Raw genomic sequence first — 138,168 nt, 5'->3', positions numbered from 1 at the left:
AATGACTGAAGACATGTTTTTAACTTAAATAAATACTTTAGCTGTGTCCATAAATGGGCCTGGTTCACACTATAATAGTTCAATGTCTAGGGGTTGTGACAATTTGTAGTGATGTCTGAAAATGTGGTGCAGAAGATTCACTGCACTCAACCCCACAATGCACCACAATAAGTAGTGTAAAACTGATCTACCCCGTTTACTACCATCACATCATCTACTAAATCATTTACTACCATCACACATTCTGTAGTCTATAATAGTGTTCTAGATAGAGATCCACATTTTTCAATGTGGGCTGTAGTGCTTAGACGACCATTTCAGACACCGCATTATTTCATCTGTTGACCGATCATGTTAAGTCACTTGTGATGTTTTGCGTCATCATTATTTCCACATATATATTTCTATTAAAAAAGATGATCTATACACCAATCAGGCATAACATTATTACCACATCCTTGTTTCTATGCTCATTGTCCATTTTATCAGCTCCACTTACTATATAGGTTCACTTTGTAGTTCTACAGTTACAGACTGTAGTCCATCTGTTTCTCTGATACTTTCTTAGCCCCCTTTTACCCTGTTCTTCAGTGGTTAGCGCTTCCATGGACCCTCACAGAGCAGGTACTACTTGGGTGGTGGATCATTCTCAGCACTGCAGTAACACGTGATGTGATGGTGGTGTGTTAGTGTGTGTTGTGCTGGTACGAGTGGAACAGACACATTTTAAACACCTCAGTGTCACTGCTGGACAGAGATAGACCACCAACCAAAAATATCCAGCCAACAACATCCTGTGGGTAGTGTCCTGTGGCCACTGATGAGGATGGCCAACACAAACTGTGCAGCAGATGAGCTATCATTTCTGACTTCCCATCTACAGGGTGGACTGACAAGGAAGGAGTATCTAATAGAGTGGACAGTGAGTGGAGTGTTTTAGCAGCACTGTTGTGTCTGATCCACTCGTACCAGCACAACACACACGACCACATCAGTGTTACTGCAGTGCTGAGAATGATCCACCATGCACACTCTGTGAGGGTCGTTGGGGGTCCTGACCACTGAAGAACAGGGTGAAAGGCGGCTAACAAAGTATCAGAGAAACAGATGGACTACAGTCTGTAATTGTAGAACTACAAAATGCACCTATACAGTAAGTGGAGCTGATAAAATGGACAGTGAACACAGAAATAAGGAGGTGGTCATAATGTTATGCCTGATTGGTGTATATATACATATTGAAAGTATATGTATTTATTTGCATGTGGTAGCTTACTATGTCAGTTTGCTGGGTCTGTTCATGCTTGTTTAGTGACTGGAACAAAACCTTACTTCTAGATAGACCATAAAGTTCTACTCAATTTCATTTAACTTTGTCCCTATAAGGAGATGCATTACAAAGAAATAGGTTTGGGCTACTTCTCTAGTGCATAAAAATTAAGACAAAGACAGGATGACACGTGCTAGTGGGATGACAGACAGTAAGTACACACACAATAAGTACAAAAAACAGTAAATAGACAAATACAGAATAAACTACACACAGAGAGGTGCACATACACTATATTTCCAAAAGTATTCACTCACCCATCGAAATCATTCAATTCAGGTGTTCCAATTACTTCTATGGCCAAAAGTGTATAAAATCAAGCCCCTATGCCTTCAGACTGCTTCTACAAACATTTGTGAAAGAATGGGTCGCTCTCAGAAGCTCAGTGAATTCCAGCATGGTACCGTGATTGGGTACCACCTGTGTAACAAGTCTAGTCATGAAATTTCCCCACTACTAAATATTCCACAGTCAACTGTCAGTTGTATTATAACAAAGTGGAAGTGATTGGGAACGACAGCCACTCAGCCACAAGGTGATGGGGCATGTAAAATGACCGAGCTGGGTCAGCGGATGCTGAGGCGCATAGTGCGCAGAGGTCACCAACTTTCTGCAGAGTCAATCACTACAGACCTCCAATCTTCATGTTGCCTTCAGATTAGCTGAAGAACAGCGTACAGAGCTTCATGGAATGAGTTTCCATGGCCGAGTAAGTGCATCCAAGCCTTACATCACCAAGTGAATGCAAAGCGTGGAATGCAGTGGTGTAAAGCGCCGCCACTGGACAATAGGGCAGTGGAGACGTGTTCTCTGGAGCGATGAATCACGCTTCTCCCTCTGGCAGTCCGATGAACGAGTCTTGGTTTGGCGGTTGCCAGGAGAACGGTACTTGTCTGACTGCATTGTGCCAAGTGTAAAGTTTGGTGGAGGGGGGATTATGGTGTGGGGTTGTTTTTCAGGAGTTGGGCTCGGCCCCTTAGTTCCAGTGAAAGGAACTCTTAATGCTTCAGCACCAAGAGATTTTGGACAATTTCATGCTCCCAACTTTGTGGGAGCAGTTTGGGGACGCCCCCTTCCTGTTCCAGCATGACTGGAACTTGACTGGCCTGCACAGAGTCCTGACCTCAACCCAATAGAACACCTTTGGGATGAATTAGAGAGGAGACTTCGAGTTAGGCCTTCTTGTCCAACATCACTGTCTGAGCTCACAAATTCGCTTCTGGAATGTTGAAAAATTCCCATAAACACACTCCTGAACCTTGTGGAAAGCCTTACCAGAAGAGTTGAAGCTGTTATAGCTGCAAAGGGTGGGCAGACATCAGATTAAACCGTATGGATTAAGAATGGGATGTCACTCAATTTCGTATGTGTGAAGATAGACAAGCAAATACTTCTGGAAATATAGTGTATGTGCTAAATATGTGGAGATGTTGGCTCCTGTAGGGCTGGGCCTACATTATCGTGATAAATTATGCCTCAGTATGGCTTTCTGAGTATATGATGGATCAGCAGTACTTAAAATACTTCCCAACTACATGTACTACAAAGAAAGATGAGTTAATCCTGCTGAAGTGGATTTAGTGCAGTATGGTATGAATATTTTAAAATGTGGCACTGTTTTGTTTTTTTCCAACTTATGTGAAAAGAAATACACATCATGAGGTATCATGAAAAAGTAAGTGGTGTGATATTACATTACAGGTATTTCACCAGGTCTAGTCCACTGAGTAAATTATACTCAGTAAACTGTTCAGTAAGCAGTGTTATGAATGTTTGTTCAAGTGTTCAGTCCAAGTATATATGAAGTCAGTCAGCAGTAACATTGAGAAAGTTTGGAATTAGATTAAAGTGCAGTCTGCATATAGTTTGATTCAGGTTTTCATTCATGATCTGCTGCGTGCAGTGCGTGACCAGTTTAACAGCTCGAGGGTAGAAACTGCTCTTGACGCTGGTGGTTTTGGCTCAAATGTTGATGAAAATGCCAGATGGCATCAGGAGAACATGAAGTGGTTGGTGTGTGTGGGGGTCTGAGGTGATACTGCTGGCTTTCCTGAGAAATCTTTTGGATTAGATTAAGTGACCCTTATTAGTCCCACAACGGGGAAATTTCACCTCCGCAATCTAACTCATCCATGCAGTGAACACCACATATACACTAGTGATAACACACACTAGGTGGCAGTGAGCACACTTGTCCACCAGAGCGGTGTGCAGCCCTGTCCGCACCACCTGGGGAGCAGTTGGGGGGTTAGGCGCCTTGCTCAAGGGCACCCCAGTCATGTACTGTCAGCTCAGGGGATCAAACTGGCGACCTTCCTGTGGCAAGGCTGGTTTCCCTAACCTCCAGCCCACAACTGCCCCATTTTTTTGTAAATGACAACTTTGTATAGGGGTGGGAGGACAGCTGCAGCGATGCACTAGGTGGTTGTTCACCACACTTGGCTGGGCCTTACAGCTGTGGAGCTGCTATACCAGACTGTGACGCAGCTGGTCACAATGAGGAGCTAATGTGGCAGGTCGACTCTCCTCAGCCTCCTGAGGAAAGGAAGGCATCGTTGGGCCTTTTTGATGGACTAGGTTAGATCCTTGGCTCAGAAGAATTTAAAGCAGTTCAGGAAGAGATTGTTATCAGATTGTTGGGTGTGCAGTGTGTAGAGCCTCTGTGAAAAGACACAGCCTTGTGGAGAGCCTGTGCTGAGAGCAAGGGTGGGAGAAGTGTAGCCACCCATTCTAACAGACTGAGGCCTGCTAGTGAGGAAATCCAGAACCCAGCTGCAGTCTGTGTGACTGAGTCCTGGGATCTTGAGCTTGAAGACCAGTCTAGAAGGAATAAATGCTGAACTGAAATCAATGAACAGCCTTCGTATGTGGGAGTTCTTGCCCTCTAGATGGTTCTATGCAGTGTGCATTGGCAGGGATATCACATCTCCATTGGATCTGTTCATGCCGTAAATGAACTGATGAGAATCCGGAGTTCTGGGGGAGGCAAGTCTTAACAAAAGTCAGGACCAGTCTTTCACAGCACTTCATAGTGATGGACGTGAGTGCAATTGGGTGATGTCATTGAGCCTTGAGGTGCATTTTTTCCAGACCCTTAATAGGTATTTGGGAAGTGCTTTTAGCTTGATAAAGGAAGAAACACTTGAAGATAAAAGTGCTGAACACCATCAAGCCTGCTACATTTGTTTTTGTAAAAAGAGGTGCTTTAGTGGTCCTGGAGTGACTATATCTAGGAATTAAATGCTCTCTGTAAATGCTAAAAGCCAGGGTTTTTTAAAACCAAAAAGTGCTACTGTGGTTAACCATGAAGGCTAATGGGAAGCAAATACAATCAGCCTAATGCTGACTGACACCTTTCATATTTTATACATGACTGTCAATTTTGTATGTCCTGCTTGTTCATATGTCAGTTACTCCAATTACACTTTAAATCAACACCTTTTATAATAGACCATTGATATTAAACACTTATGGTGACAAATGCAGTATGAATTCAGTCACTGAGTAAGTAATGTTTAATAGGTACATGTTTCATTACATATAATCAGTTATACAGTTCACAGTATTTTCTTTCATTGATATTAATGTGGATAACAATTAAATCAGCTTCATTCATCCAGAAAATCAACCAATAAAGCTTCTTGTAACAAAGTGATTATAAAACTACTCTTATAGTTAAAGCAGTTTCTTCAAGCTATTTAAAACAAGCTGTTTGTTTACTTTAGGTTGGGATTTCAGTGTGTGCTGAATCTGGTGTTGTCTCTGGTCTCAGTGGTTTTAATGAGTATTTTGGGGGATGAAGAACTCATCTGCTGGTAGCCGTTCATACCTTTGGCGTCTGCAAAGGAAAACAGTGACATTCAGTTTTGAACTACATCCCTAAAATGGCCTTCATGCACAGTATAAAACCACTTGATCTGTGTCATATACATACTAATTAAACTCCTATAGAACAGTCCAACTTTATTATTAAACCTTCACACTGCATGTTTGGCTTGATACTCACTGTAATTGGGCATGGATTGGATGTTGACAATGGCCTGTTGTCCAAGTCTACAAAAAAAAACATAAACTGTATTGTTTAAAAAACACAAACATAAAAAACTAGATTACAAACCACATATGTGTTTATAACATTAAAACACAACTATCTGAATATTATATCCAGGTATTTACACATACACTATATGTCCAAAAGTTTGTAGCATTTCTTCTGAAATCAAGATTGACTGTGTTAAACTGTTTTTCTACCTTTTTATGTAGAAGACTATTAAAAGTATTTACTTTTGTATAAGCATCTAAGTCTTAGTGGTGTACCCCTGGGCTCTGTACTTGGCCCATTTTTATTTTCTTAATAAGGAGTTTGTCCTCCTTTGCTGCAGTAACAGCCTGTACTCCTCTGGAAAGGCTTTAACCTAGATGCTGGAATGTTGCTGTGAGTATTTGATTGCATTCAAAGCAAACTAGCATCAAGTACTGATTTGACTAGTTCTTGATTAAAAATACCACACCAACGCAGCCCAAAAGTATTGGATTGAGCTCCTTCTGCTCCACTGCTCCACCACCCAATGCTGTGGGGCTTTACATCCCTCTAGCCAGTGCTTGGCTTTGGGCATGGTGACCTTAGGCTCAATGGTTGCACTTTACAGTATCTGTCTTCACTGAATATACAAACTTTTAGACATATAGTTTCTATCAACATGCAAAGTTGTGCTTAATTGTAAATCTTACCTGTCCTCCTCGCCTTCCAGCAGCTTCCTGTAGGTGGCAATCTCAATGTCCAGTGCCAGTTTGACATTCATGAGCTCCTGGTACTCGCGGAGCTGGCGGGCCATGTCCTGCTTGGCTCTCTGCAGGGCCTCCTCCAGATCCCGGATCCGAGCTTTAGCCTCCTTCACAGCCAGCTCTCCACGGCCCTCTGCCTCTGCAATCTGGTTCTCCAGGTTAGCGCGCTGTGAACAAGGGGGAGGTGAGCAAAAGAATATTTTTTTATATATGAGAACATGTCTCAGATAAACATGCTATTCTCTGTGGTGTACCACAAGACTCTGTGTTTGGCCCACTTTCATTTTCTTTGTATATGAGTTAAATTGTTTAGAAGCTTTTCAGAGTTATGCAGACACTGTCCATATCTGTAGCGCAAGATGATACCACTACTGTAAATAAGGTGGTAACCTGTCTTTCCAGAATTATTTGCTGGGTGAATAGCTTTTTTTAAATGTAAAGACCTTGAAATCTGACTCTACAGACAAAAGCCAAAGTTAGAAATCTTGGTGTAATTCTGAACTCTGATTAACATTTCAACCACACATAACATTACTAAAACTGGGCCTTGATTAACTGAATCACCATTAGATCAGGGTTGAGCTAAACTTTGCAGGATAGTAGCCCTCCTGGACTCTAATTGTGCTAGACCATGTAGACCCATGTTGGCCTTCCAGTAGTTGATTGACATCTCTGATGCAGCAATATTGAAGTAAACTGCTCTAACACACTCAGCAGCTAATTATCAAATCCTTGATGAGTTGAATTGAACTTGTTAGAGCAGGGAAAGCTCTGAACTCTTCAGAGCTCTGAAAACTCTTCAGTTCTGTGTGGCTCTCAGTTTGGACAGCACTGCTAAAAAGTAGTGGCCACCAACTCTGCCCTGCACTGAAGAGAACTACCTCCCTGCAGGAAGAGGTCCTGCTAATGACTGTATCTAGGTGTCCTTGAAGTGTGATAGATTTGACTTGGAATGAAACTTAAGGAGAGCAGATCTCCAGGTACAAGGTTGATAACCACTGCCTCAAAAGAAAGTCCTCACGTTTTGGAGAGCGTGTTGTTACCTGAGCCTTGACAGCCTCAATCTCACTCTGCAGGCGGCTGATCATGCGGTTGAGCTCTGCAATCTCTCCCTTGGTGTTCCTCAGCTCATCTCCATACTGTGAGGCCTGGCTAGCCATCTGGTCAAACTTGAGAAGGACACATTACAAGCAGATGTAGTCCATGTGTGCTAATAATGTGCTAAAGAGTGCCATCTAAAAAGGGTAATTCAGTGACTTTGAGCATAATTCAACTGTTATGATGTAAACAGTCATTCAGAGTGTTTTGAAATGGTCCAGATTTTTATTTACAATTCAAAATTAACAGTAAACTTTTACATGTAATATTGATAATGGTAATGTAAGTTTTCTTTGGGCACTATTTTGCTGGGTTTTTTTTAAAATACATTTTATGCCAACCCAACAATTGTAAAACAATGACTCAGACATCAGGTGGCCATGTAACCATATTATGTGACTTTCTGTGAGGAAGATTTTAGATGCATTAAACTCTTCAAGTGCCTAATTCCCCCAATTTTATATCACACCAATACCACCTCAGAATGACTTTTAGAAGTTTATAAAAATGGCAGAATTTCCCTCTTTAACCAGTACACTCAGGACCAAGGTACTTTACCCATTTTAAAGCCATTAAAGTCCACATAAGGTAGTTTATAAGCCCATATAGCTACACCATGATGCCTAATTAGTGACACTGTTGTTTTTCCGATGGTATATTATTCTTCTTCTTCGTGTTTTTCATATTTTTGTCTGCTAATTTCAGTATGATTGGGAATGGTGTGCTTGTGTATCGTTTTTTGATCAGTCATATGGTTTTTGTGCAGTTATCATTAAATGACTATTATTTTTCCATAGGAATGAATGGGATACAAAGGGTTGTGCACCCAATTTATATCATATTGATACAAGTTCACACCCTTATAACCATGTGGAGAACCATAGTAAACACCTGGAATACCCCAGCAGCCATCATCAACACTTTTGCAACCACCTAAAATACCATAGAAACTGTTCGGCAACACCCTTAAGCTGCACAATCACTCTGCGTTTTCATCAGGTATTGCCCTTGTCTAGTCTTCAGTGTGATGTTCTACTAGTGGGTCCTAATAGTGCCCCCACTATATCACCCCTGCACATGTCACTTTATACATTACCAGTATTAAGATGTACACCTTCTACCTCGTACTCATGCTGCTGTGGTCCATGCTGCTGTTATTTGCGCCCCTTTATTTGCACCTTCTATTTATTGTTTATGTTATTTTGGGAGTTAACTGGACCGTGAGTACAATGTTTCATTCCACCTCATGTACCACATGTGATGCGAATGACAATAAAGCCTTATCTTATCTTATCTTTTCTTATCTTACATTCAAATTAATACACTAATGTTGCAAAGTATGTTGTTTTTGTCCACCAACTCTGGAAGTGTCCTCCATACCTTAGACTTGTACCAAGACTCTGCCTCCTCACGGCTCTTGGCTGCAATGTCCTCATACTGGGCCTTAACCTCAGCCACGATCTGGTCCATGTTGAGGCTACGAGTGTTGTCCATTTGCACTATGACTGAGGTGTCCTTGATACTGGCCTGCATCTCACGCAGCTCCTGCAACACCAAGTAAGACATTTCGTCACTACTGTCACTGCCTACAGTCTTATGCATACATTTGGGCACCCCTGGACAAATGACTTGTTTTGTTAATATGTTAATGGGCCAGTATCCTGGAAATTTAAAATAAAGGAGTTTGATACTGTACACTTTGTTAAAGTTTCAAAATGTACAGTTCACTTCTAAGTCCATATAAGCTGCCAAAACAGCCTGTTTTGAGAGTATTGTGTTTGTGATGTCATAAAAACAGATTTACATACGTTAGCCTATTTAGCCTCTATTCATCTATTCACACTGGTAACATGTTTCAGTACAGACTGCTATTGAATGAGAATACAGGAGAACCAACCAGAGCAGAGCTCATTTACATATACCAGTGTTACAGGCACAGCCTGTTTAATTCTAAGAGATAAAAGGGTGGAAAAATGGACCTGTAGAAATGATTTATGAGCTTTTGAAATCTGCACAAACGTCAAAATTGCTCCTCAGGGTAAAAATGTGGGATATTGGGTCCAAATGAGTAGAAATTATGCAGTAAAATGTGCAGAGCAATGCCATAAATTTGTTCCCTGCTGAGAACTTGGTTTCACAAAATCAGCATTATTTGTTGAGGGGTGTTCAAACTTTTGCATGCAATTACATCTCTACTTGTTTGAATTTTCTCTTACATAAGGCCATCTGTCATCTCAGAGCACTTTTTATCATAAATAGACCAAAATAGTGGCCACCTCTGCAATGAAGTGCTGGAGATTTGCTTATCATTTCATTTTTATGTCAGCCTTTTGGCAGATGGCACTCTGACTTGGCTCTGTCACAATATTGACCTTTCCTCTGTATGTGTAGAAGGCGTGGTGTTACCTCATCATAAATGCTCCTGAGGAAATTGATCTCATCAGTCAAAGCTCCAACTTTGTCCTCCAGATCAGCCTTCACCAGGTATGCAGAGTCCACATCCTAAACCACAGGAGGTGATAGTATAGAGCTTCAGTCTCGCAATACAAGGCTCGATCTCAGTCCTGCTTCTGAGGTCAATGTAAATCAGAAATCAAGTGTTGTGAATATTTGTAAGTGAAATATGATCTCAGGGAGGGTCTCTAAGCATTTATCTTTTAAATGGTGTGGTATGATGAATCATGCTTAACATGATCAGGGACATGAACTAACACAGTAACCAAGGTCCATTTTCATTTCAGGTAAACTTTAAAATCTGTTTTGGGTGTCGATAACAGTGTCGATAACAAGACGGATGACTTTTGCACTAGTAAAATGCATCACCTGTTCAATAAAGGGCAGCACTGTGGACCAGAACAGTGGGCTGTGAATGTAGAATAAGATCTAAGAAAGCTAAATTATCATCAACCATTATAGACTAATACTGATATTGGTCCCTTCACTATTATTTTTTAAAAAGTGTGGAATCAATAGTTATCCAACTATAAATCATACAAAGATTAAAGATAGATTGAAATGATATGAACTAGACACCAAATTGTAAACTGGTGGTTTATTCAAAGCATTTGGGAACAATAAAAGGTTATGGCACATAATATGAATTAAAATGATAAACATATATTTATAGTTATTTCTTGACATAAAATAACTATGAATCAGCCAGATTTGGTCAACACATGAATATGAGGCATACTGGAGATTAATATTATTATAAGTTTATTCTGGATGCTTCTATAGAGCGTACTCAATTTATATGGAATCTACAGTTGCATTCATCATCAAAAATGTTTAGTTGTTACAATTAAATCCAAGCTTTTGAATTGCAGTGTATATTTGGTAACATAAGTGACTGCATGGAAATAATAATATTCATTGTCATGTAAAAATAACTAAGTTTTGAAGTTATTTCTGTGGAACGCTTCACATTGCATTTTTCCTGAAGTGATATTGGGTTTTACAATCGTTTGTGTGTGTTCACAGCTCTCTACCTCCACCCAGGCTTTTGTTAGCAGAGATATGATATTCATATGTTCAGCTTTTACAGCTATCGTCTATTAAAAGGTGGGGCATTTTTACTGTGCTCAGTCCCTCTATTGTTGACTCTCCTGGTGCCCTTTTTGGTAAAGCAGATTGTATGGTTTACTCTTCTCACTTGTCGCCTAATTTATCCGTTCTCCCAAGCGCCCATCATGGTGAGATCACACCTACAATGTTCAAAAGCCCCCATTGTCCTTATTTAATGCCTCTGAGGACACCAGGGAATCAAACCTTTTTCAGAATCACAAAGTCATTCTCCAGGTTGTTCCTCTTGTTGATCTCATCCTCATATCTGGGTCAAAGAGAACAAAAAACAACAGGAATCATTGATCATTGCAAACGCTAGCTGTATTGCTACTATGCTAGAAGCATAGTCTAACATTTTATTGTAAATTATTCAAAAATGTTAAAGCAAAAACCCACACATTTCTAGGTCTGTGGGTTTTCTGTCCAGAAAACATCTAAGATATCAAATATCAAAGGCAAATTTCATCAAAACACTCCACATGAAAGCTAGCAGAGGCTAGTTAGCATGATTTCATTTGTGTATGCTAGCTGGCATCCAGGGTTTTGTACTTATGAGCCTTTGTATTGTGCTAAAACTAGCTCAACGTACACATATTGGTAGCACACTACTGATGCAGTTTTATCTTCAGAGAGCCATACTTGTGCTTGAAGTCCTCCACCAGCCCCTGCATGTTCCTCAACTCGCCATCCAACTTGATTTTGTCGTTGTTGACCACGTCAAGCTGTCTGCGCAGGTTAGCCATATAGGCCTCGAACATGGGCTCGATGTTAGACCTGCCAGGGCTCTGGCACTGCAGCAGGTCAAACTTAGTCTCCAACATCTTGTTCTGCTGCTCCAGGAACCTCACCTGTAGAGGATATGAATAGTGAAAAGAAGTCAGACTTGGAGAATTCAACTTTCTGTGTCTAGATTTGAGTTATGTTCATGTTTTAGAGGGATCATACTGTAGAATGTTATTGTGAAGTAGAAAGGTTTGCGTATTGAATACATTTTAACAACTTACATTTCTGCACTTATCCAGAATGACTTATGGTTTAATTGTGTTACAGATGTAGGCAAATTTAGCATTAGGAGTCTTGAGATGGTTTGGACATGTGTTGAGGAGGAATAGTGGATATATTGGGCAAAGAATGTTGGAGATGGAGCTGCCGGGTAGAAGGAGAAGAGGTAGACCTCAGAGAAGGTTTATGGATGTAGTGAAGGTGGACATGGAGATGGTTGGTATGAAAGTAGAGGAGGCAGTGGATAGGGTAAGATGGAGGCAGATGATCTGCTGTGGCGACCCCTAAAGGGAGCAGCCGGAAGAAGAAGAAGAAGAAGAAGAAGAAGAAGAGGTCTTGCCCAAGGACCCTTAATGGTATAGTGTGGTGTGCTTGCTTGGGGAAATCAAACTCCGGTCTGCTACATGAAGGGCAGCAGTATTATGCACTATGCTATACTAACTGCTTTAATTAAATTATATTTAATTGTGAAATGACTAGACCAAAACATATGCATAGTTTCCTCTGTGTACAGGATAGATATGCCTCCCCTTCTCAAAAAGCAGTTTTTGTTGCCTCCCAGCCACCAACTTTCAAAGATGTGAGAAAATTGGCAAAATTGTTTTAAATAGGTTTAATTACGGTGTGTAATTGGCACAAAATAGATTATAGAAATCTAATTATAAAGTAGGTTGCTGATTGATGGACTACACTACTTATGCATTGATGCAAACTTGTGGCATTCCCTACACTTCCAACATTAAAACTTGCTAAAAAGTGCACCCATTTTTCATTTGTTTTTGCTGCTGAAACAGATTTAGTGTCTCCCCTGAAGCCAGTTATTATCAAAGGTGTCACATCTAGACTGTCAGATAGATAAGGTGTGGTGCCCAGCAGGCCATAGGTTCCCATTCCCCACTCATATTTTTAGAGAACATCCTCTTGTTGAGGCTATAAACGTGAATTCCCTTTGTTATTTGTTTGCTATCAAGAACATGGACGTGGCACCTCAATACAACGCTTGGTTCTATGGAATTTGGGGGTTTAAGAGGATAATTGATAGTTCCTTGGTGCACTGGTCCACTGCACATGTTGAAAGCCAGTGTGGTTCAGCTGATGGCCGTTGTGCCAGGCTAGTGACACTAATAGTGCAACCCTACCCCACCATTACTTACGCTGCAGCACTAGAGGGACAAGCCATTGACCTAGATCAGCTACCTCTCTCCAAAGATAATCTCAGTCCCTTTAAAGACTGATCTGTGACCGGTAGTCATAGACCCCCCCCTTTTGCCCTAACCTGGAACAGTAAAAGTCTCTGTTTCAGTCCCAGGGGGCCCTAGGATTGGGTTGCCATTGTACCCGAGTGCACAATAGCCCTCTTCATACTCCCTGAGATAGTGGTGTCTTGGGTGACTTGGACAAGTCTGACCTGGTTTTCATCAGGTTACAGTCCAGCTTTAGAGAAATGGGCCATGGTGCTAAAGCTCAGCTATCGTTTTTCATGCACTTCTACCTGCACAAGCAAATCCCTCTTGCCTGAAAGTACTCCAGGCAGTCTAGAATTAAATCCCTTTTTTTAAAAGGAGCAGGGTCGATAACTTCACTCCAACTTTGGCTTGTTGTCAAATGAGAGCCAAGAGATGTGGTACAATAGCTGCCTTTGTGGGGCAGCCCTTTATATTGAGTTGTTTTCTGTGCAATATGAAGGCAGCAATCAAGGTTAATGCACCTTGCTGACCTAACCAAAGGAAACTTTGGAAGCTAGTCCAAATTCCACAAAATATTTCCCCTCTGAGACCCCTTTCTTGCCACCTTATCTCTCAGGGCAAGAACCCAAGAAGACTTACCTTGTCAATAAAGGAGGCGAAGCGATTGTTCAAGGACTTGATCTGCTCCTTCTCCTGGGTGCGCACCATCTGGATGTTTGGGTCAATCTCCAGGTTGAGGGGGGCTAGTAAGCTCTTGTTGACCGAAACACTGCCTATGGGAGCACCCAGGTATGTGCTGCTGGTGCTGAAGCCGGGTGACGAGGCTCCCAGAGACATCCCACTGAAACCCCCACTGTATCCAAAGCCCCCAAGTTTTCCGCTGCTTCGCACGGAACTGCTGGAACTGATGCGCTTGCTCCTCAGACTCATGGCTCAATGCAGACGAGATGGAGAACGAAGGAATAGAGAATGGTGACCAGGTTGAGGATACTATGGGAGATTATGGAGCAGCAAGCCTGACCTGAGTGGGAACGTGGCCTTTTAAGTCCCAGTCGGGACTGGGTGGAGTGTCTCTGATGTGGGAAAACCTGTTCCAGAAGACACACACACACACACACACACATTCAGGCTGTCCACTCTCTATGGGGCTCTTGTCTCAGAGAGCCACACTCAGTTTCGCTCCACATCCGCCCACTTACATTACACACCCCTCCCATCTCTCTGTCTTTCATTCCTCCTCACTCTGTCCACCTCTTTCCAACTTCTAAAGGAACTGAGGATGGAAGAATTTCACAATGAGGAAGATACAAATAGTGCCTTTTCAGAAAACTCTTACATTATGAAGAAGAGAATTAAATGTAAGTGAATTAAAGAGAGTTCTTCCAGTTTTTCTAAATACATATTGCATAATTAAATCATTAAGATGTAAGTAAAGTCATCCAGAGTGGTTTTGTGTTGTTCTAGAACAAGGTGTACAATTCTGGTTCTGAAAGGCCAGCACAGCTTGGAGGTTTCCCTACTCAAACACTACTAAAGCTTCCAATTGACAGATACGAGCAATCAAGTGTGTTTGAGCAGGTGAATCACCATGGACCTTCAGGACTGGAGTTGTGTACCCCTCTCCCAGAGAAACTATTATTCACAGTGGTGGTGAAATGAACCAGGCATCTAAAAAGTTGAATGATTCTAAAAGCTCCCTCACAGAAAGTGACTAAATGAAATGGTTGTGAATACACTGTCTAATGTGTGAGATATTGTTTTGGTTTCTGATAGTTTTGAGAAGATTTTGGCATAAAAGTATTCCTTTTAAATGTACATTAACGGTAGAGAGATGCATGCAGGGCGTAGTAAGGCAAAATACACTATATGGACAAAAGTATTGGGACTCCCTCCTAATTATTGAGTTCAGGTGTTTCAGCCACAGTCATTGGATAAAAAGTGGATAAAATTAAGCACAAAGCCTTGCAGTCTTGAAAGACAAACACTGGCAGTGGAATGGGTCGTACTGATGAGATCAGTGACTTTAAACATGGCACTTTCATAGGATTCTACCTCTACCTCATCTGACTCTTTTTCTGGTCGACACCACAGTATTTGAATGACATTGTGCTGCCACATTTACATCATGGTAACACGAGTGGGATGACCCAATGACCCCCGAAGATAATAAATAACTAATTAATTGTTTAGAACAGGATGTAGTCTGATTACTCATAGTTTATGTATGTACAGTTTCATAATTCATTAACTGTGTGTTACGATTATTAAACTAAATAATTCTTAAAACATTATTAATTAATTAAATTTCTTAAATGTAAATACACAATTATTGATCAAATTAAATGCAAAGATAAACAAAAATGGAGATTATACAAGGAATAAATACATTTTTCACTATTGTTCACTAAGTAAATAAAGAAATTCCTGTATGATATGTAACTGGGTCTAATTAACTTTGGGCTCTGTAGTTTCTTGTGACCAAGAATAAAATGCACATTTTCATTAACTTCTCCAAGATAATGTTTAAAATATTCATCTGCATTAAAAAATGTACAAAGTTAATAAATTAAGTGTCATTGTAGATTGTGTACCAATGAAGAACACTTTCTTTGGCCATAATCGCTAAATGTATGTTTGGATGGGTAAAAAGGAGCAGCATTTGATGAAGAGGACACATTACCAACTGTTAAGCATTAAGATGGTTCGAAGGCGTGAAATACAGGGGGTCCTGCAGAGTTCAGAAGCCCCTAATTAACCTCTTGGACGTTGAACGTCTCAAAATCCAAATTCTTGGGGGTCCCTTAAAATAAACTTATTATGGCTTTTTGTTGTCTGTTAGGGTAGAACACATGCTCAAATACAAAGTCAGGGAATGGTCATTGTTTAGCTGCTTCACCCACAATTGGTGAGCTTCTGTCTTTGATGTTTTTAACCCTCTACTGCACGCATTATGAAAGCAATTTAAAAAAATAAATACATTTTCTTGTCTTGCATAAAGTCCTTGATTTATTTTTTCAGACCTCATTATTAAATTCAAAAACATTCAACTAAATAAATAAAAAGTAATGTGTGGAGGGGTCCTTTTGGAATATGTTGCCTTGAGGCTACATTGTGTGACAATGGGAAGAAATGATATAGAGCCGTGTTCCCTGAACTGGTGAGACTTGACTTGTGACTGGCTAAATCCATTCCACTGTCACACAATGTTGTTTCTAGACAACAAACATTTCTGCAAATTCTCATGGAAAAAAATCTTGCATGTTAAAATTAGGTTTAAAATGTACCCAATAAGAGACAGTATATATATATATATATATATACCAAGTACATGCTTTTATTGACTTACTCAAACTCGTCCCTTTATTTTTAGCCCTATCACTATCTTTAAATATATATAATGTTATTGTAAAGTGAGTAAAATGAGTTTGTTGCCCTGAGGCAACATTGTGCAATAGAAGGTTAACTAATATGCAACACTAGATTGCCTCAGGGTGGTGCAAATTGGTTTACTCAGTTGGTGCTTTTGGTCCTTCATAGCCTAGCAGCTGAAAGTATACCCCGGATACCTCTGTAAAACTTTACTGCATACCCTAGCCTATATTTAAATATGAAAACTTGCCAGATTGCCCGACAAAATGGCTCTTCTTAACATTTGGGTTGCCGATCCTTGATCTAGTGTGAAGCCTTCCCAGAAGAGTAGAGGCTGTTAGAGCAGCAAAATTGGCTCTCTATTAATTACCCTTCATTGTTGTTAAAATGCTGGATGAGCAGGAGTCTACACACTTTTGGACGTATAAACCTTATTAAAGAGGCTTAGAGATAAAGTACAGTCTGTGTTTAAACTGATGCTGCTCTGCTTTCTGACACTTTCACATCTAAAAACACTCTCAGACTAGTGAAACAGCGTCCCCTTGTGGTCACATCTAGATATTTTACCTTTAATAGCCCTCTTCAAAAATCTGTTTTTTCATGGGTTCTTTATCCCTTGTGTGATGTTGGGATCTGTAGGCCCAATGTTCAAAGTTTAAATAAAGAAAAAAAATATGTGATTTATTATTTGAACCTCAGATTCCTTGGTCTTTGCTCATTTTCTGTGAAGAACAAACTAACAAATTTTCAGTGACTTCACAATGTTCACTCAATGCATTTATATTTCACATGTGGTGTTGTGGTGAACTAGCAGGAATAAAAGTGTGGAGGTGCTGTGTCCTTCACTCTGTTCTCCTCCTATATGGTCTGCTGTTTTTTAGTGTGTGTGTGTGTGTGTGTGTGGTGTCTGTTTGTGTGATAGTGGACAACATGAACAGGCTGCTGACTGGCTACAGCTGCTAAAGGAGAACCCTACGCTGAACACTTGTGATACTTATTTTTACCTAAATTGTTATGGTGATTAAAGAAAACATAAAAAAAAACAATACAATAATGAGTAACAAAAACATAAACACCACACAAGGGTTAATAAAAACAATGGATCTATATAGAACCACAAACACTCGAACCATTTGCATGCTAAAATTGTTCTTGGCATCATTAAGTGGATTGATGGAGAATGTGTTATATATGGTTCTACATAGCACCAAAAAGGGCTCTTCTACTGTTACAATGTCAAGCATGTAACAATAGAAGAGCATTTTGTGGTGCTACCGAGAACAATTTTCAAAAAGCTAAATAGAATGCTAAGTGGAACCGTATACAGCTCATTGTCTGTCAGTCTGATGAACAATTTTGTAACGCAAAGAACCATATTTAGCATGAAATGTCACTTAATAGAACTTATTGTTCTTAATAAAATCATTCCTTTTACTAAAGAACCTTTGAAGAAGCATCTTTTTTAAGAGTGTACAAAGGTACTAGATCATTATTTTAGGTAGCATGATGGGAAGTTCCAAGACAGTTTAGCTAAATTACACTGTAATGGCAAAGAGGTTCTAGACAATAACTTGGTAAAGTTATTGTGGTTCTTAGACTTACGTTATGTAGTTAGACTGTCTTGGAACGTATCACCATTTTACTTCAAGTAAATATCTAGTACTTTGGAGTTTGTACCTCATAGTTACCCGGCTACTATCTAGCTTAGCGGACTGTTAAAAAGCATAACCAAATGGTTTTGTGGTCACAGGTGCTCTAGGAAATGAAAGTGTAAGCCACAGTTTAAATTTAGCTCGGAGGAATTTATTTTTCAACTGACACAGGTTTCAATTTCCCATCGTACTGCAGCATAAGAGGAAAACACATCATAACAAAGATCAGCTTCAAATCTGAGGAAATCATTCCCTTTGCTGAAATGCCTGGCCTTTAAGCTACCAGTAATATTAATGTATAAAACATTTAATCATAACCTATTGTTTTTTTAACTAAATACCACAATATTGAAGCCTAATGATCGGTTATGCTATCTGAGATATCTCGAAATACATTTTTAAAATAATTTAAACCAAAAAAACATCGCTGAAATTAAACGAGGAGGACTCGTGTGTGCAACCCACATCCTCTCATGTTAACTTGCTTTGCGTTTCAGTGCTTTTGCTGGGCCCCCGGTCTTCGATACGGACTTTCTCTTCAGACTGACCTCCACTGGGTAATGATCACTAATCCCCAGAGCCTAAAACACAAGAGGTTTAGAACTGTGTGTTTTGTAGTTGTCATTTATACGTCTAGCTGATAATATTCATTGACAGAGTTCTGAATGTTCTCACCAGTTCTTCTGTTAGCTTGTAGGCAGAATGGAAGTTGAAGGGTTTCGCTGATCCTGGCACTATTGCGTTCAGCATGCCATCTTTATACACCACAATCCTGTAGGAGAGTTCAGTCTTTAAAGGACTTGAAAAAGTGCACAGGTAAGCAGTCCAGCCTGAGGTAAGACTGGCACGGATGTATGTGTACACTGTCACTCTACATTACCCTAACCCTAACCCAATGTTCTGAATGATCTTGTAAAGAGTCTAGTAGTGACTGTAAAAGTGAACAAACTTCCAAATGGAAAGCCCTACTTTACTAGCCAAAAGGGGTATGAAATGGATATAAAATACAATATTTCATAAAGCTGTTAGATATTAAAGCTATAGATTATTGTTAAAATAGTGTGCTTTTGACTAGTAGACAGCAAATACAGCCCTCTTTTTGCTGAATAATTAAAGAGGATGTAATGTCTCCTTTAAGCAAGTACAAAAAAAATACAACTTTAAAAAAGCACTGTTCACTATTGTGCAAAATAGAAGTAATGAAATACTAACAACTGTTTTTTACTCTCTAAGGCTGTAAACAGTGTATATATATATATATATATATATATATATATATATATATATATATATATATATATATATATATATATATTAAAACAGTAATATATAGAATTTTTATATATGCCTACAAACATGAACCAATTTATTACATATGCTGTCCAAAAACATCTCGACATCGTTTTTTGTCTTCTACATCATTTGAACAAAGCAGTTGTGATTTCATGATGAATAAACTTTGAAAAGTACTCTAAAACTGCTGTAAGATTGCTTTACATACATTGTTTTGTTTTTTTATTGAATCACTTTTTTTATTAAAACTCCTTGTGGTGATGCAAGTTTGTTGTAACAGTCATTACATTTTTGTACATCATACATTTTACACACAGCTCTGTGAATGAAAACAGTGTTCATATTTAAAGTATTTGTACAGGATAGTAGTTTTTTTCACCTGTGCATATATATTAGTGCTTTGTGATAGACTCTATAGGAGAGTGGTTAAGTCACTTTTTCTTCTGCATGTGGGACACTTGGCATCATAACACTACTGCCTAATATTGGATATGGCTCCTAAGACTACATTCTTTCCAATTTAATGACATCATTCTGGTGCTGCACAAGTGTAATGTAATTTGAACCACTTTATAGTGTCTATTGTGGATGGTCAAACCGTTATGAAGCACCTATAAACAGTGTGCTTGAGTTCTTGGTACTTTTTATTACCTGTCGTATGTGTAATCATTGGACAGGCTGGCTGTGGTGTCCACGTCGTCTCCTATCAGCCAATGGAAGTCCTCATCACTCCGGATCCTGATGGCCTTCATCTTCTTCTTGGACACGTAAGCTCCATCTGCATTAAAGTCTCCCAGGATCATTATGTTCTGGAAGAGACGTGAACACGTTCTGTTAATGACATTCTTCTTTCGTGGCAGTGGTTCTCAAACCCTGGCCTGCATATTTAAACTGCTTTCCCTGCTCTAACATGCCTGATCCAACTAATCAGCTCATAAACAAGCCCTAAAGTGGGTGTTTGAGAACAGGTAGAGCCCCATTTGATTGGGAAAAAAGTTCAATAAATGCTGAACAAAGCCAAAATGCTAAAACATGCTTAATGGTAAAACCAAAATAAGTACATACAGGAAAATAACTAACTAATTAATCAATTACTTGAATAAAGAAATAAATTAAGGAAATGAATACTGTAGTTGTGTGAATAGTTGTGGGGCCTCCTGGTGGCTATAGGAAGAAACAGCCATACCTTTGACACACATACACTTTCTGTCTAAAGTTTGGGGACACTAAACCTTTCACATCTTTTTAATACAAATGAAAATGTATTCTTTTTACCTTTGCAGAGAATTTCAACCTGTATGTGTTTTTTTTTTTTTTTTAAGTCTGCGTAATTCAGAATTTAACATGTATACAAAGTCATCCAGAGCGGTTTTAAAGTGAAATGCTCCAGTAAAGAGAAACTTAAGATTAGACTCACAATTATTCACAGTGGTGGTGATTGGAACCAGTGTGAATATGGTTGTCAATATGTTGCCTGATTTCGGAGACACTGTTTTACAGTAGTTTTGAGAAGGTTTTGTCCTGAGTTAATCAAAGTAAAGCAAGCAACACTATTGTTATCCAATGGTATTATTTTTTCATAGTAATGAACTGGGTACAAATGTTTGTGCACCAAACTTAAGTCATATTGATACAAGTCCATTAGTAACACCTAATTAACCAATGTGAACCACTGCAACCACCTGGGATACCATAGGAACTGTCAATTTGGCACATAGTGGTGCTTGAAAGTTTGTGAACCCTTTAGAATTTTCTATATTTCTGCATAAATATGACTTAAAACATCATCAGATTTTCATACAAGTCCTAATAGTAGATAAAGAGAACTCAGTTAAACAAATGACACAAAAATATTATACGTGGTCATTTGTTTATTGAGGAAAATGATCCAATATTACATATTTGTGAGTGGCAAAAGTCTGTGAACCTGTAGGATTAGCAGTTCATTTGAAGGTGAACTTAGAGTCAGGTGTTTTCAATCAATGGGATGCCAATCAGGTGTGAGTGTTTTATTTAAAGAACAGGGATCTATCAAAGTCTATTCACAACATATGTTTATGGAAGTGTATCATGACCCAAACAAAGGTGATTTCTGATGACTTCAGAAAGAGAGTTGTTGATGCTCATGAGCCTGGAAAATGTTACAAAACCATCTCTAAAGAGTGTGGACTCCACCAGTCCACAGTCAGACAGATTGTGTACAAATGGAGGAAATTCAAACCATTGTTTCCCTCCCCAGAAGTGGCCGACCAACAAAGATCACTCCAAGAGCAAGGCATGTAATAGTAGGTGAGGTCACAAAGGACCCCAGGGTAACTTCTAAGCAACTGAAGGCCTTTCTCACATTGGCTAATGTTAATGTTCATGAGTCCACCATCAGGAGAACACTGAACAGCAATGGTGTGCATGGCAGGGTTGCAAGGAGAGAGCCACTGCTCTCCAAAAAGAACATTGCTGCTCGTCTGCAGTTTGCTAAAGATCATGTGGACTAGCCAGAAGGCTATTGGAACAATGTTTTGTGGACAGATGAGAAGCAAAAGAGAACTTTTTGGTTTAAATGAAAAGTGTTATGTTTGGAGAAAGGAAAACACTGCATTCCTGCATAAGAACCTTATCCCATCTGTGAAACATGGTGGTGGTAGTGTCATGGTTTGGGCCTGTTTTGCTGCATCTGGGCCAGGACGGCTTGCCATCATTGATGGAACAATGATTTCTGAATTATATCAGAGAATTCTAAAGGAAAATGTCAGGACATCTGTCCATGAACTGAATCTCAAAAAAGGTGGGTCATGCAGCAAGACAACGACCCTAAGCACACAAGTCGTTCTAACAAAGAACGGTCAAAGAAGAATAAAGTTAATGTTTTGGATTGGCCAAGTCAAAGTCCTGACCTTAATCCAATCGAAATGTTGTGGAAGGACCTGAAGTGAACAGTTAATGTGAGGAAACCCACCAACATCCCATATATATATCACATATATCACAAAAAAACTGATGTGTTCTTTACAGAATGAACTGGGTATGAAAACAGCCTGGTGTTCTTCAGAGATGTTAGTTTACAAATACTGCTATCTGAGGCTGCAGTTGCTGAAGCAGCATCAAAACAAACATGGATACTGTTCATTGTCAGGTTCAGAGGTGGGTGTGGAGCCTAAATCACTACTCAAGTGAAAAGCACCGTTCCCAAAACAACCTGAGTAGAAATACAAAAGCAGCAGGTTAAAAATCTACTAAGTGCTGAGTTCTGCAGTGAAACTTCTTACTATATGCAGCATTTATCAGCAAAGGAACCGAAGATTTTCTAGCTCTGTTCCTCTCTTTTTAGGGATGTATTTGGTCGAAAGCATAAAGCATAAGTCAGAAATGTAACCACCCGCAAAGCACACAAACTGAAATTCAACACAAAAATTGAGTTGAGGGAGAAGCGGCTTAGAAAATGGATGGATGGATGGATGGATGGATGGATGGAATGGCTAAAATGTACCTGATTTAAAAGATTCCTATACTCACTTTAGTAGAAGTAAAAGTAATTTTGAAAATACTCAGGAGAGTAAAAATGACTCAGTATTTATTGAATTAAATGTACTTGAATAAATGTTATTAGTTTCTAGCCACCAGGTTTATAAAGAGCATGATGGGAAAGCCAATTTTAGCGAGTGGCCTAATTGCATTTTGTCACTCAGCCAGATGCCTTTTTTTTGAAGAAGAAGAAACCATGTGTTTTGCCCCGCCTTTGGAGGTGTGGCAACACTCCTGGGTAGGGCTATTAATCATCAGTAATAGAGACACTGCTTTATCACTAATGTGGACTATTAGTGTGTATCCCATTAACTTTTAGCATTAATCAAACCGTTTGTGGAGTCTCATTCCCCAATACATTTGTTTCAGGGGGTTTAATCCATTTACTCACATCAGTCTTCCATTTCTCTCTAACAGCCATGCAGACGTCATACAGCTCATCCAGCTCTTTCTGGGAGTCCTCAGGCTTAGTGTGGACAGGAATCAGCACCAGGTCTTTTAACACTATATAAACAGTTCAAGCAGAGATATGTTTCAAGCAGGTCTTCACATTCTTGACATTTCAGCATGTAATGGATGCGCACCCATGTGTTCTGGAGAATTCAGGTAACAAAGAGTCTCCCAACTCTGTTCATGAAGTTAACAGTTAAGTTCATGAAGTTCTTTCTTTATAAAAAATGCACCTGCTTATCTTCTTCATAACTGCCACAACGGACTTCATCTTTCCTCATTCGTTGTTCAGGAAAAACCTTTTTCATATTATTTTCTTTTGTATTCATAATGCCTACAGCCTATTTGAAGATTTTGGGAAAAAACAGAAAATATAATATGTACCATAACTTTTGCACAGGCCACATTTTTAATATGTTAAATTTTAATATGCTACATTGTGCATTAAAATGTACTTAAATGTGTTCTCTGTAGAGAATGTCTTAATATTTTCACTCAGAAAATCAATAAAACTATTGGACAGGATGCCCAAACTTTTGCATACTACTCTATACACTCCTAAAGTGTTCACTGGAGCAATGCTGTAGAAAACAATACATGTGGTTCTTTAAAAATTGTTCAATGAATGGTTCTATAGACTCTTTCTGCCCCCTAGTGGCCGTTCCATCATCCAAATGGAAATTGATGTTGATATGTTTAATTAATATAATCGAATACAGTATTTTTCCATGAAAATCTGTTATCAGATTAACTGGGACATTGTTGTCTCTCTGTGTCTGAAGTGTTGTGATTGATTCTGTGTTGAGCTGCTAGCAAGTAATGAGATTCCTTTAGATTGTGCTCGCTTTATTGTGGATGGTTACTTGTGTTGGCTAAGGTGAAGCGTAGGATGAAAGGCTCTCGTGAGAAGGCGTCCTCATCCCCCTCTTGGTTGTCTTCGTACTGGTAGGTGTCTGCCAATGTGGCTTGATCCTTCCTAAGAGATAAAACTCAGATCATGCCATGTGTTAAGTGTACCTCATTGAACAGCATCTTCAAACAACTGAAAGAGGAGGAACTATTTTGAATGATTTTATTGCAAGTATTATTGAAATTGAGTACTTGTACTCTTCCAACAGGGGGCGCTAGAACAAATATGTTAGCTTTCAGCACTTTAAATCATAGTCAGGATTCCTTTGGACTTGATGACCATATGGCCCAGGGGCCAATTTAAGCTCCACCCATTTATGTATAGCTAATTTGCATAATATTAAAAACCTTCTACTTGTCCTTAAACGAATAGTTTGGTGAAAAGCACATGTGTAAGTGTTTTTTTCAGTGATGCCACAGAAGATCCGATTTTGGTTCTCTAAAGAAAAAGAGTTCTCATGTTAGAAAAAGAGAGGAGTCAGTGTGAAGCTACTTTTAATTTTAAAGAACCTTCGCACTCACACGTCTCATTCACCTAGTGTTTTTTTTTGTTGTAATGAGCCATCCATCCTTTTTTTCCCCAAAAAGAATTGTGGTTCTTTAAAGGTATAGAACCCCTTTTGGAACCTTTGGTTTTAAGAGCGCGGTTTACCTCTCAAGCTAGCTGATCAACTAACACATGTTGAAGTTTGTTTATACAGATTTGCACTAGAGCTATGAGGCTAATGTAGCTAATAAGCAAGAAAAGCTTTGATTGTACTAATTAGCATTGTGCTAACTGCATACCTAAATCGTACGCTCGCCTCAAACTTACAGATTCAAGATGACTGCTAAAACTCTTTTTCACTGCATGACATGCTTTTGTAAACATATGTTTTGATTAGGGCTGTCACCATTGACATTATTTTTTATAATCAGATAATCTAGTGATTATTTTAATGATTAATTGAGTAATCATACACACAACATTCATAATTGTGAATGATTCGTTTACTTCATATACGTAGAACTTACATATAAGCAAACATGCATTCATGAGATCCTACTGGTGTGGGTTTCCTCTCTTTCAATAATGCACAAAAAAGTGACTAATAGCTCCCCCATGTGGAGAATGTTCAAACTGCTGAACATGGTGGATTTGCAATTACTAATCCAGCTAATTCAGAATGTCAATTTTAAAGTGTTTACGATTTTTACTCAAATGATCACTTTTAATCGAGTAATTGTGACATAGTTTTGATACGTCTTGCCCACTCAACTACATTTTGAAGTATAAGGGGAAACCTGTGAAATTGTTTACATTTGTCTTTTTCTCTGAACTATTTATTTAATGAATAATGATTACAGGTTTTTAATTGATTGCTTACTTGGGGGTAGTGTCATTAAATCATGGAAGATCACACATATGGGTTATTATCTATGAAACTCACCTATACAGACAGACAAACTGCTCCTTATAGGTAGTACGGCCCAGGCTGGAACTCACTGCCATGCTGTAGGGATGCTTCTTATTAGCCCTGTCAAATAAACAGTGCACTCTTTAAAAATGGTTCTTTAATAAAGACAATGGTTTTATATAGAACCATGAAGACTCAAATAACTATTTGCTTGCTTAAAGGGTTCTTTGCATCATGAAAGTGTTCTTCTGATTGGTGGAGAATATGTTGTGTATGGTTCTATATAGCACCAAAAAGGGTTCTTCTATTGTTACAAACTTGACGTTGATTATAGAAGAACCCTTTTTGGTGCTATATAGAACCATATACACTGCTCAAAAAAATAAAGGGAACACACAAATAACACATCCTAAAGCATCCGCCAACTCCTGGACAGTCTGTGGTGCAATGTGGCGTTGGTGGATGGAGCGAGACATGATGTCCCAGATGTGCTCAATCGGATTCAGGTCTGGTGAACAGGCAGGCCAGTCCATAGCTTCAATGCCTTCATCTTGCAGGAACTGCAAGGGGTCTGAGGATCTCATCTCGATACCTAATGGCAGTCAGGCTACCCCTGGCGAGCACATGGAGGGCTGTGCAGCCCTCCAAAGAAATGCCACCCCACACCATTACTGGCCCACTGCCAAACCGGTCATGCTGAAGGATCTTGCAGGCAGCAGATCGCTCTCCACGGCATCTCCAGACTCTGTCACGTCTGTCACATGTGCTCAGTGTGAACCTGCTTTCATCTGTGAAGAGCACAAGGCGCCAGTGGCGAATTTGCCAATCCTGGTGTTCTCTGGCAAATGCCAAGCGTCCTGCACGGTGTTGGGCTGTCAGCACAACCCCCATCTGTGGATGTCGGGCCCTCATACCATCCTCATGGAGTCGGTTTCTAAGTGTTTGTGCAGACACATGCACATTTGTGGCCTGCTGGAGGTCATTTTGCAGGGCTCTGGCAGTGCTCCTCCTGTTCCTCCTTGCACAAAGGCGGAGGTAGCGGTCCTGTTGCTGGGTTGTTGCCCTCCTACGGCTCCTCCACGTCTCCTGGTGGGTGTACGGGCCTCCTGGTAGCGCCTCCAGGCTCTGGACACTACGCTGACAGACACAGCAAACCTTCTTGCCACAGCTCGCATTGATGTGCCATCCTGGATGAGCTGCACTACCTGAGCCACTTGTGTGGGTTGTAGAGTCCGTCTCATGCTACCACGAGTGTGAAAGCACCACCAACATTCAAAAGTGACCAAATCATCAGCCAGAAAGCAGAAAGGTACTGAGAAGTGGTCTGTGGTCCCCACCTGCAGAACCACTCCTTTATTGAGTGTGTCTTGCTAATTCCCAATAATTTCCACCTGTTGTCTGTTCCATTTGCACAACATCTGTGAAATTGATTGTCAATCAGTGTTGCTTCCTAAGTGGACAGTTTGATTTCACAGAAGTTTGATTTACTTGGAGTTATATTGTGTTGTTTAAGTGTTCCCTTTATTTTTTTGAGCAGTGTACATCAATCTGATGCAAACAACCTATTAGTTCTGGTATAGAACCATTGTCTTTGCTAAAGAACTATACTTTAAGAGTGTATTTTTTGGTATAGTGAATAAAAGCCTGTGGCGTTTTCTTGTCAGTAACATACAGTGTGTGTGTAGGAATGAGTTAGTGGTTGTTCTGCAGTGGTTCTGCAGTGCTAGGGTGAATTTCTCCCTGACCTCGTGCTGTTGAGTTCGTGTAGGAACTTGGCCATGGCCTTTCCTGCCTTGTCGACTACCTCGAGGATTACGATGATGCTGTAGCGAGACACAATCTAACAGACACACAGAATTCATCTTATTTTCAATTGAGATGAAGACTTACATTAACAGACTTACATAACTTCAGAATATTGTTACTAAGAGACCTTGTAGTTGACAAGAAGCCCTCACTGAGAAAAGGAAACATATTAAAATAAATTAAAACAAAGAAGCTGCTGGTGATCTCAGAGCAATGGACTGACCACCCCAGAGTCCAGGCCTCAGCATCACCGAATGTGTTTGTGATTACTTGGATTGTGAGAAGAGGAAAATGCAACCAACTTCTAAGACTGAACTTTGGAGGTGAGGCTACAGATTTTTTTGAAGAGCTGATAGTAAGTCTCCTGAAAAGAACAGAAGCTGGATTAAAGGTCAGGAGTGGACACACTAAATACTAAGTAAGCTTCTGTGTAATTTTTTGCCAGATACATGTTTTCTTTCCTGATGCTGAAAGGTTAATAACTTGTACGTAAAGTTTGTTTTGACTGGAAGTGAAATACATGAAGGCTGGTCTCCCACAGTGCTGTATTATAAAGCCTCTAGGCCTGTAAATGTAAATGACCCCCTTGTGACTTTGACTTCGATTTCATCTTTAAAGTTCAACACTTTTCTTTCCAAGTGAAACTATGACGTGATAAAGGGAGCATTGATCTATTTACTTTTATGAGGTACTTTACAACGTTCTTGTCTGCCAGCTTACTCAACCCAAGACGCCTGACATTAAAAGAAGCGATCTTCATGATGACAGCCTGAAAAAAGAGAACAGAGTATTTAAGGGTGAGTCACACATTTTGTATTAATTGTTACTTTGATTTGACAGTAATTATTAGAGCCAACCTACACGGTTAAACCTTATATAGCAGCTGGGCCAAAAAGCCTGAGTCTGTTATGAAGAACTGCAAGAGACATTTCAGCTTACTTTAGCCCATACTGATCATTGTGGAATACATGATTGAAAATGTTTGAGATCTGCGTTTCTCACACTGTTTGAGATGTTCTCATATGTAATTGAACTGTATTTGAAAGCACTGTTTGCTTTTAATTACTTTTAGCTAGAGAGGAATTATGCCATTTGTTTCTAAAGTTTGCATAACAAAATAGTGAAGATGAGATCCAAGTCATTCAGAGTGGTTTGGTGTGAAATACTCTGTTCTAGAGAAACTTACCAAGCCAGAATTGTTCACAGTGGTAGTGATAGAAACCAGGCGTCTGAAGAGTTTAATGCCTCTAACATCACAGAAAACTACTGACTATGAATTTGATCCCTGAAGCATTGTTTTATGAAAGTTTTGGCTTTAAAATCTATTTTTTAGAATATGTTCATGGCAGAGAGGTACATGCAGAGAACCCAAAGAAAACATACTTTTTAATGTGTGGCCACATTATAAACACTATATAAAAACCTGTGTAAGACGTGTGAAGGTTCACTGATGGCTTTCTATAGTACATTAAATGGCTATATTTATATGTAGCCCCTGTAAACCACCACTGTAAAGAAATCTGAAAAAAATTGGTTTATAATGAACCATTTGACATCATACCACTCTGAACCAGCAATACCCCTCTTGTCCCTGGGCGGTAACCTCAAGGGTGCATCTCAGTACCTTTAGACAGGGAATGTAACTGTACCATAATCCAGTGAAATTAAATTCTATAAGTTGTACTGACTCCACACACCCCGTCTCATCTCCAGGCTTTTTATTTTATTGTTCTGTTTTAAAACATTCGGTTATAAAAAGGTACAAATACATACTTTAAACCTGGAAAAACATGTGTAAGGTTCAGAATCGGACCTTTAAACCACTGTTGTCCCTTTGAGGGAGCATTTACATTGTTATTGTTTGTACCTTGATGAACAAGAATGTGCCTTCACAGAACCTTTATTTCTAACAGTGTGTGTTGCACTATTCTGCATTTCTTTATTCTGTTATACTGAACAAAAATCTAATGCCACACGTTTCACAGCAGGTTGGATTTTCTGGTCTAAATTTGTCCCACTGTTACAGACAAACAGTGGTTACTCCAGTTACTAATGTGGGAATTCTGGTCATTCTGCAACAGGTAGACGTTTGGCAACATTTGCAGTAAGAGGTGTTGCTTTTATGTTTTTGTTCCGTGTGTATCTCATGATGCCTGCCTGAAACCTAATTACCATTTGGGTATAATTTAAGTTCAGTTGATTGATTGATTGGTTGGTTGATTGATTGATTGGTTGCTTGGTCATTGTTTGCATTAAAGTGGCATAAATAATATGCAAAGTCTCATCTGAAAACAAACCACAGCTCCCTTCCCGTCATAAATAATGTAAAATATGCAGACAGATCATTTCACAGATAGAGTAACTTCTCTTTCTCAGCTGACACGAATGTGACCGCAGTGCCTTCCGTCTCAGACTGAGAGGAAACCCAACAGTTTCACATCTTTGCTCACTGCAGTCTGATTTAATACTCCATGTGTGAAGCCCCTGCCCTACATTATTCATTCAAATGGAAATCAGTACTAAGAAGTTGCCCTTTAAGCTGGCGTTTGTCTCTTAACCAGCAGCTCTAGAAGCTCTTTGCTTAATCAGTCTTTAATCACGACAGCAGGAACATGAAGGTGAACATGACCGCACCTGATATATGTCACAACACAGAGTAACATTTGATAATACTGCGCAACACCACCTGATCCAGTCTGTAATTAGTGCCTCTCAGAAGCTCAACTCACCTTTATAAAAGTCTCTGTTTCTGCGCCCTCGTCCTCTCTTAGTGACTGAGATATGAACGCTCTACTTCCTGGATTGAGGCTGCAGGCTGTTTGCTTTCTGTACTGCTTTACATACTGACTCTTTGTTCATTGAGGTTCTTCTATCATAAAGCTGTTGGGTGGACGGCAGGGAGTGTGTACTATCACAACATCAGCAAAGCCTCGGTTGAGGAAGTTATTGCATCAGAGCTGTTTTGTTGAATGCTTGCTTAACAGTGACAGAATCGTCTTCACGGACACGGCGGAGGTGGGTAGGACCTAGTCCCTTAAACACTTTGATGGATTTGAGAACATTTTTACTTTTACTCAGGGGATCAGTGAGGAAAGGAATTAACATCTTATTCAGGCACATTTCAGTCATTTACATTTAGATCCTGATTACTTTCTTATACGTAATTTCATTCTGTTACTCCAATGACTGCATCTACACTGAGATGAATAGAATACAACAAACTGCAGTTACTTGTTTTGTGTGTTGCTGTTACACTGATGACAGCATCTGCACCGCTTTGCTACATTAAATTGTTTTATTTTAGACCCAAAGGATCCAAAATGAGAACTGAGCCTATTAGACTTTTCGTGTATTGCAGTGACACCGGTGACAGGATCTATACTCCTTTAAATGGGTCACACCTCTGACGTCTAGCTTTCTGATTTTGTTGTAGACCAAAAAGCTCAGAAAAGACGAGAGCTTAATAGACTTCAATTTTTCTGCATAATGCTGTTACAGTAGTTACACTAGTGACTGGATCTTTACTGCTTTCATTTAGTCACACCTCTGACTTGTAGCTTTATTATTTCATTGTAGGCCAAAAGGATCCAAAAAGAGAACAAAATCTAGACTTTTTTTGTGTAATGCTGTTACATTGGTGACAGGGTTTGTACTGCGTTAATTTGGTCACACCTCTGACTTTTAGCTTTATGATTTTATTGAGGATCTAAAAATAAAACAGAGCATAATAGACTTCAGTTCTTTTTTGTGGGTGATGCTGTTACACCAGTGACAAGATCTGTGCTACATTCATTTGGTCACACCTCTGACGTTTGCTTTATTATTTTATTGTAGACCAAAAGCATCCAAATGTAGTCTAACAAGCTTCAAATTCTTTTTTATGTAATTGTTACATCGTTGACAGCATCTGTACTACTTTTTGATTGGTTGCACCTCTGACATAGAAGTTTATTATTTTATGTTGTACCAAAAGGATTCAAAAATAGACAAATATGACATGACATTATGTTTAATTCATGTGAGGGTTGGTGATACCATCTGTACTACTTTGCAATCGGTCCTACCTTTAAGGTTTATCATTTTATTTTAGACCAAAAAGAGTGAGAAAGAGAAGAATAGAGATTGATTAATTTCTTCTTTGGCAGCATCTGTACTGCTTTGTGACTCTGGAGCTTTAGCATTTCAATTTTAGACCAAAAGGATACAAAAAGAGAAGAAGTCTAACAAATTTCACTTCCTTTTTGTGAATTTCTGTTACACTGATGACAGCGTCTACTATTATTGAGGTTTATAATGTTATTTTAGACTGAGAAAGAGACCAATCATACATCTTTTAGTATTGCTGCAGTCATTCTCTCACCAGAAAAATACACCGATCAGGCATAACATTATGATTTTTTATACTCATTGTCCATTTTATCAGCTCCACTTACTGTATATGTGCACTTTGTAGTTCTACAGTTACAGACTGTAGTCCGTCTGTTTCTCTGCATACTTTGTTAGCCCCCTTTTACCGTGTTATTCAGTGGTCAGGAACCCCATGGACCCTCACAGAGCAGGTACTATTTGGATGCTGAATCATTCTCAGCACTGCAGTAACACTGACGTGGTGGTGGTGTGTTAGTGTGTGTTGTGCTGGTACAAGTGGATCAGACTCAGCAGTGCTGCTGGAGTTTTTAAATACTGTGTCCACTCACTGTCCACTCTATTAGACACTCCTACCTTGTTAGTCCACTTTGTAGATGTAAAGTCAGAGCCAATAGCTCATCTGCTGCTGCACAGTGTGTTTGTGTTCGTCTGGTCCTTCATTAGTGGACACAGGATGCTGCCCACACGACGCTGTTGGCTGGATATTTTTGGTTGGTGGACTATTCTCAGTCCAGCAGTGACATTGAGGCGTTTAAAAACTCCAGCAGCACCGCTGTGTCTGACCCACTCAGACCAGCACAATACACACTAACACACCACTACCATGTTAGTGTTACTGCAGTGCTGAGAATGATCCTCCACCCAAGTAGTACCTGCTCTGTGGGGGTCCTGACCATTGAAGAATAGGGTGACAAGTTATTCAGAGAAACAGATGGACTACAGTCTGTAATTGTAGAACTACAAAGTACACATATACAGTAAGTGGAACTGATAAAATGGACAATGAGCATAGAAACAAGGAGGTGGTCATAATGTTATGCCTGATCGGTGTACTTAGGCAAATAAGATGTTTAGTTAGTCTTTTATTTAGTCATACACCTTTTCTCTGTATTCTTTTTTGCAATATTTTCTCATTTGTCATTGTCTGTTTAAAAAGTACTCTGTAAAATTTAAATGTAAAAAAATAGTTGTTTGTACTTATGATGGTGTTTATCTAACTAATAGCTGCAATATTGAAAAAAATGGTTTTAATTTATATGTTTTACGTTTCTGTAATGTAAAGTGGTTCCTCATAGCATCACTCTAGAGAACCTGTTTTAGCACTTTTGTTTTTAAAAATGTGGGCAAGTACATGTTGCCTTCAATCCAGACTGCAGATGTGGAGAGCTATGAAAAACAATAACAAAGTGTCAGTTATTCATGCTTAAGCATGTCCAGACTCTTCATACTGACATTTCTGAGTCAGTCTACCGCGTATGGACAAATGTAGTTTGCTATATTGAACAACATCACTGAAGCAGTAGAGCTGCTGACTGCAACACCACTGACCAAACCACTAAAATCTGACCTTTCAAGATTTTTTAAAATTATATTCATGGCTATTACTCATCAAGAAATACCACCTATTAAAGAAACAAAATGCATTACCTGTGATTCTTTTCAAAAGCTATTTATATCCAAAATACTTACAAAATAGTTAACAAAAAAGTAGATGCATATACACGGGGATTCCAAGCGATTCATTCGATTTCAATGCACCATATTTTTACAATCATACGGTGCCTGGGAACCAATCACATTCACCAATTGAAAGAGGGGGATATAAAGTTTCTGACTGTCACTGGAAGGACTCCCTTCAGTGTGTGAGGAGATGGAGACCCCCGAGCAGAAAGTTTTGCATTCTGCATTTCAATATGAGTAAATCCATCATGACTGTGTAACAGACCTCCAACAGTTTATCAGAGTGCCGTCGTTGGTTCCACAAAATTGGATGTTTGCCAAAATCGCACTGAAAAAGCTGTGAGTGCAGTGACACCTGACATGCTCAATCGAGTATGGGATGAATTTGACTATGGCGTTAATGTTGTCTGTACAGCTGGAGGAGGTTCATATTGAGCACCTATCTATCTATTGATCTATCTATATATGTATATGTTTGTGTATATATATATATATATATATATATATATATATATGAATGATATATGCTATTCCAAATAAAGTGTACAAAAATGAGTAAGGACTAAAGTCTTTGTGGTTTAGTTTAATCCACATAATTCCTTTATTGATTTAATTCTGTGTGTGTTGACCATTCAGCCTTATATTCAGCTCAGGAGAGAAATGACTTTTGGCAAACTGGAGGAGCGGAGACACTTCTGAGTCATACATCACTTGTGACAGCTGTAATACATTACAAATGGTGTGCCTGGATGTCTTGACATGTGTATTATGTTACCATCCATCGTATTTGTGTCTGGAACAGGGCTGTGACAGAGACAATATATAGGAGGAGACGGGTCTCTGGCTGGAATATTAATAAAAATTCAAGTAAAAGAGACCATCACCCTTTCAAAAAATAGGCCTGGTCTTGTATAGCCCTATAGCCTGGTCTTGTATGGCTGGAAATGGCTGCCATATGGCCACTGAGTGAAAAAAACAAGGACAAGGACTTTTGTGTATTCATTTGTCCTTTTTAAAGTATTTTCAAAATATATTACCTTCACTTTTGTTCAAGTATATTAATGAGCATATCTACTTTTTATTCAGGTACTCTTTAGTCATTAAAGGGCCCATTTTAGGAACAACTGTGTATGGCTTTTTAAACAATAGTGTCTGTAAAGATCATGTTTGAGACAATATGTAAACATTGCTAATGTTTTAAAACATACCACTCACACTCCACCATACAGTCCATATCTGTAAAGAAGCTGCAAAACTACCCCTTTTTGAAGCCATCGTTCTTGTGACATCATAAAAGCTCATTGACATGGATCCAGCTGCTCAGTCTATGGAGTTTAGCCCCTCCCATTCATATCACACTGAAGTTATAAGGAGTGTTTCAGACCAGACAGCTTTTTGAACGAGGCACAGCCAAACAGAACAAGGATAATTTACATATGTCGGCCTTAAAGGCACAGTAACAACAACAGCTGGTTTGATTCAAACAGATATTATGGAATTAATACTGAACTGTCACTGCGGCAGGACCCGCATGTACCCCCAGATGTACTTTTAGCCAGGAAACATAATTGTACCATCATTTATTAATATTATTATTATAGTTTTATTGACTCCACACACACCGTCTCATCTCCAGGCTTTATTGTTCTGTTTTTAAAACATTATGTTATGGAAAGGCACAAAATATAAACTTTTCATCTGGAAAAAAATGATTTAATGTGCACAACTGAAACCACTGTTGTACCTTTGAGGAAACATTTATATTGTTTGTACCTTGATGAATATGGAATGTATGTATTGCTTACTGTATACCTTAAGGATCCCAAAAGAGAAGAGTAATGACCATTAGATGTTCTAATAAGCCTCAGTATGTGTGCTGACAGATGCTGGACGTACTCTGATAGTTGTCCAGGGAACTCATTAGCGGAAGAGAATTTTTGAGCCTGCGTCTGCACGCTTTCTGTTTTCATTTGTTTTGTGTTTGGCTATTTCTGTGTCTGTGTAAGTCATTATCTCACTGCGTCAACATACTTGTTGACCCCACCTCTGGTTGTGTCATCCTTGTAATACATTCCTGTTGAAGTTTAAGAACAGAAACATGAGTCTTACATTGATGAGGCTGAATAGTCTAGATTGTGAAAGCTTTAGCAAAAGGAAGTGCTATCAGATGCTGGATCTGAGGCCTAATCAGCAAACTCTGAGTGTAATGGTCAGCTCTTATAAACAGTGAAGATTTTGTTGAGTTTGATCGTGGCCTTCAAATGGTCCAGCAATGAAGCTTCCGATGTTTTCTGTTGTCTCGTCATTCCTGTTTTTTCTCAGTCTTTCCCGTGTTCCTAAGAACTTGGCAGCTTAAATTTAAAACCTTCAATTTAAACCTTAAATGTATGTGCCTTGTGGGAGATCTGGTTGTAGGCGTGGCTCTATCTGCATTGCACAAACAGACCACGAGAACGTGTCTCCTGGGAGGGACTGGTTTCATTTGTTGTGGCTGGGGCTCATGTTTGGGGCTGGGCCAAGTTGAGGCTGTGCCTGAGTGACAGCTGTAAACTGGCCAATCAGAGGGCAGGTTCACTCTATATGTTATGTCGGTTGAGCTCACTGTGTCACAACAGGCCCTTTCGACGTCCCTCAGATCGCTTCCTGTCGTATATCTTACAACTTCAGAAGTAAGTGATGCATTTTCCCAATTGTTTTCTTGGTTGTCTAGTTTGTAAGTTTGTAAGTAAATTCTTGTTTTTTTAGCCTAGAATCACTGAACTGATCCATTTTTAAGTTATTTATTCAGTTCACTGAGACTTCAAAGCTTTGGTTGGGACCATTTGTAATATAATACATTCCCAGCAGGCTTAAAAGACAAAAGCCCATAAAATCCAAGTCCTCTGGCTGACGCCTTGCAGAAACAAACTTCCTGAACATGTTTTAGCCTGTTTTGAACCCAAATAGGGGTGTAATGTCACTGCAGTGTAGCATGTTATTCTTTTAAATTTGAACCCCTTAAAATTCCAGTCTTATTACATACTAAGGCTTATTATTCAGTAACTACAGGGACTTCCATGCAAGCTGGTTGAGCTATTCTTATGTTATAGAAGAGTGTAATAAAACTTTGGTGGGCCCTGGCCATTTAAGGGGTTAACTGTACTAGTAAACAGGTGGGTTGGCTTAGCCCAACATGCCTGTTAACCAGTACAGTTTGACAAAAGTGTGACAAAAACTGATGTTTCACTAATGTGATTGTTAGAATGCTCTGCAGGTTTCCTCTATCTCAACATCAGTTTCTTCTACACATCTCCACCCTAACTTAGTACCTTTAGTCAGAGAACATAATCCATTGAAATTTTCCACACACCCTGTCTCGTCTCCAGGCTTTTTATTTTATTGCTCCGTTTTAAAACATTCAGTTATGAAAAGGTACAAATATATACTTTTAACCTGGAAAAAGTTTGTAAGGTTCAGAATTGGACCTTAAAATCACTGCTGTACCTTTGAAGGAACATTTACCTTGTCTGCACCTTGATGAATGAAAAATGTACCTGCACAGAACCTTCATTTCTAAAAGTGCATATATTGGTCTGCAGGGCTCTGCGATGTTTTGTACATTTTGTTTTTACTTGGTTATATATTTTACACATCGCTGCTGTCGGATTGAAACCTCATATCTCCAAAATTGTAACTTTACAGGAGAAGGTAAAAACATACTCTACTTTTAATAGAAGTCAATGGAACCAGACTTTTTTTCCAGGTAGTTTTATGTTGTTTGTTTTGGTCCATTCATCATGAAAATTACACACAATATATAGGACTATGGGTGTTTTCATATTATCTCAAAAACTGAAAAACTTCGTTTTTAAGTTAAAATCATTACTTTTATTTACAGGGCAGTAGATTTGCCTTTTTTGCAGAATTTCAGGTACTCACACTCAACCCCTTGCACTTTTTAATGCAAATGCACTCTTTTTTCCTCTCTCACACACTCTTTGTCTCTCTTTCTCTATCTCTTTCTATTATCCTCTCTATTTTGAGGAGTGGGTGAGGGTTTAGGGTGTGGTTAAAGTATATCCTGGCCTAAAGCCCCTGAGGCCCAAGCCAGGCGAAGCCCCTGTTGGTTAACAAGTGTTAAGTATTATGGGTAAAGAAGTTTTGCAAGTCAAGACTTGCGCTTGGACCTGGATTCAATTACAACTCTAATTAGTAAAGAGTGCATAAGTGAGAGAACTGTTCTCTTGAAGTTTAATCACTCTCAGTACAGCAAACTGATACTGTAATGAACTAACAAAGTGCAGCTTGTTTGTCTCGAACCTTACATTATCTGATAGTGGTGGGGTGGAGGGGGGGGGGGGGGGGGGATGAGGACAGCGTCTCCCTCCTAGTCCAATTAAAATTTATTATGTTAAACCCTTTGAGGCCCAGGAAATAGGTTGCTTTAATTCCCATGTGTCATACACAAGGCCAAGTTAGGCCCATTAACCCGCTTCATCCTGAGATGCACTACAGTCCCCAGGATGCCCTGCAAGATAGTGTGCATTTATCCCTCTCCCCCAGCAGTGATCTGTGGGCCAGCGGTTATACAAAAAGAAAAGACTACCTACAACAATTTCTTTTTATTTATTTTATTATTAAGTATTTTGAATAAGTTTTTAATTTAATGACTATTTTGCTATTGCAGTTTTGGCATATTTTGAATAAACAACCCATTCAGGTCATGGCAAAATACAAAACACAGCTGGTCCCATTGAGTTTGACACCCTTCTCTAATTTAAGTAACTTAATGAAGTACTTACACATAATAATTATGTTGATGTAACATATTTTATTCATGAGAAGCCAGTTCACACATTTGAATCAAGTAAATTCAGTTCAGTTATTTATTTTAATGCTGTAATTCACTGCCACGAATCATGCAGTACCTACTATGCACGTTTTGTAGTCATGAGTGTGAAGACTTTCAGGGAATTACACATTTTTCTAAACTTCTGCAGGTGGTTTAATGTAAAATGCTCTGTTATAGAGAAACTCAGTGTTTGTTTACACCAGGAATTAACATGTGCTTTGTGTCTGGATTGTATCTGGACAAACTGGAGGTTGGATTCGATTTACACTACAACAGGCTTGGCTTAGACACTTTCATCAGTCCAGAGTGCAAGAGGGCTCTTGGTTTGGGGGCTGACTCCAGCTCTGTGTAGCCTCCATCTTTTACTTCACTGTTCAGTCCCCTCACATAACTGTAAAAACCCATTTACACTGTATTTAATGTGGTGACGATGTGTCTCTGATCACCTTTGAATGTGGTTTGAGTGATCCGATTGTAATCCAATCACAGTGCATCCTGGGGCTGAGTTTGCACCTGCCTTTCATGTGGTCAGTCTGAACATGATCTGATCACTCAAAACACATGTTGATGCAAGGTGTAAACAGGTCCTTTGTGACTTACTGACTTACTGATTACAGATTTCTTTACAGTGGTGATGATAGGAATCAGGGGTCATGATGTCTACAACACAAATATAGCCATTTTATTTACTATCCAGAGCCACCAGAGAATTTTATGTTCTTTCACATGTAATAGCCGTAAATCTAAAAAAAAAACACCCATCGTCAAATTCCATGTTTGTTGATATTTTAAGTACAACATTTTAGGCCAAAAGCTTCCATCAAACAATGCCTCAGGCTTTAGGCTTTGCATTTTTAACTATTTCATAATTATTAATAATGTTCTGTAAGGGAGCTTTCAGAGTTGGATGTCTGGTTCCTACCACCATAACTGTTAATAACTCTGTGTGTTTCACCAGAACAGAGCATTTCACACCGAATCACTCTGATTGACTCTGTTTACATCTCAAGTATATAGAGGTTTTGACAAAATCAGTGGAACTTCCCTTTTAAAGTGTGAACATTTATAGCAGGTGGTCCCCAGTCTTGTCTAGAAAGGGCCAATGTGGTGGCAGGTTTTCATTCCAACCCAGCAGGAACCCCATATGACTAATTCATTGTTTGAATGAGACAAACTGATTAAAAGTGGAATCAGCTGAGCTTCTGCTTGATTACAGTGAAAACCTGCAGCCATGCCAGCGCTTTGTGGACAAGACCGGTGACTTCTGATCTCCAGGAACTGGTTTCTCAAGAAAGACAGACATGAATTGAACATTATTGTCTGAAGTGAGACTGACAGGAGTCTTTCAGTCTTGTTTCCACTTGTTTCTAAATCCCACTTATAGCACTGCTAAAGTATTTACATGATTATTCTGTCTTAGTTTAGCACTGGAGCCACTGTGGTCTCATGCTGGTTCATCAGCTTTTTTATGTTTTATCGCTGAAGAATGAGTATCATTGTGGTTAGTTAAGATGGCTATAACAGTAAACAGTAGAATGTGCTTGGACTTGTTTTTCCACTCTTGGTCAGACCATTTGTGCCGTTGAGAGTATTTACATACGTCACGCTCTGAGAGGATCGTTCTATGGAGCGCTGATTAAGGTCTTTTTGTGTTTTTATGCTGCTACCTTTAAAAACATGCCTAAGGATCCTGTTTAAAGCAGGACAGTCGATACTAACAAGATTCAATTTTCGCTTTAAGTGGATAAAGCTCTCTGCCTGGATGCACAGCTAAAAATGTGACTGCATTTCTTGTTTGTTACAGTCAAATAAGTCTCTTCTCACATACCTCACACATCATTTTAGAAATGCGTCCACATATTCACACAGTTCACACATGCTTTACTGAGAAAACACTTGTGTGACATTTTCCAATTTCCAAGCCTTTACGTTAAACATGTAAAAGTTAAAATTGAAACATTAAAATACAAATAAATAAATAAATACATTTTAAAAGTTCCAGAAAATCAATAGAATTTCATTTACTTCAGTCATGTGCGTTAATGTTTCATGAGAAAAACTCACATATCAAACTTTACATACCCAGAAATGTTGTTTGCGTGTAATTCTGTGAGAGGATGTATCATTTTAAAATGACAGTTTGAGAAAATATTCTCAGTTGATTCTGGGATTTAGCAATTATTTAATGTGAAATTTTAGACGTATAATTTAGATATATAATTAGCTTCAAAAACATCAAATAGCAGATCTCTGTGTGTATCTCAAGAAAAGCAACATAAACAAGCCAAATCTAACAAACAAACACAGAAGGTTGAAAACGGTGGGCACAAATGTTTTGTTTTAGGAAGTCAAAGTGCAAGGTTTATGATCAAAACAATACAAATATAGAAGGTAACTGTAAAATCTAAATTAAAAGTTCAATTAATAAAAGTTCATATAATAAGCTAAGAGAATTTAAAAAACAGATTATTAATGTGTTAACTTACAATTACAAATTGTAAACTTACAATTATAAATCCAGTCAATCCTTTTGAGTTTGTTGACCACATTTACTTACTTTTTCAAGCTGAAACCTTGTATTATTTTTTGATTAATGGCTTCATACTGAGTTTTTAAAAATGCACTGTACAGCATTTCTCTCTTTTTTGTTAGTAAAAAGCTCCAAAAATGCAATTTAACAGGAAAATAAAAATTTAGGGAGTTTGGGCACCTGTGATTCAGATAACACGTCCATGCTAACACACTTCTGCTCATTTTAATGCACAAGTATGTGTATTTACTTTAACACATTTGAAAAAAAATCAAAACATAAAATATGGCCTGTGTTTTTAAGCTAACACTCGCAGAAAAATTCCATACTTAGGTCTATGAACGTATCTTCACTTAGAAAATTTACAAAATTTGTAACCAGACTTTTGCACATGACTATATACAGTATAAAAATGTTTGTTCTCCTGATGTGTGAGAGGGGTGAGTCCAGACAGGCCAGCCCTGATGAAAAAGAACTGAGGTTAAACATTTGAAATCTAAAAGAGCTTTTCTGAATGACCTCCTAGTATTGACCTAATAGTGTTTTGATTCGTCATGCAGGCATCATGAAGATAGCTTCCTTCAACATTCAGAAATTCGGGAAGAGGAAACTGTCAGATCCAGCTGTTCTGTCGACTCTCGTTAAGGTAAACACATATGCACTGTTAACGAACATAGTGAAGGAGTTTGAAGATTAAATGATATTTATTAATTGCTCTCTTTCTTCTTTCAGATAGTGTCGCGCTATGACATCGTCATCATCCTGGAGGTGGTGGATGGAAGTGGGACAACTGTTGACACTTTTCTGAAGGAGCTAAATAAGTAGGTGAAGCACGTTGATCTTTCACAGCTAACGTGATTCTGAACTGGAATGGTGGGAAAGAATTTGATTGAAACTTCTTTTGACAGGAACAACCCGAAGCGTCCTTTCAGCCTGAAGATCAGCAAACGTCTGGGAAGAACCGTGTACAAGGAGCAGTATGTCTTCCTTTACAGGTAAAAAAAACATTATATTCCATGGCCACTTTCATAGAAACACCTTGCTGTTGCACAATGTTAGCTCCATCTAGAACAGTTGTGTCAAACTCAGGTTCCTTGCAGGCCCCAGCTCTACAGAGCGTAGTGTTTTGCTACTAATGCTCTGAAACCAGTTCATATCCTGGGGTTTCAGTCGTGTGATTTTTCTGTTGTGGCCACCATATCTGGGATGGAATTTCTGGCTTTACTCATCTTACTTTGGAAGAGACAAAACGTGACCTTGACAAATTGGGTAAAATAGGCTGAGATCCTTGTACAGTTTCTGATCTCCTGGTCCCGCTCAAACTGGCAAAAAGCTAACAAATTTGTGTTTTCCTGACATTTATATTTACCTCTTACTATTCCCGCTCTCTATTCTGGAGAGTCTCTCAAAGCATTTAAAAGCACAAAAGCCCAATGGCTCTTTACATCAGCGTGGGTAAAGGATCTCATAGTGTTGCATAAAGAGGAGAAAAAAACATATCAGCCAATTAACACAGGTGTGAAAAATGCCGGCCTTTAGAAAGCTTTAGCTAATGTTATCAGCCGAGGGATAAACTGTCGTCTGGCTAACGGAGCAGCAAACAGCCGGCACAACTTCACGTCTCTGTTTCTGGAGGTTTAAATGACATTGGAATGGAAAACTACGTCGTGTTTTGACAGACGTGATTTTGGAAGTTTGCTAGTGTAGTTAGTGCAGAGCTCCCAGCTCCAGTCCTGCAACTCCTGCACTGCATTAATGTGATTAATAATTTCCCTGATTAAAATACCTGATATTAGCTAATTAATCCCTTCTTGAGCTGAACGAGGTGTGAGCAGTAGAAAAACCCTACACTATACAGTGCAGGAGCTCCAAGCTTGGAGTTTTAAAACAGTGAATTAAAGGTCTGTATAGTCTCTCGTCTTTCTCAGCTTCTTAGGTCTTACAGGTGAATCACTCAAAAAGCACAGCTAATTGAAGGCATTGCGGTAGCACAATCACTCCCTGATTCGGTCCTCAAAATGGTAGTGACTATACAGTGTTACATCACACGAAACACGAGAATATGACTTCCTAAGAGATGAATCAGGTGTGCTTAACCAGAAACATTATAAAGGAGGAGAACGGTCACTGGCTGGAAAATGAACGCTCATCATGCACAACATGGTGTCTGTCCTGCGCTTCCATAAAAGGAGCCACTCGGCTTGCTAGAAAAGCCCCCCTTAGTTCTGGAGACACATGCGGTACCCAGCCTGAAAAACACCCAAACATCCTAAAAAACACGTTGTTTGTGCGATATTTGAGCCAAATGCTGCACACTTAAAAAGATTTTTATGTCATTCATAGAAGCTGAAAGGTTCTTTAGAGGAAACAAAAGTAGTACAACTACACTTTAAAAAAGATGGTTCTTCAAGGGTTCTTTAGTAAAAAGTGGTTCTAAAAAGAACCATGAACCCTCAAAGAACCCTTTTGCATGACTAAAGAGTTTTCTGCAACATGAAGGGGTTCTTCAGACTGATGAAGAGAGTGTGGAGATGATTCTTTTTGAAAAGGGTGGGCAGTCATGGGCTGGAGGTTAGGGAACCAGCCTCGTGACCGGAAGGTCGCCGGTTTGATCCCCAGAGCCGACAGCACATGACTGAGGTGTCCTTGAGCAAGACACCTAACCTCCAACTGCTCCCCGGGCGCTGCAGATAGGGCCGCCCACCGCTCCGAGCAAGTGTGCTCACTGCCCCCTAGTGTGTGTGTGTGCTCACTAGAGTGTATGTGGTGTTTCACTTCACGGATGGGTTAAATGCAGATGTGAAATTTCCCCATTGTGGGACTAATAAGGGTCACTTAATTTATATGGCACCCAAAAGTGTTCTTCTATTGCTGAAGCTTGACATCGTAACAATAGCAGAACCCTTTTTGGGGCTATACAGAACCCTTTTCAGAAAAGTTCTATTTGGAACCTTGGTCTCCATGGTTCTATATGGAACCATTTTCTTCTCTTAACCCTTGAAGAACCATCTTGTTTTAGACTGTAGTAGAACCACTTCTTCTATTGTTACAAGCTTGACATCGTAACAACAGAAGAATCCTTTTTGGTGCTATATAGAACCATGAACATGCTAAGAAGGGTTCTTTACATTATAAAATGGTTCTTCAGATTGATGGAGAATGTGCTGTAGATGGTTGTATAGATGGTTCTTTTTCAAAAAGGTTCTATATAGCACCCAAAAGCGTCCTTCTATTGCTAAAGCTTGACATCGTAACAACAGCAAAACACTTTTTGGTGCTATACGGAACTTTTTTTAAAAAGCTTCTATACAGAACCATATATAACACAGTCTTCATGAATCTAAAGAACTCTTTAATCACGCAAAGGGTTTCTTGAACGTTAATGGTTTTCTTGACTAAAAAACCCTTGAGTTTTTAAAAGGGTAGTAGAACCACTTTTTCTATTCTTCTCTTGTTACAAGCTTGACATTGTCACAAATAGAAGAACCCATTTTGGTGCTATATAAATATCTTTTCAATGAGGTTGCATATAAAACCATATACAACACGTTGTCCATTAATCTGAAGAACCCTTTAATCATGCTAAGGGTTATTTGGGTGTTCATGGTTCTATACAGAACTATTTTCTTTACTAAAGAACCCTTGAAGAACCATCTTTTTAAAGAGTGTAATTGTACCACTTGTTTCCCTGAAGAAACTTTCACTTTCTGTGAATGATGTGAAATTGTGAAGAATCTTTTCGAAGTTTTATTTTAACCAATTGTATTTTGTCCTAGAACCATACGTTTAAGTCAAGAACCTTTCATTTCAATAGTGCAGCTGTCTCTTATGGTTGGTTTACTGGAGTTATACAAAGCTTGTATTGTCAATGGCAGGGAAGATGAGGCGAAAGTGACTGGAACATACCAGTATGAGGACAACCAGCCTGGAGATGAAGATGCCTTTGACAGAGAACCCTACATTCTGCGCTTCTCCTGTCCTAACACAGGTAAAAAAATGATGAAAGAGCCAGTTAAGAGGCTCATCATTAGGAACTGGCTCTATTTCTTCATATAGTTGAAAACCGACACAGCATTTTCTGGCCCACACTGATAGAAATGAAGGTTCTGTGCAGGAACGTTTTTGATTCATCAAGGTATGAATAATATAAATGTTCCCTCAAAGGTACAACAGTGGTTCTAAGGTTCAATTATGCACCTTAAATATTTTTTTCAGGTGGTAAGTTCACATTTGTACCTTTTCATAACCCAGCGTTTTAAAACAGAACAATAAAATAAAAAGCCTGGAGATGAGACGGGGTGCGTGGAGTCAATACAACTTAGAAAATATTGTTTCAATGGACTATGGTACAGTTATGTTCCCTGACTGAAGGTACTGAGGTGTTCCCACGCCAGTGACAAGAGGGGTATTGCCCCAGTGACAGAGTGCAGGCCTCTTTAGGACTTGACAGGACTTAAAAGGACATTGTTAAAGTTCTCTGACAGTCCTACAGGCTGCATAATATCAGATACAGTATGAGAAGCTTGTGAGGTCTTGCATTATAATCTACATGTGATTTATGTGTGAATTTGTTTGTAGTGATGAAAGATCTGGTCATGATTCCTGTCCACACAAAGCCGGAAGCCTCAGAGAAAGAGATTGACGAGTTTTATGACGTGACCCAGGTGGTAAAAGACAAATGGAAAACAGAAGTAAGTCAAACTGACCGTATCAATGACCACATAGCGCAGAGTTTACAGTTCATCATTTGCAAAATCAGACCTTTTCTAAGGAGATTAGATAGAAGATTGTGCACTTGCAGGAAAGGCAAAAAAAAAGCCAAAACTACACATTTAAAAATGGTTTTTCAACAGTTTTTAAGAAAAGAAAATGGTTCTATATAGAACCATGCACACTCAAATAACCCTTGCATGACTGAATGGTTCTTTGTATGGTGGAATGGTTTTTCAGACTGGTGGAGAATGTGCTGTAGATAGTTCTCTATAGACCCTTTTTGAGAAGAGTTCAATACAGCACCAAAAATGGTTCTTCTATTATGACCAGCTTAAGATCATAAAAATAAAAGAACCCTTTTTGGTGCTATATAGAACCCTTCTCAAAAAGGTTATTTGTAGAACCATATACAAAACTTTCTCCATCAGTCCAAAGAACCTTTAATCATGCCACGGGTTCTTTGAGTATGCATTTTCTTTACTAAAGAACCTTGCAGAACCATCTTTTTTAAAGAATGTAGTAATACCACTTTTGTTTCCCTGAAGAACCTTTCAGTTTTTTTGAATGATGTGGAATTGTGAAGAACCTTTTTACAATAGAACCCTTTTTGGTGCTAAATAAACCCTTTTCATCAAGTATGTAGATAGAACCCTATAAAACACATTTAATCAGGCAAAGGGCTCTTTGAGTGTTCAGTTCAGTTCTGTATAGAACCATTTTCTCTACTAAAGAACCCATGAATAACCATCTTTTTAAGTGTGTAGAGCTCAAAAAGATATTAAAAGCTACAGAGAAAACAAGATTCCTAACAACCACCCGGACGACATGATGGACCACCAAAACTGTCCCCATCAGATAAACAGCAGCACGGGCTTTCTACCCATCTTTATCAAGGCTGCCAGTAATTATATAGTCGACTGTATCGTCTGTTGTTCTTGCTTTACTCAGAATATCATGATCTTGGGAGACTTCAATGCCGACGGCAGTTACGTGTCCAAAAAAGAGATGAAAGGAATTCGCATCTTCACCGACAAGAACTTCCACTGGCTGATATCTGACGATGTGGACACCACGACACGCTTGAAGAATGACAACACCTACGACAGGTACGTCAGTCATAATCTAACAAGGATCGATTAAAACATACTGGATTACTTCCAGAAACAGACTGAGCCACGTCTGGACTGAACGACTGTTTAACTGTTGATTTCTATGAGTGAAATACTTAAATAAACACCAGTCAGGCATAACATTATAACCACCTCCTTGTTTTTACACTCATTGTCCATTTTATCAGCTCCACTGACCACATAGGTGCACTTTGTAGTTCCACAATTACAGACTGTAGTCCATCGGTTTCTCAGCATACTTTGTTACCCTGTTCTTCAGTGGTCAGGACCCCCACAGAGCAGATATTATTTGGGTGGTGGATCATCTTCAGCACTGCAGTGATACTGATGTGGCGGCGGTGTGTTAGTGTGTGTTGCGCTGGTACGAGTGGATCAGACACAGCAGTGCTGCTGGAGTTTTTAAACACTGTGTCCACTCTGTCCAGTCTGTTAGAAACACATACCTTGTTGGTCCACCTTGTAGATGTGAAGACAGAGATGATAGCTCATCTGCTGCTGCACAGTTTGTGTTGGTCATCCTCTAATCCTTGAGCAGTGGTCACAGGACGCTGCCCACAGGATGCTGTTAGCTTTTGGTTGGTGGACTATTCTCAGTGCAGCAGGGACACTTGGAGAACTACAAAGTGCTCATATATGGTAAGTAGAGCTGATAAAATGGACAATGAGCGTAGAAACAAGGAGGTGGTTTTAATCTTATGGTTGATACATACACCTGCTCTGGGTATCATGAATTCTATTCTTCAGCTCATCAACTACTGTTGAGTTTTAAACCAACCTAGTTGGTCCTAAAAAACATATTACCAAACATATTAACCTAGTACAAACATTTAAGGCCTCAGTTGGCCCTTCTGGAAATTAGAAATCAATGAGTATCTACACCACACGCCTCATCCAAAAAGCCACCAGCATTGTGGACGACCCCATCCAACCCTCACACAGACTTCTCACTGCTTCCGTCTGGCAGAAGGTACCGGAGCATCCATGCCATCAATGCCAGACTCTGTAACAGCTTTGTTCCGTGAGCAATCAAGTTTGTAAACTCACAAGGACTGAAGTGAAACCTCCCCCTCTCTCACACACATTCTACACTCAATCACACACACACGCACGCACACACACACACACACTCTCCTCTTTTGATGCTGTTTTGCACGAACTTGCTGCTAATACAGTGTTTACACTTTGTTTACTCTAGTACTATACTATATATATATATATATATATACTATATATACTATATATATATATATATATATATATATATATATATATATATATATATATATATATATATATATATATATGTGTGTGTGTGTGTGTGTGTGTGTGTGTGTGTGTGTGTGTGTGTGTGTGTGTGTGTGTGTGTGTAGTAAAGTGTAGTGTATATATAGTAATATAGATTAGGAGCCATACTGGCATTCATGCATCTCTTCTCTAAATGCATGCAGGATTGTGGTGTATGGAAAGGCCTTGCTAGACGCTGTTGTGCCAAATTCTGCCAAAGCGTTCAACTTCCAGCAGGAATATGGACTCACTGAAGCTGATGTAAGTGCTCTGTAACTTTTAAAGCTTTTTTCAATACAGAGGGCCCACACAAAGTATTTGGACACTTGTTCCATACCTAACAATGCACTAAGTTCATTGGATTCAGAAACAAAATATCAGCTTCAGAACTTACCAGTGGTTACTTGGTTAAAGTACCCAAATACTTTTAGGGGGAAACCTCATACGTAACATTCTTAACTGGAACGTATATTAATGTGCACACTTAAAAAAGATGGTTCTTCAAGTATCCTGGTCCTTTATAGAACGTTAAGTACACAACGAAGTCTTTGGATGATTAAAGGGCTCTTTTCATTGTGAAATCATATTAATGGGGAGTGTATTTTATATGGTTCCATATAGAACATTTTTGAAAGGGTTCTTCCATTGTTACAGGCTTGACATTGTAACAATAGAAGAACCCTTTTGGGTGCTATATAGAACCCTTTTCAAAAATGTTCTATATGGGACCATATAAAACATACACTCCATCAATCTGAAGAACCCTTTAATCATGCAAAGGCTTCTGAGTGTACATGGTTCTATATAGAACCATTTTCTCTACTGAAGAACCCTTAAAGAACCACACATTTTAAGAGTGTAATGTAAGATTTATTTTAGACAATTTCTATTGCTCCATTGTTGACGTTTTCACAAAATGTTCACATAATGTAAACAGTAGCAGGACTTTTCAAATGGTGTAGAAGGAGTTTCAGAAACGTCAGTAACAATACGCAGGGATTACTGGCGGTTCCTTTTGGAAACCCGTGGCGCCCGTGGTGATTAGAGTAGCCTCAGTTCTAAAACACACCTGAATTTAATTCTGGTTTTAAGGTCTCAGGATTTCCACGCAACTGATTTCTAAAAACACAAATCATGCTCTGTAATGCCTGCAGTGGTCTGGCACTTGAGCTCATGTCAGGTTAAAACTTAATTACATCAATGCATATTTTTGCATTGATGTAGACATTTCAGAAACTCACTTCTAAACATCAAAAGATCAAATCTATGCACACTTCAGATTCACAACTGCAATACTACTCTTGAATTTCAAAGTACAGCACATCAACCTACTTTACTGCATTATTATTAGTTTATTTTGACTTTTGAGTGGGTTTCTGTACCAAAACAGCCACTTTTTACTGGCCACTTTTCCTTCTATAGGTGTAACTATCTTTTTGTAATTTTGTTTGTTACTGTGCCTTTAAAACTGCTATATGCACATGAACTCTTTTCTGATTGGCTATACTGTATTTCGCACTTAGAGCTGGATCATTCTCACACACTGGCTGAATAAGCAAATTTGCATAAATTCCTTTCCATGACATCATGAATTTGTTCCAGATTGGCTTTTATTTGCAGTTTGGGTTCCACAGATGGACTGTGGCTATGTTTGCATGCTATATTCAACCTTTTGTTTAAAACAATGAGTTAAGAAAGCTACACTTTTAAGATACAGGCCCGTTTAAATCTGTGTGCCTCTCAGCACTACTGTTTGTCTTTTGAAATAATTACTGTAATGTATTTGTACAGGCGCTTAAAGTGAGTGACCACTACCCCGTGGAGGTGGAACTGAAAAAAGGCAAGTCCTCTGGTCAAAGTAAGCAGTGGAACTCTTTATTTTGTACAGCCTGACTATTACAAACACTTTGTCCCAATAATGCTACTCAGGAGTCGTCAACCAATACATCACAAATTACAAAAAGAAAGGAAAAAAGTATGTATATATAAAATCCCCTCTTGTTTCAGGCTCAGGCAAACGCAACAAATAGAATACCATGGGAAACGGAGGGAACACTTGCATTGGAGCTGGACACTGAGGGGAAAACAGAAGCAGTTTCTGAAGATGGATGAAATGTTTGAGCTTTAAATACAACTTTTTAATTGTATTTTTTTAATACAAGTGTACATGTATTCAATTGTTCTACCTGTGCTGTTTGGATATGTTGCGAGTCGATCCCAGACACAGTTGACAAAATGTAAACACAGCAGTAAGTTACAAACCTTTATTTCAGTTATTTCAATTTACAAGCGGGAGGCAAAGTAATCAAAAACGCTATTGCATGTACATTTGTATCTGTGGACCCAGATGAGCATAGAACAACGGCTTGTTTGGTAGCTCATGTTTCTAAATCACTTCTTCCCAGACTTTTTGATTCCACCACCACCTGTGAACAGAAACGGAGACAGAGTTAAGGCCGTTAATAAAGATGCTTTCATGTGGGCAAAGATTCCTCCTCGTTTTGAAAGTTAGGTTTACTCTTGATGCCCAACCATCAGCATACAGGTTATAGAAAAACATTTCACACCGAATTATTATCTGTGTAGATAGTTCTCCATCTGAAGGAGATTCAAGATGTATTTATACAGCACTTTTTACAAGACGTAGTCACACAGCAGCTATACAGAAAGTCCGGGTCCAAGCCTCAAACGAGCAAGCCAAGGGCTTCAGTGGCAAGGAAAAACTCCAAAGCAAGAGGAAGAATTCTTGAGAGGAACCAAGATGCCAAGAGTGGAAGACATCCTCCTCTGGTTGGCTTGAGACAGCAAAACAATAACAAGATGGGAGCAATAAAAAGAATGTGAAAAAAAATTAACCATTAGGGTCGACTGCTATCCTGGTGAGGATAAAGATGCCACAAAATCTATCTGAAAACCATCAAGCCAAAATAAATAAAATTTTAAAAAAAAACTGACAAAAGGATAATCCACTGCCTAAAAATGTTACTTTTCTAATGTCAATTTTCGGCATTTCCAGATAAACAGTGAACTTCAGTGTTTTCATGGAGTCCCCAACCATGAAGCCAAAAAAATATACCCTCAAGCATTCAGATGGTCCTCACAACCTACAACCAGACTTACTTTACAACCACAAAGACTTTGTATTTAAGTGATCGACAAAAACAAACTCCTTTTTCTTTTCTACATTACTTGACTTTGCTTGATCTGACTCAGTAAATACATTGGCAGAGCTAATGTGGATCCACATGTTTACCAGATCAGAAAAAAATCAAGAAGAAATAAAGTTTCATCTATACCTCTGATACCACAATTATTTACAGTGAGTGATGTCACTGGTCCATCCCAGCTAAAACACTATGCTTTTCATGTGATAAATTTACCTGTTGCCAATGATTTCAACCGCAACAAGGGGTAATAAAGATCTGATGAACAGGTCCATCTGAACCTTCAAAAACTCAAAACAAATTAGATAAATTAATTCTCTTATCTCTTGGTCTGGCGGGACCAGACGTGATCTCATAATGAACGTCTGGGGACGACCATCGTTAGAAGATGGTGTGCTTGTTAACACCATCCAACAAATTTGACGATAAACTCATGGATGTAACGTGACACAGCGTGGCTGAAAAGTCCACCAAAAACTAAAATTAAACAAGGGTAAACAGTTCCATTAAGACATTACTGGAATAAGAGACTCTTCTGTTAGTAGCTAGTGATAATAGTTGAAGGGTTTCCAGGGGCTGAATGTGGCTTCTGCCTTTGACAGTTACGCTGATACAGCCGGAGGCAATGTGATGTGGAAAGATTGGTCAGCTGTCTTCAGGAAAAGATGAGCTACTGGATTTGTAATTGAGTTAAAGAACTGAATTTGGGGGCGCAAAGCTACATACCTACCAGAATGCCCAGGGACAAGAAATGACAGAGACATTGGAAATGCTTCTCAAGCTCAATACTGCCATCTAGAGTGTCACTGTGTGCAATTCAATGTTAATGCTACAATGTGTAATAACACAAATTCTCTTCTTGGAAAATGACATACTTAAAGGTCCTTTTCCAGCTGCTTTGGCTTTCATTGACTCCAAAGCTTTCTGCTCCTCCTTCTGCTTCTGTTTGAAGGCCATGTCATCCTGTGGAAAATACATACATGAGAAAATTAAAATACTGTATGTGACAAAACTTTACTACACTGGACAGATGTGAATCATGGTTACTGAAATAATTACATCAAATTTATAATTTGTCACTGTCCAAAGAAAAAAAATCTTTACAGGAGAAGGCAAAAATGTTCTTTACTTTCAGTGTACGTTAACTGCAAGAGATTTTATTCAAAACTATTTGTATCTTCTGTAATTAATTACTATTAAACTCACCTCATCCATGTCCTTTGACTGTTTCTTGGGAGCCTTAAGGGGTTTCTTCTTGCCTCCTGCATGTGTAAGTAAATAAGTCAGACCAAATCCACACACAGCAGCTCTTCACATCATACGGTTCAAACAGCAATTAGATAAGAAAAGGCACAAAGGGGACTGAAATTTCCGCAGAGGCCAAAGTTTATCTATTGAAAGCCATGAATCATCATCACCTAAGGCCTGCTATTAGGAACAATCTGCACTTAACAGCTACACTGTACACATGCATGTGGACAATAACATCCTTTCTAAAGTTTGGTGGAGGAGGGATAATGGGCTGGGTCTGTTTTTAGACTTCGAGTTAAGGGCAATGTTAAATGCTAAAGCATACAAAGACATTTTAGACAATTATATGCTTCCAACTTTGTGATTGTGAAGGCCCTTTCCTGTTTCAGCACACAAAGTGACGCTCACAAAAATAAGGCTTGACTAGTTGTATAAGAACTCCAGTGTCCAACACAGTGTCCTGACCAACACCACTGAACACCCCCCAGGATGAACTGGAACATCAAATGTGAGCCAGACTCTCTCATCCAACATGTGTTCCATGACCTTACAAACGCTTGGTTTAATTAGTGGGCACATATTCCCTCACACATTCTCTAAAATCTTGTGGAAAACCTTTCCAGAAGAGTGGAGGCTGTTATGGGGTATTCAAATATAGTAGGTGGCCAAACCTGCTTTGCTCTTTTAGCATGGTTGACAAAACATTCCACCTAACTGCCCGTGTCATATCATGATGGTTGTTTTATAGCGACTTTAACACCCAGACACTGCACTAAATGTTTAGATAGGATGTCATGCAGCGTATGGCTGGACCTAAAACGGCTTCACATTAGATATATAACCTAACTTACGAGCATCATCATGTGACATGATATTCCTGAAAAATACTGTGATGGTGTATTTGAGCAACACTGCCCAGTACTTCACGTTTCCCATGTGCTATATAGGTTAACCTAACTCTATATATATATATATATATATATATATATATATATATATATATATATATATATATATATATATATATATATATATATATATAGGGAAACTTAACCTAACACCCTACACCGTTTCACAACAGAGCAGAGACCCCTCGAATTAGTAACGTTACCGTTACTTGGTAACCACTGCACTTAAACTAGCAGACTCAAGCCGACAGCAGCTCCCCAGCCCCTTCTTTAGGCTTTGGCCAATTTTAGTTACTTATAAGCCTGTAAAATTTTGACAACATTAACTCAGAACACCTTAAACAGCTCGCCAGGTCTTCGCTAACGGCATAATCTGAAAGCCCGCCCAGCTTAGTTTAGCTTGGCTTATGTTAGCCTAGCCGAGCGTGGCCGCCCAGCACTCTGGCTAAAACAGACACTCCAAACACGCCACTGAGGAGCATCAACGGGCCGCAAATAATGTAATAAACTCGTTAATCTGCTGCAAGGCTCCAAGCGTTGGCGTGAAATAAGCCATGCTACCCACCTTCTCTTCCCGACATGTTGGCTAGCTATAGCTAAATAGGCTGATATGCGTGAGCAGCTTCCCTCAGGACCTTTCGGCGGCTTTATGAACCGGATATGTGCGTCTAAGTTGGCTTGTTCCTCGCCAGCTTGTTTCTTGAATTGTCCGTGCCACCTTAAATGGGGCAGCAGTAACTGCTAACGGAATAATTCGTCTTAATTTCTGCCTAAACGCACTGTTCTCCACCTTTCCCGCACCACTGAAAGAGGAACGAGTATTTCGTCCAAATATGTGCCTGAATGAAATGTTAGCCTCTTTTCCTAGCCTGACTTTCATGTAGATACTCGGCTCTTTTAGCAGTTCGTAACAGCCTGGGTTATTTCTTAATATGCTCAACTTTCCTCTCGAAGACAGCTAAGAAGAAAATATCTGGTGTGTAGCTATGTTGGTCTGGTATTTATTGTTTTAATGTCTTTAGAGACAGTTAGTTATCAAGCCAATAGTTAGCTGCCGGGTGAGTTATTGACAGTTAAGTCTCTGCTGCTAAATGTTTACGTTCCCATAGCTGTGAATGTCAATGTTATATAGAGAGCTATGTAAAATGTAAAGTATATATTTTGCCTTTCATACTGATTCTAATGTGTGGAGAAAGACAAAGTTGGAACGAATGGTTATATATAATAAACTAGCTGCACTCTTGAAAAGATGGTGAATCCAAGAGTCTTTAGGAAAATGAATGATTCTGTATAACGCTATATATATGTGCTATATATATAGTAGCATTCTTGCCTAAAAAAAGTGATTTCTTACTACAGATTGCAGGTTTTAGGTGTGTTTTCAGACCAAATGAAAGTACATCAATGAGGTACAGAGGGAGCTGCATACTACCAAGGAGCTATGGCACCTGCTTCTATCTTCTCCAAGTCCCTGTCAGGGCTGGCAGAGTCCGGTATAATGTCTCCATCAACAGAACCTACTGTTCCTCAAAGGAAAGTCCCCAAAATAATGTTGTGTCCACTCAGGAGAAGTCTTTGGCAACCTTGAAGAACGTGGCAGAGCTTGGGAAACAGTGGGGCCGGAATTCTGTGAGAACCATGACCACCACTGTCAATTATTGGTGGGAAAGGTATGAGGAATTTGTGGGCCTCAATGAAGTTAGAGAGGCTCAGAGCAAAGTTACAGAGGTAAGTAATATACTATATGTCCAAAAGTTTGAAGGCACCTGCTAATCCAACATTTCTTCTGAAATCAGAGGTATTAATTAGGAGTTTGTTCCTGCTTTGCTGCAGTAGCAGCCTCTATTCTTCTATTCTCTGACGCTACATGTGAGGATTTGATAGCATTCAGACACAAGTGTGTTAGTGAGGGTCGGTGTTGATGATGGATGATTACCTCTGGAGCACTAGAACACATACCAGAGTGTTCTGTTGCTCCACAGCCCAGTGATGGGGGGGGGGCTTTATATCCCTCTAGCCATAGCTTGGCATTGGGCATGATGACCATAGGCTTGTGTGCAGCTGCTCTAGAGCATCCCATTCTATTAACAGTGCTTTTCTGTGGAGATTTTGTATATAAGCTATATGTGTGCAATTTAACAGTTTTCATCAATAGGTGCACCTTATAGTAGTGTAAAGTAATGCCTGGATACTTTTGGATATATATTGTGTCATTTCATGTTTCATAATCATGGTCCATGTCCTGACAGTGTATGTCTTGTTTTTCATAAGGCAGAGAAGGCGTTCATGATAGCCAGGGGAATGGTCCGTGAGGCCCATTCCAGTTTGGAGGCTCTTCAAATAAGACTGAAGGAAGTTAGAGATCGCCTGGACCGGGTATCACGAGAGGAGGCACATTATCTAGAGTTAGCTACGCTGGAACACAAGTTACTGCAGGTGAGGAAGCCTAGGTGATTACAGAGGAGCTCAAACATACAGTGTGTTATTCATTGCCCATCTTAATCTTCTTGACTCAGCTGCAAAAATACAAGAAATCAGCAGTGGTGCTGAGATAATATTGCAAACTCATAGTGTTAGCTTTGTTCACACAGCCGAGCAAATTGGATTTATATCTTAATATCTTACCCGTATTCTGCTTAGTTTTTTTTCTTCTATTTTTGTGTTCCCTTTGGTTCACCAACAAAATCTGTGGGGATTATGTGTCAAAAACAGTTATTTTCTTTTAAAGTCTGCTATGTGTAAATAGGCTCTGTTCTAATTGGCTGCCTTGTATTTGACCTCATTCAAGAAGCACACCAGGCTGAAACATTACATATAATTTCTGTGACAATGGGAAGGGTTAAACCTTTGTAGGCCGAATATTAAGTGATTTAAGTGACCATTATTAGTCCCACAACGGGGAAATTTTTACCTCAGCATTTAACCCATTTGTGCACCACATACATACTAGTGAGCACACACACACACTAGGGGGCAGTGAGCACGCTTGCCCGGAGTGGTGGGCAGCCCTATCCAGAGAGGGTCAGGTTTCTTGCTCAAGGACACCTCAGTCATGTACTGTCGGTTCTGGGGCTCGAACCGGCGACCTTCTGGTCACAGGGCCAGGTTCCTAACCTCCAGCCCATGACTGCCCCGTGTGTGTGTGTGTGTGTGTGTGTGTGTGTGTGTGTGTGTGTGTGAGTAAGTAAAAGTAATGTGTGTATGTAGGTGTGTATGTAGGTGTGTACACGTACGTACGTACACGTATGTAAATTAATTTTTTTGTGACATGACAAGAACAATACATTTAAAATAAGCATTTTTGCAGCTTAATCAGCTTAATTGCTTATATGAAGTGTAACTGACGAGTGAAACTTTAGCAATGTTTCTATACAACATTATTTAGAATAAAAGATGGAAAATGTGTTTTTTATGATACAGGCTGTTTAATTCAGATTTTAGATGGCGTGTCCACATTGTGTAGGTTGATGTTGAAACAGTGTAAACGTGTACACTGACTACAACGAAGCAAAAGTTGCACATTCTGTTGTCAAGAAGCGCCAAATGACCAAAAATACGTATAAAATCTCATTTGAGTGGTGAATCTGAAACACACACGAATGTGGATTCAATCCAGTTAAGAAATTTGGGTTTTTATGCCCAAAAATCTAGTTTGAGCTGTTTGTCTGAACAAAGCTTACGGCCTTTGGAATCAACTGAACCTTATGATTCTATCCAGGGCTCTTTCTGAATGTTTGGGGGCCTTAATTGACATTCCACTTCAAAAACAGTTCTTACTATATTTATTTTAAGCAACTAAACTCTCTACAGAAATAAAACAAATAAGTGGTGAATAAATAAATGCAAGATATCTTTCTGCTAGTATCATGATCAAGACGATAATAATGCAATAATAATGTAAGGCTGCAAAGGTGCCCTGAGCAACTGCTTATATCAGGAATCAGTGATGGCTCTATCAGCTTAGTAATGAGATACAAATACTAATACATTTAAACTCATGTCCACTCATTGACTTTTCTGTGTCAACAGGAGGAAAGGCGTCTCAAAACAGCCTATGAAAATGCAGAGGATGGAGAGCGGGAGAAATTCGCCCTCTTCTCCGCCGGTGTGCGCGAGAGCCATGAGAAGGAGAGGTCTCGTGCTGAACGTACCAAGAACTGGTCCATCATTGGTTCTGTGCTAGGAGCCATCATTGGGGTAATGGGGTCCACTTATTTAAACAGAGTACGCCTTCAAGAACTGAAAGGCCTGCTCCTCGAGGCTCAGAAGGGACCTGCAAGCCTACAAGAAGCTATCAAAATTCAGGCCAGTTTGCACAAGAACCAGCAAGAAGAACTCCGGGGGCTCATAGATACACTCAGAGCAGCTGTAAAAAATGGACCTGATGAACTGCAAACTGTCAAGAGAGTGTCTGTCCCAGTGCCACTGCCAGTACCTACTGCTGTCCCACCGTCCACGCCCAGTGCCTCAGAAGAAGCTGTCAAAGAGATCCTGCTCCGCAGCGAGAAAGCTCAGGCTCTCATGGAAGACCTCCGTCCACAGCTGGAGCAGCTGGAGCGGAGCATGGGGAAGGTGGCGACGGAGATTCAGGCTGTGAAGAAATCTGTCCTGACTCGGCCCGCGGAGAAGCCGGTCATTCAGACAAAGGATACTCAGCTCTTAGTATGTGACACAGAGAGTATCATCCAAGGTCTGGATCAGACAGAGAAAAGACTTGAGGAACAGATTAATAAGACGACTCTCTACAGTACAGTTCTGACTTACACTGCATTTGCTTTAACTATGCCAGTGCTGTATATCATCTTTAAAGGTACATAATGACATAGTATAGGCAAGTAATGTGCACTTAAGGGGCCATCTTTTCAACAGAAACAACCTCAGATTTTATTATGGATACCACAATGGTATGTGGATGGTATCATGCACTGATAGATAAATGTAAACTGATTAAAATATTCAACATGAGCTGTTGCGTGCTGTATCTGTTGGATTCTCTCTGTAAGATGGGATATGAAAGTTATAGTGCTTGTTTTTAAAACTCTAAATGGCTTTAGAGCACCTGCATACCTCAGAATGTCTGTCTGTCTTCCTCCAGCACACGATGATTGATCTGCAGACGCTGGCCTTCAAACTCAAAATCTTTTTAATTACATTTCAGTTTTTGCATTTATTTGTTTGACTGATTTTATGATCTTCAATTAATACTCATCTTCCTATATTCACCCTTATATTGCATCTGCTTATGAAGTTTGATGCAGTAACAGCCTCTACTCTTCTGGGAAGGCTTTATGCTAAATGTTGGATTTGATTGAGCATTAGTGAGGTCAGGTACTGATGTTGATGATCAACTCTGAATCACTCCAGCTTATCCCAGAGGTATTGGATGGTGCTCCATCACTCCAGAGAACACAGCTCCACTGTTTCACAGCCCAATGCTGTGACTCTATATGTCACATGTATATTATTCATATATTCAATTATTCTGTTTGTTTTGCCCCACTTTACCCCATCAAAATGAATTAAGTATTCATTGATTTCATTCTTACACAAATTATTTCGATTGATGTGTGTAGGTTGCTGCTTAGGCCCCCTGACAGTTGAGAAACTACCCTGTTTTTTCAGAATTCCTTTTATATTGAATAAGACCGCGTGTTTTCGCTTCCTTTCGCGTTCTGAACTGGCTAACAGCGCCCCCTTTGCAGAATTACAGCGAGGGGGGCGTGGCACGCCAGCCAACGGACCAATAAAACTTGCAGAGACTGGCCAATAATACATATTCATGAACTTTCCCGCGCTTTGCAGTCACGTGGGAAATTTCGCGCGAAAACTTTGTCTTGCCGGGAAAAGAAGAAACACAGCGAACAGAACAGACGTGTATACAAACGCAGCACCATGGCGGTGAGTGGAAAGTTGTTATTATATAATCTATATATCTATATCTATATCTACACGCGCGCTTAGTGTTGTAGAAAAGAAGTTGAGCGATATTATTTTTTGTTTGAGCTAGTTTACAGTAAAACAGATTAAGTTAACATTAACGAAGCGATCTAGGAGTTATCTAATGTTTAATGCTCAAGGATGTGTTCATGCCTCAGTCTAATATACTGTATTTACCGAGGACATGATTTAAATACTGCAGCACTAAGGTAGATAAAGTCATGCTTCTTTTTTTTTTTTACCGAGGGCTTAAGTTTTAAAGGAATGGTTAACCGAACAATCAAGCTCGCGGTTTTCCTCTTAACCCCAAAGAAACCATCCGATCAAGACATTTGGAGTCCAATGTTGACCTCTTTAGTTTTACGCTGGAGAAACGCTGCTAGTTAAACTATTCGAAATGCCACCTAAACTATTTCAGTGATGTAACATTTAGCTTCGGTTTAAGTTAGACTTTTTCCGAGTTTTTAGTGAAAATAAACGAGCAATGAAGAGCTTGCACTGCAGTCAGAGCCGTTGAACTATATTGGTTTAGATCCTGTTTGCACAAATTTTGAAAAGTTAGACTGCAGGAAGGAGCACGTTGGGCAGAAGCGAAGTCTCGGGCTGTATCTCAAATGGCTCCCCGCTCCCTCTGTAGTGCACTAGCTATATAGCTAGATCTTAAAGTAACGGCTCCAGCAGCCAAGCAGTGCGCAGTGTGTCTAGACAAAGAGCCGTTTTAAGGTTCAGCCACATGTAGAAACGGCCCTATTGGACATATCGCGCGTTGTTTGGGTAGACGATAGGAGATGCGGTTTAGTTGCTGACATGGTGCACTATGTAGGGAGGAGGAGCCATTTGAGATTCAGCCTTTTGTGGGAGCTGGCGGAGTCGTGCTTGTTAGTCGTGTAGCTAACAGGCTAACCGACGCTGTTGGCTAAATGGCTTCGACGCTGAAGCGCAAACTGTCTGAAAGTGTGGATGAAATGCGGCGGTTAAAACTTCAGTCAGTACAGAGCTGTTGGTTAATATGCTGCAGCTGCTAACCAGCGAGTTGGCCCCTTGACCTTTCTGGTCAGTTTTGCAGGTTAAAGGGGAGTTCCACCGATTTTTCAAAATTTCAGCACAAGTAGCTAACCTAGCTAAATGATCGGTTCTAGAGAAGCGGGCCGAGTCACAGTTGTCTACTGTGGGTGATGATGAGAACCAGACCTCTTAACTTGCTTTACAGAAAGCCATTACATTGCTAAATGTCCGTTAAAGATTTGTCCTAAAATGTATATTATCACCTTTTTAACGCATTCGTGGCTGATGGCACACAGGACACCACTGTAAAGAAATTGGGAGTCATTTTCCTACAGTGACCCTTTTCACCCCAGAATCAGTGTGTGGAAAAATCACTGGACTGCCCCTTTAAAGATCCCTATTGACATGTCAAATGTTTGGCTAGATTCCGAATAATGAGAGATTTAGCCCATCTTTCAAAGCCAAATGTAAGATACTTGACATCAATACAGCTGAATTACAAGCCTTTTTCACCTTTTTTAAAAATAAAAAACCTGGTTAGCCATAGTCTCATCAGCAAGATGCTGGTTCTTACTCAGGAATTCCATTATATTTGGTTAAAAGTGATGTCTGTCAGGCAGCTGTTTAGATTTGGTCCCCAACTCGAACTGAAATTTGATGTATGTGTTGCCCGATGCAGGAGCGACGTGTTTGGGCGGCTCTAGGATACTTTTACAATGTCTGCACTGGATTTGTTTCTGGATTTGTAGCCCTGCTGAAGCCTACAGGCAGATGCTGTCAGTTCGTCTTTTAACCGTTCCCATATTTGCCTCAGCAGTTGGCTTTATAAAGCTGGACTGTATGACGATACTACTGTGATTAATAATCTCAATATGCTTTTCTGAGTATTTCATGAATGTTGGTACTTAAAGAACGCTTTGTTACAAGGTGAGCATAATTAGTCCTGTTTCATCGGAATTAGTGCCGTTTATTAAACACGTCATGTTTTTGTTGTAGGTTGATTATTATAGTAGTTTTATATGTTGCAGTAGGTCTGTTCCAGCGTGCTTTAGTGTCAGACAAAAAGAAATCTTGAAGTTTTTTATATATATAGATATATATCCAGAAACATCAAATATTGGCATTGGCCTGCAATTCCCATATTGGTGCATCCCTAGTTCTTCAGCTCAGAGCAGGACCTGCAGAAGTTTGCGCACTCTAAATATCTGGAATATCCCTAAATAGTCTAATAAAAGCTTGTATTTGTGAGTTTAGACATGTTTCTTTCCTCAGTGTAAATGTTTCTTATTGTGCGGTGAAACTTCAGTATGTCACTGTTATTGAGGCATGAGAACACTAATAGGAAAGTTTCCTTAGTTTGCTCTACCGTCCGGTTTTTGTTTTTAGAAGACCCCACAGATGAGTGTCTTATTGAGGTAAATACATTAAAGCCGAGCAAATAATTAAGTGCAGTTGATTTTCCCGCAGAAGCCCTCATTGGGAATAGGAGGGAGAAGAATGGCTTTTAAACTTGCATGTATGAGTCTTGTCCCTCCTTTGTGGAGGATACAGCTGTGCTAACTGCTTTTTATTCTCTTGATTGTTTCTCTAGCAGTTTGCTGTTGGTGTCTTGTGTGATTTTATCGTTTATAGCCATTAATGAGCATCATGGGTCTTGTCTTTTGTCCTTAGGATTCATCAGAGTCTTTCCACATTGCCACCAGCCCCAGCCGCAGCTCTCGGCGGGGTGACCTGACCTCCAGCCCGGGGAGAGACCTCCCTCCTTTCGAGGATGAGTCTGAGGGCCTGCTGGGAGAAAACATGCCCGATGAGGAAGAGGAGGGAGATGGAGAAGAGCTCATTGGAGACGGGATGGAGACGTAATGAAAGCCTTCTTCCTTCGTATTGTTTTCTTCCGTGTCGCTTCTTACAATTAGTTCAGCAGAACCGTGCATCAGCAAATCTTGTCTTTTGTTCTCAGGGACTATCGTGCCATCCCAGAGCTGGATCGGTATGAAGAGGAGGGTCTGGATGATGAGGAGGACCTGAGTGAGCTCTCTCCAGGAGCCCGTGCCGCTGCTGAGGAGGCCATGAGGCGAAGAGACCGAGAGCAAGGCATGGGCCGCATGGGGAGAGGCCTGCTGTACGGTGAGTCCAGTTACAGAATTAGAGAAACGGTCTAGAACATGCGGTGTAAATGTTTATCATGTAAATGTTCATTAACGTGCTTTGAATACCAAACTCGCTCCAAAACCCTCAACTCAACCTACAGAATCTTTGTTAAAGTGTTCGTTGTTTGTTTTGTCTGTTTTCTTCATACAGACAGCGAGGATGAGGATGACGAGCGGCCATCAAAGAGGCGTCGGCGTCTGGCCGAGCGTGCAGCTGAAGGAGCTGGCGCTGAAGGTGAGGATGAGGAAATGATTGAGAGCATTGAGAACTTGGAGGATATGAAGGGGCACACGGTGCGAGAATGGGTGTCCATGGCGGCCCCACGCCTGGAGATCTACCATCGCTTCAAGAACTTCCTCCGCACACATGTGGATGAGCACGGACACAATGTCTTCAAAGAGAGGATCAGCGACATGTGTAAAGGTAAAAATGGTTTAGTTTTCAGTTTTTGTTTAATGCAGGTGCTTGACCAATAATATTTAACCATGTGACTGGCATATAATTTCATCTCATTTAGAAGACCTTATTGGACTTATTTGCATTTTTAATCCCTTCAGATGGTTTCCTGATATGTTTAATCTACTGTAAGAAACTGTCAAACAATAAGGTATGAAGCTTCTTGTTCAAAGCTTCCCGTTCCACCTTAAATGGTGCAGCTGCACATTATGGCATCTCGGGCGCAATTTGAGGTGGAACAGGGAAAATTCAAAAAAGAAGCTGGTGAATTAGAAGCTGACTTCCTCATAAAAAGTCTGATGTTGAGACATTTTAGAAGCAGCTCTTCTACTTTTGCGAAAAAGTTTCCTGCCGGAGATGCTAGAAAAGCGGCTATAGCTGAGCTAAAGCTTGAAGCAGAGTAAATTAAAAATAAATATTATTATTTTTAGCCTGTACTAGTAGCATTAGCGCACATTGAGACATATTTGCAGCCACAATGGTAAAATAGACAAAATATTGTGGCTCCCTAAGTGGCTTGATTTTGTTGAAAGGACAACTTGGGCCATCTTAACATTTTGCCTACCCTGATTTATAGGGATGAGTTTGTGAGCATCTGTGTCCGTTTGAATCTTTTTGAAACACATACTTGTCTTCAAATCAGTAGTCTCATGTCACAAGATTCAATTTAATATGGTAAATATTTAAAACTTTTTTTTAGTTTTTTTTTGCCATTTTTAAAATTAAAAAATTTTTTTTTTATCTGATTTTATAAAATTCTTGTGTTTGTGCTCAGGCACACTTAAGACTGCACAATATGTAGCTGTATTGACACTGTAGTATTAGTCTTTGCAACACTGGTAATGCAGAAGAATATCTGAGCCCTTAAACAAAAAGATTTATTTTTGGCCAGTCAATAATTGTGAGTAGTGTGAAGTGAAAATAATGCTTTGTAATTTAGTATTTTTGGTAGTAATAATAAATTAAAACCTTTGCAGAAAATAAGGAAAGCTTGCTGGTAAACTATGAGGAGCTGGCCTCCAGAGAGCATGTGCTGGCTTACTTCCTCCCTGAGGCTCCTGCTGAGATGTTGAAGATCTTTGATGAAGCAGCGAAGGAGGTGGTGTTGGCCATGTACCCCAAATACGACCGCATCGCTCATGAGATCCATGTCCGTATTGGTAACCTGCCGCTAGTAGAGGAGCTGCGCTCACTCAGGTACACAGCCAGACCAGCTGTCACTACATATCTTAACTACCTCAGTCTTAAAGGATTTTGGTTAGTCAGTTCACTATACGACTTTGTGGGGGAAAGGGTGTAGTCTGAAGTTCAGCTCATTAGTGTTTTTAAAGAATTAATATCATGAAGTGTGTTCCTGATCTACTTTATTCACCTGGTTTAAACCTGTTACCATGTTATTTGACTTTTGCCTTGTTTCTCCTCTCTGTAGGCAGCTGCATCTGAACCAGCTGATCCGCACTAGTGGTGTGGTAACCAGCTGCACGGGGGTGCTCCCACAGCTGGGAATGGTCAAGTACAACTGTAACAAGTGTAACTTCATCCTGGGCCCCTTCTTCCAGTCACAGAATCAGGAAGTGAAACCAGGCTCCTGTCCAGAGTGTCAGTCGCTTGGACCTTTTGAAATCAACATGGAACAGGTGTGTGGCTAGTAAGGTTTTAACTGTTTAACTTCCTACAGCCCACCTCAGTTAATGTCACAAGATGACCAAAGTGCTGTAACATATTAAAAAAAAATAATAATAAAAATAAGCCATACAAGAAATGATCAGTTGAATGAAAGATTAAATTAAACACAAGTTCCATTTGGCAGTATTTATTTGTATTTGAGGTGACCTGCTAGTGCTACTACTCTATGGCTTTGTTCACACAGCAGTTAAAAGTGGCCCAAATCCAATCGTTTCCTCATATGTGACACAGATGTGTTCTGTGTGTCGGTGTGAACAGCAAAACGCACTGAATCTGACATTTTCAGTTCCTGTTTGAGATGTTTTCATATGTGGGACTGAGATCTGATCCGATATGTGGCAATGCGACTCAGAGTTCATGCAACTTTTACGTCAATCCAACTCTACATTTCACGCTGCTGAGAGCTCAAACATTTAGGCTGATGTTTTGAAGAGAGATCAGAGATTTTGAAATTGGCTGTAGGAGAACGAGGCTGCAGCATCAAAGAACAGGTAAGTCTAAAAGTAAAGTTTAGAATCCAAGGACACGGACCAAAGAAGTGACCTTGCCCTTTTTACGGTGAAGCTTCATGATGGCTCCTGTGACACTGAAGATGAAACTGGTTGTTTACCTCTGGATAGGCGCGACACGTGAAGCATTGTTCTTTTGCACATGTGGGTCAGTTCAGGAGCTGATCTGTTCAGACTAATGTTGCAAACGGATCACATTTTAAAAAAATATTGTGCACAGCCACAGGTTTGGGCCACTTTCACCTGCTGTGTAAATATACCCTCAGTGCTGTTGCCATGGTAGGTAATGACTCCAACAGGATGGAGAACCATTATATTAATATTAATGCTATTTGGGAGGTCAGTTTGCTTTCCGAATGAGCTCTTGCTGACCTTGTCTTCATTTTATGTTTGGTAGTATTCAGCTTTTCTGTTGAGCTTGACATTAACTAACCATTCGTCTCACAGACGGTATATCAGAACTATCAGCGCATCACCATCCAGGAGAGCCCTGGTAAAGTAGCAGCTGGCCGTCTGCCGAGGTCTAAAGATGCCATCCTGTTGGCTGACTTGGTGGACAGCTGCAAGCCTGGAGATGAAATTGTAAGTCCATCGGTCAGCCCACTTGTTTACCCACTTTACTTTAATGCTGACACTTGAATTGGTGAGAGAGCTGGTGGGAGAGGACATATTAATTAGCATTTGCATGACGCTGCCTGGCTTTGACGTGCAGTACTTCAGTACTGGTTATTTGGATAATACAACCCTATTTCCAAAAAAAAGTTGAGATGCTGTGGAAAATGAAAGTAAAACCAGAATAATCAAATGTTGAAACTGAGATTTGTTTTTTGAAAAATATATGCCCATTTTAAATGTAGTTCTTTTCTTTAAGCTCCAGGTCTAGCTCAAGACTAGCACATCCACTTTTCCTCTTTTTGGGAATTGGGTTGGAGTTTTAAATGTAGTGTTCCAGACTGCTAGTTTAATTTATTAGTTAAATAATGCACTATAATGTTGTTATGGTGCCGAACACTGGTCTACTGGACACATTTTGGTGCACAGTTTTCAATTCAAGGCTTTTCTTTGATAAATAGGGAATGGAACAGAACAGCACCCGCTTATGTAATAAACGTTTTACTTTAATTTGTCTTTCCTTATCAGGAGCTCACTGGCATCTACCACAACAACTACGATGGTTCTCTGAACATGGCCAATGGCTTCCCTGTGTTTGCCACTGTGATCCTGGCCAATCACATTGCACGGAAGGACGAGCGTGTGGCCGTGGCTGAGCTCACTGACGAGGACGTGAAGGCCATCGTAGCTCTTTCCAAGGATGAGCGCATCGGCGAGAGGGTAAGCTTGGACCACGTGTGATATTCTGAATAGCCTCATCTGTCTACCTCATAGCCTCACTGTACACAGTAGTGAACACATCCATGAGGTTTTTACTGATTCTGGTCTCAACTGGGTCCTTGTGTTTGTACAGATATTTGCCAGCATTGGGCCTTCCATCTATGGCCATGAAGATATTAAGAGAGCACTGGCTCTTGCACTGTTTGGTGGTGAGCCAAAGAATCCAGGTGGGTGGATTTAAGAGTTCATTGTTTATGTAAATGTGGTAAATTTATAGGTTTTGAAGTTTTGTTGCTCTTTAGTGATCACAGACTGTAGGAGGGCTCAGTAGTGGTTTCATACATTATCCATCACTCTTCTGTCTTGGTCAAGCCAGTGAAACCACCCAAAATAATGAAGTATCAACTGAGAAATTTGAGCCCAGTAATCAGTTTATGTAAACGAACACTTGAATGCCTCTTACTTTGTCTGTAGGAGGGAAGCACAAAGTGCGTGGCGACATCAACGTGCTCATGTGTGGAGATCCAGGTACAGCCAAGTCTCAGTTCCTGAAGTATGTGGAGAAGGTGGCGAGCCGGGCCGTGTTTACCACAGGACAGGGCGCCTCAGCTGTGGGTCTGACGGCTTACGTGCAGAGGCACCCAGTTACCCGAGAGTGGACGCTGGAGGCTGGTGCTCTGGTGCTGGCTGACAGAGGGGTCTGTCTCATTGACGAGTTTGACAAGGTGAGAGCGGGATTCCTTTTAATCTCTCCCCATGCTGAGCATTAGCATATTAGCTCTCATCTGTGTTTATACACTTTCAGATAAAAGGTACTAAAATGTTCTTGATCTGTTTATACATCTGTAGATATCCACATCCATATTACCCATTCAGACCCGTAGGCTGTAAAAAGTAGAATTCGGTGTGAAACTGCTTGAGGGTGTGTTTACATTTAAACAAAAATGAACCTATATAGTAACAATTTTTCTGTAGACAATGTAGCCACACAGTAACAAATCACCTTGGGTATTAAAACAAACCCAAAGTGTTGGCTGTGCTAGTTACTTTTAAAATCCTACGGCTAAATTTGTGGTGCTCTGAACCACTACTTCTTAGAAATGAGCATCTTGAGTCCACTTATTTTTGTATGTCAAGCCACCGTAACAAGCAAAGGGGGCTTCTTTCCTTGATTTTGAATGTTGGTCACAAATGTATAATACTTACAATACTGACTTGATATGCAGCTGTATTGAAGTTGCAGATATTTAATGTGGCTGATGGTCTTCATCTGGTTTTCCTCTTTAAAATGGTTACGGAGACATAAGCCCACGTTGATCTTTTTGTGATTTTTAAATGCCCATCGGTTCACTGGCCTCTTTCTCTTTTGCCCAGATGAATGACCAGGACCGCACTAGTATCCATGAAGCTATGGAACAGCAGAGCATCTCTATCTCCAAAGCAGGCATCGTCACTTCGCTGCAGGCCCGCTGCACAGTCATCGCTGCTGCCAACCCAATCGGTGCGCACTGGGATTAATCGCAGGGCAGGAGGGTTGTGGCATTAATTCAGCCGAGTGTAGTTTTTCAATTTATAAATTCTGTACAGCGTTTAAAAGATTAAGTTTTATCTGGCCTTACTGCAACCTTTTATTTTCTCATTATAGCCAGCACATCACCGGTCTCTAGCTTTTTTCTGTGTCTATAAAGTTGAAGGCTCCTTTTAGTCCAGAAAGAAACTCCAGCCTATCGCCAGCACACTTTTCAGCGTATAATTCAACTAAAATGTCAATGTTTTGTCTAAAATTAGAAAGTTCAGAAGTCTTCTGGTGATGTCAGCGCTGTATTAGACTTGAGCACTGACTTTTTTTTTTTTTTTCTTTTTTTTTTTTGCTTCTTTTAAGGTGGGCGCTATGACCCGTCCCTCACGTTCTCTGAAAACGTGGACCTGACTGAACCCATCGTGTCTCGTTTTGACGTATTATGCGTTGTCAGAGACACTGTGGATCCTGTGCAGGTACAACAGGCAGCATAACTCTGCATTCTTTTTGTGGTTCCTTTTAAGTAAGTTCCAAAATTGACTCTAATTCTTCTGTTAAGGACGAGATGCTGGCCCGCTTTGTGGTCGGCAGCCACATCAAGCATCATCCCAGCAACAAAGAAGGCGGCGTGGCCGGGCTGGAGGAAGTGGTGCTACCGAATTCGTCTGACGTGCCGCCCATCCCTCAGGAGCTGCTCAGGAAGTACATCATCTACGCCAAAGAGCGTGTGCGGCCTAAACTCAATCAGATGGACCAGGACAAGGTGGCCCGCATTTACAGCGACCTCCGTAAGGAGTCCATGGTGAGAGCAGTGACCTCAGTAGTCGTGGATAGATAATGAGACTGTGTTAAAAGGTGATGTGAAAAAGTTTGTTCTGCTGTACAATTTAAATGTGAGTGTAATTATGTTTAAGAACAGATTAAAGCCAACTAGACTTCGACATGACTACACAGTAAAACTCAATGCAGTGTCTCCTACTTACAAGCACGAAAGTAGTTTGAAACGTTTGGAATCTGCATGTTTGGCAGAGTTATAATTCAGTGAAAGAGTAACAAAGTACTGTTTGTTATTATTGAGACCTCAAGATTTAAACATTGGAATCTGGAGGTGAAGGCTTCTTTAATATCTCTAGAATTTTATGGATGTGTATATTATACTGTGAAGTGCATCAGCATTTCCATTGTTTTACATTTCTCTAATTGCTTAAAGGGCCTGTATAATGGAATACCAGATTTGTAGATTTAAGTAAATGTCCATACAGCTCATATATAGTAGGGGTGTCCAGTCTTGTCTGCAAAGGGCTGGTAGGGCTGCAGGTTTTTGTTTCAAGTCAACCAGCAGCGGATTTTCTCCATCCCTTTCCTCACTGCAGGATACAGATAAGATGCGAGTCCTTTTAATGGTTTATCTGCTGTGGTCCATGTTCGTTATAGTTTCTTACTCCCTCTAACAGGCTACGGGCAGCATCCCAATCACGGTGCGTCACATAGAGTCGATGATCCGCATGGCAGAGTCTCATGCACGGATGCACCTCCGGGATTACGTACAGGAAGACGACGTTAACATGGCCATCCGAGTGATGCTGGAGAGCTTCATAGACACGCAGAAGTTCAGCGTTATGAAGAGCATGAGGAAGGTGTGTGTTTTTACACATGGGTCTTCCTGTATATTAAAGACTTTAAATCTCCTATACCATACCTGATTGTTTTGGATGTTGGTCCCAAAGCCAGTCATTAAATGTAGGATTTTTGAGCCTGTGCAGCTAATATTTGACCTGGCAACTGTCCCTCAGAGCAATCTGATTGTTCAGTGTCTGCATAGTTAATTGGTCAGGATTTAAGGTCGTTCAGTGGTTTGATGTGAAATGATCTAAAGAGAGTCAGCTGTTTAGTGCTGGTAATGGGAACCTAAAAGAAACTAAACCACTGATATACCACTGTTTGTGTTAACATATTAAAAACTCACAATTGAAGGTTCACTGGTCATTTTCAGTGGTCATAAAATGGCTATATTTGTGCAGTAGAATTCATTAGACCTGTGACTGTCACCAAAATTGATAAACAAAAACAGTTTCTCTACATGGTCATTTCACATCGAAGTACTGACCTTGTTTACATCTGAACAATTGAATTATACAATAATTTCAATTGTTAAAGCTTCAGCAGTGAGGACGTCTTTGGTGCTCCACTGCACAGATTTGTAGACCACAACTCCAGAAGGGGAATGCAGGACAAGTGCTAAAGGCTTTCCTGTCCCTCATCATCCCAGAGCTTATTCAGTTTTGTGGCATTCTTTATTAGTGCCGAGTAGCATAGACTTAATTAAATGTTCATGGAGTCTGTTGCTTTAATTAACTCTGGTCCATAAACACTCATCATGGTGGTGTTCTTTGCCTTTTGTAAGCAAGGTATGTTTGATGGAATAGTGAAACATGAACCTGGTTCATCGCTCTTGCATTAAGATGAATATCAGTTAATGGGCTGTTTCAGTTCCAGCATAATCCAGAGCCAGTCAAAGCAGTTAGAAGATTAAAATTCAGCTTTAGAGGTTATCTTGATCAAAACGATAAGGCCTAGGGTGCATGAGCACATGGCAGAGTGAATGACACTTCTGAGCACTCATACCTGCACAAAACATCAGATTATGTGCCAGGTCTTTAATTCATCAGCTCCAGTTTATTTAATGCATGGTATTAAGATGCGCTTACTGTAGATATGAGGGGATAAATTGAACTAGTACATATCTGTCCTTAAAGCATATTAATGTGAATTCTCCTCAGTACCCAAGTCTCTTATCATCGTACGGCAGTTGTTTCACTTTTACTGATGTCTGTCTTTCCTCCAGACGTTTGCGCGGTACCTGGCCTTCAGGCGAGACAACAACGAGCTACTGCTGTTCATCCTGAAGCAGCTGGTAGCTGAGCAGGTGGCGTATCAGCGCAACAGATACGGCGCACAGCAGGATGTTATCGAGATTCCAGAGAAGGACTTGGTGGATAAGGTAAAGTGTTGGCACAGACTTTAGGTTTTTATCAGTGAAACTTTTCAGGTGGAAAATTATACACTTATAATAGAGGTGAGCAGTATGATTGTATTTATCGTTGTGATGAATTGACACCTAACATCACAGTATAGAGTATATTGTGGATATTGCGCTTGGCATTAAAACAAATTTTTTGTTGAGCAATTTTGTCAGAGAACTTTTGCAGTAAGTAAATTTGGCATGTAAGTTGTTGCCTTGACCTCAACATTTGATTCGCTTAAGGTGGGGTTATGCTAAACTTTTACCCTGATTTAACCACGATTCCCGGTCTGGCTGAGTCTGCTAGTTGGCTCTCATAACAAAATAATAACCAAACGGAAGTAGAAAATCTCGGTCGTGTCAAAGAACATGCAAAAATTTGTGTCTTCTGAATTTAACATAAATAGGCTTGAGAGGCCATATGATACGCAGTCAATTTGGAGGCTGTCTCAGATGTCTTCCCTTTTTATGTTTTCACTGTATATCCAGCTTGCTAACTGCTGGTTTAGCTCGCTTGCCAAGTGCTGCTGCACATGCCATTCAGCCACATCGGTTACCTGCACTTTCACGCTCACAAGCAAATAAATATTTTTAGTCTTTATGGTTCTGGCTTGTGACATCTTTTGCCTCTAAAACCCTCCCACTAATTCCTTTAATCCACGCTATTTTATGTCCAGAGTGCAGTCCATAAAATGAAAAGCTGTGTTCTTGGATTATTTGTTGCCAATATGGCTGTTCAGCCTTAGATATGCTCATTTAAATGATCAGTAGTTGCTTTGTCTTGTTCTATTAACTGTAACTTGTACTACTCTTAGTTTATATTAAAACAATAAAAATATCATACTCTGTGGTGTTTGGCTAGTATAATTAAGTACAATGTAGTAACTTCATCTCTTTCTCTATAGGCCCGACAAATCAACATCCACAACTTATCGGCATTTTATGACAGTGACGTGTTCCGCTCAAACAAGTTCTCCCACGACATGAAGAAGAAGCTCATCATGCAGCAGTTCTAAGCCATGTGCTGTGTTGAGTTGGACTGCGTTCAGATACCTTTTTGAGTATATTCTGGATGTGTACATATTTTCCTGTGCCTCCTGAAACTGTGGAAGTGGATGTGTTCTGATATGGACAGAATTGTTTGATTATTGAGTAACATCATGGCCCTTGAGGTCACTTGGTTGCTTGCTGTAAGAAAGGTGGTATAAATTTCTTTTTGTACTTTACCTGTTGTTGAATGCAGAAATGCTCTGCATGTGTAGTTACTTGTGAAAAGATTTGTACTGTGTTATAAAATAAATAAACTATAATTCTTAGTAAGCAGATGGCATTTTCATTCTGATGGTGATGTACTGCTTGTGAAAAGGACTTTTATTCTGTTCCTGTAAAGTGCAATCATCCCTTTACTGCGCACAGAAGAGAGAGCTGTTTTCCAGCTTATAAACTGCTGTGCTGGCTTGCGCTTATGTTTTATTGTCTGTGCACATGCACGATGAGAAAAGTGGGCTGAGTAAGCTTAATGCTGCGGTGCTCTTTAAGCTACAGGAGCCTAATGTAACTCGGTAATTACCCCAGTCCAGGTGTGATCTCGTAATGAGGATGTCTGGGGATGACCATGAGAGACTTGGAGCATAATGTGATGTGAATGAACTCATTGTAAAATCTAAAATGACCCAAAGCCTTATAAAGATGGAGATCGAGGTGGGGGTGATGCTGCACTCTTCGACATTAGCCCAATCAAGAATGTTGCATTTGCAGCCCGGCAGTTGACGGTTGTCACCAATGCGCTTGTTTAATTGATGAGACCCTGGTGGTCTCTTGTTCTATAGGTCTACACATCACTGACATGAACAATGATTGGACTTCGAGGAGGACGGACTAAGATTCTGGGCTGTTCTCCAAGGAAGCCTGTCATTAGCCCATTTATGTAGTGCAAGTTAGCATGAAATGTTCTCCCAAAGACTTCAGTTGTGTTCAGTTTGAAGTGGTTTCCTGGTATCAATGTTTGTGCATCAAAGTGCACCACTGATTTTGAAGAAACATTTGTGTTAGTAAATGTTCTTGAAGAAAAATGAGAAAATTGGGTGTGAGAGAAAGTGGGCAGGTATGAAGACCGGAGCAACATTGACATGGGCCAATTCGGTATGGCCAGATGACTGGGTCAGGGCATCTCAAATGGCAAGGCTTGTCAGGTGCTCCTGGTCAGCAAAATTGAGTACCTACCCACAGCAGTCAAGGGGGGACAAACCAACAACAGTGTTTTAAATGCCCAAGACTCATCAAAGCACAAGGACAATGAAGACCAAACCCTCTGCTACAATCTGACGGAAAGGCTGCTGTCGTACAAGTCACCGATATTTTTAATAATGGTAATGAGAGAAATGTGTTGGCACACTGTGTCACTCCCTATGTAGCTGCAGATGGGTCAGTGCCCATGCTCACCTTCTGCCCATCATCTAACGTGCCTACAGTGAGCCCAGGAGTATCAGAACTGGACCGTGAAGCAGTGGATGGTTTTCTGTTCATATGTGTCCTGTTTCTTTTACATCACGTGGACATTTGGGTATATGTGCAGCTATTACCTGGGGAAATGATGGCACCAGGATGTACAGTGGGAAGAAGCCAAGCTGGTGGAGGGAGTGTGATGTTTGGGTAGTCTTTTGGTGGGGAACCCTGGGTCTCAGCCTTCATGTTGGTATCAATTTGGCATGTTACACCTACTTAAACAATGTTTAAAAACAGCAACGGTATTCCCTGATGTTTGTGTCCTCTGTCTGCAGGATAACATGTTCTACCACACTGCACACGTTGTTCAGGAATGATTGGAGTAGCACGATAAAGAGTACAAGGTGTTGGGCTCTAAATTCCCCAGATCTCAATCCAATCAAGCATCTGTCCCATCCTTAATGCATCTAGGGCTGCATCCTTCAGAGACTGCATTTGAAGGCTGATTGCATCACAGCGGTGTAACTTTTTGAAGGCTCCTTCATATTCAGCCGAGTAATGTGTCTTTTTCCACGGCAACGACAGCCAACGTGTCCCTAAGTTCATTGCATGCCAGCTAGGATTTGAGAACATGTCTGCGTCAGCAGAGGAGCAAACAGCAGCTGAGGAGACACTTTAAATGTAAGTATTGGGTTTAAACTCAATACTTTTTATGGTGAATAGCTAACGATATAAATGATGAAAAAAAGCCAGTGTGACCTGAATCAAAACGTACACCGTTTTGTTTTAGGGAGCAAGCAGCACAGCTCTAATATAAAAAAAAAGGATTTGGCTCCATCTTTAAAGAACTTGAAAACAACTTGATGAGCAACGTTTTGTGACAAACAGAAATTCCACCCTAGAGCAGACCATCTCATTTCGGTTCAGCCTTCGCGTGGTTATGAAGACCTGCAGAATGCAGCCTCTGATTTGGGGCACAGCTTATGTGTCTGATTGTGGGCATGTCTTGCAGTAGACATCTTATAGTGGACTTTACATTGTCATGTTTTGTACTAGACAAATCTTATAATAAGTGTGACTTGCAAGCATATCTCATAGTGGGCATGTCTTGTAGTAGACAGTGGACATGATGTAGGCATATCTCATAGTGGGCATGTCTTGTAGTAGACATATAGTGGACGTGATGTAGACATATATGTCTACTACAAGACATGCTCACTATCTTACAGTGGACATAACTTGCAGGCATATCTCACAGTAGGCATGTCTTGCAGTAGACATATAGTGGACATGATGTAGGCATATCTCATAGCAAGCATGTCTTGTAGGAGACATATAGTGAATGTGACGTAGACATATAGGGAGCATGTCTAGTAGTGGACATAACCTGCAGGCATATCACATAGTGAGCATGTCTTGTAGTAGAAATATAGTGGACATGACTTGCAGGCATATCTCAAAGTGGGAATGTCTTGTAGTAGACATAGTGGACATGATGTAGGCATATCTCAAAGTGGGCATGTCTTCTAGTGGAGAATTAGTGGACATGATGTCATATCTCATAGTGGGCATGTCTTGTAGCAGATGTATAGTGGACATGACTTGCAGGCATATCTCATAGTGGGCATGCCTTGTAGTAGACATAGTGGACGTGATGTAGACATATAGTGAGCATGTCTTGTAGTAGACATATAGTGGATGTGACGTAGACATATATTGAGCATGTCTTGTAGTAGACATATCTTGTAGTAGGCGTGCCTTGTAGACACATCTTATTATGGGCGTGTCTTGTTGTGGACCTGTTTTGTAATGGGCGTGTCTTGTAGCCTTGTGGCCGCAGACAGACCATTCTCGTGGTCCACAGGGACTTGGGTAAAAGCCGGACTGCTTTAGGACCCAGGGTGGCTCCTGCAGACACTGCAGGCTGACCAGCACCGGCCACAGCCTGGCAGCAAGGGCGGGCTGTTCATTGAGTAGAAAGACAACAGCGGTCCGCTACGCACTTCTTTCACAGGCTGGTGTAGCCTTTACACCACATGATCATCTCCTCACTCAGCAGCCTCGATGACTTCTCATCAGCAAGAATCCTGAGCGCATCTCCGGCTCCGTCTGCACCGTCATGCAGTGGCACTTTGCCGATCGAGGTCACTAAGTCAGAGAGCCACGCTGACCAGCTGTGAGATGCAGATCAGCCCTGCATCATCCGCGTGCATCCATTAATCCGGCTGCACTGCTGTGCGTTCAGTGCAGTAGCTGAATACAGTCAGCACAGCCTTCTGGTTCATTTCTGATATATAGCCGTTTATCTGACCAGCACTGGGCGTTGGAGCTGCTGCTATGCCTCATTCCTCTTTTTCCTGCCTCATAGTAGGTAAGTACACTTTATGCCTTATTTTTACCTCACGCAGTGATTTCCCCAAAGCTGAACTTGGCTCCTTACCCCAATTTTCCGTTCCACCTTAAACCTTAAAGGCGCCAGAATGTAGCTGCTGCACCATTTAAGGTGGAACGGGAAATTCGAGTAAGAAGCCTATGTTTTCTTTGTTTAACACATCTTTGTAGCCTGTTAGCTCAGCACATTCCCAGACCCCAATCTGCTAAAACCGCGAACATTTTACTTTATTATTTTTTCCCTTGAAAACTAGTACATTAAATTTCATGTCAGTTGTTCCACGCACTTAAAGGTGGTTCTTAAGAGAAGGGAATGCTTCTATTTAGAAAATCTATATAGAGCCATTTCATGCTTAAATGGTTCCTTTCGTGATGAATGGGTTTTTTTAAATGGATGCAGAATGCGTTGTATATGGTTCTATACAGAACCTTTTTGAAAATGGTTCTACATAGCACCAAAAAGGGTTGTCCTGTTGTTACAAGCTTGACATAGTAACATTAAAAACCTTTTTAGTGCTCTATAGAACCATATACAGCACGTTCTCCGTCAATCTGAACCATTTCACCATGCAGAGAACCATGTAAGCATGAAATGGTTCTGTATATAACTCATGGTTCCGAACAGAACCACTGCCTTTACTAAAGAGCCCTGGAAGAACCATCTTTTTTAAGTGTGTAGAATTCTTGGCAAACTGCAAACCACTTATGCTCCTCACTAGGACCAGAATGTTGCCTGATAATGCAAAAATAATCATATTTGTCATCTCGTTATATTAGAATATTAATTACGTTTATCCGGCAGGTGTAATGTCATATGAAAAACCGGTTTTCATGTACACAGAGCTCACATCCCACGTTACTAATTCAGTTTATTAACTGAAAATGAAGAGATTCATTCAGTTATGTGAGAGCTGTGGATGAATGGAGACCAGATTGCTCCAATGTGGTCGGGTTGTGTTGCCAGTGGCCTGTGCAAGAGGCCATCGGTTCCCAGATTGAGTGGCCAAAAGTCATGCTGTGTTTTGGCTGCTCTGGTCAAGACTCAGACACAACAGTCTGACAGGCTGTGAATTGCAGACTGTAAGAATGTGAAGTGGCATCGTAGAGCCTTTATAGGGTTTTTTGCTGCATACCTTTCCTTCAACCATGTGAGTCATCGTTTTGTTGTCCACTAGTAGGAGAAGCTGATCCTTGAATCTTGTATTGTGGCATTTGTGCAGTATTGACATTACAGACTTTCATGATTGGGGTGCCAGTGATATTACATTTATGGATATATATGTGAAGGAATGGTAGAAGACATAGTGTAATTTCAGATAAATATCAATAATTTACTACATATATATATGTGTGTGTGTGTGTGTGTGTGTGTATATATATATATACTATATATATAGTACTATATATATATATATATATATATATATATATATATATATATATATATACATACTATATAGTATAGTATTAGTATATATACTATAGTATAATAGACTTTGAGTAACAGGGATGTACTCTCCAAATGACCTCAATCACAAAATCATTACAAATAAGGAAATGTGAAAATGCACGTTATTCTTCTTTCCATGATAGTCCGGAAATGGGATGCTGTTTATCACATGACTCATGAAACATTTCATAGACGTGATTGTGTTCATGTCCTTTTTCCCTAATATATAACGGATGACTCATGAAAAGAGATGTTTAAAGCATGAGATGTTACACTGGTTCCATATTAATACAAAAACAACATGACCTTGTCATTCATTTCAAGCATCTTCTGATCGAATTTCAAGGTAAAGTGTTGTGCATCCATTATAGATTATAAAAAAAGTAGATTTTAGTTGTGTTCCACAACGTGCACTGCACCTTGTTGCTTGAACACAATCACTCCTGTGAAATATCTGAATTATAAGCAGTACATGAGCTAAACAGCTTGCAAGTTCCCGGAATATCATCAAATTTTTAAAATGTTCACATTCTTTGTTTTAATGATGTTGTGACGGACTGAGGTCACTTTAAATGTACATCCCTGTTACCCAGCCTGTGATACATATGTGGTGGATAGTAAATAATTTATTTTTAAAAAAGCACTTTAGGAGATTTGTTAAAATTCAAAGTATCATTGTATGTGGTGTCTATGCGAGTTGCCCTGTAAAGCATGTAAACAGTCATTTAAGTCATATGTTCAGGCTCAAAAGAAGGTCCAGCTGGATGTTTAGATCTCAAATGCAAATTCAGCATTATACTGATGAAATCATCGGAAGACACATCAGTTTTTTTCTTTGATACGGCAAAAATGTAATCATGATAATTTAAAAAATTTCATGTTTCACAGTATTTCTTTTTCTGCCATTAGAAAAGTTTCAACAGACAACACAGTCCAACACTTAAAAGTAGTCAAAAAGTATAAATTAAGTGAATTTTATTCAGCATGTAACGTACTGACGTAATTAGGTTCTCCCTGTTTTTTAAGTACTGACCATATCCACAATATCCTCAGAAAAGCACATTGTGACAAGTTGTGATGTTATTTCTTAGAGTAATGATAAATGTCGTCGTAATGCCCAGCCGGGGTCCGAAACACAGCTGACTACAAAGTGTCATACTGTATGTTATGTGCAATTACACGTTGTAACCAGAGGGGTCTCCAAAACGTACATGCTGCAGCTTTAAGCAGATTGTTAGAATGCCCTGAAGACATTAGTGTGGATGCTGGTTAATATTTTTGGAGTATTTTTAATTGTACTCAACCCTGCTACTCATTTACCACTGACAGCAAAGAACCCTTGTGAAAATGAGATGGCTTAACACATTTTTCTAAAGTTTACTGCATGTTTCCGATTATGAAAAGTGCTACAAACAGTACATTTTAATTAAGGACTAAACGGGACCCAGTTGTGGTAAACAATAGGTAAACAGTGCTTCACCATTTTAAAAATCCAACACTGTAACAAAATTGTGAATCATCTTTTGGAGCTCTGCCTCTGCCGGCCTGTTTTCTTCCTGAGAATTCCCCAGGAATCTTTCTCCACTGTCCAACCTGCGTCTTTAAATCTTTAGATGTCCATCTGGTAGCCTCTCTCTTTTTCTCTTTGTCCAGTACTTTCCCATTCTTTTATGGTTACAGCCACTGCCGAAGAAACTGCAGCCTGGACTGGAGACTATAAATCTCCCTCCTCATACTAACGTCCCACCTACACACTGCTGCAAAGTCAGCCAGACGGAGAACCTATTCAGGTCAGGTAGACTCAGCATCTATCTCTCTGTAGGGCTCCAGTGTGCTGCCCCATCGAGAGGTGATTTAGTTCCAAATGGGAGGAGAACCAACAGACAGAGCCGCACTGTGCAATCGAAGTGAGAATTAATAGGTGGCTAAAGAGGTCTCAGGTGGGCTGCTGGCTCAGATGGCTCATTTCTGACGTCAGCAAATGGTTGATTTGCGTGTCATGAGGGGGAGAGCTGCTCTTTAATGTTTGAGGAATAGATTGATTTTTCAGTTTATGTGTTTCTCTAGTAGTAGATAAACCTCAAAGCAAAACTTGATGTCCTGGGATCCTGTCAACATTTATACTTCCAGAACTATCAGTACCTTTAACGCCGTTCAGAATAACGCAGGGTGAGTCTCAATTGGCAACATACTAGGTCTCGATGATATATTGACTTTTCTGGTATCCTATGGTCTTGCTTTTTAGTTTCAGGGATATTTGTAGCCATAAAGTCAATAGATAATGAGCATTATATCTAGGAAAAGTAATAGTATCCCTGTTGCCCAGTGCTTTATTTATTCATTTATTTATTTTTGGTCACTCTGTTTGTTTTGCTGCTCTATTTTCATGGTATCTAGACCCTGTAAGTGAACTGCAATGTATATTATTTGCTTGGTGCATCAGATTTTTTGAATGAACAAGATAAAAACTATATAAATTGATAAATAGTATGTTTCCTTGGAAATAATATGTTGAAAACATCACTGTGTGTGACCTTCTTTGGTATCATTTTAAGAAAAATAAACAAAGTCCAGTCAAAAAAAGCTATATGCAAACATTAGCATGTATAACTATAATCTGATACTATGAGAATGCGATATATTTGGAAAACATTAAATTCAATTAGCATCCCGCCCTTCTCTCCATATACAGAGCACTTCATAGGTCAAGGTATATTTGGTATTCAGTCATATGCTGAAATTATTTGATTATAAAAGTCGCTTTTGTGAGTTATGCAGTGCACTGTATAGGCAGCAATGAGCCATTTGAGATTCAGCAGTATATAAGTGTAGCATAACAATACAGTGTAAAAATGATCATTTTTAATTAGTGCATTTTACCCATAATGTAATCAAATGTAGTTGATCAACTGAGACATGTTTAGTGTCTGACAGTTGCTTCTGTAGTTTGGCTATAATGTTCAAATATTTTAAACATTTTAAAAATAACTGCAAAGCTTAAAATGCACAAGCGTGTTTTATTAAACTTAAACAAACACTGTACATGAAACAGTGCAAACCAACATGAACAGGTTAGAGCAGGATGGCCTGAAGTTGGTCTGTGCAGATATTTGACTTGGCTGCCCGAAAGTTACCCTAACCCCACCGCTTCACCCACTCAGAAAATATCATTTTGTACTATACATAACTTATTACTTTCTTATTGTCCATTTAAAATATATTTGCTGATAAAATATAGTGTAATGTAATATATTTTAAAGCCCAATTTGAAATCTACCACAAACCACCACAAACATTGCAATCTGACTAAGAAAACAAATTTTGGAACCCACAGGTTAGCTAAACAAAAGTAACATTTTGCATCAGTTCTTCAAAAACTTGTAAACTTCTACACTTTTGGCTATATGACCTAGTGTTATCTCTACAGATGGACAAATGTACATCATACAGCAAAAACAGGAGTAGCTGCCATGTGGAAGCCAAGTTTGTTCATACTTTTGTCCATTTTTATAGATAACAGTGTGTCATACAGTGCCACAAACATATGAGCCGGTCTGTTTGAGGTTACTTAATGAAGTTTTGAGGCAAGTGTGTGATGATGCTGGGGTGGGATATAAATTCAGGTACTTATCAGCAACATTAGCCTCGAAGCTCCAGAAGCAGAGTTCAGACAGCAAACATGTCGTGGCTGATTGACTACATTTGAGATAAGGGAAAAGTTGAGTTTCAAATTGTACAATTCACTCCCCTGATAACGATGCTGTAGGAAGAAAACCTCCTTATCTCTACAAGGGTAACTTTACAGGAGAAGGAAAAAACCTACTTTCATTTTAATGAAAGCCAGTGGAACCAGACTTTTTTCCAAGTAAATTTAGGCTGTTTCTTTTGGTCCATTCATTATGAAATTTACACACAATATTAAGGGCAACAGGCATTTAAAAATTTTCTAATTATGTCAAAAACTGAAAGATTACAAAAAAATGGAGATACAGCAACAATATGTGTGTATATATATATATATATATACAGAATCTAAACTGCAAAAGCCAGATTTGAATTTGTTTTTGTGATGTCACAAGAATCAACTCATTTACATATATTCACCCTTTCAGCATGAAGCAGTTTAGCGCCGTCCATTCACACTGAAGTTATAAGGAGCGCTTTGTTGCGTTTCCAATGAGGCACAACCAATAAGAACAGAGCTCATTTACATATATCAGTCTTAAAGGCTCAGTAATAACAGTAACCTGTTTAATTGTCAGAGATAAAGAGAGGTTAGAACATGAAGTACAAGTTTTTTCATAACAGAAAACCACACAAATGTTATAAGTGGACCTGAAAATAAAATGCAGGAGAAATGTAGGATATGGAGGTTGAACTGTATATGCGCATGCTTCGCAGTTTCTTTGTTTGAGGCAAATGAGAATGTGTGCTATATAAAGATGTCTCAGTGAGCTGTCAGCAGTGCCTGGTCTGAAGGAACAGGTGCAATGCAGACATGTTGTGGCTGGTATGAAATTAAAGCCCATTTTTGAAAGCCTCCACAGAAACGCTCCACTCTGCATGCCATAGCTTGTGAGCTGCTCATTCATGTGTTGTTTTCATTCATGCTCCACTGTGGATTTCAGATTACAACACTGAAAAGAAAAGCAGACTGTCCAGGCTTTTATGTGGCAAATCCGCAGAGCTAGTTTTCTCTGACCCCCAGATTAAGCTTAATCCTGTACTAAACTTTCAGTGGAAAATAACTGTTCAAAGGGTTTTCTGTCCAGGATGAGGCTTAATCTGGGTCTGAGAAATTGGCTTCATCAAATCCAGATTAACTATAATCGTGCTATTTTCAGCTTCATTTTCTTTCAGTCTGCATTAGGTTTGATGTGTATAATACGTTAAGCTATATTATGCACATTTTAAGCGAAGATCAATATATAATTATAGGCTTTATGTGCTTGAGAGGGTGAAAAACTGAATGAATGACAGTGCGTGGGCTTTTTTGCCGTAGCTTCTGTTCCACAGTAAGAATGAACCCCCTCGAGATGTTAATCCTCATAAATTCATTGCAGATCTTCCCTTTGTCTCCTGATTTAAGCTACTGACCTTGAACAGCCCGACTATGAACATGACTTTCTATCCTCCAGACACTCGAATTCCAAAACAGGTAGCGTGTTATCTCTGAGAAGCTTTTGAAATGGAGGAGCTCTGGGGTTTACAGTTTTAGCTACATCCATGTGTTTACACATCAGGAGCATCTTCTGGGCTCAGGTCCAAAGCATGCCCTTGAAAATGGAGCTCAAGGAGCTCATGGCACTTTTATTGTCAGTAAAAAGAGAGGTCAGGAGCAGCCATGTGGAAACTGGGACTGGACAGTGGCAGGTACCTCACGATGCAGTACCAGCACTGCCATAGTATGTGGTATGATGCAGCGCAAGGAGTTAGAAGGTTGGCTTGGATGTACAGTTCTTGAAAAAAACTTTTTCTTAAAGTAGCCAAAAGTGCTTAATTCATTGGATATACATGTTTTCTATTTTAGTGTGTGTGCCACAGGGGTAAATTAAGGAGAAAGCATCATAGAAGCCAAAATTGATAGAAATGGTGCATGGGTATAGTTCAGAATTGGTGGAATAGTGGATATGCTCACTACTTTCTAGTTAGTAGTAATTACTAGTTAGTAACTAGTAACTTTAATTGTCTAGATGGTTGTCTGACATGGCTATTCCAAAGTATTCCTGAGCCCATGTGCTTATATTCGTTACAGAAGCATGTGGGTTGTTCACTGTCTGAGGGGTCTTTTACGCACTGATTGAGACAAATCTCTGTATTCTCTGAATTATTATGGACTGTAGATGTTGAAATGTTCTTAAACTTTTTTGTTCTAACTTTTTTGGGTTTGAGTTTGTTCGCAGCTAATGTCTAGTAGCTACGAAAACAAATACGTTACAGACATTTGTAATTTGCTCTTTGCAAAATGTGTCTCGATCTCGATATTAATCCAATCAAAAATACAGGAATAAGATCTTCTCTGCAGCACTGTTGGAGAACTGTGAGTGTCCTCTTACTGGTTACTCAGCAACTCAGGATTCTGAGCAAGCTTCTTCGTTTAGCCTCAGGGATAGTCATTTTATAAACCTGATCTATTAGCCATCTATAGGCCTCATATAGTAAAACTGCTAATGATGTGTTCAGACGAATGGAGATCTTCAGCTTCTTCAGACCAACTTGACCCCATCCATCTTAATGACGATTGATGGGGCACGGAATCTGCCATCTTGAACGTCTGGATGTCTGTACTTAGTGGTCTAAACCTACATCTCAGCTTTGATAGATTGACACACTGCAGCATGTACCCCAATTTCCACCATGTGGGATTTCTTATGCTTCCAGTAATGCTTACGCTAATCCCGAAGTGACCTCATAGTGTAAGAAGTGATCTGGCTGGAGTGATAAAGTAAGAGGACGCTAAGCTGCTGTGAATGGGGCCATCTGTGGTCAGTAGCCAGCTGGGGCAAGATCTGAGGTGTCGCTGGGCAGGTTAGGTCATGGATGCTAGTTGGGATGCACTGCCATCTGTCATGGTCATACTGCAGTTATGAATACAAATTCATATGCAGCCAGATGAATCAGGGATGAAGGGTACCTCTGAATTGTCTTGTAGGAGGAGAGCAGACTTTTTATGCTGCCTGTATCAGGTTCTGTATTATATCTCGAGTATCCATGCTTAGATCTTGCGCAAAAAGCTTCTTCCTCAAGGAATCAGTCTCATAATAATCGATTCACCAGCACTGGTGAAGGAAATCTTTACTGCAGCATTGTTCCAAGACTTCGCTGCTGAAAAAAGACTTCTAAACTTGTAGAGTATTTCACAAAGCAAAATATCTCAGTTAGCAAGGAAGCTTAAAGAGCATTCCAGCCTAAAACTATATGTCGTCTTGTGTTGTGTTCTGTAGCCCAGCATTTTATCCCACAGCCTGATCAGTTTGATAGAATTTGTGATTTTATATCATCATACAACCATTGGGAATGTCATTGTCGTGCCGCCCAGTCCTTACTGCTAGCTTAGCCACTGATCTACATTCACCGGCCACTTTATTAGATACATCTTGCTAGTAAAAGGTTGGACCCCCTTTTGTCTTCAGAACTGCCTTAATTCTTAGTGGCAGACTTTCAGCAAGGTGTTGGAAACGTTCCTCAGAGATTTTGGTTGGTTATTTGAGTTACTGTTGCCTTTCTATCATCTCGAACCAGTCTGCCCATTCTCCTCTGACCTCTCACATCAACAAGGCATTTTCGTCCACACAACTGACCGCTCACTGGATATTTCCTCTTTTTCTGACCGTTCTCTGTAAACCCTAGAGATGGTTCTGCGTGAAAATCCCAGTAGATCAGCAGTTTCTGAAATACTCAGACCAGCCCGTCTGGCACCGACAACCACGCCACGTTCAAAGTCACTTAAATCCCCTTTCTTCCCCATTCTGATGCTCGGTCTGCACTTCAGCAAGTTGTCTTGACCACCTCTACATGCCTAAATGCACTGAGTTGTGGCCATGTGATTGGCTGATTAGCTATTTGTGTTAACAAGCAATTGAATTGAATAAAGTGGCTGGTGAGTGTATATGCTGATATAAACAAGCTAGCATTAATGCAACTCTTACCTCAGCTGTCAAAAAAAAATCTTTATTTGGCACAAGATGGAAGGCAGAGACAAGTCTTTAACCATTTCAGCCAGGAAAAAGAAAATGAGGTAAAATATCCAGACAGCTAGCTAGCTTTTCCCTCATCTCTCCTCATTTGACAGGTCATTCCTGTCATTTAAGTACTCCATTGTCTTTTTCTAATGGTGATGTAACAACAGTTAGCACAGTTTTATATCAGCATTAAGATATTTGCTTCCCAGTAACAACATTAGCTGTCCTGCTTCCTTCTGCGTTCACCAATGACAAACAAAAGCATAGCAAATTAGCCTGGCCCCAAAAAATCCACCCCAAATTCCTCCCACCTTCAAGATACTTCATCAGAAGTGGAGGGTTTAGTCATGAAGCAGGTAAATCTTGTTTAGAGGCTACTGCAGCACTGCTGTACGAGGCACTACAAGGTTTATCATGTTAACTTTCATTTTGGCCAGAGTGTCGCTTTAAGCCCCACCAATGCCTTTTTTCATTCAGTTCATCAAACCAACCTCAGACATTTCTCTTTTTTCTCCTCAGGCTCTTCCCTTCTACTCCTCATATCTGCTGATGTAGCGAGTGCCGGTCCGACACCTCTGTCCAGCTCCCCCGGTTTGTCCCGGCCCCTTCTGGACGTTCCTCTTGGTCTTGAGGAACATGAGGCTGCCCAGCTGAGTCTCATGGAAAACTCCCAGGAGAGTTCTGGATTCTTCAGTGAGGATGGCGAAGATAATAAGGTTCCCCAGGCAGCGCGGCAGTGGGGTGTCCAGGGGGAGGTCAACACCAGTCTGGATGCGGATTCCTTGATAGGTGTGCACTTTTTCACTAGATAAACTGATAATGTATAGAAAGGAGTAGTTTTGTCAAAGAACCCGTGTTGAAATGCAAACAGCTATCTGTTAGGACTATGCAGGTGACATCACACTGATCGGGAGCTATAAGCTTTGATTCACTGACTGTATTAGTATGTTTGTTCTATTTCCAAAGCTAATCCTTTAAAATTGGCCAGTGTGATTAGTGAGGCACAAATTAACACATTAAACTGCAGATTTATTCTGTTATTAATTTTAAGGGAAGTTATTCAGTAAATTATTTGCCAACTGTTATGAAACTAATGGGTAAGCTTTGTAGTTATGAGAGTGGAGAGTGTGGGTGCATACATACTTGTAGTTTAGCAGTTTAGGTAGTTAATGTATATAATCACCTTGTGCATACTTGTGCAGCGTATATATTAATATGTACACGTACAAATATTCATCCTTAACTGAGTTCCATTTTGTAAACATTATGAAAATCTGGAATAATTTGCTCCATGAGCATTTTTAAAGTAACTGTTCTTTTTAAAAATATATAAAATAGGGCGATTAAAAATAGTTATTTTTGATGAATTGGCAGTGTCTAATTGCCAATTTGCATAATAGTAATACATATTTTAACTCTCCTCCTGGGAGTTAAGTCTTAAGTCTTTAAAAGGCTTCATTGTTTATCTTGTTCCAAAATAATATTCTGGAATCTTTCAAATGCTATTTTTAGTCTGTTATTGTTGAGTTAATTCCATTTTTGAAGGAAAAAAAACCCTGATTCAATCAATAATTGATTCACAAAATAATCTGCATATTAACTTATCACTAATGTAATCGACAGTGACAGTCCTAATATACAGTATAAAATTATGAAGAACCTCCAAGCAGCTCTTTAACTAAAGTGCTCATGTTGTGTCTTAATGAGTTTAATTAGCTTCATTCACTGAGATGGAACAGCTGTCCACGGTCAGGAATCCATAAGATTAGGACTGGAAAGGAGGCTCACATCCAGAACAGCCTTTTCCAAAAAACAACAACAAACACAAATGGGATTGTTGGGAGTCTCTAGAACATTGTCATCTGTTCACGCTGTTCTAGACTGTTCTCCCCAGTCATGCTGTTCTAGAATGTCCTCCCCATTCACACATTTTCCCCTTTTCACACTGTTCTAGAATGTTTTCCACATTCACAACTCCACAATTTTCCTGTTCCAAAATGTTCTCCTGAGTCACGCTGTTCTAGAATATTCTCCCCATTCACGCTGTTCCAGAATATTCTTCCCAGTCACAATGTTCTAAAACGTTATCCTCGTTAATGTTCTCCCTCTTCATAGTTCTCTAACGTATTTTCCCCATTAGCACTGTTTTAGAACATGCTTCCTATTCTCACTGTTGCACAACGTTCTCCCCATTTCTACTGCTCTAAAATGTTCTCCCATACTCACACCATTCTAGGTTTTCCCCTAATCAGATTGTTCTAGAATGTTCTTCCTTACTCTCACTTTTGTTATCTCACATTATGTTCTCTTCCTAGTCACACTGTACTAGAATGTTCTCTGCCTTTACAGTTCTCTAACATATTCTTCTAAGTCACACTGCTTTAGAATGTTCTCCTTATTCACAAAGTTCTAGAACATTCTCCCATTTACACTGTTCTTGGATCTTCTCTTATATTCACACTGTTCAAGAATGTTCTTCACTATTCAGACTGTTCTAGAATGTTCTTCCTACTATTCTCATTGTTTAAGACTGCTCTCCGTATGTCAGTAAGGTTTTTTTTTTTTTATACAGAAACTGAGGTTGAACATGAGTTTCATCAGGTTTCTGTGAAACAACCTCACAGCAGTTTGAAAGACACGTGTGGGGCGGAGCACAGAGAGAACCTTCTCTGTTAATCCTTATATCTTCTAGTTTTTGAAGTACTCTCTCATCTGAGTCCTGCTGGCTCAAGTGTTTCCAGAACATTCATTGGAACTGAGCTGTAGAAGTGGGTCAGTCTGAAGCATGACTCATTAGTATTTAGCAAAAGTGGTCTCCAAGCTGTCATTTAGCTGACAAAGATCTAGATTAGGTTTGACAGGCCACACCCCAGAATGTTGCGCAAATGTCAAAACAGCAATTAGGTGCATGAAAAGGCGCAATAAAATGCCTTTTTACGCTTAATAATGACTGTTGGCCTTCATCATGTTTGGTTTGTGATGATAACTTATTTCGTTGTCACTTTGTTTTCTGAGGCACATTTTTTTCTCTCTGACAGCTGAAACAAAATGTCTGTTCGCTCTCATGTTTGTGTTGTATTCGTGGCCCTGCTGTGCGAGAGTGACCGAACGAGGCTGTGTTCGCAAGGCTACTGGAGACGAGTGGGAATTAAATGTCCCGTAGAATGAAAGCGGCTTATTTTTAGGCGAGCTCCTTGTCCGGTGAAGTTGTTTTTCACTGCAGCCCTCTTTTTATTGCCTGTGTGAACTTGGTCTGTAGGATTATGAGAGAGTGTGTGTACAAACGAAGGAAGTGGAAAGTGGGTAGAACAGTGCTGTCCACCAGATTTTCCATGAGGGGTGGCAAATTGGGATTCTGTGCAGCCTCTATCTTCTGGAGTCAGCTTGCAGATTTAGGCACGGCACATAGTCTAATCTCCTTGGTGGAGGGAGCTTCGTGATGCCAGTTGTTTTTTTTTTTTTATTCCAGTATTAGTTCTGCCTTGTGCTTTAGAACTAAGCCTTGTCTTAAAGCAAACCAGTGAACAGCTGCTCAAATAATGCCTACATATTTGTCTCTTCACAGTATAAGGACACATGGTGATGCTAATTATACTCAAGCGTTGAAGGAGAACTCTACTGCTTTTCAGCCTAATCTATGTCTGTTGTGTCTATAGCGAACCACACTTACACTAGAAGCCAAGTTTCTTCAGTACCTGGCTATTCACTTACACTAGATTGCCAAAAGAATTCAGTTACCCATCCAAATCATTGAATTCAGGTGTTCCAATTACTTCCATGGCCACAGGTGTATAAAACCAAGCACCTAGGCCTGCAGACTGCTTCTACAGACATTAGTGAAAGAATGGGTCGCTCTCACGAGCTCAGTGAATTCCAGCATGGTTCCATGGTCCAGTTGTTACTAAATTCCCTCGCTACTAAATATTCCACAGTCAACTGTCAGCAGTATTATAACAAAGTGAAAGCAATCGGGAACAACAGCAACTCAGCCACGAAGTGGTAGACCACATAAAATGACAGAGCGGGGTCAGCGGATGCTGAGGGGCATAGTACAGGTCACCAACTTTCTGCAGAGTCAATCGCTACAGATCTCCAAACTTCATGTGGCCTTCAGATTAGCTGAAGAACAGCATAGAGAGCTTCATAGATTGGGTTTCCATGGCTGAGCAGCTGCATCCAAGCCTTACATCACCAAGCGCAATGCAAAGCATGGAATGCAAGTGGTGTAAAGCGCCGCCACTGGACAATAGGGCAGTGGAGACGTGTTCTCTGGAGTGATGAATCACGCTTCTCCATCTGGCAATCCAATGGACGAGTCTGGGTTTGGCGGTTGCCGGAAGAATGGTACTTGTCTGACTGCATTGTACCAAGTGTAAAGTTTGGTGGAGGGGGGATTATGATGTGGGGCTGTTTTTCAGGAGTTGGGCTCAGCCTCTTAGTTCCAGTGAAAGGAACTCTTAATGCTTCAGCAGATCAAGAGATTTTGGACAATTTCATGCTCCCAACTTTGTGGGAACAGTTTGGGGACGGCCCCTTCCTGTTCCAACATGACTGCGCACCAGTGCACAAAGCAAGGTTCATAAAGACATGGATGAGCAAGATTGGTGTGGAAGAACTTGACTGGCCTGCAACTTGAGAGTCCTGACCTCAACCTGATGGAACACCTTTGGGATTAATTAGAGCGGAGACTGTGAGCCAGGCCTTCTCGTCCAAAATCACTGTCTGACCTCACAAATACGCTTCTGGAAGAACGGTCAAACATTCCCATAAACACACTCCTAAACCTTGTGGAAAGCCTTCCCAGAAGAGTTGAAGCTGTTATAGATGCAAAGGGTGGGCCAACATCATATTAAACCCTATGGATTAAGAATGGGATGTCACTCAATTTCATATGCGTGTGAAGAAAGACAAGCGAATACTTTTGGAAATATAGTGTATATAGTGCTTCCAGTCAAAAGGTTTTAATTTCAAGTTAATATCTGTGTCAAGAAACATTGAAAAGTTCATTTGCTAAAACATGTATCTCCATTTTAATTAATTTTCATAAATAGTTTTTGTTTTGTTGTGTACTCCAGGTTATTTCAGTCAAACTGCAGGTGTGTTGTTGCGATTAAATTAAAATAATTCAATAAAACACAGGTAACTTACAAAATGAAACTTTATAGACTTTTTTTTAATTCAATTTAGTTTTTTTGGCAAAAGCAGGTAACTCCAGTGGTCATTTCATGTTTCAGAGTTAAACAAAGCCATTTAGTAGATACAGATTTCTTTCAAGTACAGTATTTACCATTAAGATAGATAAGAAAACAGGCAGGTAAAGAGCTGAAAATTGCAACAAAAGCAGCCCATCAGTGGTCAATATTAAGCATCTATTAGATCAGACTTCAGAAAATCCTAAAGCTGAATCTCAAATGGCTAACTGCTTCCTAAATAGTGCACTATGTGAGTGAAATTACACTCAAATATTGCACTTTATGACCAGTATGAATTGTGCACACATGGATGAATCCAGAGTGGTTCTCTGTTAGATACACTGTGCACTGTTTAGACACAGTAGGCACTATTTTAAGACTCAGGTTCTGCTTGAGGACAGCGCTGGTGCTTGACCATTTCTGCTGTAAAATGTGATCTCCCCGTGCCTTGGTCAATGGTCAATAATGGATTCTATGACAAAATATATTGAGGGTTCAGTATACGCTGTGTGTTAAGAGTAATTCGCAACCGCCAGCCCATTTATTGAGGAATGACGTTTATCGTTTTTTGGGATGTGTGGCTTCTGGACAGCTACACATCCTTTCAGACCCATAGCGCCGAGTCCTCTTCTCACAGTGGACTGATGTAGATTGTTTCAGATCTGAAGCAGCTTGATTTTCTCCTCTCTCTCCAAGTACTGTTTATCTGATTGGGACAGTTTTAGTGGTCTATCAGGTTTTTGGCGGTCTTCTGTTTTTGTTGAAACACCTTTTTTCCCACTTATTTTACTTTAACTTATGTTTGTCTTGTGCAAGTAGATTACGTTTATTATCTAGGTAATCTAATCTACTTAGAATTATCTTCTGAACAATGAACAATGTGTACTTAATAGATATTTTTACTCAAAATTAAATAAATCAAGGATGGTCTCTAACTTTTGCACCTAATTTCAGAATTAGGATGATCAGCTCTATGCCTTCCTTGAGAGACCTTAATCCTGCATAGTTTGTAATCAATGATATTGTTACCGATATCTAATTAGCTGTCTGTATTAAAGCTGAACACGGTGGCGTGCCGTTGAAGGCTTTTCAGTCAGATTTTCTCGTTCATTGATTGCATTGTAGCTAAACTCCAGACTAGGCCACAATCCTATTTCCTGGGGTAATCCCATCAGATGCCATGCATCTTAAACCAGTACCCCTGAAGTGCTGTTTCCTTTAGTGACTGATCTGAAAGCAGTTGTTGTGTTTTCTCCTATTTAAGATTAAGGCCAGGATTTGGGTTTTGAAATCTGATCCTGCATGACCATGAAAGAGCAGCGTCTATTCTGAGCACAGAGTCTTGTCTTTAATCCTTGTTAGTTGCTGTTGACTGGTGACTGAGCAGTTGGTGTGAGTCGTGATGCTGTTGTTGATGTTCTGCATCACTGTGATGCTTAATCATCACTCGGTATGAGTCACAGTAGAATTATATTAACATAGAGAGCTTTTATACACAACAATAATAACTATATACAGTCACCAGTCACTCCATTAGAAACGCTTATATCAAAAATCTAGTTGGAGACTGTACCTCATCTGCACAATCTGTATAAGCCATCCTCTAGCCTGCATTAGGGGTCAGAGCTGCTCTTGGCTTGATATTTTTACCCAAATAATATCTGGTCAACAGTAATCCTGTGGTCAGAAACTGACCAGGGATGAATTCCATCAATTTTAGTTATACTTTGCAACTTGGCTCTGTTGTTTATGAATGTTTTTCTTTGTAAATACTGAGGCTTGACCAGGATGTCGAGTTGGTAAGTGGTATATAACCAGTAGCGGAGAAGTTCTTAAGTGCTGTCCCCACTTTTGATGCTTAGCATGGACAGTCATAAGTTCCGTTCCTAGTTGAAACTAGGAAATAGATATATGTAGCCTGTATTTTGATATTTTGTGTTACTGTATGCTGGAACACCTCTAAATGGGAGGTGCATAGCTCCAAATGCTTAAATCATACCTACACCGTACCGCTTACCAAATTGCAGAATGGATCAGATTGTCCTAAGCAGGGAGTAGTCAGTTGAGGTAGTACAGTACCATGTAGGCTTTTTGGTAACCTCCCTGATTAGTGTTTTCCTCCTCATAAATATATTTTTATATTTTTTTTATTTTATTTTTCAAAATTAAAATCTGTTTTTTACTTTCATTTTCTTGTTTACAAGGTCACATTTAAAGACGGGAAAGATCGGACACTTTTTACATCTTAGCACAAGCGTGTAGACATTTTATATTTGATTAAATTGCATTAATTGAGAATATAGGTTCCTGTCCAGGGTGTATCCTGCCTTCCGCCCAGTGCTCCAGCACCCCCGCAACCCTGAGGAAGAAGCAGCTTAGAGAATGTGTGTGTGTGTGTGTGTGTGTGTGTGTGTGTGTGTGTGTGTGTGTGTGTGTGTGTGTGTGTGTGTGAGAATATAGGTATAGCATATAGGTATAAACTTAAAACAGTAAAGCATATTTGCATATATTTAAACAGGTAACAAGTTATTTAACAGAACGCAAGCCCATTTAGAGTAAAGACCGTCCTGTTTGGATATTTTCACTGTTGATGTTCTGCTGCCTAAACTGTTGATCTACTGCTGCCTAAATGCATCTGTGCTGACCAACGCAAAGAAATAAAGGGAGAAAATTGCATTTTTAAATGCTGTTTGTCATTTTACCATTTACATTACCATTCAGATGATTTTTAAGTGTGAAATTTATATCCTTTGTTGTAGTCCAGTTTAACCCATTACACGGTCAGGGCCCACCAGCAGGCCCAAAATTTTATTACACACTTCTCTATCCAGTTTGCACTGAAGTATCTGTAGTTTCTGAATACTAGGCCTACGTATGTAATAACCCTGGGGTTAACCTTTTGCTTTTCTCTCTTCACCTGAAATATTTCAGTGGCTGAAATATCAATGCATCCCTAATTTATATATTATAGATAACAGATTGTATTTATGTGACACAACACAATTTGGAAGTTCAGAAACCTCCAGTTTACAATGGCATGTTGGATGAGTGACTTGCCAAGGCGTCCACAATATTAATCAGCTGATGATTTATGGTGGCACTTTTTTTGGCGTGCAGTGTAAAAATGGACAGTTTTTAAACGTAAAGCAATAGTGCAGCCTAGAGGAGCCTGCTGCTCCATAGACAACGAAAAGAAGAGTGCTTTAGAGAGTTTGAAAAGGGGATGTTTGAGCGCCCTCCTTAAATGCGATTAGCTTTGCCCCCTTTACCTACCTACCTAACCTACCTAAGTATGACGTGCTCTTTAGCAGCACCAACTCATTAGCCGCCACAGCTGTCGAGGCAGACATATGGCCAGCCGTGTGGAGAGGTCAGGAGAGGTCAGCGAGTGTGTAAATGCTCACAGGTGTGATCCCCCCCACCTGAATTCACGCCATCTTCACCTGAGCAGAAGAGAGTAACCCAGAGAAAATAACGACTCAGGAGACTTAATGGTGATTCTCCTAAAATTCCTTAGGAGAAGCGGCATTAGACAAAAAGGAGATGTTACAGGAGAAACGGGAAAGATGAGAGTTCAGTTTCGGACGAGTGTTAACTCCGCAAATATGAGCACAATGTGATTTATGAAGTGATGGGGAGAACATACAAACTCCAGACAGAAAGGACACTGGTCATCCGGGCAGGGAATTGAACCCAGACCCTTTTTGCTATGAGGCAACAGTGCTCTAGCTACAGGTTATACCAGTGGTTGGCAGCATGCTCTTTAACTGCCCTGTTGCGGCTCCACGGCAGAATTAGTCATTTGAGTAAAAATAAAAAATAAAGCTCTGCTGATCGTTCAAACTCAGGGTTAACAATAAATGGTCTTAAACGCTGGAGCTAATGTAGCCTATATCTGCTAATTCGCTCTTTAACCCTGAAAATTGGCATGCAGACTGCTGGTCATAGCTACACAGAGAACAATCTCACCTAGCTAACGAAAAGGCAAAGAGAAAGATTTAAGACGAACATTGATCATTTGGAAGCGAATGGAACCGTTTGCGTTTATAGTCAGTCCAGCTGGTTTCCTGATCCGTTTAATCTGTACTGAGAAACTGTCAAACACTAAAAAGTCTCATAGCTGATGTCAGTTTCTTGTTTAAAAGCTTCTTGTTCAAATTTCATTCCACTTTAAATGGAAAACCAGTTACATTCTGGCATCTCAGGCGCCATTTAAGGTGGAACGGGAAAATTTGGACAAGAAGCTGGTGAACGAGAAGCAACTTCGGCCTCTTAAGGGTTGAACGTTGAGAGACATTTTATAAGGAACTGTTCCACTTTTGAGGAAAAGTTTCCTGCCAGAGATGCAAGAAAAGCAGCTGAGCTAAAGCTTGAAGAAGAGCAAAGGAAATCTGTACTTTTATTTATATTATATGATTAGCCTGTACTAGTACACTAGTTGCAGGTACATGATTCATTCATCAAGGTACAAACAATGTAAGTGTACCCTCAAAGGTACAACAGTGGTTTTTCCTAGAGGAAAAGTAGATATTCGTACCTTTTCGTAACCCATCCATCCATTTTCTAAGCCGCTTCTCCGTCAGGGTCGCGGGGGGGTACTGGAGCCTATCCCAGCAGTCTCCGGGCGAAAGGTATTATACACCCTGGACAGGTCGCCAGTCCATCGCAGGGCAGACAGACAGACACACACAGCCACTCACACACTCACACCTAGGGGCAATTTAGCATGTCCAATCGACTTGAACGCATGTCTTTGGCCTGTGGGAGGAAACCGGAGAACCCGGAGGAAACCCATGCAGACACGGGGAGAACTTGCAAACTCCACAAAGAGAGGACCCCGGTCACCCGGCCAGGGAATGAACCCAGGCCCCCCTTGCTGTGAGGTGACAGCGCTACCCACCACGCCACCGTGCCGCCCCCTTTTCGTAACCAAAAGTTTTAAATCAGAACATTAAAATGAAAAGCCTGGAGACGAGACGGGATGAGTGGAGTCAATACAACTTAGAAAATAAAATTTCAATGGATTCTGGTAGTTATGTTCCCTGACTAAAGGGACTAGGATGTACCCCTGAGGGTACCACCACAGTGACAAGAGGGGAACTGCCCCAGTGACAGTCTCGTACCTTTTTTTCTGAGAGTGTATGAGGCATTTTTTCAGCCAAGATGGTAAAACAGAAGTAAAATGGCTCTTCTTTACATTTGTATTACTGACCTCTGATCTAGACATGTCTCACTGTAAGAGCTGGAAAGTGGCGGCAGTCCAGCCCTCTCTGCTCTGCTGTTTGCATTTTGTGTAAGAGGCACATGAGGGAAATCTGTCATGACACGAGTTTTTGCATAATACAGTTTTTGTCTGAATTGTTTTCTTTTTTCCAGTGAAGTTTTTCATGTTTGTTTTTCTAAAGTTTTGTCTAAATTCATAAAATAATACTGTCAGTTTCCATAGCCTACACAGCCTCCCATGAAAGCTCCACTGGATGGGAGCTCAGTTGTTGTTGTCTGGAAGAAACTACAGACATAAAGATGTGTTTAGGTTTCTCTTTCCTGTGGGAACCTGTCTGAGTGTGAACAGAGGGATCTGTGTTGAGACTCTGCCGTCTCTCCTCAGGCGTTTGTGTCGGCGCTGAAGCGGTTTGTCTGTACAGTGAAGGTTCCGCTTTTCTCTCTGACTGATAGAATCTCTCTCTCTCTATTTCATTCTCTGTCTGTTTTCACTCTTTCTCTTGCTTTCTGTCACTTACTCTCGCAGTCCTCTCTCACACTTTTTCACAGTTTTTACATTAAGTTCATCAATCTCTCTATCCTTTTTCTCTCCCTCCTTCCCTTCTTCTGTCTCATCTTTCTCTCTATTATTCTCCCCCTCTGTCTTTCTCCCCTTAACACCTTCATTCTCTTCATTCTCTTTTGCTCTTCTTTTCTCTACACTTTTTCTCTGTCTCTTTCTTCCCCTTTTCTTTCTCTCTCTCTCACCCCCTTGCTTTTCCTCCGTCTTTTTCTTTCTCTCCCCTTTCGTGCTTTCTCCAACTTTTTACTCTCTCCATCTTTCTCTGTTACCTCCTTCTCTCTCTCTCTCTCTCTCTCTCTCTCTCTCTCTCTCTCTCTATCTCCATCTTACTCTGGCCATCTATCTTGCCTTTCTTTTCTCTCTCCATCCTTCTCTGTTCCCTCCTTCTCTCTCTCTCTCTCTCTCTCTTTCTCCATCTTACTCTGTCCATCTATCTTGCCTTTCTTTTCTCTCTCCATCCTTCTCTGTTCCCTCCTCCTCTCTTCTCTTTCTCTGTCTCTCTCTCACCCTGACTGTCCCTCTTCCCCATTTCTTGCTCTTTCTCCATCTTTCTCTTCCCATCTTTCTCTGCTTTCTCCCTCTTTTCCCACTTCCCTTTTCTTGCTTTCTTTTTTCCAGCTTTTTACTCTCTCCATCTTTCTCTGTTCCCTCCTTCTCTCTCTCTCTGCCTATCTATCTTCCCTATTTCTCCAGTGTTTTTCTCTCTCCATCTTGCTTTGTTTCTCCATTCTCTCTCTCTAGTGCTCTCTCTCACACAGTAGTGTAAATTAATCTGTCTCTTCTTAATTATGTAATTATGTGTCTCTTTATCTCTCTTGTTTTTGTGTCTTTCTCTGTTTCCGTCTTTTCCGTTCTATCTCTTAGCCTCTCATTTAATAGATTAATTAGGCTAAATTATTCTCTCTCTCTCTCTCTCTCTCTCCCTCCCTCTGTCTCTCTCTCTCTCTCTCTCTCTCTCTCTCTGTCTCTCTGTCTCTCTCTCTCTCTCTCTCTCTCTCTCTCTCTCTCATATTCTCTCTCTGTACCTGGGCTGTCAATGAGCAGTCGTACCACAGTCGTGTATCTTGGTTCAGCATTGTGTCGGCTGCATGAATAAACAGGCTCAGATAAGGAAGTCTCCTGTCAGCGAGGGCTGTTTTGGTGCATTGCTGCCAGCGGTGCAGAAAGCCTGCTGCTGCAGCCCACTGCACTAAAAAACTGCTGCCAGTGGCATTAAGAAGTGGGCCAGCAGAGGACTGCCTAAACCACAGGTGGACAACGTGAGACGCAGATATAGTTTACATGGACGTGGAAGGGATGGTGCACAGAATTATTGAAATGCAGTAATTCTAATATTAAAAGTATTTAAATGCTTCTGGATAATGTACATAAACTGGGACAGGTCTGATTTTGTTTAATTAATTTAAGTAGTAAAGGAATAACTAGTCCCCCCCCCCCACTTACTGTAAGCTAGTGCTGCAGGCAGATATCAAATCTTTATAAAAATCCAAAAATGTTCTGGTGTTCTAGGGCGTCATCAGATTGTCAGGTTTCAGACATCTGTTGTAAAACTTTGTCATTGCCAAAAGGTCAGGAGTGCCAGGAGGATAGCTGATGATTTATTGCAGAGCCCTCAAGTCCCAGCCTATTTTGAAAATTCTGAGTCATGTGAACTAAAAGGAAAAGAAATGGAGACTTTGGCGCTCAGACCATATGATCCATCTAGAGTTAAAAAGGTTAAAAAGAATACAAATAAAAATGAGACAAAACAGCTTTGGGTACCTGGTGACCTCTTAGCACTTGATCTTTCCCCAAACTATTCCTTTAATGACAATTGCCTTACAGATGTCTGTTGTTAATGCACTTTCAGTCACTCTAATTCATCTCCCTCTCTCCTCTCTCAGGCTACAATCCATCACACCCTCGGCTTTCGTCCCTCTCTGTCCGCAAAGAACCTAAAGAGGTGAACACCTCGGCTTTCTTCGTCTCTGTAGCTGAACCTCTGGACCCAGAGCGATGGGAAAGTGATTCAGAGACCAGCGGCTTCCCCCTGCACCCCTCCTCCTCCAGCCTGTCCACCACAGCTGCCGGCCCGCTCACCCACACCACTGTCACCAAATTCAAGCAGAACGGCCCCCCACCTGAGGCCACAGCTGCACATGGCATCCCGTCTCTCCCTGAAGACGAAGAAAGGCAGAATCTCCTCACCCAAGCGCCCACTGTTCCAGAAGTAGGGCCCTTCCCCAGCCAGACGCCGCTGCAGCCAGACGACACCCGCAGGGACGATGCTGAGGTAAGAGTGAGTGATATGACAGAGATATAACATAATGGTACTTGAAAAGATTTAGTACGTGATGTGTATTACAATACTCTGTTGTTTGAGGTTTGGAATGTAGTGCCATGTTTAGAACTGCTATGAAAAAAGTCCAATGATCAAATAATTGGAAAATTATATGAATACGACGGTGTCATCATGTACTAATAATAATGACAACCAGTTAGCTACTTGTTACTATGCAGTTTATGCAGTTACTGCCCACTGGTTGTTGTTTTTGTCTACAGCCTCTCTTTTTATGATACATGCAGTTGTTCAGTCTGACGATACCCACTGTATACCCATTGAAAAAAGTATCATGACATAGCTTATCATCATAGCCATAACATATGATTGTGTTGCCCACTTCTGCTCTGAGGACCAGGAAGAAGAAGAAGAAGAAGAAGAAGAAGAAGGAGATGACGAAATGGTGGCCTTCCCTACTGAGTTGGATGGTGAAGAAGAAGACGATTGGACGCACCTTACCGTCGGGCCAACTTCCACTCCGCCCTCAGAGATGCCTGCTGTGGCCTTCACCCAGATGGCCTGGCAAGATGTGGAGGTCACCAGAGCTGGAGACGATGAAGAAGCTGAGCTCCGTCACGGCGGCACAGAGTACCTTTCCGAGGCGGACTTGCATGATTCCCAAGAAGTGGTGCAGGTAGAAATCAGAAATCTTTTATGTTGAGAAGGTGCTCTTGCAGAGTAACTTACAGAAGTACTTTGTTGTCAGCTTGATGATCATATCCTATGATAGTGGAAAACAGAGTTTAAAGATCTGAAGAAACCCTTGAGCTAAGACCCTGCCAGAAACAGGAGAAAGTGCTAACACATAAATACATAGAGGCACAAATACACAAAGATTTAAAATTTTTTTTTGCATGTGAATGATTATTGCTCGTATTGCACTTATTGAAGAGATGGGTCTTCAGAAGAGAAGTGCTGAGGTAGTGAGTGAGCTTGTCTTCAGCCTTTTGCTGGGATTGCTCAACTTATTATGCCCAGTAGGGCTGCACAATCTAGACATAAATGTTTTCTGTACACTAGGTGATGCTATATGCCTTTATTTGGACAAGGAGGGAGACGAAATCTAAATCTAGCCATTCACTTACAACAGCACAAAACAACGTATAGAAATTATAGAAAGTAAAAACGACTAAGTTAAAGGAACATGTGTTGGATTATGAGGAGACAGTGGTGGAAAAATTCTGAAGTAAGTGCAGTGTCCTCAAAATGTATGTTTTTATTAAGATTTTTTTTAATCCATACATACCTTACTAAAATGTACATTAGACCAAAATGAGCCTTTTGGGGTTTTTTTTTGAAGGAGTTCAGAATACTATTCAAACTATAGGAGGCATTGAGTGCAGAAAATGAGATTTCGTCAGTAATCTGATCAACGTGCTAACATGCACTTGAGTAAACAGATAATGAGGAAACTTCAGGTCTACATGAGTCAGGCAGTAATCAGATTTCTGCTTTGCAACCAGCCAATAAACTCACAGAAGAAGACATGACATAAACACAACGTAAAAAGACTCAAATTTTATGGCAGTTTTTTTTAAAGCACAGCACCACTTTACCTGAAAATATGAAAGTGCTTCATGATTACTGAGCTAAAATCAAGCTCTCTTTATCAGATTTCTCAGTCAGATTTCTAGACCTTACTCCGATCTAAAAAATCAGAGTATGTCGTTTACATGATCATTTGAATAATCAGATAACTGCAGAAATCCTCTTAAGCTTGTAATATTGAGTGCATGCATGAAACACATATAATATTGATCAAAATCAAATATGGTAAAACATATTGGTAAAAATGTTTGGCCATATTATTCCACTTTACAACGTTCCCTTTCACAATGTTCATTTTTTTTGTCTAGTCTTTTTCAAATGAGGAATTTCTTGAACTTGCAGCTCAAGCAGGCCTCACATATCAGACATTTCGAAATGCAGCTCACGCTCAAGGAGAAACATTCAGAAGAAATCCAGAATCCTCATCTGTTAATAACTTATGAGGCCAGGCAAACCTAATCAAGATATGTCAAAGAAAAGAAACAATGAAAGAAATGAACAAGCTTCCCCTTTTTCATCAGCAGAATGGCTTTAATGAGGCTAGATTTGCTGAAGCTCTGCTTCTTTGACGCCTTAATCTCTTGATTGATCCGCCTGCCGGTAATGAATGGTGCTAATTAGGTTTAATTAATCATCGTTTTATGGAACTAATGTTAGCTGAAACAGGAAGATATCACTTTTGCTGATGGTTCTTCCAACAGAAGTCTACATGTCTTGTAAGTTTTCATTTTTTGTGTGTTTTTGTCTCTAATGTTTCTAGGTGATTTGTGTGGACTGGAGCGATCTGGCTGGAAAAGGCTACGTCATCCTCAACATGTCGGATAACTATGACTGCGTAAGTTCCTGCCTTGTTCTTTTAATGTTTGATATTGGCTTTTTACCTGTAGCACAGTGATTTATTCCAGTTCTACTTGAAAGTGTTTCATGTATTTAGGTCTTAGGTTATGTATTTGGTTAATTTCACAAAAATGTAAGATAACATTTGGTAGACGTTTTTATTTGCTGGCCTTTTAAAAGGATTGTGTAGCTGTGAGGAGAGCAGTCCCACATCTGCGTTTCGGGTTTGAAAGCTTCTTGCCATGCGCAAATTATGGTTTATCGCTGGGGACGAAAGAATGGTGCAATTCAACCAGTCTTGTTTTACAGAAAGAATTTCATCTTTTATTTTTTTGCCATGTTTTTTTCATGGTCCAGACCTGCGATTTCCATTTTCAATGCATAAAATTTGTTGAAATGTTACATCAGAAGTTTTAAAATAAATACTGTTATTGGTCAGTCTTGAACATCAGAGTTATTTCTCTAAATATATCTGTACCACATTTAGTTGACACTGACCAAATAACCTAAAATAGTTATAAAAAAAAACAAAAAAACAAAACTTTCTGACTTGCTTCTGATTGAAACAAAAATGACCCAGAAAACATGGAAAACCTCTGATACACACACACACACACACACACACACACACACATATATATATATATATATATATATATATATATATATATATATGTGTGTATATACACTGCTCAAAAAAATAAAGGGAACACTCAAATAACACATCCTAGATCTGAATGAATGAAATATTCTCATACTTTGTTCTGTACAAAGCTGAATGTGCTGACAAAAAAATCACACAAAAATCATCAATGGAAATCTAATTTATTAACCAATGGAGGCCTGGATTTGGAGTCAAACACAAAATTAAAGTGGAAAAACACACGACAGGCTGATCCAACTTTGATGTAATGTCCTTAAAACAAGTCAAAATGAGGCTCAGTATTGTGTGTGGCCTCCACGTGCCTGTATGACCTCCCTACAACGCCTGGGCATGCTCCTGAAGAGGTGGCGGATGGTCTCCTGAGGGATCTCCTCCCAGACCTGGACTAAAGCAACCGCCAACTCCTGGACAGTCTGTGGTGCAACGTGGTGTTGGTGGATGGAGTGAGACATGATGAGACAGATTCAGGTCTGGGGAACGGGCGGCCAGTCCATAGCTTCAATGCCTTCATCCTGCAGGAACTGCTGACACACTCCAGCCACATGAGCATTGTCCTGCATTAGGAGGAACCCAGGGCCAACCGCACCAGCATATGGTCTCACAAGGGGTCTGAGGATCTCATCTCGGTACCTAATGGCAGTCAGGCTACCTCTAGCGAGCGCATGGAGGGCTGTGTGGCCCTCCAAAGAAATGTCACCCCACACCATTACTGACCCACTGCCAAACCAGTCATGCTGAAGGATCTTGCAGGCAGCAGATCGCTCTCCACAGCATCTCCAGACTCTGTCACGTCTGTCACATGTGCTCAGTGTGAACCTGCTTTCATCTGTGAAGAGCACAGGGCACCAGTGGCAAATTTGCCAATCCTGGTGTTCTCTGGCAAATGCCAAGTGTCCTGCACAGTGTTGGGCTGTGAGCACAACCCCAATCTGTGGACGTCGGGCCCTCATACCATCCTCATGGAGTCGGTTTCTAACCGTTTGTGCAGACACATGCACATATGTGGCCTGCTGGAGGTCATTTTGCAGGGCTCTGGCAGTGCTCCTCCTGTTCCTCCTTGCACAAAGGCGGAGGTAGCGGTCCTGCTGCTGGGTTGTTGCCCTCCTACGGCCTCCTCCACGTCTCCTGGTAGCGCCTCCAGCCTCTGGACACTACACTGACAGACACAGCAAACCTTCTTGCCACAGCTCGCATTGATGTGCCATCCTGGATGAGCTGCACTACCTGAGCCACTTGTGTGGGTTGTAGAGTCCGTCTCATGCTACCACGAGTGTGAAAGCACCACCAACATTCCAAAGTGACCAAAACATCAGCCAGAAAGCAGAAAGGTACTGAGAAGTGGTCTGTGGTCCCCACCTGCAGAACCACTCCTTTATTGAGTGTGTCTTGCTAATTCCCAATGATTTCCACCTGTTGTCTGTTCCATTTGCACAACATCTGTGAAATTGATTGTCAATCAGTGTTGCTTCCTAAGTGGACAGTTTGATTTCACAGAAGTTTGATTTACTTGGAGTTATATTGTGTTGTTTAAGTGTTCCCTTTATTTTTTTGAGCAGTGTATATATATATATATCCAGCACCACCACCCCCCTCCGCAACCCTGAGGGAGAAGCAGCTTAGAAAATGTGTATATAAAGGTTCTATATAGACCCATGTACCACACATTCTCCATCAATCTGAAGATATATATATATATATATATATATATATATATATATATATATATATATATATGCAGATAAAGCTGAAACTTTACGTCCCACCACTTTACCTGAAAATATGAACATACATCATCTAGAAAATGAAGAATATTTAAATCCTTTATTTAGCATGTAGATGGTTTCAGACTCACTCTGAATGTGTTTTGCAGCCCTCTTGCTGTAACACTGCTTGCTTATTTGTGGTACCGTTGTCAGTTTTCGCTCATACACAGACTGAGAAATCGGAAAGCAATCAGAGTAAGAGTTTACATGCACTGAGAAATCGGATTACTGAGCTAAAATCCAGCTCTCTTTATCAGATCTCTTCATCAGATTTCTAGACCTTAATCTAAAAAATCAGTGTGTGCTGTTTAAATGATGATATATATATACTATAAACTATCAAAATAAAATGTTTTACCATGTTTACCATGAAAAGTAATCTTTTTATCTTCTGTATTCTCTACATGTTCTTTTCATAGTTTTTATACCTATTACGATTTAAATGTGACTTTCATGTTAAATAATATAGTAGATGTTCTCTGCCAAAGCTAAAGCCATTTGCCAACTGTACTCAAAAACAGTGAAAAATGTCTTTACTTCAACATGTCTTGTGTTGTAGTAAGGAAATGTTATGGTCAAGATATTGTTCTTAAAAGTTGGACAGCCTAAACTGCACAGATTGAATGTATAGTAAAACAGCAGTAATATCTGTGCTTTGATGGGTTAAAGGCCACAGCAAGATGTTTGCATTTCTTTCCCCTCGACCAATTTCACTGGACTGGAACATTGTCTAGTACTCATATTTGTGGGAGTGTACCCGCTGTACAGTGAAGAAGGCCTGTGGGAATAAGAGTGTCTCCACCGAAACGCTGACTGCAGTGTTTGCAAGGCTGAAAATATTAAACAAATGATACCTTTGTTAGACACAGCGGTCTGACACAGAGCGCATATGAGACCTGTGCTTATATATATATATATATATATATATATATATATATATATATATATATATATATATATATATATATATATATGAATAAATATATATGTAAGTAATATTCTCCGCTGTGCTCTTTGTCTGCAATAGCAGCGGTGGCAGTGCCAGCAGTACATTAGCACAGATTCTGCTTAATCACATTCTCTGTCGATGCCACTGCAGCAGGCTGCCCAGAAAACGCGCACATACACACACTTTCTGCTCACACACATACACACACACACACATACCACCTCACCCTCTCACCGAAAACTTCTCCCTCCCAAGAGGCAGCCGTGCCTCACCATGGCAACCACTCAAAGCCTTACAATTCTAATCAGTCTGACCTTCTACAGCTCGCGTGCCGACAGCTGCGTGACAAATTGACAGTGTGTGCCAGGCTGGGGAGGGTCCGCAGATTATAGTTTGCATTTGTATTAGCAAACAAATTCTGCACAGAGAATGATCACCAGAGACAAAGAGGGCTGAGAGGAATACAGAATGGAAAATGGGCACTTCTAGCTCTCGCCTGCTTTTAGAGTGCAGTGTGTGCTAGGAATGAACAGTATCATGCAAAAGAACAATGTACTGACCACCCCACAGTCCAGAACATCACTGAATATGATTGGATTACTTTGACTGTAAGAAGCAGAAAATGCAAACAACTTTTAAGACTGAACTTGGAATACAGAGCCCTTAAAAGATGTGATTTTTTTTTTCTTTTAGGTGCAAATCTGGTGCACACCAGATACTATCAGGTGAGCACCAGATACTATGTGGTGAGTGCCTGATACCATCAGGTGAGCACTAGGTACTATAAAGTGAGCACCAGATACTATGTGGTGAGCACCTGATACTATCAGATGAACACCTAATACTATCAGGTGAGCACTAGGTCCTCTCAAGTGAGCATCAGATATTATAAAGTGAGCATCAGATACTACGTGCTGAGCACCAGGTACTATAAAGTAAGCACCAGATACTATGTGGTGAGCACCCGATACTATCAGGTGAACACCTAATACTATCAGGTGAGCACTCAATACTCTCAGGTGAGCATCAGATTTTATAAAGTGAGCATCAGATACTATGTGGTGAGCACCAGGTACTACAAAGTGAGCACCCGATACTCTGTGGTGAGCACCCGATACTACAAAGTGAGCACAAGATGCTATGTGGTGTACTAGATGAAAGATTGCAAATTTGTACAATTTGTTTTTGCTGCTCCAAATGATCAATTTGCAGGTCAGAGTTTCTCTGTGTTATTCATATAAAATCATTTCTTTTTGGGGTACTTAGAAATGTGAGAATTCGAATAATAAAATTGGCTGAAATACTCAAATGGTAGGAAAATTTTTTGAATAACATAATATTACATGGATTTAATGCTGATATTTATAATTCATGTTAAAAGTAGAAATAACTCTATTAAGCAGTCTTTAGTTGTCTGCATTCTTAGAAAGCCTTGAAGATTAAAATGGCTTGATAAGTGTCCAGTAATCTCAGTAAATGATCCAATTGTCGGTTCTGAATTGAATGGTCACTGAGTCTCTAAACGAGGTCTCTCTTGCACTCTGGCTCTGCTCCTCCTCTCTGGCCAAATGAATCAGTTAATGGTGCGGGTGGTCCCCAAAGTGGGCTTCTGCTTTAACGCAAGGACAAGTGGAGGACATGCGCATGTCCAGTTTTTGAAAATCCATCACAGAAAACTTCATGGGCTAGTTTGGTGAGTTTAGCCAAAGCCTGGGCTGCTCTGATCAGCTCTGCCTTTCCACCCAAGCATATATCCATAATGATATACAAGAAGCTTCATAGAATAGAATAGAAAAGAGTAGAATATTGTGTTACTATCCATTCAACTCGTTTGCCACTTATAAAAGGCGACGATCTTAACAAAAGAGGAAATACAAATAGGAGCATTCATGTTATCATGAAATTAACCACATCAGTGACATACATCATAACAAGACTAAATGAAACAGGATGTTCAAGAAAATGTGTAAAATGTCCACATTTACACAGAATCATGTGTAGAATCAGAACCTGAGCTATCATATCATATCATATGTATCATAAAGGATCAGGCATATTTCAAAATATCTGTAACTGTATGCAGTGTACATATGTATGTATCACATATTAAACATATAGGCACAATCTATGGATCATATATGTATGTCTGATAGGTGGGTGAACACATACATGCATAATAAATGGATCATTCATATACTGTTACATGTGTCTTAAACATGGATCATACATACTCTATGCCTGATATATACAATGAAAGATTTTTAAAAGCAACAAATCAAACTCCTTACATTATATAACATGAAGCTAGTATATGTGAGTAATATGTTTTATGTCATATACTATATATATATGTGTTACACATGTATGTTTGAATAAGTTGGTAAATAGCTGAAACACATGCCATATTTAAAAATGTCATATATATATGGCCATATGTGACAAATATAAGCTGGAAATCCATATATGCTAATATATGTCATACACTTGAAATCCATATATTGCTGTATATCAGATGTCTATAGGAGGTTTCTGCAAAGTAATGGCTCATCTAAAAGCTCCTGGTTGGCTCTTTGGTCTGCACAGTCTTACTGGCTATGGTAACTACTCTAATTTACTTCTATATTTACACTTCAGGTTCTCCTAGCAAGCAGCACAATGAAAGAGCAGTGCATTTGCTTGTTATGTAGTCTCACGTGTATAACATGTTACATTAATACTGTTATTGCTCAAAGTATGTGAAGACAGTAAGAGTGTTGATGGAATGTATGGTATTCATGTAAGAATGATGTGCATCTTTGAATCAAGTCAATTCAAAGCATCGCTTTTTTCACTGTAATGTTAAAGAGCAGCACACTTTCAACCAGAGTCTGATAAACAATCTCTAATGCATGCTGGCTTATACCAAAGTTTCTGAGTCATCCAAGCTGGACGCACTGCTGCATTTATTAAATTCATAGTCTTCAAAGAAAAACCCATAGTCTATTATGAAGAACCATTAATAGGTAAATTATATCTCCATCAGTTCTTCTGAAAGCAAAGGTATTAATAGACAGCATGCTGCAGTAACAGCCTCTACTCTTCTGGGAAGGCTTTACACGACATGTTGGAACATTGATGTGAGGATATGATTGAGCATTAGTGAGGTCACGTACTGACGTTGGACGATTAGTTCTGGATCGTTCCAGCTGATGCCAAAGGTACTGGATGGAGCTCCATCAGGCCAGAGAACGCAGTCCCACTGCTCCACAGCGCTGGGGGGTTTATACCCCTGGAGCAGATGCTTTGCAGTATTGCAGTCCACCTTTTTGGGTCATGATGCAAAAAGATTTTGAACATATCCCACTGTCCTAAAGCATCATCTGGGTTAAGCTAATTGATTTTCTATTACATCCAGTGAATGAAGCATGTGAGCTGATCCCAGTACATCAGGTTTTGTTTGTTTCGTATTGACTACAAAAGCTCCGGCGTGTTTAAGGCCTAAAAAACGTGGCATCAGCTTCTTCAATAGTGACACCAACAAACCAAATGAAAATCCACATTTGCATGACTATAACTCTGGCTGTAGGTGTTATTAGTTTCAGCCGGTGGCCCGACTCCAATTATCGAACTTCAAAGCATACAGCACCCTTACCAGGAAAAGCGTTGATGGGAAAAGTGCCATTGTTCTCAAGCCGGTGTGTCATTGCCAACGTCAAGTGCGAGAGAAAAATGATGACATTACAGAAGCCACAATTCTAGGAGTACAATGGATTGTGTTTGTGATTCTGTTAGGTGATCAAAGATGAAACGTTTTGCAGTTTATATGCAGCACCGGTTTGCGGATTTGAGCAGATTTTGTAGTTGCTTTTCAGATTCCTTTTTGAAATTCACTAATTCCTATTGTCCATGGTAGAAATAATTTCATCCTCTGCAGGAAACGCAGTTGAATAAGGCAGTTTTTCTGCAAGGTTCAGTGCACACAGTGCTTCACGGTTCTCGTTTGGACTCTCATTGTGTTTAGGGACTCCCTTTCCCAGAATCCCTCAGTTTGTCACATGACTCCATCAGCCAATCACAAGCCACCCAGGAGAACCCAGTCATCTGAATATTGATTACCATCACCTGTGTTTGATTACCATCCCCTGTTTCTACCTTAGTCTACCTGTGTATGTTTGCTTGTTTGGTAACAACCTTCACTTGTTTATCTGGCTCTGCTATCGTCTTCAGTCATGCGTTGTGTTTGGTTTATCTGGTTGCTGACCTGGTCTGGTGTTAACCCTGTTACTTCAGTTAATTCTCCTTCTAATAAACGGTTAATCTTTTATCCGCAAGTCTCTGTTTCGTCAACCCAGTGTTAGAATTCATTTGTTGAGCTTAACATGTTAAAGAAACATTGCAAAGTAACAAAATATTAAAAGACATTGTATGTTTTTATTATATTTAGCAAATAAACAGTAATTATGCATTAAAATGTGCAGATGTGTGTTCTCTGCAGAGGCTGTGTGAATATATTTACACTTAGAAAACCAGCAAAGCATGTAATTTGACCAGGTACGCATAGACATTTGCAGTTGGCTGTAATTTTTGTTGTCATGAGAAGTTTTTATTTGCTTTTTTTTTTTTTTAAGCGTTTAGCATTTACTACCAAACTATGTCCACGTAGACTACTTATGAGTAGAGTAAGTACAGCATCAAATGATCCATACCTTCCTAACATAGTAGACAACCTAATAATACTAATGTTTATTTATATAGCACCTTTCATACAATAAAGATTCTGGTCAAAGTGCTTCACATTACAAAGTAAAACAACAGAAGAAGAAGAGAAAAAAGACCACCAAAATAAAATAAATTATAAATAGCAGAAAAGGCAATATATTAATAATTACAATTAAAAAGCACCAGATAAAAGTATAAATAAAAAAAATATATAAATACAACTAACAAGAAAATAAAAGAAATAGTAATATTCCAGTAAAAACAAAAGAAAATGAATAATAATAATAATAATACAGACAATGGTAGCGCATATTCTAAACCGTCCCAGCACCCACAAGCGTTAAAACATGTCCCATCCCTATAACTTAAATCACACTTTATCTTATCAAATTTTATCAAAAGTTTAAAGCTGAAAGCCTGTCAAAAAATTGGGATTGGCTTTATTGATCCTAGTCGTTGAATGCTTTTATAATACAACAGATTTTAACTTCACCTTTTGGGCTGCTTTACAAAGGTTTTATTGCATAAATTTGGCACCATATGCAGAATAAAATCCCATCATTTGGCAACCATTCGGCTGAACCTAAACAGGATCATAGTGGGGTGATAAACTAGGTCTATTATGTATCCTCTTTATTGACATGACTTTCTACACATTATGGAAGATCCTCTTGTCTTGTAGACATTAGCCTCATGGGTTTTCACAAGGCTTTCACAGTTGAAAATGGGTTGATAATTGGCTGATAATGTTGCTAAATGAACTGAACTGGGAGCTTTTAACAGTGTAGATTAAGAGTAGTTCTCTCCTGTGAGAGAAGTTACTGTGGTACTGATGCATCTGCGTGGGTTACAGGAGGAGTTCCGTATGGAGAGTGGTGACAGGCTGCTGGAGATGCTGGAGAGTGCTTTTTCCAGGAAGATGAACAGTCCTCAAGGCTCGTGGCTCATCTCGCTCAGCAAACCCAGCCGACAGGAGCGCCAGCTGCTCATGACTCTAGCCAGCGAGCAGGGTAACACATACATACACACAGACTCAGCTTATCTTGACAGATAGAACAGAGTAGCTGTAGACTGTACTGGTGAAGACAATGGAATTCTCTACTGTAGCCTCAAAAAATGTTTCTCCATAACTCTGCTGTCAGATTAACTAGGACACTGTTGGCCCTCTCTGAAGCGAAATTTCTGATTGAAATGTGTCTTGCAACACTCCTCACACATGTGCCCTTCAATAGAGTGACTCAGTCAACCAGTCAGTCAGTGAAAAAGCCTCTTCTAGGCAGACAACATACCATGAAACAACTGGGGAAAATGAGCCCCAGTGCTCTGAACAGAGTAGAAACATTGGAAGCCTAAACAAACATTTTTAATATGTTCATTTTTATTCTGAATTTAAAAGCACATTCTCTTGAATGCTGTTCTAGAGTTTAGGAGCTGTAAGAAAATGATCTTCTACCAACTGAGTTGTAAGTGATCCTAAGAGTTTTACAGTAAGCCTGTCTGAGTTAAGTGGTCTGAGCACACTATAAAGCTTCAACAGATCAGATTGAAATCTCATTGGCATGATCTTATAGACAGTGTAGAACTTGATAGGAAGCTAGTGTAACCTGACTTAGGCCCAATCCCATTTCACCCCTACTCCATCATTTTGCATGTTCACGCATTAGGTGTAGGGTGTCCCGATTTTTGTTGCGTGAAGTGTTAGGGCTGCATGGCCCTTCAAACTAAGGTTTTTTAGAGGCTCACTCCAAACCGAGTGTTATGAGCAAAAAGAAAAATCAGCAAAGTGGCTGCACAAGAGTTTAAAACGATAACCATTGTATTATCTCAGTTTAATGTTGTTTTAATGTATTATGGTCCTTTTCTTCAAAACAAGCATATCGCTAGTAGTCTGTTCATGTCTCGGTAGCTAACTAGCTAAATTTCCTGTTCCACGCCTGAGGCACCAGAATGTATCTGCTGCTCCATTTAAGATGGAACAGGAAAATTCAAACAAGAAGCTGGTGAATAGCTTCATATCACCAAAGAATTAGGGGTGAGTGATAAAGAATTTTCGCATCCCCCTCTTTGAAGGCATATGATTCCCTAACTAACTTTACCCTCCTCTCCGGTCACTGCAGGCTGGCAGAGCAGCACTAGTAGCCTTAATTAAGTGATGTTCTTCTTTATTTGAGGGTCCCATTTCAGAGGGAAGATTTTAGCTGCTACCCCTTGTAACTCAGGTCCAAAGGGCAAGGTGACACTGGAAAACAAGGCCTAGGGGTAAAAATGTAAAAATGGGATTGGGCCTTAGACTTCTCTGCATAATCAATATAGAGTTCTTTCATTTTTTATCAATATAAATTTTTACGTTTAAGTTTGCACACCGATGTTTGCACATTACATCATGTTAAATAGGCAACTTGCTTTCATTCGTGTTTCATTCGTGTTTTCTTTCATGTTTTTAGGTGTGATTGCCACTAAAGATGTGCTGTCAATGTTGGGAGAAATGAGGAGAGGCTTATTTGAGGTATGACCACCTCACCTGCACCACTGATCACCATTTACCTGCAAAAGAAATTTTAATGGGGCCCCTAGCTTACCTGTTTAAACTGTTAACAAACTACCTGATGGAAACTCAACGAGTTAGGATTAGGGTCATGAATATGATTAACTTTAGGTTTTGGCCTGAAGTTAAGTTTAGTGTTATATCCTACATTCATATATAGTATTATATATATATTACAAATATATATGTAATGCTAGTGTGTGTTTTATGCACCAAAAATGGTTGCAATTTTTACATTACCTTTCCCCACCTATCTTTTTGTTTCTCTGCTTTTAAGACATATGATATATAAATGACCTCTGGCTTGATCGCCTTTGCAATTGAAATCATCTCATCACTTTCACAATCAATTTCTGAAGTCATTCAAAAAAAATTCTTTCAGCCACTCCTTTCAGAGGTGTGGATCCATTAGAAGTCTGCAATAATCCATTGTCATCCTGACAGCCAGGAACAGCACAACATTTAATCGCTGTCCACTCCAATACCCGCAGGAACAACACTCTGCATCACTTCAATATGACAATAGGTGGTAATATGTAAATGTGTTCACATCATAATTATGATAAATTCAAAAAGATATTCTTTTCAGCCTAGTCTGAATATATGGATTGTTTGTGTTGAGTTTAGAGCAGACATTTACAGTGTTTTACATCAGGTTTTACAGTATATCAGGCACTTTAAGTTGAATTTAATAGGAATTTAAATGTTCTGCTTGATTCAGATTGGCATACAGAACTTCTCCAGCGTGAGCACCTGTCACTCCAGGCCCAGCCAGACGCGCAGTGACTACGGAAAGCTGTTTGTGGTGCTGGTCATCATTGGCTCAGTGTGCGGAATCATTATTGCGTCTGGCCTCATCTACATCTGCTGGCAGCGCCGCCTTCCCAAGATGAAGAACATGGTAAGTGTTATTCAACATGAACATCAGTTGCACACTATTATCCAGATGTTTGGAAGCGACACTAACTTTGTACAAAGAAATATAAATATTAATGTTTTATAAGCAAAGATGTAGATTTCAACCCAGGTAAGAATTGATTATGATTCTTAGATATCTCAAATTTTGAATACAAAATGTCAAACAATGAATGCACCAATGTGACTGGAGAAAATATTTACAATAGTATTAGCACCTTGTGGAATATTTAACTCACTCACTCACATTGAGCAGGCTGAATATTCACAACAAGGGGCCGCTATGAGAACTCAAATAGCTTTTATTTATTTATAAGATTGGTGCTTTGCATCAGTGACACTGTTAACAAAATCAAAATGACAGCTGTTTAGCCTTTAGACGTTACATTGAGTATTTCAGCCCGGACCACTTTTTGAACGAGGCATAGTACAGGAGAGCCAATCAGAACAGAGGCTGGTTTACATATATATGTCTTAGAGACACATTAACGAAAACAGCCTGTTTAATTCTAAGGGGTAATGGTGGGTTGGGAAAGTGGTCATGTAAAAATTAATTATGACTGTTTTTGATACACACTCACACACACACACACACACACACACACACACACACACACATCCACATAATCTAAACCACTTATCTTTCTTGGTTTCGGGGACCACACAAAACATTACATTATAAACTGACTTCAAAGAAAAAGACAAAAAGAAGAAAACAGGTTTAAACATGTTGCATTTTGTTAGTTCTTTTCAGACTGATTTTTTTGAAAGCTTAAAATGATAAAATGCTTGCTTCCATACATTTGGAACGTAGTCTATATGTAGGTTGAATGGACCTCAATCGGTGTGATCCAAATGTGGATCTCCACAAGGATTGTGTATCCTGTGTCTGATTGGCTGTGATTGCATGCTTTATGTCTCGCAGAGATTCTCCGCTGTGTTTTTGCCCAACACTTTGTTTGTGCCTCCACCACCTGGCATTCATCTGATCTGCTATGCATTCACCTCATACACCTCAAATCCAAATCTGACAGAGGTTTGACAAGCAGTGAAAGTCTAAGACTTAGCGCAGCATTCTGAGTCAATAGCAAGCCATAGTTTAGTGCACAGTGCTGGGTAGATCCCCTGAAATGCATGCCTTTGCAGAGATTTGTTACAACCACACGTCTCCAAACATTAATTATTCAAGCCTCCCTGGATTTGTTACACAGTTAAAAATCTGTGACTGGTTGAAACGAATATGTAAGGCATGCGCTTCCTATGTGAGTGTAGATTGTGGGTGTCATACTAGAAGAAATATACATATCGCTGATGTCGGAACAAAACCATTTATCTCCATTTTTTTCAGTTTTTGACATCATTTAAAAATGTTTGCTGCCTTTTACATTGTGTGTAAATTTCATGGTGAACGAACCAATAGAAATGGTCCTAAAACATCTGGTTCCGTTGACTTACATTAAAATCAAAGCAATTTTTTTTTTCATTTTCCTGTTAAGTTACCATTTTGGAGATGCGAGGTTTTGTTCCGACAGCAGCGAAATGTAGTTGTTAAAGGGATAGTTAGACAATTTTCCACCTACCCTAAATATAAGTGATCAGCCAAGACATATGTTTTAAAACATTGCCTCTTTAGTTTTGCATTGGAGCTAACTGTCTAATATAGCTAACACGTAATGGAATCTTAGTCATGCTGTAAGTTTTTCCCAACCTTGGAAATGGGAAAGCTTGGAATTACATCCTTTGCAACTACTGCACGTTCAACCTTCATTAATAATTAGAGTGATAACTTTAAAGTTTGCGGTGTATTTACCTTCTCGGAACAAAGCAAACACATCAGCGTCATTGATTTAACCAGCTAATGTTACAGCTGGGTTGGGGATGAGCTCTTGCCTCAAGTGGAGGAGTTTAAGTATCTCAGGGTTTTGTTCACGAGTGATGGTACAAGGGAGCGGGAGATTGACAGGCGGATTGGTGCTGGGTCAGCAGTGATGCAGGCTCTTTACCAGTCTGTTGTGGTAAAGAAAGAGCTGAGCCATATGGCAAGGCTCTCGATTTACTGGTCGATCTACGTTCCCACCCTCACCTATGGTCATGAGCTTTGGATAATGACCGAAAGAACGAGATCGCGAATACAAGCGGCTGAAATGAGTTTCCTCCGCAGGGTGTCTGGACTCTCCCTCCTTAGAGAGAGGGTGAGAAGTTCGGTCATCCGGGAGGGACTCAAAGTAGAGCCGCTGCTTCTTCACGTCGAGAGGAGCCAGTTGAGGTGGTTCGGGCATCTGGTTAGGATGCCTCCTGGACGCCTCCCTTGGGAGGTGTCACAGGCAAGTCCACCTGGGAGGAGACCCCGGGGAAGACCCAGGACACGCTGGCGTGACTATATTGCCCAGCTGGCCTGGGAGCGCCTCGGAATCCCTCCCAGGGAGCTAGTGGAAGTGGCTGGGGAAAGGGAGGTCTGGGCCTCATTGCTCAGGATGCTGCCCCCGCGACCCGAACCCCGGAGAAGCGGAAGATGATGGATGGATGGATGGATGGATGTTTCTGTATGGTGATTGATTTAAACTACTATGCTACTATGGTCTCATTTAAAAGTAGAAAACTGGTACTCTATTATTGTTGACAGCGGGAGCAAGCGTACTGATATGACCTCATACACTGTGCCTGGTGTTCAGGACTTCCCGGCTTTCGTAGCCGGAATTCCCAGCTGAAGAGGAGTTTTCTTTGATTTTCCCAAGTCTGAGGTCAGAAATTCGGAGTTATGGCCTTTAGTCAAACGCAGCATTAGCTCACTTGTTACATTGGCCTTATTGATCCAGTGCAAAAGTAAAACTAAACTGAAACTAAAGAACTCAGGAAAAGTTTAATGTAATACAGATACTGTATCACATCACATATCAGCAGCAGCACTTGCCCTCTCTAACTACAGCTGCTTCATTGAGGAGGTAATTGATAAACTAATAAAAAAAAGCATAAGTAATACTTTGGATAAATGTTTATTTCAAGTACTGTGAACAGCTGATAGTAACTGTCCTGGTCAATCAGTACTTATCCTTCCTCCGAGGAAACCATTTTAAGGCTTGCCTTGCTGGCTGTCAGAGAGGAGAAGACAAAATAAACTAAGGTGAACAAAATGACTGCTTAAACTAATCATATTATTTCATAGTACCAACCACAGAATGGACCATCAACATTTGTATTTTCAGCACTCAGGGACGCCAGTCTACCAATTGACAATGTTTTGCTAGTCCTTGGATGGGGAAAAAGAAAAAAAAATTCTGTTAGCATTTAAATGTCAAATAGTGATATCTGAGTAGCCTCGGGTCTCCTGAAAATAATGTTTGCCATGTGTGACTTTTTGTAAAATATTTTGCAATTATAAAGTTGTGAAGTTGTGAACAAAATACAAACAACCCCAATCCCCCCCCCAAAAAAACCCTACAAAATTAGCCCAGGGTTCCAGAGGTTATTTATGCCATCTAAAGCAGCTGCGCTGTTTCAGCACCTTGCTCCAGCACTCTTTCTATCTTCCAGCTTTAGTGTTGTTAATACGTTTTAACAATATGTTAAGAATACTGAATCAGGAACCCAGTGTCCTGAATCAAATTGAATCGTGAGTCGAGCGAATCATTAAACATACACATAACAAAGCCTCATATCTTCAAATAGTTCATTTACAGGAGAAGGAAAAAACATTAACGTTGAAGGAACAAGCTGTTATTGTAGGTCATTTTGGACCATTCCTATTGGCCGATGCGACAGGAAACTGATACAGTGTAAAGGGTCACTGCCGTTTCAGATGCTTGTGACAACAAAAATGGAGATACAAGGTTTTGTTCCGACAGCGACAGGAAGCAAGTCTATTAGATTGCTTAACTACACAGTGTAGTTTGAAGCCACAGTGTGATGGTCAGGCATGCAGTTAGGACAATGCTGTTAGCTTGGTTAGCTGCTGTAACTCCAGTTCAAAGCAAAGAAGCAAACTTCAGGCAGCAAACTTGTCTTGGCTGATGAACTACATTGGAGGTAGTCTGACTATTCCTAGGACTGAGAAAGTGCTTGTATCCTTGTAGATACACAAGACATTGTGCACTTATATTGAAGTGATCCTTTGTTTTCTTTGAGAGTTGATTGCCAACTGCTAACTGTTTCTCTCTCTCTGTGCGTCACAAGTCGCGAGGAGAGGAGCTCCATTTTGTGGAGAATGGCTGCCATGACAACCCCACACTGGACGTGACGAGCGACGGCCAATCGGAGATGCAGGAGAAGAAGCACAGCGCCAATGGAGTGCCGGTGGGCGGAGGAGGGGGAAGTGGCTGGCAGGTTCTGGTCAACAAGCCGGGCAAAGAGGAGGAAGACAATCAAGAGGAGGACACCCACCTTTAACAAGGGGGGCTGGGGATGAATGAAAAGGAAAAACCTGATATAAAAAGGAGGCGTTCTGTCCTGGACGTTTGTGGCACAGAGCTTTTTTTTTTGTTGTTGTTTTGTTTGGTTTTTTCCAGAAAACATCTGCTGAATATTTCAAGTGATGTTGTTTGGCTTGTACGGTCTTTTATTTATCTGCACCCGCGAGGGTACAGCTACAACAGGCTTTCAGAAATCGGATCAATATGGAATGGGTTGATTCTTTAATAGAGGCAGCAGTAAAACATGGGTGTATTGATCTTTTGACAGTGTTAATTGATGAGCGTTTGGGTGGGAGCACAAAACCCAGAGCTATGAATGCTATTGGCATATTAATTAGCCAGTCAGGTTGCCAAATGTCAAATGAGATATTTCAGCAGCATTTTGTAGAATGTTAAAGCAACGTATTACGACTAGCAACTACAGTATGAGCATATTCCGTTTTAGTTATATGGATGCATCTAGTTACACTATTGGAAGCAGCACATTAGCACATTGTATTTTAACATGGTGAACGCCGACTCGAAGCCTACATTGCCTTGCTCTTTAATTGCTTGTTGGAATGGCCGCTCTGACAATGATCCGTCTTCAACGTCCTGTGTTTTCAGCTTTACAGTCCAGGGAGGGGGTCTAAGATATTCGCTGTAAGTGTTGCTAGGGGAGAGTTGCACTGATGAGGGCCGGGCTAAATGTCAATCAGTTCAACTGTTATGCCAAAGCAGAACGAGGCTGAAGTCGGCCACTTATTTGGCAGCTTCTTCTTGGAATTTTCCAGTGCAGCAGTTACACTCTGGCAGATAGGAAGCCGACTTCAGCTTCAACAAAGCAGAGGTACAGAGAAAAATCCACTTTAATACAAGGGAGCGTCTGCCTCTGTTTTGTGTATATCTTCAAAGAATGTTGCCGTTCAGTCAAAGTCAATTCACTTGAGTGAAGATATTAATATCCCTGTGGTTTACAGTACAGTCAAATTGCCATATCTGCTGTTCAACGACTGCATAAGTTTCATTTGTACCAAACTAGATGGTCTCAGTATCTGCTATATATCACAAGTGACAGTTCCTATGTAACCTGCTCATTTTAAGTGCATGATGTCATTATAGTAATAAACCCTAAGCACATATCAGGGGGTGACCATGGCTAGGGTCAGACGTCTAATAGCTGTGACAAACCTAGATGTACCTGGATAGTTCAGTATATCGGTTTTCTGTACGCTACATACACGCATTGTTCCAGTTGAGAAAAAAACAAAAACATTAAAATAGAAGAGGCTGATGTTGATAATCATAGAATAAGCATAGTTTTTTGTATCCTACAGTACTTGTACAGTTATGAGAGCTATTTGCAAATTGCACTTTTTTTTCATTTTGATGTTTATCTCAATTGCTTTGTATGGAGAAACTCTCAGCCGCTTTATATGGAAAGTTTGTACGGAGAAACTCCGGCCTCATTGTGTTACTCTCTAATGTAATGTTAGGTTTGACCATTTTGAAATGCAAGGAAATAAATGTTCAGAGAAGTTAAGGTGATGCTGCAAAGTGTTTGATGCATACAGGACCGTGATGTAGCAGTGGCGCCATCCAGTGGTGATACAGTTGCATGCAAACGTTTGTAAAATGTTCTGCTGGGTAACAAAAAATGCATTAACACATGTTTCACAGGAAAAAATCTTAAATCTGGCATTTTGCTGTGATTTTAGTGCACAATGTTTAAACATATCGGAAAAAGTTAAAAGAAAAACAATCGGCCACAACCTTTGCACAGACCACAATTTGTGTAGCTTTTTTCCCATTTTGTTAAATCTAGTAGTAACTGTGCATTAAAACGTGCAGAAATGTGTTCTCTGTAGGGGATGACCACCAGAAAACACCATTGCTATCATTTTTTTAGCAGGGTTGTGTCATATCTCCAGCCAATATGCTCTCTGATATAACATGAACACAAGACCAAGCTGGCAAACACAGCAAGAGTAATTATTTGGATGGATTACTCAATTTCTGAATTATAATGTTCTTAAATGATTGTAACATTAAGCCTATCAGTAGTGAACAGGCAGGCCGTATCAGTGAGCAGTCGACAGTAAATAAAGCCTTTGCAGTAGGCGATGTCGCTGGTCCATCCAGTGGCATAACTATGAAAACAGTAATGATCTTGTTTACTCACTACTGCAATGACTCAGTCAAGTCCGTCTGTCAATGTAGGCTATAGTTGATCTATATTATCATAGCTACCAGTAGATCATGGGTGCAGAATCGCACGAGCACCAATATTTAAGAGGCATTCCGGCCCAGAACGAGCATTTAATGTTACTTTGTCATATTATGTGCGTCCCTCATCCCTCAGTTAAAACTGACTGATCTTCAAGATACATCGTCTTAGACCCTTAAAACAGGAAAATGCTGCTCAAAAGCAGGGATTCTTAACCATGGGGGTTGGGACCTTATCAAACAATGAGAAAATAATTTTGACAACTGCATATGACCTGACTGACTCCACCTACAGGCCATGAGTGAGCTTGTTACTAAAGGAAGGTCTTAATTGGCTTGTGGTGAAGTGCTAGGTAAGGAATCCAGGCCTGGTAGTGAGTAGACTTATTTGATTATTCTTTTGTTGTTGTTTTGGGGTGGCTGAAGGGCAGTCCAACCGAACAGTTGGATGGTTAAATTTTCCATGTGTGCCCGAGTGCCCCTTTAAGAGGGCTATAATGTTACCCTGGGCCACACGTGTCATTTCAACATCTGCGGTTATTATAGTTAACTAAAATTATCACCAGAGCAAAAACTAGCTCTGAAAAAAATGTACCTGTTAAATGTATTAAAAATAAAAAAACAACCCTTTTAAAAACAAACTCAGAACTAGAATGTCCACTGCAAAAAGTAGTTTTTGTTTTTTTCGGGGTGTGTGAATGAGTTTAGAAGTGGAACACTTTTGTTTTGCCGTCTTTAAGAAACGCTGGAGCCGTGCTGAGCTCAGTGCATTCGTCAAATTCATTTAGATATTACTACAAACGAAAACTTAACAAAAACTAGTTATTTTTCAGAAGATAAAAACTAAACCTTAAAACCACCTGAAACTCAACAAAAATCAAAAACCAAAGTTAAAAACTAAATGAAAATAAAAACTAATACAAATTTTAAAACTAATAACCCTGATCTGCACTGACAGTACATCAGTACAGTACATCAGTACAGTACATTTTTAGAAATTATAAATTGACCGGTTGCTGATGACCACCTAAACACTATAACACGGTGAATAGAAGTTGACACGGACCACCTGAAGGCACCATTTCTCATCTCATTCAGATAAAACTGGTGTATATACACACATTTTAATGAACCTCTTTCACTCTACATGCATGTTCAGTATCACTTACATAACTGAAATACTCCAGTGCACAACACTCAGAGTGACAGCCATAACACAGCACCACAGACAGCTTTATACATACATAAGTCGATCAACCAAGCAGTTCTAATAGTGTTTTTGTGACATTCGCCCTTTTATAAATCTGCAAATTTACATGCTTCACATAATCAAGGATATTGCTATGTTTAAATGGGCTAGTCACACAGAATGACTGGTCAAAGGCCTACGTTGGCCAGCAGCAGTTTCAGCTGTTCATGATTGGACTCTGACATGCAAAGCATGAGAGGATAAAGTTTCTATTTCGTACTATATTCTCTTGTCGGTTTTACATTGCACTGTGAAACCTGCTGCCTACACGATTACAAATAACATACAACACAAAAACAGCAGTTCAATCCAGCAATAAAAGGCAGATTTCTGATAAGATTGTCAGAACAATCAAAAGACTTCTCAAGCCATAGCAAGATGAGTAGTTAGTGTCACTGATCTAGTCACTGCTACATTCAATGGTGCAGAGTTTACAAAAAAAAACATGCCTAAGTATAAAAGAACAAGCAGGAATTAAAGAAGAAAAAAGAAAGAAACTGCAGAGGAGATCACAAAAAAAAATCAGCAGCATAATTTGGCAATTCTTGCTACAAAAATCAAGACATTCATATAAAAACTGTAAACTGATTTTTGCCATTCAATAAACTCAAAAATAATGACATTAAAATAAATATAACTGATTAAATGGTGCCTCTGCTACAGTAAACACATGTGTAAATGTTCTTGCCAGTAATACACTGAAAGAAATAAAACACTAAGGTTCCACATTAATATGGCCATTCATACTGCAATACAGGAAAAATGCTTAATCAAAGTAATAATTCTGCATAAAGATGGAATCCAATCCTTTGAAAACAGGCATGTAGTTGTAAATAAGAGCCTTTTCCTCCTCCTGTGGCGTGGGGAAGCGATGCTGATTTTTCATAGCTGCGAGAGAAAGAGTAGTTTTCAATTAAATTACAAAAAAAATTTTATTTCCTCTGCTCTTGTACATTTTGTATGGTTTTATGCATTACTGTTTAATTTTTTTAAACCTTTTCTTGCTGCCTTAGAATTCCACAAGCCATTTTAGCTACTGTCTTTAAGACTAATATGTAAATGTGCTCTGTTCAGATGAACTTTCCCTTTCAAAGGTGCGTCAAAAAGTAGTCTTGAGTGAAACTTGCAGTGACATTCATCACTACATTGTAACACCCCAGGCTTGACTGCTGTGAGCTGAATGGCTCCATGGATATCACAGATTGATCCATTTAAAATGGGCTGTTTTTCTAGCTTAGTTTCTTTTAATTTACTATATACTTTAGAGTAAACGGTAAAATCTTTAACCTGAAAACTGGGACCTTAAAAACCCAACAGACTACAACCAACCTTCGGAGACGAAGAAGCTAGCTGTGTAGAAGGATGCTCTAATGGCAGAGACAGAGTGGACCATGCCAGGCTTGTCTATCCACTCAAAGGGGCTCTTCTCGGGATGCCACTGGACTGCGTAGAATGGGTATCGGTAAGCTACAAGATCACAGAGTTAGCATGGTTAAAATGGAGCTCTGAATCGATTCTTTCTACCTTGCATACTTTCTGTTTCCAATTTCCAACTAGTTCTTCATTGAGAATACAGCATGTCTTGTCATTGGAGGCTACTTGTATTATGACTTTAAAACATTAGCATGGTAACTGACATTTGAGACTCGATAATGTTAAAAGGCCCAAATCCTGCATTTGTCATACATATAATCATGTATTTGTTCTCTCTGAGGTCCATTTATCGAAATTTGTGTTCAGTTATGTAAAACAATCACAATTCATTTTAACACAACTATTTTCCACCTATTTTACGGTTCTATCTACCTCTCTTTATCCCTTAGACATAAACTGGATGTCTTTGTTTCTGTGCAGCAATCCTGCAGTCTGAGCTGAAACACTCCATTGACAAAAACAATGGATTTAAAACAGACTGTTTTTAAGCTTTTTTCCATATATGGACTTTATGGACTGGGCAGTAGATGTCTGCACAAACTTACTTATTAATGCTTGCAACCACCTGATTTAACCACATTACGTTCGCCTGCACCCACAAAATCTAGTGTTATTTTTGCCCACCTCGTGCCACTTTAATTACACCATTACCCGTCCACATCTGCCTACACCAGGCTATGGTCCTCGTCTGCACCCACCCACATTCAAAATCCGCAGCATGGCACAGAGCTCGGCCACTTAAAACTCCGCTGAATGTTGGATCATAGAAATAAATATTTTGTGTGTATTTAGGCAATGAAAAATGCAAGAAATCGCACATGGCGATGCTCATGAGAATTGTGTAATGTCTCTATCGACAGTCAAGCAGCTAATTACACTACAAAGCATCTACAAATGCAAAAATGTAAACAGAAAAAATCCAGTTACATTTTATGCATACAATCTTCAGATGTTATGCAGTATATTAAAATTAATAACATCAACATGACACCTGCAGCTTATTGGTTGCCTGCCCATACAATTCCACAAGCAACCAATAAATGTACAAGCAACTGTACCCACACCAGCAAGCCATAAAATCTACCCACACAAGCTCCCAACTTCCTGGCTATGACCACGATGCTTTAAAACAAACCCTGCTGATCAGGCAGGACCCGCCTTGTGTGGACCTCTACTGGGATGAATGGTATGTTTTTGAAACTTTACATAATACTTTAAAATCTTGTGTAGGAGAAAATTCAGTTCTTCATGAAAAGGGCCATTTATATGCTTTTCACTGACAAGACTACATGGAATTGTTCTTACAGCTTAATGCAAAAACTCTACAAAGGAGAGATACTACAAGTACAAACTGTATGGTTAACGTAGTGCATGCTGCCTGAACTGAGACGCAGTAGGTCCGGTTCTATAGTCAGTAACATTCATATAATTTGTTTAACACAAATCAGCTGACTCCTGGCAAATTAAGGTTCAAGCACTAACACACTGCCAAAAGGATCCCATGACCACATTCTGCCAAAGCAGTGCTCCTTACCTTCCATCGTAGAAATGAACTCTTTCCTGCCATCTGTGTTCGTGGTCAGAACTTTGTAGAAACGTTTGAGTTTGGCATTACGTGTATAATTCTGTTAAGAAAAGCAGATCTCAATGAGAAATTTCTCTTACATATATTTATTTCTGTTTTTTATTGAAGTACAATATTAAACAGTACCTGTACAGACAAGCTCCAGCTATGGAAGTTGGATGTGATGTTCTCCTCTGAAAGAGACAGAAGAAGGTCCTTTGGAAAGCTTTTAAACATCCGAGTGTTCTGAGCTCCTGCAACATCAAGCAAAAATGAGACAATCTCCTTTGGTTTGGACCCTCAAGGTAACAAAAATGGAAATATGAATTTAAAGGAATATATTAACCAAACAGGCTAACATGGCAAACAGTAATAAGGAATACAGTTGGACACAATAAGTGTCGACCGAACTTTTCCTTTAAGGTGTGGTAGGAAAGGTGATGAGAGAAACCACTAACCCTGGGAAAAGACGAGTGGCAAGGCCACAGCCTTAGTGTTTGTTAAGGTCAGCAGGTTTTTATTGCTAGTAAGGACGGTCAGCTGTTGAAAGCCTTGACACGTTCCCCATATTGGAAAATAATCCCCTGCATCGTTGGCCTACAGGAAACACAAGTGAAAACAGTTGCATTGAAGCTTAACAGACCTGGTGCCTGTCTCACAAAGCAAATTCAAGTTTTACCATGTTTTACCCTGTTAACCCAGGTTTAGAAACTCAAACTGTGATTATTTCTTGTGTGTGTGCATGAAAGCACGTTGTTTATGAAGAATAGACAATCACATTAAAGTTGAAGGAGAGCTCAGCTGCAGTTGAGCTGCTTAGAGAAAAAATATAGCAGTTACAATGGTAAAAAAGTGACACTACACTCTTAAAAACTTTTCAAGGGTTCTTTAGTAAAGAAAATTGTTCTATATAGATCCATGAACACTTAAAGAAGCCTTTGCATGATTAAAGGGTTATATGCGTCATGAAAGTGTTCTTCAGACTGATGTAAATTGGTCAAGGATTTGCTATAAATGGTTTTACATAGAACCATTTTGAAAAGGGTTCTATATAGGACCCAAAAGTAATCTTCTATTGTTACAAGCTTGACATCATAACAATAGAAGAACCCTTTTATAGAACTGTTTTCAAACATGCAAAGAACCCTTTCATCATGTAAAGGGTGTTCATGGTTGAGTGTTCATGGCTCTACAAAGAACCATTTTCTTTGCTGAAGAACCATCTTTTTTAAGAACATGTCAATTTTGGAGTAATAATAAATTATTGCAAAGAAAAAACTGACCAGAGCCGAAACTGAGCAGATGTTCACCCTGGAGTAAGTTGGTTCTTTATACTAATGATATACTATATTTTGGGTGCTAATGACACCCGAAATATAGCCAGAAAAGTGTACTATTTATCCTGATACCAAAACATATTATGATACAGTTTATATTGGTTATGATCAGAAATACTGAACTTCACCTTCCCTGGAGCAGAAAATAATCCACCGTCAAAAAATCCTGGGTTTGATTGTAGCTTAAATTGAGCTGGCTAAGCAAGAAATTCTGCTTAGTGAGACAGACCCCTGCATTTAATTCACCACACTGAAAGTCTTACTGTCAACTTCTTTCTGGCTGAAAAGTCAGTAGCTCACATTAATTTACAAAAATGATCCTGCTGCTGATCAAGATGTAGCCTACCTTGATTGCCAGTTCATAGAAAATCTTGGCCATGCGGCTGAACTGGGACTTCTGAAGGTCAACATCTCCGCCTGGCAGTAACAACCTAGAATATGGAAAGAGTGCAAGTATATATAAAGTCTTTTCTAACCTCTGAATCAATAAGAACACAAACTCTACATTTCCCACAACACAGAACATATTGCCAACCCACCCGTTTATTGCGTAGAATATTTTGGTATAGTCCTCTTCAGTGCCATTTATCCTGAAGAAAGCGGTATGCTTTAAATTAACATGTTAGATTTTAAATGACCTTTAAATTAACATGTTAGATGTTACAAAGCATGTTAGATACCCATGGCTGATGCAGACTGGGAATATCTGCAGCCTACCTTATTGGTACAACCCTTGCACCAGCTGACTCCAAGTACTTTACATAAGAAGCTGCTATATACGAGGATCCTTGGGCATGAGGGTCACCTTCTAAGTTCTCTTGGGCCAGAACACCTAATAAATAATAGTAAAAGAGAAGTAGATAAGGTGAATATTTGTGAAATGGTTTCTAACAACCTCAGTTTTGTCAAAAAAGCCAGTTTTATTAAGTCCAGACAGGCTATTAATACCACTAAATCCATATAGCCTTATAGAAAAGCACAGTTAAAGGAGAACTCCACCAATTTTTAAAAAAACATCCTAACATAATTAAATGGTTGAGATGTAAGCAAAGTCAGTCAGAGAGGTTTGACGTGAAATGCTATGTTCCAGAAAACTTGCTGAGTCAGAATGGTTCACAGTGGTGGTGACCAGAGCAAGGCGTCCACCTCTAAAAGCTCCGACATAGAATTACATGAAATGGTCAGATACATGCTGCCTGACGTCTGACACGTGCTTGTATGATAGGTTTGTGATGAGGGTTTGGCTTAAAATGCATTTTAATCCATTTATTTTAACCTATTCGTGGCGGAGGGGTACATGCAGGTGGTTCTGAGTCAAAATAGTCCCCCAAAACTTTTTTTTTTTTCAGCTTTATCACCATTTAAAACTCAGCAATATTACAATATAAACTCAGAAGACATGTGTGGGTTCCACTGGCAGTTTTGGATAGTAAATAAAATGGCTATATTTGTGTTCTAGACATGGCGATCCCTGGTTCCTGTCACCACCACTGTAAGGAAATATGTGGCTGCACAACGAACCATGTCACAACGAACCACCCCGAATTACCCTGATTACATCTCACGGACCTATTCCGAAATTTTGAAAAATCGGTGGGATTCCCCTGGCACAATAAGGTGTTTCCAGAACATTCCAGAGAATTTGCAAGCTCTGTATGTAACGTTCCCGGTCCAAAATAAGCATCAATACAGGGCATGAGAGACATTTAAGCGTGTTAATGGTTCAAGCCACCCGGTTATGACCTGCTAATGGAGGCCCGGGAGTCGATTATGAGAATTAAAATGTTGAGTTGAGGTCGTTTTAGCTCGGCTTACCGATTACGGGTCTGTAATTGAGATGGACGCTGCCTAAAGCCGGGACAGGCAAACTGCAGGCACACGCGGCGAGCACCGCCAAAACCACGGCCGGGCGACACATTCACTTCAGGTGTCAGATTAATAGACGAATTAAAATGTAATAAACAAAAGCTGAGGTTTAAATGTAAAGCGCTGCCTGCCTCTTGTCCAGCAGTGGAGGTTAAACAGACCCCCCCCGCCGCTCGCCTTCCAGCTTCCTGCTCACTGTGGGATGAAAAGGATCTGGATGCTCGCGCTGCTGCTGCTGCTGCTTCTGCGCGCGAACTGTAGCTTAGCAACAGCTAAAACGCCTGAAGCGCCTCGGAGTCTCGGCGACAAAATAAAAGGAGACTAAAATAAAAGACAGTATATGTGTTTTAACAGCTTTGATTAATCCAAAAATACTATTAAACTAGAAATAATAGAGGGAAAACTGGCGCCATACCTACCCATCACCTATAGATTTCATTCTTCTATACTTGCTATGCGTTGTTTAGACATATTCTCATTCATTTGAGATGCTAAGTCATGATTTTGAGATATTATCACATTAATTTGGCATGCTAAGTCATGATTTTGAGATATCACATTAATTTGAGATGCTAAGTCATGATTTTGAGATATTATCACATTATTTTGAGATGCTAAGTCATGATTTTGAGATATCACATTAATTTGGCATGCTACGTCATGATTTTGAGATATTATCACATTAATTTGGGATGCTAAGTCATGATTTTGAGATATTATCACATTAATTTGAAATGCTAAGTCATGATTTTGAGATATCACATTAATTTGAAATGCTAAGTCATGATTTTGAGATATTATCACATTAATTTAGGATGCTCAGTCATGATTTTGAGATATTATCACATTAATTTGAAATGCTAAGTCATGATTTTGAGATATCACATTAATTTGGCATGCTAAGTCATGATTTTGAGATATTATCACATTAATTTGGGATGCTAAGTCATGATTTTGAGATATTATCACATTAATTTGAGATGCTAAGTCATGATTTTGAGATATTATCATATTAATTTGGGATGCTAAGTCATGATTTTGAGATATTATCACATTAATTTGGGATACAAAGTCATGATTTTGAGATATCACATTAATTTGGCATGCTAAGTCATGATTTTGAGATATTATCACATTAATTTGGGACGCTAAGTCATTATTTTGAGATATTACTTTAATCATTTGAGATGCTACATCATAATTCTAAGATATTCTAATCAATTTGAGATGCCAAGTCATTATTTTGAGAAATTAATTTGTGATGCTATGTTATTACTTTGAGATATAATCTAATTCATTTAAGATGCTACGTCATTATTCAAGCAATAGAACACACCAGAGAGAGAGGAATGACATCAGGGCTGTGATTTGGTCGCAGGCACAAGGTGAAGGCGAGTGAACAGATCACCACAGCCGTGATGTTATAGCGATAAGACGCCACCCTGTGTTCTATCACTTTTGTACAACAGTTAAATAAATAAGGTAATAAAGAAACAAATTGGGCCGGGAACGTGTCATTTAATGTTTTAATGCTCGTACTTCCTTCTGCCACATTATAGTTCCTTAACGAGCTGCTTGTTGCTAAGTCACAGTGAGGAGTTCGGCTCAGTTGCTTCTCCAGCTCCACACGGACCAACCGACCATTTGGGAATTTAGCGTAGCCTCATCGACTGTCTGACCAAATCGACTGTTGGTCAAACGTGATCTTAAAAGTATCAATTTTCTTTTTCAGAAAATTCAACTGGCTTGAGCGTCTCCTACCACTGTCAAAGTCGTTGCTTAGCAACGGCGTCTCAGCGGAGTGATACAGTGTTTGTGAAAAGCCGTGATGTTACGGCAATATAACAGCACAATTAGAACACTTCTCAACCTCCTCCTGGTGGGGTGTTGCAGGCACGGCCTACCGGGACAAGACCCTGGGGTCGTCCTAGGACCCGCTGGAGGGATTATATCTCCAAGTTGGCCTGGGAGCGGCTTGGGGTCCCCGGGAATGAGCTGGAGGAAGTTGCGGGGGACAGGGTCATCTGGGATTCTCTGCTCTCCCAACTGCTACCGCGACCCTATCTAGACTAGCGGTCACCGATGATGATGATGATTTATATTTTCAGGCATAAAACATCCCAAAATAAAGATAAAGCATCCCAAAATAATGAAAATGTTTGTTAAAATAATGAGATAGCATTTTGCAATAATGACATAGCATTGCAAAATAATGGCACTTACTTAATAACAAAAAAATAATAGTTAGATGCTGGATTTTTTTATTTAAATGGAGAGAATGGGCTTCCATGCCTGTAGTCTACATCGCTGCAAAAATAAATGAACAAACAAATGAGTAAATAGGTGCACTATAGAAACGAGTGGAAAAGCATGCTTATATAAACATTCACTTTTTATTAATGTACATCAATTGACTTGGAGTTTCCCAATACTGCCTCTACTGACCTATAGGTCTACCTAACTATAAATAAAAATTAAAATAAAAATATCAAGATAAATAAAATAAATATTTATTTATACACATAAACAATAGAAACGCTTCTAGCATTAACACCATAGGTAAGTTGTTCAGATATCCTAAATCACCTTATCAGAAGGTAAGTAGTAATGTGAAAGGGAAACCCCACTGATTTTTTAAACATTTCTGCCTAATCCAGTGCTTGAGATGTGAACAACATCATTCAGAGTGGTTTGGTGTGAAATGTGGCGGAGATTTCTACAACACAAATAGGCCTATAGCTATTTTATTTACCACCCAAAATCACCAGCCAATCTACATGTGCCTTTTGAGTTGGGTTTTTCCTATGTAACATTCATAATAAGAAAATTATGGAAAAATCCAAAAAATATGTTTTCTTTGGGGACTATTTTGCCTTACAACACCCTGCAAGTAACCCTCCGCCATCAATGGATATTAAAAGTGCTGATTTTGGCCAGTTCCTTACAGCAAAACTACAGTAAAACCAGTGTCTCAGGCATCACACAGCTTATTCGTAACCACTTTTTAATGTAATAACTTTTCTGTGACGTAGCTTTGATGTGCTCGGACGTCTGGTTACTATCACCACCATTCTGAGAGATTCTCTCTCGGATGCATTTCACAGCAAATACAGAAAATTCTGGATAATTTCATTTACATCTTAAAAATTGGATTATTCACATATTTTGAAAAATGTATGGAGTTTCCCCTTTAAGCTGGATCATAAGACCTTTGAAGCGACGCTGCACTAACATTAAAAACACAAACATCAGACTAAGTTACTGCACCACATAATCAACACTAGGCGGTGAGAACAAACGGTTAGACAGTTCATTAACGCTAATGAATGCCTTTTTAATGGGCTGCTATGTTAACGCGGGCGTTTAAGAGCAGAATAAAGGCAGGACAGGCCTGGGAGCCGCTGGTTCTGACCAGCTTGGTTCTGCTTTGTCTAATTGGGCCCTAACGCTCACAGGTGGCGCTGAAGACAGACTCTCAGCGTGTGCGCGTTCACTGCCACCAGCGGTTTGAGTTCGTGAGTCTGATCTTTGTTTCGACCATCAGTCACGATGGCACCTGTTGTGGAAATACAGGTCTGTCTCAATTTTATGTTTGTCAAAGAAAAAAAATCCCAATTACTAAAATGACTTCCATCTCCTCTTTTTAGCTTATTGATGTGTTTGTGTGAGAGACTGATGTTGTGTTCTTTAATGTAGAACTGAAACAGAATTAGGCAGAGCGGGCTGTTCGAAAAACTCACAATTAGTGAATTAATAAAGTCACATTAATCTACATGAATTATAAAATGGCGATACGATGGACAAACTGCAGAAATAGATGGAAAATCGGGTTTAAATGGAGTGATGAACGTGTTGCGACGTTCGGCGCACATGAACGCGTCAAACATGCCCGGGTTGCACGTTGGGTACTGCAGAAATGGCGGACGAAGTTGAACAGGTTTGGAGTTTTGTGATGATGTTTCAAAATTGCTGTTTGTTTATGTCCCAAGTGCGTTTGGGCTCTAGACAGTCAGCGTTTTATAATGTTCATTTTCCCGAATGTGTGCTTCTACAGCTTTCATAAGTGTGAGAGCGGCGGGTAATCACGAAGCTGAAGCCGGCTTTTGCTTCGCTAACCTAGCTCACTAGCTATTCGAATTTCCCCGTTCCACCTTAAATGGTGCAGCAGTTACAAACTGGCGCATGAGGCGCCAAAGGTTCGCTGCTCCATCACTTGAAAATTCGAGTAAGTTGGAAAACTCGAGTAAGAAGCCAAATTCAGCCTCGAGGAATAAGCTACCGACATGCTGCTGGTGCCGCCGCCTGTAGCTAAGCAGTGCTATGCTCAGCTAAGCTAAGCTAACGCAACGGCAGCGTTTACCTGGCTAGTCAGCTGTTACAGGAAAGACTAACTAAACTAGCAGATGTTTTCAGCACCGTTTTCTGACAGACCTGGTCACTAAATGACAAGAACGAAAGTTTAAACGACATAGTAAAACCAAACTCAAGTTGTCTTCATATTCGCAATTTCCATTCCACCTTAAATGATGCCGCGGTTTACATGCAGCCGCTGTACCATCTTAAGGTGGAACGGAAATACAATTATTTAGTTAGTTAGGCAAGTTCAGCTTCGTTTAGTGAAACAACGTAAGACGTTTCCATTAACGCTAATATTCCTGTGCTTAATTGCTGGAATATTTATATTTTATGTTTATTTTGTCGTTATAAAGCTAAAAGTGCCGAGGCGGACCGTTTGTTTTAGTAAAGGCAATGAGTCTGTTTAGAACCATGAGTTCTGATTTGAACCATTTCGTGTTTAAATGGTTCTTCAGATGGAGAATGTGTTGTTTGTGGTTCTATATAGATAATAGATATATAAATGATGAGTGTATATGATAAACAAACCTAAATGATTGTGAACATTTTTACTCTGTACAATTAGCAAGGACAAAAATGCAAAACTGAGATTAAAAAAAGTTTTTACAGAGGTTAACAGTATAAAAAAATTGGGAAATGTAAAGAATTGGTAAGATTTGAGAGATGAAGTTCTTCAGTGATATGAAAGTTAGGAGTGGGCAATATCAGAAAGCATGAATGTTAACACTGCTGTTAAATAAGTGGTTAATTTTTCTTTTCAGCAACAGACGACCAACACGGTAGAAGAGCCGCTGGACCTCATTCGGCTGAGCTTGGATGAGCGAATTTATGTGAAGATGAGGAATGACCGAGAGCTTCGCGGGAGGTTACATGTAAGGACCTTGTAATGATGTCACTGTGACTCCAGACCCTCACAGACTGGGTTTTCTTCTGTGTATTTGAAGCATATTTTGGCATATCAGCTGAAAAATATTTGATAAAATGGAAAAGAATCAGCAGACTTCACATAAGTCTGTGCACTCGCTTGAGATTGGTACTTTTTTTTTTTTTTTTGCAAAAGTAAGTAAAAAATTAATAACCACGTGTTCCATTTTGCATAAACAGAGGAAAACATAATATTAACTGTTAATATGCTTCGACTTTCCCTCTCACTGCCCCCACCTACCATCAAGAGAAAACCTCAGTCATCAGGGATCCATCAGTGATGTGTGTTTCACTCACATATCACAAATATCAAATATGTCACAGTACAGAAAAGTGCATTGTGATTTTCTGATTTACATTGACTTTACACAGGTTACAAATAGATGTCATGGTTCTCTCTCCAAATATTACGGACCGCTTGATTTTCGTTTAAATTGGAACGGGCTTGGGCTCTTAATTTTTCAAGAACTGTAATTGTGATTAACTTAATTGATATTCTCTTAATATATATAATCAAGAGTTCATGTATGACTGAATGCTTTACAGTCTATAATGGATCAAAGAATAATTTGCATATTTTTCAGGCGTATATAGGAATGATTTTAAAGTTCTTAAAAATCTTATGTATGTAAATGCTGCTTAGTTTGTCAGATACATAAGAAAGCCCAAATAGAGTTGCATTTGATTATAAGATCTATGGGAAAAGTTCTTATAGCTGCTGTTGGCTGCAAATATCCATCCAAAGAAGAGCTTTCACTTCTTTTATTAATCTTTTTCAGGAGTGCAACAGATTTCTATAGAAATAAAACCATGCTGAGTAAAAGATCAGATTAAAGGAAATAAAAATCTCTGATTAAAGCTGATTAGATTCCAGAAGACTACAGCTGTGTCCCAATTCAGGGGCGGCATCCTTCGGAGGCTGCATCTGAAGTGTTTTGGCTGCATTGGGTTTAAACTGAGACGAATAGCTAATGATACTGATCTCATCAGGTGGCCCACACCAGCTCCCCTCTTCCACACACTGATCAGATCTGCACTGTATGACGGATCTGAATTTAGTGAATCTTTCCATTTCTTTTTCCATAATAAGCAAATATTGCTTAATAGACCGGATGCTAGTTGTATCTAATGTCTGTATCTTCTCCAAGTGGGGTGGCATGCATATTTAATATTGTAGGGGAGACACTGAGTTAAAGCATATGCTGCACCAGCACTGCGCCAGCCTAATTTACAAATTTAAATATCGGGTTAAATATTAAGATCTGGTCAGTTGTCTATTTTTTTAAAGAAAAGGTTTATCCAAAAAACGTTTCTCAGTGTATATGTGTACATGTTACTCAACTGAGTTTCTCAGTTGAATCATCACTTTAATTTTATTGGCAGAACTTGGCCATCGGGTGAGTTAATGGCAGTTTCTCTAGCATATTAAAATAAGCCTGTAAGGAGGCACTGATTTCACAGGGTTTTTTTTATCCCCTGGAGCACCTTGACGATCTCATTATTATTTATATTCCCCATTGACTCTCTTGACCACTTGGATATTTGAAGTTGCATCAGTCGTCAGAGATCAAAATAAATAAGACATGAGCTTAGAAAGCAGTCTGACAGCATCTGTGAGGTCTTTGATGGCCAACACTGACTTTTTTTTTTTAATTTAATTAAATTTTTTTTAAAGAACTTTGTTGCCCTTTATGAGAACTTAAGTTACGCCGAAGAGCAGATGTTTGTGTTTTCATTTTTGTTTTTTGTAATCATTTTAGGCTTATGACCAACATTTGAACATGATCCTTGGGGATGTGGAAGAGACGGTGACGACGGTGGAGATTGATGAGGAAACCTATGAAGAAATTTACAAGGTATGTAGTAACAATAGGGTGCAGGTAGGCAGGCTTGCTGGAACAGCAGTTAAAGCATGTTTAAACGTGTCCAGGCACATGATAATGATAATGACACGCATGTTCAGATGCACATATACAGCTTTTATAATTTCAATAGAAATGGCTGCTCTGGAGCATCTGCACATGAGCCTGAGGTCACCATACTCAGTGCCAAGCATTAGGTAGATTTAATTAGTTAGTTTAAATGCTCCCTGCAATGTGCTGTGGAGCTGTTTAGGGTGTATTATTGATCTGAGTAGAGATGCTTAGCTGGCTGGCTAACTGTCCATCTAGCTAATGTTTGATAATTGGCTATGTTTTCTTTTTTTGAAATGCAGTAGACTAGCATACTGAAATGACACTTCTCAACATAGTCATTATCAAGCCTTCACAGGAGGAACAAGAAACACTGGGACACTGCGGCTGGTATTGCTTTTACTTGCTAGACAGCATACATGGAGGCTGAGCCAGGGAACAGGTTGTTGTTTTATTTTGCCATAATAGTTGTCTTGGGATTTCACATTTTGTTTACATTAACTCTGAAAATGCTCCTTGTTCTGAGGACACTACCTTCCATAATAAATCATACGCTTTTCTTTAAAGTTAACATGCCAATAGCTATACACTCAGTGAGGATCCCTGAAACGCAAGACGCTTATTTTAATTAGCCCCTTTGTGCATTCTCCTGTAAACCTTGAATCCCTCCATGGAGGCCAAGTGGGATGTGACATTCATGTCTTTATTTGAAATGCCATAGGGTGTCAGCAGAATAAACAAGATTGACAGCTTTTGTCTAATTTACTGGCTGCAGTTAAGTCTACCATGCTGTGAAATTATTAAAACAAGTGTCGAGTTATTTAAAACTTTTCAAACCATGCATAGACACAGTGCTTGCTGTGATATTCGTGTAGATAGTGTGTTTCAAGGTATTAAAGGGCGGTATGGCATTTAACCTATTCTCAATTCTTCTCATTTCTGTATAAAACGTATAAAATGTTAGGTATGTATTCTGTTTGATGGCTAATAAATATAGCCTGCAATCTCATTTCCAAAACAATTAAAGATGCTGTGCAAAATGTAAAGAAAAATATAATGCAGTGATGTGCTAATCATTTAAACCTTGTACTTAATTGAAAATGGAACAAAGACAGCATAGCAAATGTTAAGTTAGAAATGTCTTTTTTTTTTTTTTTAAATAGTTCTAGTAGCTTACTCTGTTTTCCTTTTATTAGTGTTGGTATATTGTATGACAGAGACCTAAAATCAGGGATGTTTATCCCCTCTTTTCTGCAGCAACAGTGCCTGTTCTTGGTGCCTACTCAGTGTCCACTCATGTGCAGCTGCTCCAGAGTTCCCCATCCGATTGGTCAATGCTTTTGTATGAAGATTATTCAAACTGTGTACATTTGCATTCCTGTGTCAACAATGAGTGCACCTTAAAGTAGTTGAATTCACTAGTTAGAAGGGGTGTCTGGATGCTTTCATAAATTCACTGCATATTACCAACTCGATTCTGCTTGGTTTTGGCACCCGCTGCTCAGAAGAGGCTGGTGGCAGCAAGACATAAGACTACAGGAAAAAAAGTTTTTGCGGAAATATTATGTTAGGGTTCAGACAACGAGACTGTTCTGGTTGGTCAAAGGTTTTTTGCTGCAGCTTTTTTCAATATTTGTCAGAATTTGCAGTCTGGAATTTTGGTCTACCATAGCCTCATAGCTTATTCTTTAAAAATTCATGCATTAACTGTAAAGGGAATAAAACATGTACATATTTCATTTTAGAGAGCAAGATATTTAAAATGTGATTATTCTCTATTAATTCTCTCATTGCTGATATCCAGTCTTTGCCCTAACACGTAGGCCTACTCTAAACTAGCCTCTAAACCCAGTACTCGTTCTTTGCACCAAACGCACAGCAGTGCACAAAAATTAAGATATAGTTGTGTTCGATGGTGGAAAGTGACTTGACTTTCATTTGTCATCCACAAAATTAACTGCAGCAATACATACTAAATAAAGTGTTTGGGAATCATCTGCTCTTCTATTTAGCTTTAATATTTGTTGACAAACGCAGTCAACTCTGCATTATCCATGGCTTCCCAGCATGAAGCACAAAAGCTGCATGCTTACAATAATAGTGAAAGGACTTAAACAATTTACACATTGAATACAGAAGCAATTAAGTGATTGGTGTACTCAGTTAGGCAGTTGAGGTGCCAGAATTTAAATACTGTAATCTCTGTTTGGTTATTCATTAGATCATGTGAAGATGGAGACAACACACAGAAATACAATTTGTTGAAACTCTGGTTTTATGTGTTATTAGGACTATAAAATTTGAAGATTGTGCTTGTATTTGCAAACATTATCTGTTGCTACTCCAGAATACAAGTGCATCAAGGAGGGAGATGTTATGGGCGTGGCTGAGAAGATTTTTATTTATAAAAAGTCTAGGCTGATGTCCAGAAAGGGTCAAAATACATTTCTCTCGTGAGTTAACATGTTAGCAAATCATCCACTGAAGAGGAAACATACCTGTGCTAGCTGTAGTTTTGGCTCATTAACTCATCTGAGGCCTCGAGTTACTTATCTGACATGAAAACCTTAATTTTTCCCTTGGCTACTTTTGAATAAAACTTGGCTTTGTTTTCAACTGAAATTTCAATAATTTCAGCCTTTTTTGGTAGGTTTTTTTTTTTTATACCAGATATCCATTCATGAGCTCTCATGTATACACATATGAGCATTAGTCAGAATGCACATTCCTACTAAATGGCAAGATGCAGGGAACACAGTTTTCAGAAAGTGTGAGAGGTCAAAAGCTGTGCTAAGTGATGTGCACTCTAGGTCTTGAGTTCACTAAACTAAGCCGTTTTGTTGAATTGACATCTGAAATCTTGTCTGCCTCTGGTTTCTGTTTTGAATGTATTTATTTATTCATATTTTTTTTGCCATGCCATCTGATCCTTTGGCCTCTTGCTTTTGCAGTCAACGAAGAGGAACATCCCGATGCTGTTTGTCCGTGGCGATGGTGTGGTACTGGTTGCACCGCCCTTGAGAGTTGGGTAAACTGAATGGGATGTGCCCCCTTAACCTCTGAATCATGTTTTGGACTGTAAATTGTTTTCAGGATGGGCTTACACATGATGTCTGTTGACAAGTCACAGAATTGTGAAATTTCTGTACCTTTTTTTTTTTAGGTTGTTGCTAGGTGCCGATTTTGTATATTTCAGTTATGATTGATGGGTGTTTCCTGAATGCTTTAGTATTTTCACAAATGCAATAAAAAAAAATAACATGTAGTTTGTTGTTTGCAAATTTTTTTAAACGGACATTTATTACTAGTAACTAGCTTTTATTTTCTGTGGGGGTGGAGTTAGAACTTGTTTCAGAATGTTTTCTATTTGAGTGTATTTTGCAGATGAGTACAGATTTACCCTTTTCCGGTGTTGTCTGCTTCACATTGTACTAGTGGCCAGAAGGTGGAGCCATCGCAACATCCAGTCTTACAGCCATGCTCACCACTGAGGGGTGCTGTTGTAGTACTTAATCGGTCTCCTATGCTTAAGAGTAACTCCATTTAGGTGATCTCTCCTTTGATTGCATCGTATGATGTAAATTAGTCTGCCTTTATGTCTGACTTTCACATATATAAGCTGCTTCATGGTTTGGATGTGAATTCCTGTTTGAAACCTGACAGCAAATGTGCCTGTAGCACAACAATAACTTCTGACATTTTTAGAAAACAAGTCCTCTCTCGTCCTTTCCCATGATAATGCCCTTTGTGACAGTGATGCAGGGTCTTCATTAAGGATGCGCTAGGTTTTTCCCACAGCTTAAAAATATCTGCCTGAATTCTGTTTTTATCCAAATATAGTTGAGGCTGGGGCAAGCTGGACAGGGGTTTGAGGCTTGTGAACCTTGAGAAACTTGATGTAAACAACTCCATTACTAAGTAAGAATCTATAAATAACTCCTTTTAGTTGGAAGCTCAGATAGATGTGTAGATTGATTTTTATAGAATATGAAGTAATAGCAAAAAATACAGGATGATGAACTGTCTCGTTTTACCTTGTTTATTTGGAAATTATGCCAATAAATGCCATGCTATCAGGGGAATTAAATGGCTATACTCTTATTTTTTTCATTCATAAATTCGATAAGGAGCTCATGTCCTGCTTTTTCCAACCTCTCATTATTTCTTAGAATTAATTGGGCTGTTTTTTTTTGTTTTTTTTTTATCAGTGCCTCCAAGAATTATTTTAAAATCTGTTCTGTTTGTCAACCATTTATTGTTTTTCATTCAAAAAGCAAATCAGGCTTGAAACACTTCTTATAACTTCTGCGTGCATGGGTGGAGCTAATCTGCTATAGGCTGAATAGACAGATACACTATATTGCCAAAAGTATTTGCTTGTCTGCTTTCATGCATATGAATTTGAGTGACATCTCACTCTTAATCCATAGAGTTTAATATGTCGGCCCACCCTTTGCAGCTATAGCAGCTTAAACTCGTCTAGGAAGGCTTTCCACAAGGTTTAGGAGTGTGTTTACAGGAATTTTGACCATTCTTCCAAAGCACATTTGTAGTCATAAACTAATGCTGGACACCGATGTGCAGGTCAGTCAAGTTCACACCAAACTTGCTCATCCATGTCTTTATGGACCTTGCTTTGTGCACTGGTGCGCAGTCATAGTGGAACAGGAAGAGGCTGTCCCCAGACTGTTCCCACAAAGTTGGGAGCATGAAATTGTCCAAAATCTCTTGGTGCTGAAGCATTAAGAGTTCCTTTCACTGGAACTAAGGGACTGAGCCCAACTGAAAAGCAACCCCACACCATAATCCCCCCTCCACCAAACTTTACACTTGGTACAATACAGTCAGACAAGTACCGTTCTGGCAACTGCCAAACCCAGACTTGTCCATCGGATTGCCAGATAGAGAAGCGTGATTCGTCACTCCAGAGAACACGTCTCCACTGCTCTGGTGTCCAGTGGTGGCGCTTTACACCACTGTATTCAACGCTTTGCATTGCGCTTGGTGGTGTAAGGCTTGGATGCAACTGCTCGGCCATGGAAACTCGAAGCTGTGTACGCACTGTTCTTGAGCTAATCTGAAGGCCACATGAAGATGGAGGTCTGTAGCGAT

The 138,168-nt window shown here is 39.8% G+C and overlaps 9 protein-coding genes across 14 annotated transcripts; 5 read left to right on the top strand and 4 right to left on the bottom strand.

Annotated features, from left to right (window-relative positions):
• Window positions 1-4,822: 4,822 nt before the first annotated feature.
• Window positions 4,823-14,106, bottom strand: si:dkey-222f2.1 (intermediate filament protein ON3). The gene is made up of 9 exons (XM_017725018.2): window positions 13,606-14,106; window positions 11,417-11,625; window positions 10,982-11,042; window positions 9,620-9,715; window positions 8,594-8,758; window positions 7,159-7,284; window positions 6,062-6,282; window positions 5,337-5,383; window positions 4,823-5,168 (listed from the first exon to the last, which is right to left on the bottom strand). The coding sequence occupies exons 1-9, from the start codon at window positions 13,894-13,896 to the stop codon at window positions 5,065-5,067; spliced, it is 1,320 nt and encodes a 439-aa protein (XP_017580507.1). The 5' UTR covers window positions 13,897-14,106; the 3' UTR covers window positions 4,823-5,064.
• Window positions 14,107-18,116: 4,010 nt separating this feature from the next.
• On the bottom strand, window positions 18,117-30,217 carry dnase1l4.2 (deoxyribonuclease 1 like 4, tandem duplicate 2). 2 transcript variants are annotated; one of them, XM_017725021.1, is made up of 9 exons: window positions 30,091-30,217; window positions 28,041-28,130; window positions 27,301-27,395; window positions 25,589-25,675; window positions 24,113-24,225; window positions 23,191-23,303; window positions 19,932-20,089; window positions 18,663-18,759; window positions 18,117-18,568 (listed from the first exon to the last, which is right to left on the bottom strand). In XM_017725021.1, the coding sequence occupies exons 2-9, from the start codon at window positions 28,119-28,121 to the stop codon at window positions 18,464-18,466; spliced, it is 849 nt and encodes a 282-aa protein (XP_017580510.1). In that variant the 5' UTR covers window positions 28,122-28,130; window positions 30,091-30,217; the 3' UTR covers window positions 18,117-18,463. The 2 variants fall into 2 exon arrangements, with proteins under 2 accessions (XP_017580510.1, XP_017580511.1); XM_017725022.2 differs by lacking the exon at window positions 28,041-28,130 and having other exon boundaries at window positions 30,091-30,205.
• Window positions 30,218-30,223: 6 nt separating this feature from the next.
• dnase1l4.1 (deoxyribonuclease 1 like 4, tandem duplicate 1) lies at window positions 30,224-49,975 on the top strand. 3 transcript variants are annotated; one of them, XM_017725023.2, is made up of 10 exons: window positions 30,224-30,376; window positions 41,112-41,197; window positions 41,284-41,372; window positions 41,460-41,546; window positions 44,427-44,539; window positions 45,130-45,242; window positions 46,213-46,370; window positions 47,843-47,939; window positions 49,470-49,536; window positions 49,686-49,975. In XM_017725023.2, the coding sequence occupies exons 2-10, from the start codon at window positions 41,117-41,119 to the stop codon at window positions 49,706-49,708; spliced, it is 828 nt and encodes a 275-aa protein (XP_017580512.1). In that variant the 5' UTR covers window positions 30,224-30,376; window positions 41,112-41,116; the 3' UTR covers window positions 49,709-49,975. The 3 variants fall into 3 exon arrangements, with proteins under 3 accessions (XP_017580512.1, XP_017580514.1, XP_017580513.1); XM_017725025.2 differs by having other exon boundaries at window positions 30,226-30,376; window positions 49,470-49,518; XM_017725024.2 differs by lacking the exon at window positions 30,224-30,376 and adding an exon at window positions 35,792-35,859.
• Window positions 49,532-53,705, bottom strand: tma7 (translation machinery associated 7 homolog). Its single transcript, XM_017725026.2, has 4 exons — window positions 53,567-53,705; window positions 52,049-52,104; window positions 51,718-51,805; window positions 49,532-50,104 (listed from the first exon to the last, which is right to left on the bottom strand). Exons 1-4 carry the CDS (start codon window positions 53,580-53,582, stop codon window positions 50,070-50,072), a joined length of 195 nt encoding a protein of 64 aa, XP_017580515.1. The 5' UTR covers window positions 53,583-53,705; the 3' UTR covers window positions 49,532-50,069.
• A 140-nt stretch (window positions 53,706-53,845) lies between these two features.
• Window positions 53,846-57,966, top strand: ccdc51 (coiled-coil domain containing 51). The gene is made up of 4 exons (XM_017725020.2): window positions 53,846-53,977; window positions 54,361-54,729; window positions 55,273-55,437; window positions 57,031-57,966. The coding sequence occupies exons 2-4, from the start codon at window positions 54,406-54,408 to the stop codon at window positions 57,817-57,819; spliced, it is 1,278 nt and encodes a 425-aa protein (XP_017580509.1). The 5' UTR covers window positions 53,846-53,977; window positions 54,361-54,405; the 3' UTR covers window positions 57,820-57,966.
• Window positions 57,967-58,821: 855 nt separating this feature from the next.
• On the top strand, window positions 58,822-71,916 carry mcm2 (minichromosome maintenance complex component 2). The gene is made up of 16 exons (XM_017725016.2): window positions 58,822-58,899; window positions 61,615-61,802; window positions 61,904-62,070; window positions 62,245-62,517; window positions 63,528-63,747; window positions 63,980-64,187; window positions 65,193-65,327; window positions 65,886-66,077; window positions 66,211-66,304; window positions 66,552-66,802; window positions 67,452-67,578; window positions 67,960-68,072; window positions 68,156-68,398; window positions 69,051-69,233; window positions 70,442-70,597; window positions 71,524-71,916. Exons 1-16 carry the CDS (start codon window positions 58,894-58,896, stop codon window positions 71,632-71,634), a joined length of 2,667 nt encoding a protein of 888 aa, XP_017580505.1. The 5' UTR covers window positions 58,822-58,893; the 3' UTR covers window positions 71,635-71,916.
• A 2,973-nt stretch (window positions 71,917-74,889) lies between these two features.
• podxl2 (podocalyxin-like 2) lies at window positions 74,890-117,730 on the top strand. Of its 2 annotated transcripts, none has more exons than XM_017725037.2 (9): window positions 74,890-75,434; window positions 85,106-85,375; window positions 97,447-97,835; window positions 98,242-98,517; window positions 100,192-100,266; window positions 109,196-109,352; window positions 110,787-110,848; window positions 111,609-111,788; window positions 115,973-117,730. In XM_017725037.2, exons 1-9 carry the CDS (start codon window positions 75,401-75,403, stop codon window positions 116,183-116,185), a joined length of 1,656 nt encoding a protein of 551 aa, XP_017580526.1. In that variant the 5' UTR covers window positions 74,890-75,400; the 3' UTR covers window positions 116,186-117,730. The 2 variants fall into 2 exon arrangements, with proteins under 2 accessions (XP_017580526.1, XP_017580525.1); XM_017725036.2 differs by having other exon boundaries at window positions 98,236-98,517.
• Window positions 117,731-119,506: 1,776 nt separating this feature from the next.
• On the bottom strand, window positions 119,507-126,103 carry zgc:171566. The gene is made up of 9 exons (XM_017725019.2): window positions 125,813-126,103; window positions 124,715-124,829; window positions 124,537-124,587; window positions 124,344-124,428; window positions 123,119-123,257; window positions 122,808-122,914; window positions 122,631-122,721; window positions 120,992-121,129; window positions 119,507-120,550 (listed from the first exon to the last, which is right to left on the bottom strand). The coding sequence occupies exons 1-9, from the start codon at window positions 125,913-125,915 to the stop codon at window positions 120,429-120,431; spliced, it is 951 nt and encodes a 316-aa protein (XP_017580508.1). The 5' UTR covers window positions 125,916-126,103; the 3' UTR covers window positions 119,507-120,428.
• Window positions 126,104-129,302: 3,199 nt separating this feature from the next.
• On the top strand, window positions 129,303-136,321 carry lsm3 (LSM3 homolog, U6 small nuclear RNA and mRNA degradation associated). Of its 2 annotated transcripts, none has more exons than XM_017725034.2 (4): window positions 129,303-129,436; window positions 130,981-131,091; window positions 132,904-132,999; window positions 136,008-136,321. In XM_017725034.2, exons 1-4 carry the CDS (start codon window positions 129,413-129,415, stop codon window positions 136,086-136,088), a joined length of 312 nt encoding a protein of 103 aa, XP_017580523.1. In that variant the 5' UTR covers window positions 129,303-129,412; the 3' UTR covers window positions 136,089-136,321. The 2 variants fall into 2 exon arrangements, with proteins under 2 accessions (XP_017580523.1, XP_017580524.1); XM_017725035.1 differs by lacking the exon at window positions 129,303-129,436 and adding an exon at window positions 129,711-129,800.
• Window positions 136,322-138,168: the final 1,847 nt, after the last annotated feature.

The sequence above is a fragment of the Pygocentrus nattereri genome, chromosome 21 (genome assembly GCF_015220715.1).
Source record: "Pygocentrus nattereri isolate fPygNat1 chromosome 21, fPygNat1.pri, whole genome shotgun sequence".
Classification (NCBI taxonomy): Eukaryota; Metazoa; Chordata; class Actinopteri; order Characiformes; family Serrasalmidae; genus Pygocentrus; species Pygocentrus nattereri.
Note: the sequence above shows the minus strand (reverse complement) of the source record. Positions and strands in the feature narration are given on the sequence as shown.

Coding starts and splice junctions, on each gene's coding strand:
- ccdc51 (XM_017725020.2), top strand. CDS start 54,406: ATGAGGTACAGAGGGAGCTGCATACTACCAAGGAGCTATGGCACCTGC. Junction 54,730..55,272: donor CTCAGAGCAAAGTTACAGAG/GTAAGTAATATA, acceptor GTTTTTCATAAG/GCAGAGAAGGCGTTCATGAT. Junction 55,438..57,030: donor TGGAACACAAGTTACTGCAG/GTGAGGAAGCCT, acceptor CTGTGTCAACAG/GAGGAAAGGCGTCTCAAAAC.
- mcm2 (XM_017725016.2), top strand. Junction 62,071..62,244: donor GGGGAGAGGCCTGCTGTACG/GTGAGTCCAGTT, acceptor TTCTTCATACAG/ACAGCGAGGATGAGGATGAC. Junction 67,579..67,959: donor CGCTGCTGCCAACCCAATCG/GTGCGCACTGGG, acceptor GCTTCTTTTAAG/GTGGGCGCTATGACCCGTCC.
- dnase1l4.1 (XM_017725023.2), top strand. CDS start 41,117: ATGAAGATAGCTTCCTTCAACATTCAGAAATTCGGGAAGAGGAAACTG. Junction 41,373..41,459: donor TTTCTGAAGGAGCTAAATAA/GTAGGTGAAGCA, acceptor TTCTTTTGACAG/GAACAACCCGAAGCGTCCTT. Junction 41,547..44,426: donor CAGTATGTCTTCCTTTACAG/GTAAAAAAAACA, acceptor TGTCAATGGCAG/GGAAGATGAGGCGAAAGTGA.
- dnase1l4.2 (XM_017725021.1), bottom strand. CDS start 28,121: ATGAAGATCGCTTCTTTTAATGTCAGGCGTCTTGGGTTGAGTAAGCTG. Junction 18,760..19,931: donor AATGATTACACATACGACAG/GTAATAAAAAGT, acceptor ACTCTCCTACAG/GATTGTGGTGTATAAAGATG. Junction 18,569..18,662: donor ACAAGCTAACAGAAGAACTG/GTGAGAACATTC, acceptor CTTGTGTTTTAG/GCTCTGGGGATTAGTGATCA.
- lsm3 (XM_017725034.2), top strand. CDS start 129,413: ATGGCACCTGTTGTGGAAATACAG. Junction 129,437..130,980: donor CACCTGTTGTGGAAATACAG/GTCTGTCTCAAT, acceptor TTTTCTTTTCAG/CAACAGACGACCAACACGGT. Junction 131,092..132,903: donor AGCTTCGCGGGAGGTTACAT/GTAAGGACCTTG, acceptor TAATCATTTTAG/GCTTATGACCAACATTTGAA.
- zgc:171566 (XM_017725019.2), bottom strand. CDS start 125,915: ATGTGTCGCCCGGCCGTGGTTTTGGCGGTGCTCGCCGCGTGTGCCTGC. Junction 124,588..124,714: donor GCAAGGGTTGTACCAATAAG/GTAGGCTGCAGA, acceptor CGCTTTCTTCAG/GATAAATGGCACTGAAGAGG. Junction 121,130..122,630: donor GTTCATTTCTACGATGGAAG/GTAAGGAGCACT, acceptor GTGATCTTGTAG/CTTACCGATACCCATTCTAC.
- tma7 (XM_017725026.2), bottom strand. Junction 51,806..52,048: donor AGTCAAAGGACATGGATGAG/GTGAGTTTAATA, acceptor TATTTTCCACAG/GATGACATGGCCTTCAAACA. Junction 50,105..51,717: donor AGCTGGAAAAGGACCTTTAA/GTATGTCATTTT, acceptor TTCTGTTCACAG/GTGGTGGTGGAATCAAAAAG.
- podxl2 (XM_017725036.2), top strand. CDS start 75,401: ATGCCTCATTCCTCTTTTTCCTGCCTCATAGTAG. Junction 85,376..97,446: donor GGATGCGGATTCCTTGATAG/GTGTGCACTTTT, acceptor CTCCTCTCTCAG/GCTACAATCCATCACACCCT. Junction 97,836..98,235: donor CCCGCAGGGACGATGCTGAG/GTAAGAGTGAGT, acceptor TTCTGCTCTGAG/GACCAGGAAGAAGAAGAAGA.
- si:dkey-222f2.1 (XM_017725018.2), bottom strand. CDS start 13,896: ATGAGTCTGAGGAGCAAGCGCATCAGTTCCAGCAGTTCCGTGCGAAGC. Junction 11,626..13,605: donor TCGCCTCCTTTATTGACAAG/GTAAGTCTTCTT, acceptor TATCCTCTACAG/GTGAGGTTCCTGGAGCAGCA. Junction 8,759..9,619: donor TCAGGAGCATTTATGATGAG/GTAACACCACGC, acceptor TTGGTGTTGCAG/GAGCTGCGTGAGATGCAGGC.